The sequence below is a fragment of the Cetorhinus maximus genome, chromosome 9 (assembly GCF_964194155.1).
Source record: "Cetorhinus maximus chromosome 9, sCetMax3.hap1.1, whole genome shotgun sequence".
Classification (NCBI taxonomy): domain Eukaryota; kingdom Metazoa; phylum Chordata; class Chondrichthyes; order Lamniformes; family Cetorhinidae; genus Cetorhinus; species Cetorhinus maximus.
In genome coordinates this window covers 71,316,249-71,460,427 of record NC_135887.1, presented here as the reverse complement: position 1 = coordinate 71,460,427, position 144,179 = coordinate 71,316,249, and the positions used below count along the sequence as shown (strand labels likewise).

At 46.2% G+C, this 144,179-nt stretch overlaps 1 protein-coding gene across 1 annotated transcript; it reads right to left on the bottom strand.

The window, feature by feature from the left end:
• Positions 1-46,952: 46,952 nt before the first annotated feature.
• ehf (ets homologous factor) lies at positions 46,953-138,606 on the bottom strand. The gene is made up of 9 exons (XM_078547851.1): positions 138,391-138,606; positions 104,185-104,290; positions 99,473-99,766; positions 93,808-93,867; positions 86,807-86,857; positions 86,630-86,698; positions 84,612-84,668; positions 59,228-59,423; positions 46,953-49,373 (listed from the first exon to the last, which is right to left on the bottom strand). Exons 2-9 carry the CDS (start codon positions 104,285-104,287, stop codon positions 49,274-49,276), a joined length of 930 nt encoding a protein of 309 aa, XP_078403977.1. The 5' UTR covers positions 104,288-104,290; positions 138,391-138,606; the 3' UTR covers positions 46,953-49,273.
• Positions 138,607-144,179: the final 5,573 nt, after the last annotated feature.

The window sequence follows — 144,179 nt, the reverse complement described above, 5'->3', positions numbered from 1 at the left end:
CACCCTCAATCACTCCCCAGGAGGCAGACATGGAACTATCCAATCCCTCCCTTGCACGTTCACCTGCATGTACCCCACCTCCCCAGGCACCCCTTCCCCACTCTGCACCCCTCCCCCACTTCGCACCCTTTGCACCCAGGAACCCCTTCTCCCCCCCAGCCCCGCTTAGTCCCTCCCCCTTCCTGACTCCTTTCTCCACCCTTACCTCTTTGGCCACCCTTAGTCCTCCCACCCCCCCCCACCCCCCGACTCCTCCCTCCTGCCTTTCCTCTTCCTCCAGCTCCACTTCTCCCTCCAGCCTCACTTCTTCCTCCAGCCTTACTCCTACCCTCTTCCTGACTCCTTCCTCCACTTCCTGCACCCTTACTCCCTCCCCTCTCCACACCCCTTCCTCCCACTGGACATCCGCCCCCTTTCCGTACCACTTCCTTCCCCCGGACACCCTGCCCTCACACATTCCTTCCCTTGCACCTTCAACCCCCCCTTACACCTACCCCCCAATTGCCATCTTCTTCCCCATTACCCCCTCCCCCCCTTTCTCCCCCCCCCCCCAACCTGACTCCCCCCGACACCTCTTCCTCTCCCAGCTGATCATAGCCCTTCCTCTCCCACCCCTTCAGCCATCGTCTGTTGTGAGCGTCAACGGTGACTTTCTAACTTCCGTGAGCTGCTTCACAGCAGAGCCATGTCCATGAGAATCCACCCGACATGCCATGGACGTTCCTCCAGTGTGCCGTTGGTGTCGGGCTCCAGCATCTTCTGCTGCTCAGACGTCCGTGATGTGAGCGAGGTCCTGGCGGTAAGTCCCGACTTCTGCACGTCACACTTGTCAAGACGTGTTCTACACCGGTGTGCTTTCACGTCAACGTGGGTGGACGATCCAGCGGTGGGGGGGAGACAATTCCGGTGGGCTGGCCTAAGAATGATATGCTGATGTATTACAGTGAGGGTCCCGATGTCAGATGGCAGAGAATGCGGCCCATCATCAGTGGGCTGAGTGGACGATCGCAAACTGGTTTCGCACCATCGTGAAAGCGATCACGCCATATTGTCCACTCACGCCACCAAACTCACCCGACGCCGGCAGGCATGGAAAATCCCGGCCATGGCCACAGAGACAGGAGAAAATATGGTCACGGAGAGATAGGAGAAAATGTAATGGTTCTGAGAAAAGATGGTCGCACTGATAGGTTTCCAAGAAGCTTTTTAAAGGCAGGCCAAGTGGCAACAATATTGAAGAGTTTAGTGAGAGAGGTAGAAATGTAGCTCAGAGTTGGGGGGGAATAGCAGAATGAATGGAGGAGGGATGCACAGACAGCCAAAGGGCACAAAGTGGTGTGTAAAGTTGGTGGAGGTTACAGAGCTGGGCTGGGACAAAGCCACAAAGAATGAGGATTTTGAATTCAATGCATTGGTGGACAGAAAGCCAGTGGAAGACTGGACCTGAATGAGCTAACTGTGAGCATTTAGTGTAGGCATGTTTACTGTACCACCAATCACGCTAAAGATCTATGAACCGCTTAAACCCACATGCCCGGATTAGAGAAAAATGTTCACTAAACAATTTGACTGATGGGCGAGTGGGAAAGCATGCATCAGAATGTGGCAGCAGAATTAGCAATTGGTTGTAGTTTGTGTAAAATGGTAAGGGGTACACTGGAGAAGCCAAGTTTTGAGGTAATTCAAGCAGAGGAAGAAAGTGATTCTTGGCAATTGGTAGCATTTGGGCTTTGAAGCCCAGCTTTGGGTCCAGCAAAGGATTTGGTCTTCCTAATGTTCTATTGTAACAGATCCTGACTCACCAAACCTAATTCTTAAGAACTATTTACTGAACTCAGAGTGCAGGCACAAAATGCAGAAACAATTAGATGGGATACTGAAGCAAAAGGTCAAATAGTGTGAGTGCTGGAAATCTGAAATATAAATAGCAAATGCTGGAAATACTCAGCAATTCTGGCAGCATTAGTGGACAGAGAAGCTGTTTATATTTCGAGTCAATGACCTCTCATCAAAACTGGAAAAGTTAGAGATGTTACAGGTTTTACGCAAATTCAGAGGCAGGGAAAGGGGGGAAGGGAGGAAAGAACAAAGGAGAAAGCCTGTGATAGCATGGAAAACAGGAAAGATTAAATGAACAAAGGGATGGTGCAAGGCAAAAGGAGATGGTAATGGGACAGGTAGGTAAACAAAAGATGTGTCTGGAGGATGTGTTAATGAGAAAATGAAGAATCATTACCTACAGCTGTCATCCAAAAACAACCAAAAAAGGGAACACATCACATGATGGGAAATTGTTGCGTTCAACGTTGAGTTTGGAAGGTTGTAAAGTGCCTAATTGTAATATGAGCTGCTGTTTATGAGCTATGTAATATGAGCTTCGTTAGAACAGTCTAGAAGACCAAGGACAGGAAGATCTGAGTGAGAATGTAATGGAGAATTACAATACCAGATAGCCAGAAGCTCAGAATCATGTTTGCAGACTTAATGAAGGTGCTTCACAAAGCGGTAACCCAGTCTGTGTTTAGTCTCCCTGAGGAGGCCGCATTGCATAGTGTGTAAAATTGGAAAAAGCACAAGTAAAAATCGCTGTCTCACCTGGAAGGTATTTGGGGCCTCAGATGGTAAGAGGGGAGGTAAAATGGCAGGTGTTACATCTCTTGCACGTCAATGGGAAGTTGCTGTGGGTGGGGGAGAGGGCGTGTTGTGGGTGATAGTGGGGTAAACTAGGGTGTTGGGGAGGGAATGATTCCTTTGGAATATTGAAAGGGGAAGGGAAGAGGCATTTGGTCATGGCATCATGCTGGAAATGGCAGGGGATGATGTGTTGATTGTGGAGATTGGTGGGGTGGAAGGTGAGGACAAAGGGAACCTGATTGTAATTCTGGGACAAAAACAGAATTACCTGGAAAAAGTCAGCAGGTCTGGCAGCATCGGCGGAGAAGAAAAGAGTTCTGTTGAAGGGTCATGAGGACTCAAAACGTCCCCTCTCCTAACTTTACTCAGTTCTGTTGAAGGGTCATGAGGACTCGAAACGTCAACACTTTTCTTCTCCGCCGATGCTGCCAGACCTGCTGAGTTTTTCCAGGTAATTCTGTTTTTGTTTTGGATTTCCAGCATCCGCAGTAGTTTTTTGTTTTTATCTCTGTGTAATTCTGGGAGATGGGATGAAGGGGTGAAAGCAGAAGTGCAGGAAATGGAAAGGACACAGTCGAGGGCCCAGTCAACCTCATTGGAAGGGAGCCATATCCGAAGCGCTGGTATGGAAAGTTGAATTATCAGAACAGATTACAGGGAGACAAAGAAAATGGGAGAATGGAATAAAATCCTTATAAGAAGCAAGGCGTAACGAAATGTGGTCAAGATAGCTGTGAGAGTCAGTGGGTTTACAGTGGTTATTAGTGGATAGCCTATACCCAGAAATGGCGACAGAAAATTTGAAGAGAAGGGAAGAAGCAGAGCAAAATATTGTCAGACATGAGCAATTGCTTCACTTCACCTTCAAATGACAAATGCCACTTTGTTTTTTCAAAGTGTTGGTATCTTTGAAACTTTCTTAGGAATTAACTCCTTGGTTAGTTATTACAGTCCAATTATATAATGGTTCCAGACTGTAGAGATAACAATTTATATTTCAAGAATTTCAACATTTAAGAAATTTAAAACTGATGATAACCTCAAGTCTGGTATTAGAGATCTTCACTTAACTTATGTTATGAACAATGTAAAATTGTGTGCTCAGAAAAGTAAAAGGTTTCAGGTTTTTGGGTCATTACAAGACGTTGTAATGAGGACTTACAACCCCTGACGTTAAAGAGATGGGTGAAAAGGGGTTGAAAGTTCAGTGATTTTGGGGGAAAAAAAACACAAAACAGAAAAGCTTTATTGTTGCTGAGCAACAGTGATCCAGTGACAGATACACAGAAAAGACAGGAGTTGGGAGAGGGTGTGTTCAGTGCGTGTCAGAGAGAGAAGACTGGGATTTTAAGCTCTCTGAGGAAAAAAACTGCAAGGCTAGTGGAACAGTAGTTAACTGATGAATCAGTTATAGGACTCAAAAAGTGATCATTTTAGCAGAGGTGCTACTGAGATTTAGGGAGCTCATTTGTTTGCTCTGCAATTGAAGAAACAGTGAGTTTAGAGTACTGTTTCTGGGTGTCTTGGGGAGAAATACGAGTTGGGTGAGAAGCATTAAGTAAATGCTCAGGAATTCAGCAGAAGAAAACCGCTTGCAACTGTGCTAGTCCCAAGTGAGAAGCCTTTGTGTCAAGCTAGTGGTAGCTCTTCATTGGTTTATGTGTCTGTAAAGATATTGCTAGGACAAAGGAATAGCGGGAATTTGAATTGTCTTCTTCTGTTTGTATTGAGGTCTTTCCAACCCTTTTATCTGGTGTAACATAGTTCATTTTTCTTGTTTTCATAAATGTTTTATTCTTTGTATTAAAAGTTCATTAACAGACTCCTGTGAATTTATTCAGTAACTTTCCTCCACAGTTTCTAAAGAAAAAGTTAGTATCTGTCAAGCCAAATTACAGTCTGGGATCTGACATGTCCAGCAATAATAGCAGCTGGGATCGTAACACTTGTAATAACCAGAATTTCACTGGCCACAGTGTAAGTCAGGTTTTCACAATTTAATAGTTAGTTAAATTCAGTACTTCCAATTTAATTCAGACCAATATTTTATTAACTAAACACAATAATAACAGACATAATAATCAAAATACCACATGCATAAAAAATCCAGTAAATTACAGGTACCCGAACCTTTATCCGGCATCCCAAAATCCGGAAAGACCCAAAAACTGGCTACATTCGAAGCTGGCACCCTGGCTAGTAATTTGGAATTGGTGCGCAGTGTACTTCTTTGAGCTGCCACTTTGTTTGGTGGCGCCACTGATTCCTGCGCAGGTCAAAACTGCTTCTTGTGCATAGAATGTCTGGGATTTTCTGGCCCGTTTGGGGGTGGGACCTGCCGTGGGTGAGGTGGTGCCCCAGCCAGAAGTCCATTGACTTTCGGCGGGACCGGAAGGTCCCAGCGGCGGGCTGGTGCGGAAAATCCCGCCCTAGTCTCTCAGTAATTCCAGTCTTTTGTAGACCTGTTTTATTTGCAATCATGTTGCATGGCTGGCAGGAGTGCCAAAAAGCAGCACTGTCGCTGAGTATCAAGCAGAAAGAGCAGTCACTAATATATCTAGAGAAGGGTGCCTCAGTGAAGATTAAGTGAAGATTATGGTGTTGGTACATTGATCTTTTATGATTTGAAGAAGCAAAAGGAGAAGTAACTTAAATTTTATGCTAACAGTGATGTATCCAAATTAATGGATAAAAGGAAAACACTCTTCCCAGTCAAAGACTGTCCATGTAGACAAAGTGTTATTAGAGTGGATCAGGCAGCATCAGAGTAAAAAATGTCCATTGGTTGCTTCATTATCATGGCCCAAGTGAAAGTTTTCCATGAAGAGTTATGTCTAACAACATCATGTGAGTACTCATCAGGATGGTATAACAAATTTTAAAAATGCCAGTGTACGTCTGCTGAAAGTATGCATTGAAAAAGCTTCAGTTGACCATGAAGCTGCAGGGGCCAACTTGGATGAATTTTCCACGATAATATCAGAAGAAGGTCTAACAGCAGAGCAATTGTACTGTGCTGATGAGACCTCTTATTTTGTAGGTATGTTCCAGGAAAACCTATGTAACAGTGGATGAGGCAGCACCAATGGGATTCAAAGATTCTAAGGAACGGCTTGCTGTAATCAGATGTACAAATGCAGCAGGCATGCACAGATATAAATTGCTTGTTATTGGTAATAGCCAGAATCTGAGGTCTTTCAAGGAGATCAGGGTTTTTCCTGTTGTTTACAATGCCAATAAGCGCTCATGGGTGATGAGACAAAATTTCCTTGATTGGTACGAGAACCATTTTGTTCCTGAAGCCAGGGCTTATTGTCAGTCTGTGGGTTTTCCCTGGAGCTGCAAAATTATGTCACTGCTTGATAATTGTGCTGCACAACCCAATGCAGAACTCCTCATCAGGGAGATTGGGCAGAATTTTTCTCTCGCCCAGCCCGAATGAGCGTAAAATGACGTGCGATGACATTGGGTGAGCAACCCGACATCATCACACACTCACGTGATGTTTCGATTGGCGGGCGCACGCGGGTCTCGGCAGCGCGCCCACCTAAGTGACCTATTAAGGCCCTTAATCAATTAATTGACTTGAATTTTTCGCTGCCTGTCCAACCGTTCGGCTGGCTGGCAGGCGAAAAGGCAAAGTGGCCCATACATTTTGACGAAATCACATCTATGGGCGGGATGAGGTTTCGCCCAGTGATTTTGACACTCATATTTAACATGTCTCTGCTCATGTGACAGAGTCACATGAGGGGACATGTTTTTATTATTTTTAATATCTTTATTTATTATTTTAAAAATCTTCAGCTCTCTGAGGCAACTCTGTGCCTCAGGGAGCTTTTACTCTGTGCACCCGTGCGCATGTGCGAACTTCCGCTCTCACCCTCCTCCCGCACCCCCCCACCCCCAACCCCCTCCCACCCCCACCCACCCTGGTAGCGCTGAGTGCTACAGCGTGTGATTCACGCTGGCTGCCCGTTAATTGGCCAGCCAGTGTGAAGCTGCGGTTGGGGTCCGATCGCGAGCGGCGGTCGGCTTCCTGACCGCTCCCAGGCCAGCTCACCATGCCTGCCTGATGACTGGAAAAGCCTGGCCAATGTTTTCAGTTTATTTGACAGCATCTGCCGAGAGGAATACAGTTGACATTTCGAGTCCATACAACCCTTCATCAGATGAAGAGTCATACGGACTCGAAACGTCAACTGTATTCCTCTCCGCAGATGCTGTTGACCTGCTGAGTTTTTCCAGGTATTTTTGTTTTTGTTCTAGATTTCCATCATCTGCAGCATTTTGCTTTTTTCAGTTTATTTGTTGCCCAACTGTATGCTCCTCATCCAGCCCATGGACCAAGGCATTCTGCAGGCATTCAAGACCAGATACAAGGCTGAATTCATGTGCAAAATACTCAATGCGTGCAACAGAGGCTTGGGATTTAAGGAATTCCAAAAAGAATTTAATGTAAAAGATGCACTCTGGAGTACTGCGAAGGCCTGGGCTAATGTACCTCAAGGTATCCTGATAAATGAATGGCACAACCTGTGACCATTTACCATGTCCCTAAATGGTGAAGATGTAATTGAACCTGATTTTAGTGGCTTTCGTGTGCCTGAGGAGAAAAAAGTTGTTTAAGATTCATTAGCATATGCGAAAGATTTGTCATGTGCTGAAGCCAAGTTGTTGGACAAAAAAGCTGTTGAGGATTGTCTGAATATTGGCAATGATGCTCCGGTTCAACTCCAACTCACAGACAGTGAAATATGCAACATGGTCATGAATAAGAATAAAGAGAATGAGAGTGATAATGATGACAATGAAAATGGCCTGTTGGATGAATCGGAAAAATGTCTATTGATAGATACGTAAGCATTACGGAGGAAGTGACTCATGGGACGGAGCATAAGAGCTTCATTACCGAGCAGCATATTATGTGGATCTACAAAATACAAGAGGTGCTCCTGAAACAGAAGGCCAAATATTTGGAACAACGTAAACTGCAGGACTTATTTTAAAGGAGCACAACGGAGACTCAACCTTCAACTTCCTCAGCCTGTACCTGTGCACCAGCTACCACCCCAGACGATGATGACTCTACTTTGGATGAGATGCAATTTAAGAAAATATTCCATTTTCCATTTGGAAATGGAAAAATGGATGATGATTTGGTAAGTAAATAAGACCCTTTTATTCTTTGTTTTTCATACTTTATTTTATGTATTATAAGTACAGTGTACATGCTAGGCCTAGGGCCCAAAATCCATAAAATCCCCACATCCCGAGAGCTTCCCGGGTATGGGGTCTGGTGCCTGTTGTGACCTTCAGGCCTTTTTGCAAATGAGTGTATGAATGCTGGCTATAATTGAAGAAAACTTGCTTTCAAAAACAAACGGAAATCATAGTGATTTAGAAAGTTTAAATTAAACACGAAACGCCTTAGCAACCACAACTCCAAGGTGAAGTCTTATCTTTGTTTTAAACAAGTGTTTTAAACAATCCCCCGAGAACAGGCCTAAGGATTTTGATCAATGCTCCCTGTAAACTGTGAGGCTATGCAGCAATCCAAAAGTCCGTGGGCAGGCTGTGGACAAGTTAGCCTCTACTGCACGTGTGCAGCTGCGTAAAAAACTTAAAGGGGCTGTGCGTGTAAATAAATACAAAACAAGTATTAGAGGGAATATTGATTGAGATGCACGATTAACCACGGCTGTTCAATGTAATACACACAGCACAACAGCCTGGTGCTGCCGACTCATTTGAATAATTGCTGTGTGAGACCAGCACTAACCACACTGTTCATTCGCTGCACTCATTAGCAGGGGGACCCAAATCGGAACTTGCTAGCATCAGTTCAAGATATCCTCCACTACCTAAAGCCAGCCTGCACCTCTTAAAGGAAGGTACCTCTTGAAGCAGGTGCTGGCAGTCATACAGGAAATGGACCTATAGGCGGAATAGTCCCAGATTTGCACTAAGTGCGGTAGCGGGTGGGAAAAAGAACCTTTTACTTGCTGGCCGCAAAGGCGGCTTCTCACGCCGTATCGTCTCAATCCCGCCTCATTAATCATGCATTCCTGGGAAACACGTCATTTCAATGGCGGGTGGGCTGTCATTCACCTGCCACGTTGTCACCTTGCCGCTTCCTCACGCCAGACGCTGTATTTAAAGTGCACCTCTCAGTGCTTCCAGCCCGGGACTGCTGCAAAGAAGACATGGCCCCAAAAGGCAAGAAGACTGCAGCCCCCCAGTTTAGTGACATGCCCCTCGGGCACCTTTTGGACACCGTGGAGGCCCACTGTGATGCCCCTTGGTCCCCTGCTCTGGCCGCAAGAGGGGCAGCAACATTACCAACCCGGCTTGGGAGGTGGTGGCAGTGGTGGTCAGAGCCAAAGCCTTACAAAATAGGACAGCAACCCAGTGCCGCAAGTGGGTGAATGATCTCCTCCGTTCCATTAGGGTAAGTCACTCTTCTCCTCTCATCGCTCTCAACTCACGCACTCACAAACCCATCACACATCCACAGGGCTCTCACTCACTGCCAGTTCAAGGGGCATCTCCATTCACTCTCTCACACACACCGTCATTGTCCTCATCCATGGGACCAATCACTACCCACGCATGTCAAGCATACTTATCATCTGGCCTGACAGGCATCCTGTTTACAATCTCTCCAACTCTATTCATGCAGGACAAGATGGCACACAACAAGAGGGAGAGGTCGCAGACCGGTGGAGGAATGCCTGAAATCAAGGTCCTCATGGACTTTGAAAACAGAGCCATCCAGCCGACTCGTGAGGATCTGGACCATTCCTGTGCTGACAGTGAGGTTGGTGGTGCTCTACCAAACGAGGGTCCAGAAGCGCAACTTCCATCAGATAACCATACTTTGAGTGATGTGCCCTCTTTCACAGGCCACTGCCATGCACTAATTATCTCTTCTTGCTTTCGCAGTGGGGAGGCAATGGTATTGTCACTGGACTGGTACTCTAGAGACCTGGGGTAATGCCCTGGGGACCTGGGTTCAAATCCCACCATAGCAGATGGTGAAATTTGAATTTGAAAGTCTGATGATGACCATGAATCAATTGTTGTCAAAACCCAACTGGTTCACTCATGTTCTTTAGGGAAGGAAATCTGCCATCCCTCACCCGGTCTGGCCTACTTGTGACTCCAGACCCACAGCAATGTGGTTGACACTTAACTGCCCTCTGAACAAGGGCAACTAGAGATGGGCAATAAATGCTGACCTAGCCAGCGACACCCACATCCAATGAATTAAAAAAAAATCTGGGAAACATCTGAGGGAGTCCATGGCCCAGGGCCTCTAATCAAGCCCCAAAGACACCTCAGAAGAAGAATCTGAATCTCATTGAAGACCCATCACAGTGCTCACCCACACCCTCCACCAGCATGGAAACACACACACACACACACCTCAGTGGGACCTATTTCTAGAGTTGCCTTGGGATCACAATCTGGTGAGCACATCACACTATCTGAATCACAGCAGGTGGAGGCAGGTACTTCCCAAGCTTCTAGCACTCAAAGGACTTCTGGAGGCCAGAAATCATCCGAGTCAGATGATGAGCCTCTGGACTCGGTCAGGTCACAGTTGCTGGAGCTGCAAAGGCAAGCTCGGGAACATCAGGAAGGGATGTCCGCTGCACTCCTCAGATTGCAAGGCATTGATGGAGGAGTCTGTCCATCTTCAGGCTGAGGTGATAGTGCTGGCATTGCAATGCACTGAGGTCAACAATGGCGGGATGGCGGCTGCCATGGAGACCTTGATCCAGGACATCGGTCCTGCACTGCTGCATGGGCTGAACTTCATTGCTGATGCTATAGTTGGCCTCCAACGGTATGTACGCGAGAGGGGTACGGGGCAGCTCGATCTCACTCCAGCTACCCCTTCTCCTCAGGGAGTCAGCCAGGGGCCCTTGGGCACCCATGGGGAGGAGGATCAGCAGGTGTACACCCCGGGGTCATCCACCCAGGCAACTCCGGGAGTGTCTGGCCCATCCAAATCCTCTCTTTCTGTAATCCCAGCAGCTCCAGTTCCACAGGCCGAGGAGGGTGCCATTGGAACACAACAGGACTCTGAAAGCAGGGGCCCTCCAGCTCTCGACCCTCCAGAGGGCACCTGTTGAGGTAATCACAGGCAGGGCATCACAGTCAGCAGGCTGCCTCCACCTCTGCTGTGGATTTTCGGGGAGCACCAAGACATAGCGGCAGGGTTAGGAAAATTAGGTAGAAGTATTTGCACAGCCTGGCCATGGGTATTAATCACTTGTACATACTGTTCACTATTGTCAATAAACTCTCAACAATGTCTCCCTGCCAATGGCTCCTTGTTCTGAGGAGCAGTGTTTGTGTAACTCAGATGTGAAACCTTTCTGTACAAGATAAAGGCAGGTGTCTCAGTCCAGGGCCTCTTCCCTGTGCTTTGTGCAGCCTTCAAACCAAAGTAATGGTCCAGCCTCACACTCCCTGGTCACATTAATGATGCCTGCACCTTGATGGTGCTTGTCATTGCTGCCAACATATCCTGGGCAAGTGTCACAGAGTTCCGTCATTCTCTCTGTGTCCTCTCAGCACCTTTAAGGTGGGACTGGCCCCATCTCTTCAGCATCTGTGACCAGTGATGCTGTACCCCTGAAGGACTCAGGTGCTGAATGTGGACAAAGGATCAGATGCTTCTAAAGTTTCATAGCTGCGTCTCTAAGATATGACCCTGATCACAGAGTGCGAGTGAGCTGCCCTCGGCCAGACAGGAGTCAGACATTCTCAGAGGCTATGTGAAGACCTATGGAGTGTCCTCACTGCATGTCATCATCATTCTCCTGCAATCAATTGACTATTAGGACCTCCACTGCATCTCCATGACAGAAACATTATCACAGAGGGTATTCGCGCTGTCATAAGCCAGACTGGAGTCAAACATTCACAGATGCAATGTGAGGAACTATGGGGTTTCCTCACTGCATGTTGTCAGCATCCCCCATGAATCTAGCAGCTATGAGGGCCTCCCGAGTGCACCTGACTCTTCTGGCCAGTGCAATGGCCTCATCGCCGTCATCCTCACCTCCGAGGACCCTCTCACCCTCATCACCATCGGGGTCCTCCTCATCAGAGGAGACCTCCTCCATCTCCTCCTCAGCCAGCTCCTCACCCCATTGCAGTGCCAGGCTGTAAAGGGCGCAGCCGACGACGATGATGTGTGACACCCTCTGTGGACTGTATTGCAGGACTCCGACAGACTGGTCCAGGCACTGGAACTTCATTTCCAACACCCCGATGGCTTACTCCACCAAGTTGCAAGCTGCAGCATGAGCCTCGTTATACCTTCGCTCTGCTGCAGTCTGAGGCCACCGCGCAGGTGTCATCAACCATGTCCTCTGTGGGTAGCCCTTATCCCCGAGGAGCCAACCCTGCAGCTTCTGTGGATTCTGGAAAACATCAGGGTTCTGTGACTGAATGAGAATGTAGGAATCATGCACAGTTTTTGGGAACTGTGCACAGACAAGCAGGATGTGTTTGTGGTGGTCGCACACCAGCTGCACATTCAGTGAATGGAAGCTCTTGCGGTTGACATAGTTGTTGCCACAGAGGCCTGAACACCACATGAGTGCAGTCGATGGTACCCTGCACCTGTGGGAAACCTGAGATCTGGGCAAATCTCAGCGCTCTTGCATTCTGGCTTTCCTGATCCCTTCTCTCCTCTTCTCTTTCGTCTCCTCTCTCTGTAAGCCATGAGACAGATAGGTCACCAGGCTCCATGCGCCTGCAGGCTGAAAGAGAGAGAGGCGTGGGTTAGTATAGGTTTACTAAGAACCTCTCTTGGTTAAGTGTGAAGGCCCCTTAACACACCCCGGAGAGTGCTGACCACCACTTGGATGGCCAGAGTTTAGTGCGCTGCATGGCTGCCCAAAACCTCACCCACCTCCCACCCACTCTACTGACCGATTGGCAGCAGCTTTGCCTTCTGTGCTGCATGCTCTGCTCTCATAAGAACATAAGAAATAGGAGCAGGAGTAGGCCATTCAGCCTCTCAAGCCTGCTCTGCCATTCAATAAGATCATGGCTGATCTGCCCGAGGCCTCAACTCCTCTTTCGTGCCAGCTCCTCATAGCCCTCACCTCCCCGACATTTCAAAAATCTATCTACCTCCTCTTTAAACACTTTCAGTGATCTAGCCTCCACAATTCTCTCGGGTAGAGAATTCCAGACATTCACTACCCTCTGAGAGAAGAAATTCCTTCACATCTCAGTTTTAAATGAGTGTTTCCTTATTCTGTAACTATGTCCTCTAGTTCGAGATTCAGCTCATGCGCAGGCATTCTCCTAACCCGCACTGCAAGGCTGCGCTGTTAGTTTGAACCATGGGGCAGGCTGGCCCAAACCAGGATGATAACCTTGCAAGGGGCTGTGAGTGCCTCCACCAGTGACTGATCCATGGTCAGCTTTAGCAAGGAGATTGTACAACGTGTGCAATTGTCCAGCTGTTCTACAGTCCACTAAAACGCTCATTACTTTGCAGTCTGTGCCCGAGGGGTGAAAAGCTCTGGAGCACTTTGTGGCAATTTCATGCCTCTGCGTTGTTTGAGTGGGCAGATAAACTAGAGGCCCAACTCCAAGCATGTCAACGTGGCTGAACTGTCTAATCCTCATGGAGGAAGTGGCGTAGGCCATTATTGGGAAGCCAACTGCTGAGGCAAGGCAAATGGTAGAGCTGAAATAATTGAAGATGACAATATCCTCATCATCTGCCAGCCGTGGCTCAGTTGGTAGCGTACTCACCCCTGAGTCATAAGGTTCTGGGTTCAAGTCCCACTGCAGGGCTTGAGTATAAAAATCAAAGCTGACGCTCCAGGGCAGGACTAGGTGGAGGTGATTGGGATGAGATATTACACAGTGGCCTCACCTGCTTGCTGGGGCAGATGTAAAAAACCCCATGGCACTATTTTGAGGAAGAGCAGGATAGTTATCCCCGGTGTCCAGACTAATATTTATCCCTCAAACAACATCACAGAAACAGATTATCTGGTCTCTATCATATTGCTATTTGTGGGTGTTTTCTGAGCACATATTAGCTGTGGTATTTCCTACATTACAGCAGTGCCTACACTTCAAGAAGCACTTTGTTTGCTCTAAAGCACTTGGAGATGTTGGTGGCTGTGATAAGTGCTGTATAGATACAAGTCTTTCTTTTTCTAATCCTCCTTTTGATATCCCACTTCCTCCTCCCACACTCTCTTCTGATTTACTAGCTGCCATACACCTCTCACTTGCTAGCCCCCCCTCTACCCTCCATGTACCCTCCATGTGCCTTTTTCTTTCGGATACCCAAGGGTTCCAATCTGGCCAGGCAGTAGAGGAACACCAGGAAAAGAGTGATGATGAAAACACAGCACCCTCACTTGATTATGATCTTACTTCACATTCATAACCACCAACTCAGATATTGACACAACCTGTATCTTAGAGGATAGATCAGAGACAGGTTGTATGTATGGTGAGACACCAGCAAGCAAGGCAGAGGGCAGGTGCCAAATTGTTAGAGGGCAAGGTTGCACATGGGTTCGCAGTAGAAAACCCAGATGGACAATTTGATGGGGCAACCTACAAAAAAACCGCTGATGGGTATACACAGCAAAATACTTGGCTCTGAAGAAGAGTCATACAGACTTGGAACGTTAACTCGGTTTCTCTCTTCACAGATGCTGCCAGACCTGCTGAGTTTTTCCAGCATTTTCTGTTTTTATTTCAGGTTTCCAGCATCCGCAGTATTTTGCTTTCATTTAAAATACTTAGTGTATTGGGCCAGAAAGCTTATGGTCAATATCAAGGAACATGCAGGAGTCCAGCACCAACTTTGCACAAGCTTATGGTCAGAGCTAGGAACTCATCCTTTCCAACATGCAGGTGGCTGCCAATTCCATTCATACATTTGTGGACCAATAACGATACAGGGCCCATTGGCCAATGTCACAGCTTCCATTGCAGCACAACATCATCTATGCAATGTCTGAGCGCTGCAGGGGAAGCTCAGGTTACTGACATGCAAGGTCACTTTGCAGCCAAGCCAAGATCAGACTGCTGTCATTGTGGCTGTGGATTACAGTGTGCAAAAGCTGCCACAGCAGTCCAGGATTCTGTCCTCCATCACGTTACCAGGACTGCTGAGTCACTACCCCTAGGGAGTAACAGTGGCTCCAAACAGAAAGTTCCCCTCCAAGTCACTCACCATCATGACTTGGAAATATATCGCCGTTCCTTCACTGTCCCTGGGTCAAAATCCTGGAATTCCCTCCCTAACAGCACTGTGGGTGTACCTACACCGCATGGATTGCAGCAGTTCAAGAAGGCAGCTCACCACCACCTTCTCAAGGGCAATTAGAGGTGGGCAATAAATGCTGGCCCAGCCTGCGAAGCCCACATCCCGTGAAAGAATATAAAAAAATGTGTTGTTGTAGTCCCATGACTCTGAACCCAATATATAGCAGCAGCATCTACAAGGCAGATGTGTATACTCAGCCTCCCAGTTAACATTGTATAGATATAGTCTTATCTTCAAATAAAGAACTCACATTATTGTTTTACCAATCCTTGTCACATAATACGTTTACACCGAATAGAAGAACGTAAGAGGAACAGTGTTTATGATGTGACATTGCTGAATTTGATGTTGAGCCTGAAGGCTGTAAAGTCCTAATTGAAAGATGAGTTGCTGCTCCTCAAGCTTGTGTTGGGCGTAATTGGAATAATGTAGGTGGCTGGCAGATGAATTTTAAAAACTAAACAACTATTGGCATTCTCAGCATATGCCAACTTTCTACTCGGTTCATTACGTGAGTTTACGATCTCGGGCATAGCATTGTGGGCAAGGCCAGGAAAGAACACGGGAAATCAGAGTGATCCCAGGCTGTTCAATGAGGCAGATCTGCAACTATGCTCCCCTAGACGTTTTAAAATTCTTTGAGTGCTTTATTGAGCAGTTGGGCACTCTTGACTATATTTGTATAATTCTCCAACACCTGTAGAAGCTTTTATCTTGCATGTATCTCTGGTAAACAAGTGTGGTTTTGCTCCCATTCTATTCACATTAAATTACTTCAGGACATGGACCTGTAGTTAACATAGGCAGGTTTACAGCACTGTAGTTCACTGTACATCACTTGAGCCTACAGGTCCATGAAATCCTTAAACTGAAGTGTTCTGATAGGAGAGGAGTATTCATTCATTAAATCATTTGTAAATGCCTGTTGGGTGTGAATGTCAGGTGTGGATGACATCAGTCTCAGGTGTATTTCATCCTATGATTGATTGGCCTGCTTGAACACGCTGCCTGTGCTTTTGTACAAAGAATAGCCACTTGTACGAGGCCCTAGAGTGTTGCTGGCAGTGGTGGGACTGTGCCTGGAGAGGGTTGAAGGAGCTGGTGGTGAGGTAGAGCTGGGTATCGACAGTGTACAAATGGAAGCTAACGTGTTTTTGAATGGTGTCACCTAGGAGCAGCATACATATGAGAAATAGGAGAGAGTCATCTTCAAGTAACTCCAGAGGGAATGGTTTGGGAGTGGAAAAGATACTATTGCAAGTGATTATCCGGCTACAACTGGAGAGATAAGAATGGAACCAGGTGAGTGCAGCTCCAGCATCAGAGGAAGATGTTGCGATCAACTATGTCAAAGGTTGCAGACAGATCAAGGAGGGATAGTTTATCACAGTCACATAGGATGTCATTTGAGGCTTTGCTAAGCGACATTTCAGCACTGCGGAAAAGTTGGAAACCGGAGTTGAGAGATTAAAACATGGAGTTCTGGGAGAGATGGACACAGATTTGGGAGGTGACACTACATTCAAGGATTTTGGAAAGGAAAGGAAGACTTGAGGTGGGGTGGTGGTTTACAAGGACAGAGGAGTCAAGGATTTCCTTTATGAGGTACAGGGCAGTGACTATTTGAATGGGAGGAGAGCAGTACCTGAGAAGTGGAAGCAATTAATAATATTAGCTAACATGGTATCAAGAGGGGAAGCTGGGCAGTTAGCAATTGGTTCAAATAAGGTCGAGGAAGCAGGAAATGGATCTCATGGATAAGATGAGCTCCGAGAGTGAATGGGGCATGAAAGGAAACAAAAGTAGAACTATCAGGGAGAACTTTAGAGCTTGATAAACTTGGGAAAGGGAGGGAAGCAGCTGATTGGTTGGTCTCAAACTTTGTGACAACGAAGTCCATGAGCTCCTCATTCTTGTGGGCGAAGATGGAGGATGTAGGAGAGAGATGTTTAAGAAGACGGTTTGTAGTGCAGAAGAGAGTGCAGGGGCTGGATTTTATGGGATGCCATGTTCCCTGTCCCCCATCCATCCCCCTTCCCCCCCAAACTAAAAAGACGGTTGGGAGCCTCTCCACAATAAAGCCAGCTGCCCTGCAGCCATTTTAAGTTTGTCAGGGCATTAATTGGCTCAGAGTGAGACTCCTGCCCCCACCTGGGAAGGAGGTTCCACCTTAGACAACCAACGACCAATTAGATTGGCCAGCAGCTCTGTAGTCACAGCAATGCTAGGTTCAAGTGGTGGCCACTGCTGGGACTACAGCCAGTGCCCAAAGAAGGGGAGGTTACAGGGGCCAGACTTAAGTTGAGTCCAGGATATCGGCAGGGCCTAGCTGGCAGGCCCTAGCAAGGGGAATAATGGAGGAACTGGGTTTGAGAGACTGTGGTGGGGGAGGGGGGGTGGGGAGGTGAGTTAAAAGGGGACTATGACCTTGAGGTGGTACCTCCAATGGGCACTGAGGACCCCCAAAGGAGGCTCTCCCCCTTGCCTGACACCAGCTTGCCCAGTAAAAGCTGCCAGGCTTGGTGTGGGCCTCCCTCTGCCGCAGGTAAAATAATGGCAGGGGTGGGATGAGGCCCTTAATTGGCCATTAATCGGCCACTTAAGGACCTCAAAAGGCCCAACGGCGAGAAGGCTGCAAGGATTCCATCACCCCCTCCCCCCCCCATAAAATGTGAGGCAGGTTGGGAGTGGGAGGGAATGCAACAGGCAGGCCACATGCTGCATTTTATGAGCATCCCTGTCTTCAAACATGCCAGCAGGGGAGTGTAAAATCCAGCCCCATAGGCTGCATTCCAGGATGATCCTAGAATAGTGAGCAGTTGTGGCCAAGGAGAGGAGGACCCGGCAATGGTTGATGTGAAATATTTAGATCTGGCGATGAATGGCTAAACCACAAACTGCCATAAGGTGCAAGTCTGCATTCCTTGGACTGAAGGAGTGGTGATGAGGGCCATTGGGATATCTTGGATAACTGGGGTATTATCGATAGCTGTGATATCATGGATAGCTGAGATATGGTGAGCAAGAATGTGTGTTTAAATTGCCCAACTTCCTGCAGGCAGGGACTGAAAAAGTGTGACTACCACAGCTTTAGCATAAATAGATTAATGAGTGGGGAAACATTTGGCAGTTGAAGTGTAATGTGGGAAAATGTGAGGTTGTCCACTTTGTCAGAAAGAATAGAAAAGCAAAATATTATTTAAATGGAGAGAGACTGTAGAATGCTGCAGTACAGAGAGATCTGGGTGTCCTTGTATGTGAATCACAAAAAGTCTGCATGATGGTACAACAATTAGGAAGGAAAAGGGAATGTTGGTCTTAATTGCAAGGGGTTGGAATATAAATTACAACTATGCATGGTCTTGATGTGACCACACCTAGAGTACTGTGTATAGCTTGGTCTCCTTACTTAAGCAGCGACATATTTGCATTGGAAGCAGTTCCAAGAAGGTTCACAGGGCTGATTCCTGGGATGAGAGTTTTGGCTGATCAGGAAAGGTTGAGCAGGTGGGGCCAATGTTTGCTCGAGTTTAGAAGAATGAGGGGTGATCTGAATGAAACGTGTAAGATTCTGAGGGGGCTTTACAGGGTGGATGGTGACCGGTTTTTCTTCTCGTGGGGGAATCTAGATCTAGGCGGCATAGTTTAAGAATACGGTGTTCCCATTTAAGATGGAGATGAGGAGGAATTTCTTCTCTCAGAAGATCTTTAGTGTTTGGAATTCTCTGCCACAGCAAGCAGTGGAGGCTGGGTCATTGAATATATTCAAGGATGAATTAAAGAGATCTTTGATTGACAAGGGAGTCAAGAGTTATGGATACAGGCAGGAAAAACCACAATCAGATCAGCCATGATCTTCTTGGATGGCGGAGCAGGCTCGAGGGGATGAATGGCCTACTCTTGCTCTTATTTCTTATGTTCTTATGAAGGAGCATTATACATGCCTAACATCAAAATGTCTACAGATCATTCCAAATGTCCAGAACCTACTCAGCAAAGTGCCATGTTAAAATGTTAAGGCATAGGCTGGAATTTTCCTCTCCCATTTGTGGTGGGCGGGAGCGGAAAATATCGCGAGAAGTCCAAAACTCAGTTTTACGGCGTCGTAAAACCATTTCGCAATTGTGTGCTGCAGCCTTCAATGGCGGACCGCGTTTCCCACCACGGCACATCAGGAATGTCATTTCAATACATTTGCATCTCACTATAAGGACTGCTCACCGGAATCATCCCCCCACACTGGATCAACTGGGCATGTTGGCATGCAATTAGAACAATGTGTTTCACAATGGTACATAAGCAACATGCGCCTGGCCTCCTGCACTTTGCTCGTGACTTTGAGGATCAAGGTTGCCTACCTTGCAGCACTCATGGTCATCAGCGCCAGGCTTCACAGGCAGCACCACATCACTTTCAGGGGTTTGTCACAGCTACGTCTCTACCTACCAGACCAGCGGTAAGGTGGGTGTGGCTTTTCATGGGCTGCAGGGTTAGGACTGCACTGGGGAAGGTTGCACTTAGTCACATGACTGGGGGAATAGTGCGGGGTTTAGCGTCCTCAGTGCCAGGATGGAGAGAGTATGTTACAGAATGACATTAGCCACTTGGGGCCAGAATGGGAGGAGTGTTGAGTGAAGAAGTGCTTCAGTTTACATTGTTGAGCTTGCAAAGACTGTCCTTGTACCAGTCCAGGGAGGGGGAGGGCACGTCAGTCCAGTCTCAGTTGTGTGCAGCATGTTGTGTGCAGGACGTGGTTGTAACATCATGCGCCTCAATTCATGGGGTTTCTGGTATCATACTGGGCCGCAGCTGGCACACCCAGTCAGGGGAAGCCTCTGCAGCCTACAGATGGGAAAAGGCATTGTGGGGGTATCCGAGGGTGCGTGGGGGGAGGGTACATGTTCAACTGCGTACGTGGTCTCAAGATGGGAATGGGGTGAGGACTGAATGGGGCATAGGCAGTTCCATCTCAAAATGTTCAGGGGCTAACAAATGGATATGCACCATAGACAATGGAACCACAGAATACAGTGGGAAGATTTAGAGGTCTGTGAGGCAGGGAAACCTGAACATTAAGCTCTTCCGAGTTGATTAAAGGGATTTTTATGCTCACACAGGGAGGGTCCAAGCTGATCTGGCAGTGAGAGCTCAGCACCACCATCTTCCAACCTGCAGCGATAGCGCAGTACAAAATTAAAATGAGGAGAAGCTCTGCCGGTGAGGGCTCTGCAGGCAGATTGGAGGGCAGGTGCATGCATTGCAGGGGGTGGGGTGATGATTAAAGGGACATCCAACTGAACTGTGCATCTCCAAATGAGGGGAGAGACACAGCTAAAACATGTTAGGAGCCTTTCAATGACAATGCAGGGAATCAGGAAAGTGAAGCAATGATGTGCATTCATGCAAGACTAATCCTGTAAAGTGGCACTAATTGATCTCCTTGTTTTAACCCTTTGTTCACAGCATGAAAATTCCCCAGAATGATAACGAACTCCAGAGAAACTGAGCGACAGGATAAGCTTCAGCAGCATCTTAGAATTGTGACATTGGACAGTTCACAGAAAAGAAGGCCCAGGTCCCCCTCAAATAATCTCATTTCCTAACAAAACATTTACTCTCATGTTTATTCCAAAGAGTGTAATATTAGTTTGCAGTGAACAAGGATCCTAGCACCTGGGCTGAAAACAGCACATCCAAGCATCTGGCCAAAGCAATGTCATAGCAGCCGGTTATTTTTGGGGGCAGGGGGCGGCAGTGAGGGGTGGCGAAGTAGCTTGATATGCACCCCGCACTGACCATCACTTCAGGGGCAAGTAGTTTCCGACATGGGAACAAAGCCCTTGAAACCACAGTCACTGACGAGTCATTTGACAGAAAGATTACTTTTGCTGAATCTTGTCTGTTTCTCATTGAAACTGCAGAGAGAAGACCATCAGGAGCCTGGATTTATTGCTGCCTGCATAGTCACATATGCACAGGAGAGGAGAAGATTGCGATGGAGGTGCTTGGCTCGCCAAAGGGAGGAGCTAAATCCTCAAGACCAAGGGGCAGCAGGGCCCCCTCTGGACACAGAGGCATCATGCGCAGGGACCTCACAAGACTGAGGGTGTACAGAACTTGCATGTCTTGTGGATGCTCTTGGGTGCTTTCCAGAGGTGCCAATGAAATAAAGGAAAGATAACTAGTACATGGCAGGCGACTCTAAAACAGGACAATGCACTATTGTATGGTCGTCTGAGGGACGAGCTAGTGCAGGATCTTCTTTTCTCACCGTTGGCACAGATATGGTCCACGTCCTCTCCAGCCAGCTCGATGGCTTGATTCTCATAGGGAGTGAGGTCCTTCATTTCTGCCACTCCACCCCCAGTCTGAGACCTCTCCCTTCGATTGTGTGCCAGCTTGTCTTGCACAAAGACAGATGGAGAGTGTGAGCAGGATACATGTCAGAGCAGGTGATAAGGATACCTGGCATGGGTAGATGGTGAGTGCAGCCATGGACTGGATGTGGATGCAAACAGCTGAGGATATGAGACCAGATGGAGATCTGAGGCTGTGTGTATGAGAGACTGAATGGTGATGTCCCTTGAACTGGCAGCATGTGAGGTGTCAGTGAATGTTTGATGGGCTGGTGAGTGTGAGTTGTGAGTGATAAGATGGTTGACTTAACCTGGCGGCACAGATGAGATCATTCATCCTCTTTCTACACTGGGTGGCTGACCTCTTCTATGCTGCGTTGGCACTGACCACCGCTGCCACCGCCTGCCAAGCCAGAGCGGTGAGGTTGATGGACCTCCTCTGGCCATCAATGGGATGGAGGATATTGCGGTGCGCCTCGACTGCATCCAACAAGCATTCCAAGGAGACGTTACTGAATTTGGGCGCTGCTGTCCTCTTCCCTTTTGGGGCTATCTCTCTCTCTCATCTGGGGTAGTCCTGTGCTGCCGCCATGGACAAAGCTCTGCATGGGCGCCGTCTAAATATAGTGCCTGGAGTGAGGAAGCTCATTGCAGGGCAGACGAATCAGAGGCCGCCCGCCCATGATCTGGTGTGTTTCCCATGTGTGCAGAATTAATGCGACGGGAAGCGGACAACACGGCATGGAAACCAGCCATTGCTGCCGGCGGGTAGAACACCATTTTTCACACCCGCTGCCGCACTTAGTGCAATGAGGGAAAGTCCTGCCCATAGTTGGGGGAGGGGCCTGAGGCTGGATTGGATAAAATATGTTCAGCCGATCGATTTCCCCCTGCCATTTAGGTCTATCTAGAGCCCCAACCCAGACAACTTCCATCAGTTTCCTGCCCTGTTGTCATGCCTGTATCCCCAAATTTTTGTAGGTGCAGGAACGTATCTTATTTATGAAGGTCTCAGTTAAGTTTGAATTCACTTTGTCACATGTCTGTCTTCTGTAAGTTAGTGTAAAAAAAGTATTTCTAAAGTTCCATTTATCCCTTTGCCTTCTTCAGTTTGAAGTATTCTACTCAGTTTCTAATACAGCCTTTTGTCTGTTTTGCGTTTAGGAATAGATTGAGAGCTGAAGTTTGTAATTCAAAGACACCTGAAAACACAGAAGAAGTTCAATAGGGCCTGGCTGGATAATGAAAACAAATTCTGCCAGAGGCAATACCAGACCAGGTGAATTACATCAGTATTCATTTTTTCAAAATAAATGAAACACCTACATTGCTGGTGTATTGAATGCTGTCTACTCCAGAGTTAGATCCAGTTACATGTCCAAATGCCCAAGAAGCAATTAATATTCCAAGCAGACCTGATGGAATGAATCAAAGGTATCTATACTGACCAGTTGTCAATATAGAACGAGAGGCCATAGTTTTAGGCTAAGGGGTGGTAGATTTAAAGCAGAGATGAGGAGGAATTCCTTTTCTCAAAGGGTTGTGAATCTGTGGAATTCACTACCTCAGAGTGCAGTGGATGCCGGGATGCTGAATAAATTTAAGGAGGAGATAGATAGATGTTTAATTAGGAACGGGTTGAAAGGTTATGGGGAGAGGGTGGGAAATTGGAGTTGAGGCCGAAATGAGATCAGCCATGATCGTATTGAATGGTGGGGCAGGCTCGAGGGGCTGAATTACCTACTCCTGCTCCTAGTTCTTATATTCTTATGTACTTATTTAGCACAGCAGGTGAAAAAGTAATATTGCACTATCACTAAATGCCACTAAAATATGTAGTATATATTTGACCGCTATGCTTCTAATCTCATCTGAAAACATGTGGTGCTAGAATTTGGTCCACATAGCGCCACTTGTAATGGGGCTCCTCTATCTCTCTACCTGTGTCCTCCATTCCGCTGAATGCCTCCTGCGTGACCTGGACTGAGGATAAGGTGCATTCTCTGTATGCATCAGGAGACAGTGATTCAGCTCTATCCTGTATTGTCATGTATTAAAAATTGCATTGTGCATTTTGTCCATTTAAGGCTACCACACACATGTACCAGTAGAGGGAGTCTAGAAGCAGCATAAAGGAATCGATGGCCTGAATTTTTCGGTTATTGGGCACGCGTGACTGGTAGGCTTGGGATGAGATGGAAAATGAACCACTGGCTGTGATTGGCCCCTGACCGCGATTTCACGCTGGCTGGCCAATTAACATGGCCAGTGTGAAATGCGTGCTGAAATGCTCAGCGCTGCCGGGGTTGGGGCGAGAAGAGGGCGGGTGCCAACGTAATTGAGGATTTGGGTGAACGCATCGAGAGAGCTCCTTGAAGGCAGACAGCTGCCCCAGGGAGCTGCAGACCACCACAGACTAACGGATACAAAAGAAATGCTGCAAAATTTGTCCATGCAGCACAATCAAGCACTTGAAAGCATACCTCATAAAAAACCAGTACCCAGATATCTCTTTTTATTTTATTTCCCCATGGAGCTTTCTTCCCGCCCTGGATCAAGGCTTGAGCGAAAATGTGAATGCCGCCTGGGAGAATGGCCCATCAGCCAACTGTAAATGTGGATGGGCCACGTAAAACCGCTGTTAATTGCATCGTTAGTAGGCTTAATTGCTCACTTAATTGTCAGGGGGTGCGCTCAGACTGCCGTGCGTGCCCGCTGAGCGAAATATTGCGCGAGTGCGTGATGATGGTGGGACAATCGCCCGATGTCATCTCGCGCTATTTCACATCCGTTCAGGTCGGGCACAGACCCACCGCAGGATGTAAAATTCTGGCCGATGTTTTAACAACAGATGTGGTTCTGATTCTGAAATGCTTCTTGTTAAATCTTACTGTTTCTTCTCAAGAACTTCACAATGATTATGAAAAAGGTGAAAAATAGGAAAAAAATGCTTTCAAGTATGAAACTTTTAAAGTATTTGTTTACTTTTTGCAAACAGCATTTTAAATTGGATATTTAGGGACCACATTGAGGCACTCCAGGTGGTGATTAGCAAGAGGAAGACCTACACAGTGCATACACACACACACAGATACACACACACAAATACACACACACACACAAACACAGACACACACACACCCACACAGATACACAAATACACACACACACAGATACACACATACACACAGATACACACACACATGCTCACACACAAACATACACACAAATACACACACACAAACACACACACACACACATACACAGATCTACACACACACACGCACAGATATCACAGAATCACAGTGCAGAAGGGGCCCTTCGGCCCATCGAGTCTGCACCAACACGTGAGAAACACCTGACCTACCTATCTAATCCCATTTACCAGCACTTGGCCCATAGCCTTGAATGTTATGACGGGCCAAGTGCTCATCCAGGTACTTTTTAAAGGATGTGAGGCAACCCGCCTCCACCACCCTCCCAGGCAGTGCATTCCAGACCGTCACCACCCTCTGGGTAAAAAGGTTTTTCCTCACATCTCCCCTAAACCTCCTGCCCCTTACCTTGAACTTATGCCCCCTTGTGACTGACCCTTCAACTAAGGGGAACAGCTGCTTCCTATCCACCCTGTCCATGCTCCTCATAATTTTGTACACCTCAATCAGGTCGCCCCTCAGTCTTCTCTGCTCCAACAAAAACAACCCAAGTCTATCCAACCTCTCTTCATAACTTAAATGTTTCATCCAAGGCAACATCCTGGTGAATCTCCTCTGCACCCCCTCCAGTACAATCACATCCTTCCTATAATGTGGCGACCAGAACTGCACACAGATTCCAGCTGTAGCCTCACCAAGGTTCTATACAACTCCAACATGACCTCCCTACTTTTGTAATCTATGCCTCGATTGATAAAGGCAAGTGTCACAAATGCCTTTTCACCACCCCACTAACGTGCCCCTCCGTCTTCAGAGATCTATGGACACACACGCCAAGGTCCCTTTGTTTATCAGAACTTCCTAGTGTCATGCTGTTCATTGAATACTTCCATGTCAAATTACTCCTTCCAAAGTGTATCACCTCACACTTTTCAGGGTTAAATTCCATCTGCCACTTATCTGCCCATTTGACCATCCCGTCTATATCTTCCTGTAACTCTTTCAGAGTTAAAACAATTAACTAAATTAACAAAATAAGGATAAATCAAGCATAGCCCCTAAGTCAGGTCAGCTGTAAAATCAAGGAAAAACTTTAAAGGAAACTTACAAACATTAAACCAAAATGTGATTAAAGGGGTCAACAAAACACCCCAGTCCCTGTGGTGCCGACCGGGCACGGAAGGCCTCGATGGTGCCGGCAGATACCACGTGCTCCCTCTCCAGGGACACCCGGCCGCGAACGTAGCCGCGGAAGAGGGACAAACAATCGGGCAGGACTCCCCCCTCGATCGCCCGCTGCTTGGACTTGTTAATGGTCAACCTGGCCAGGCCCAGGAGCAGGTTCACGAGGAGGTCCTCCTCCTTCCCGACCCCCTTCCGCACCGGGTGTCCATAGATCAGGAGCGTGGGACTGAAGTGCAAACAAAACAGTAACAGAAGGTTTTTTAAATAACTAAAAAGGGAGTGCAGCCTATCACACCCTATGTAAACATGGTCCACGGACTCCACAAGACCGCAAAAAGGGCAGGTGTCCTGGGTGTCCGTGAACCTATACATTCTGCGATTGTAGGGGACTGCTGCGTGCAACACCCTCCAACCTAGGTCCCCGATAGAAAGCGGGAGGACACCTCCGTAGAGGGCCTCCCATCGGGGGCCTCTGCCGCTGGACAGCAACAAGGCACGCCAGGGCGTGTCCAGGTGGCGGACGAGGGCGAGAAAATGGAAGGTGTGCAGCAGCAGTCCGTACAGAAAACTCCTCCGCGCCGTGCCAAATGGCATGGAGGGCATGTCCCCGAGGCGGCTCATATTGTGGCGGGGCACCGGCACCCGAGGGAGGGTTCGGGGCTTGGGGCCAATGTGGAATTCCGTCCGAACAGGGGAACGTTCAGCCGGAAGACCACCGCGCACCTGGGCCACCTCGAGAACTAAAATGACATCGGGTCCGAGCACGACCGTCCTTAGGTCTTGGATGGCATCGGCTGCGATCTGGACACTCACTGACGCGTGACGCGCCAACTCCTGCGGGAGCATCCAGCCCAGTCCTCCGCCACCCAGCACGTCCCCGATCCTGGTCACCCCGGCAGCCACAGCCCTCCTCTCCGCCAGCCACTGAAAAGGATGGAGGGGCGGATTCCTGAGCAGTGGCTCTCTGACGATAGCCGCTACTCCTGACGGGGGAGAGCTGCGAGGCGACCACGTTCCAGACTTTGATCAGGTCCTGGTAAAAGACGGGCAACGCCTTTAAGGAGCCACCGAGGCCCCTCTGCTCTATAAACAGGAGCTGCACGTCATAATTCAGGCCGTGCACCTGGCGGAAGAAATACGTCGCCAGGGCACACCATCTCGGAGGAGGAATATCTTCCTGTAGCCCAAGACACTCAAACTCACTGTTAACCACCTGGCCAATCTTTGTGTCATCCACAAACTTACTAATCCTACCCCCCCACATAGTCATCTATGTCGTTTATATAAATGACGAATAATAGGGGACCCAGCACAGGTCCCTGTGGTACGCCACTGGACACTGGCTTCCAGTCACTAAAGCATCCTTCTGTCATCACCCTCTGACTCCTACAACTAAGCCAATTTTGAATCCACCTTTTCAAATTACCCTGTATCCCATGTGCCTTTGCCTTCTTTATAAGTCTCCCATGTGGGAGCTTGTCAAAGGCTTTGCTGAAATCCATACAAACTACATCAACTACACCACCCTCATCTACACACCTGGTCACCTCCTTAAAAAATTTAATCAAATTTGTTAGGCATGACCTCCCTCTGACAAAGCCATACTGACTATCCCTGATCAAACCTTGCCTCTTCAAGTGGAGATAGATTCTCTCCTTCAGAATTTTCTCCAATAGTTTCCCTACCACTGACGTGAGACTCACTGGCCTGTAGTTCCCTGGCTTATCTCTACAACCCTTCTTAAATAGTGGAACCACATTAGCTGTTCTCCAGTCCTCTGGCATCTCCCCTGTGGCCAGAGAGGAATTAAAAATTTGGGTCAGAGCCCCTGCGATCTCCTCCCTTGCCTCTCTCAGCAGTCTGGGACACAAATCATCCGGACCTGGAGATTTGTCCACTTTTAAGCCTGCCAACGCCTCCAATACCTTGTCACTCCCTATATCAATTTGCTCAAGAACCTCTCTCCCCGAGTTCGATACCTTCATCCTCATTCTCTTGGGTAAAGACGGATGTGAAGTATTCATTCAACACTCTACAGATGTCCTCTAGCTCCACCCATAGATTTCCCCCTTGGTCCCTAATGGGTTTTACTCTTTCCCTGGTTATCCTCTTCCCATTGATATACTTATAGAATATCTTGGGATTTTCCCTACTTTTACCAGCCAGAGTTTTCTCATATCCCCTCTTTGCTCTCCTAATTGCTTTCTTAAGCTCCACCCTGCACTTTCTGTACTCCACTAATGCCTCTGCTGATTTGCTTCCCTTGTACCTGCTAAAAGCCTCTCTTTTCCTTCTCATCGTAACCTGAATATCTCTGGCCATCCATGGTTCTCTGGGCTTGTTACTCCTTCCTATCACCCTAGAGGGAACATGTTGAGCCTGTACCCTCCCCATTTCCTTTTTGAACGACCCCCACTGCTCTTCTGTAGATTTCCCCACAAGTAGCTGTTCCCAGTCTACCTTGACCAGATCCTGCCTTATTTTACTAAAATCTGCTCTCCCCAATCCAAAACATTTTTTTGCAACTTGTCTATTTCTTTGTCCAAAACAAGCTTAAATTGTACCATGTTGCGGTTGCTGTTACTAAAATGCTCCCCCACCACCACCTCAGCCACCTGTCTGGCTTCATTCCCCAGAATTAGGTCCAGCACTGCGCCTTCCTTCCTTCCCTTGTTGGACCCTCTACATATTGACCTAAAAAGTTCCCCTGTACACATTTCAAGAAATCCACTCCATCCTAGCCATACACGCACACACACACACGCACACACACACACATACGCACGCTCACACACAAACACATATACACACACACACACAGATACACACATGCACACACACAGATATACATACACAAACACATGCACACACAGAGACACACAGATACACACACACAGATACACACACACAGATACACACACAAACACACACACAGATACACACACACACACAAACACACACACACACAGATACACACACACACACACACACGCTCACACACAATCACACACACACACAGACACACACACACACACACACACACATACACCTCTCCAAAATAGTCATGCAAGCAAAAAAAATCTCAGATCATGGCAGGGAAGTCTTTCTTTGGAACCTGACCCCTGATCCTTGATCACACATTATCACTGATCAAGATGGCATTGTTTATGCCCAATCTACAGCCTTTTGATGTTCATTCCCACGTTGGCAAAAAAGGCTGTGACATTTTGAAGGTGTCTTGGCAGGTTTTGCAATCACAGATGACAAAAGGAAAATGGTCTTACTGTTCCACTATGGAGGTGAGGAATTGGAAAATCAATTTGAGACACTTACGCCTGTGCGAGATGACAGTGACTATGACTCAAAAAAACATGCTCTAACAACCTAATTCATGCCCAGAAAAATTAGAAACAATTGTCCCCTGGCACACCAAGCAAGAAGCAAATAAAGCAATTGACCAATATTGCATGAGAGCCAAATGTGGCTTTAATGATGTTAAATATGTTGAACTCAAAATCAAAACACAATTAATCGAACGTTGATTCTCTAGTCAACTATTATTGTGACTCAGTTGCCAATCTGTTGTGAAGTAGTCAGCAAGATATGGTGACTTGTGAATCACATTTGCACACTTGTTGAGGGATGACCGAGTTGGTACTTCGATACAGTTCTGCAGATACCACTTAGGCGAAACACATACTGTTTATTTACATGATACTCAGCAGGTACAACTGTGTGTTTCTACACCAAATTCTCCATATTTCTGCTGCTCACTTGCAGACTACAGACTTCCAACTGACTACAGAGTAAGCCCGTTCTACAAGGTCATGTGATCTTCCATTATACATCCTTCTTAAAGGTATACTGCATATCAAATATATTCATAGTTACTACAACTACGATAAAAAGCATCGAGAAAGACAGAAATCCATCAGAGCTGTTAGAGTTAGCAAGATTGCGATCGCTTTCAGAGTCCAGAGTCCGGAGCTACTGAAGTTGAGGCTGCCAACAGTAACTACCACACTCCAAGTTCAACTCCTGTGAATACTGTTCATTACTCAAGTGCCAGGAAACCACCTGCCAAGCAACAACAGCAGTGTCACTGCCACATGTCCAAAGAATGTTTTCACTGTGGCAGTGCTTACCCACATCAGAGTGTCCTGCCAGTGGCCAACAGTGTATAAAGCCTGTGGAAACTCAACCACTTGCATTTGTCACTCATCAGCAAAATTAACTAAGAAAATCTAGTCCCCATGCCCTGGAGGTTCCTTACTAAACCTTTCACTTCTTCACCTCTGTCTCTTCCTTTAAGACCCTCCATATAACCCACCTCTTTGACCAAGCTTTTGATTATATTTCCAAATATCTTCGCTTTTTTGACATTCATTTTTTTCTGATTACAACTTTATAAAGCATCAGTAATTATAATAAATCATCAATAATAATCAAAATATCTCAAGGCACTTAAGCTTCCGCCAAGTCCCTGGGTGCTTTTTTCGTGTTAAAAGAGGAAGAATTCAGACGACAAGTGCTATTTCTATGTTTGTGATCTTATTATATTGGGCAGTAATCATATTGCACTCCAACTATTTACATGCGTAATATCAGCATCATAAAATTTAGTACCCTGTTGAATAGTCTACCACATAGAGAAAGAAAACCGCCCTCACTTTTACTCAACAGCTATCAGTCCCTGAACTATTCAAGTTTTGGATTTTCAGATGAATTTGGGTCCTGGCCAACGGTATTTCAGTTTATCCCTTCCTCATAGTATGTAAATTCTATGTGAGTCATAAATCCCATTGCCTATGAACACATTATGGAGCAATGCTCAAATGCAATCAGCAGTATCTACTTTGTTTATTTTTGTCTACAACGCAGAACAAAAAAATGTCAACATTAGATTTAATTAAAACTGTGATCTCTGTTTAACCTGTGATTAAACTGGCACCAACTGTATGGTAATTGTCATCTTGTACTAACATACTCACGAATATATGAAAATACCAGCCAGGAAAAGACCCTTTGGTCCATCCAGCCTGTCCCAGATACTGTAGTGCAGAAAGATATCTATACTCCCTATCCACCCAGAACCATGTCATCTCTGGACAGGTGAAAACACAGACAAAATCCCAGGCCATTTAGGGAGAGAAACCTCAGAAAGTTCCCCTCCTACCTCTTTAGGCAATCAAAGCTAGTCCCAGAGATAACATTGATCCTAATTTATGTTATAAGGTAACTATCTTCCTTAAAGAAGGTTTCACAGCTCTAGTAGTAATGGTCACTTTTACTGAGACTGGCTTTCTAAATTCACGTGTGTTGGATTAACTGAATTGAAATTCCCCACTTGCCATAATGGGATTTGAACACACACCTCTGGGTTATTCGTGCAGACCTCATCTGGATTATTAGCCCAGTAACATAACCAGTATGCCACAGCGCCTGTCCTGCTGGCATTCATCTTTTGGGAAAAGAATGGCCTAGCATCCAATGTTGTTCTATCCCTGCATAACCTGTAAATGTGATCCTGGCCCTCCATATTGTATCTAGGTGAATTATTTGGTCCACATGAACCCAATCTAGTACCTTTGTTATTATATAATCCCTGAACAAATCATTCTTGAGCCTATGCTTTCCTAAAGCATAGAGACCCAGCTCTTTGAGCCTTTTTTTCATTTGAGCCTTTCTGGTAATTGAAAATGTTTTAAACTGGGCAATAATCTTGTGGATTATTCTCCTCTGCACTGTTGTAGTCTCAATATCGCCCAACATCTGAGGTGACGAAAACCAGCTGCTGGCTAACAGAGGCAAAACTCAGTGACCCCGAATCCTGCTGTGTCCATGAAACCTCAACCAGCAGGAAGCAGTGTGACATGAATGTATCTGCCAGAAATCCCTCCATGTTCAAATTGGAGCTATCAGCAAGTGCACATACAACATTTGCCTTGAAACGTGTTTTACCTGTTTGGGTGAAATGAATTGACGTTGAGAAATGAGATGAGAAGGATACCCAGTTATGAAATACAAGTTGTTTGGAGCCTTGAGTTGTTGTTTGTTGGCAAGCCTTTCAGGGTTGATGTGTATGCCACGTCCTGTGTTTCTAATCATCAGTAACAAGTGTAAGTCTTTGGGATCCCAACAGTTGCAAGACCTAATTTTATGCTCTTTATTTCTTCCATACTTTTGTACACTTTTCTTTCATCTTCGCCACAAGATGCAGATCCCTGCTGCCTATAGTTCGATAAGATGAATCGTGTGGCAGGCTGTTTGATTGTGTAGGGCATCTCAGCCAAGTTACCCAGCATCCATACACATACCATCCTGCAGGAGTAACTGGATATCAGCAAAGATGGCAAATCTGGCTGATACCCTGTACCTAAGCAAAGGATGCCGAGGCCAGCCATAGTTCCCCAGCAACTGCCTCGTGTATTTCAGCACCTGGCAACCATGCCTACTGGTTTGTTGTGAGCAATCTGTACATTTATGTGATAAACCCTGAGGTTAGCTATAGACCACAAGACCTGGGAAACACCTTGCAACATTCACTAACATGGCCCTTGTTTATGGTAGGTCCATGCTCTACCTGACCCACATGAAGATGAGTGAACTTGAAATGAATTGGTTGTGAAGTGTTTTGGGACCTGCTAAGGCGACGATAAAGTTCTGTGTGAATGCATTTTCTTGTTAACAATGTTTAAGAGTAGAACGCAGATAAAGAGACTGACAGAGTTGTGACTTGGGTTTGGGCTGGAAGACCGATGTATTCAGGACAGGACCAACCAAGGAGGTAAAAAGCTTAGCGTGGAGAGGAAGATAGTGAACAACTATCACCTAGCAAGGAGATGGAGCATACCCCTTTTTAAAGAGTTCCAACTGTGATACAACAGCAACGACAATAACAAACTTGTATTTATATAGTGCTTTTAATGCAATAAAGTATCTCAAGGTGCTACGCAGGAGCATTGTAAGGCAAAATTTGGCACCAGCTCAGATAAGGAAATATTGAGGCAGATGACCAAAAGCTTGTCAAAGAGGTGGATTTGAAGGAATGTCTTAAAGGAGGAAAGCAAAATAGAGAGGTTTACGGAGGGAATTCCAAAGCTTTGAGCTTTAGCAGCTAAAGGCACTGCCATCACTGGTGGAGGGACTAAAATTGGGGATACTCAAGAGGCCACAATTAGAGGAGCATGGATACCTTGGGGGCAGCTGGAGGAATTTACTGAGATACAGTGGGACAAGGCCATAGAGGGATTTGAAAACAAGTATGAGAATTTTGAAACAGAGGGTGGGAGCCATTCAATAGGATCATGGTTAATCCTCTTTTTCAATGCCATATTCCCACTCTCTCCCCATACCCCTTGACGCCTTTAGAAACTACAAATCTATTTCCTTTTTAAGTACACTCAGTGACTTAGCCTCCACAGCCCTTTGTGGTAGAGAATTCCATAGATTCACCACCCTCTGAGTGAAGGAGTTTCTCCTCAACTCAGTCTTCAATGGCCTACCCTGAATCCTGAGACTACACCCCCCAGCCAGAGGAAACATCAGCCCTGCATCCAGTCTGTTCAGCTCTGTTAGAATTTTATACGTTTCAGTGAGATCCCCTCTCATTCTCCTAAACTTCAGTGAATATAGACCTAGTCGGCTCAATCTCTCCTCATATAACAATCCTGCCACCCCAGGAATCAGTCTGGTGAACCTCCACTGCACTTCCTCTATGGCAAGTATATCCTTTCTGAAGTAAGGAGACCAAAACTGCACACAATACTGCAGGTGTGGTCTCACCAAGGCTCTGTATTGTGGCAGTAAGACACCCTTGCTCCTGTACTCAAGTCCTCTTGCAATGAAGGCTAACATACCATTTGCCTTCTTTACTGCTTGTTGCATCTGCATGCTTGCTTTCAGTGATTGGTGTACAAGAACATCCAGATCCCTTTGTACATCAACATTCCCAATCTATCACCATTTAAATAATATTGTGCCATCCTGTTTTTCGTGCCAAAGTGGATAACCTCACACTTATCCACGTTATACTGCATCTGCCATGTATTTTCCCACTCACTCAAATTGTGTAAATTGCCTTGAAGCCTCTTAACATCCTCCTCACCACTCACATTCCCACCTAGCTTTGCGTCGTCAACAAACTTGGAAATATTACATTTGGTTCCCTCATCCAAATCATTGATATTTATTGTGAATAGCTGGGACCCAAATATTGATCCCTGCGGTACCCCACTAGTCACCGCCTGTCTCTCCGATAAAGATCCATTTATTCCTACTCTCTATTTCCTGTCTGCTAATCATGAGGTCAGATGAGTGGGGATGTTCGTTGATGATGTTCAGCTCCATTCACCACTCCTCAGATACTGAAGCAGTCCATGTCCAAATGCAGCAAAAGCTGGACAATATTCTTGGAAGTATAGAGTCATTCCTTCACTGTCATCGGGTCAAAATCCTGGAAGAGCACTGAGGGTGTACCTACACCTCATGTACTGCAGCAGTTCAAGAAGGCAGCTCATCACCACCTTCTCAAGGGCAATTAGGGATGGGCAATAAATGCTGGCCTAACCAGCAACACCCACATCCCATAAATTAATAAAAAAGGAGTGAGATGGAGAGATGGGTGTTGAATTTGAACATCCATGCACAAACCTCTCATATAGTGTGGATCATCTTATCATTTGCATTAAGAAGCAGAAGGAATGATTAGAACTTTGGTGACTTGACCTAAAAATATTTTCTGGCTGATGGCCAAATCTGATTGAGATGTTATCCTAAAGCTGGACGGCTCCCAATGGAAGAATAAAGACACTTCTATTGAAAATAGTAGTTGATAGTTATGTTCTGACTAGTTTGGCGCAGCATAAGGCTAGTGTCAGTGTTCATTGTTTCCTTATTCTAGTTACATTGTTGTTTTACTCCCATGACTGAGGTGTGGGGAGGGTGAGACATGGAGAGGAGGAAGAGACAGGCACTAAGTCCAGGATTTAACGGCTCTGCTGTGGCATGTCTCCCTCCAGGAGTTGCAGCGAACCATTTAAATCTCCATTCGGTTCGGCGAGGTCTTAATATCCCGCAGGACGGGAGGGGCTGTAAAATCCTGGCCCATATTTCAGTGGGAGAACACTTGGGAAAAGTGATCACAATATCGTTAGCTATGGCCAATGAAAGATCAAGTGTGAAAATGCTCAACTGTACGAGGACTGGTTTCAGTGACTGAATTTTCCCAACCTCCTGGAGGTGACTTCAGCATCTCCTTATAGAGGCAGAGGACAAGGTTAAGGCTCTAAATGAGTATTTTGCATCTATCTTGACTAAAGAAGGTGATGCTGTTAATGTCATAACAAAGGAGGAAGTAATGGCAAAATTGGATAGGATAAAAATTGATAAAGAGGAAGTATTAAAATGGTTGGCAGTTCTCAAAGTATAAAAGCCACCTTGCCTGGATAGAATTCAGCCTAACTTACTGAGGAAATTAAAGGTAGAAATTGCTGAGGCTCTGGCATAATCTTAAGGTCCTCTTAGATTTGAGAATGGTACAAGAGGGCTGGAGAACTGCAAATGTTACACCCCTGTTTAAAAAAGGGGAGAGAGATAAACCTGGCAACAACTGGCCAGTTAGCCTAACGTCAGTGATGGAGAAATTCTTTAGAGACAATAATGCGGATAAGATTAATTGGCACTTGAAACAAAAGACTTGCATTTATATAGCTCCTTTCATGACCTCAGGACACTCTACATGCATACTTCTCAGATATAGTCACTGTTCTAATGTAGGTAAAACTTGGAAAACATGGCTTAATAATTGAAAGCCACGTATTGTTTAAAGGCAAATCATGCTTGACTGACTTGATTGTGTTCTTTGATTGTGTTCTTCACAGTAACAGTGAGCGTTGATGTCCTTTCAATAAGTATTTCATAATGGACACATAATAGGCTTGCTTTCAAAATTGAAATCCATGGGATTGCTGGGACAATGGTTGTATGGACAAGATCTTGAAGGGACAGTGAGCAGAAAGTAGTGGTGAACCATTATCTTTCAGATCGAAGAGAAGTAGGCATTAGAACTGCTGCTCTTTTTGGTATATACTAAAGACCTAGACTTGAGCACACAGGGCATAATTTCAAAGTTTGTCTTTCAGTGTAGTGACCAGTGTGGAGATACTTCAGGAGGACCTAGACAGATGGTGAAATAGGCTGATGTAGGGCAGATGAAATGTAATGCAGAGGTGTGAAGTGAACCGAAAAAGGAGAAGCATAATAAACAAGTGAAGAAGGCACTCTGTAGAGCGCACACCTCTGCCACTTTAACTCAACTTTATTACAGTTATGCAGCTCTTCCTTGAGGCATTTCCCTGCTTGGTTGATGCTCTGTAACTACAAAGCTTCCACCTCAGTGAGGAGGCTTCAGGTCAAACCATATCCAGCAACCTGGTCTGAAAACTCTGCTCACATTTTGACAGCTGTGACAAATTCCACCATAGCAGTTGACATAATCTACAACATTCTAAAGCAATCAACAATATTCTAAATAAAACAACCCACAACATTGAAAAAAAATTCAATTTGCCCTATCTCTCAATGTTGATTTATCCTTGAAAAATTCCAGAATCCAAATCCCGATCCACACCTATGCCAAAAACTAATCAATTCTTCCTTAGGCCATACCCTATCTGTGTACCAAGTTTCTCTGAAATCTGTCTGTTAGTTTTTGAGAGACATTGTTTACAGACAAACAGACTAACAGGGGCAAAAACATTATTTTCAATAGTGGACATATTAGTAGGGAAATGGTGCTGGAGAAATTGATGGCATTAAAGGCCGATAAATCCCCAGGGCCTGATAATCTACATCCCAGAGTACTTAAGGAAGTGGCTCTAGAAATAGTGGATGCATTGGTGGCCATCTTCCGAGATTCTATAGACTCTGGAACAGTTCCTACAGATTGGAGGGTAGCTAGTGTAACCCCACTATTTAAAAAGGGAGGTAGAGAGAAAGCAGGGAATTATAGACTAGTCAGTCTGACATCGGTAGTGGGGAAAATTCTAGAGTCCATGATAAAAGATTTAATAGCTGAGCACTTGGAAAACAGTGGCAGAATTAGACAGAGTCAGCTTGGATTTATGAAAGGGAAATCATGTTTGACAAATCTACTGGAATTTTTTGAAAATGTAACTAGTAGAGTTGATGAGGGGGAGCCAGTGATTGAGGTTTATTTAGACTTTCAGAAGGCTTTCGACAAAGTCCCACATAACAGATTAGTGTGTAAAATTAAAGCACATGGGATTGGGGGTATTGTATTGAGATGGATAGAAAGCTGGTTGGCAGACAGGAAACAAAGAGTAGGAATAAACAGGTCTTTTTCCGAATGGCAAGCAGTGACTCGTGGGGTACCGCAGGGATAGGTGCTGGGACCCCAGCTATTCACAATATATATTAATGATTTAGATGAGGGAACTAAATGTAATATCTCCAAATTTGCAGATGACATAAAGCTGGGTGGGAGGGTGAGCTGTGAGGAGGATGCAGAGATGCTTCAGTGTGATTTGGACAAGCTGAGTGAGTGAGCAAATGCGTGGCAGATGCAGTATAATGTTGATAAATGTGAGGTTATCCACTTTGGTAGCAAAAACAGTAAGGCAGATTATTATCTGAATGGCTATAAATTGAGAGAGGGGAATGTGCAATGAGACCTGGGTGTCTTTGTACACCAGTCGTTGAAGGTAAGCATGCAGGTGCAGCAGGCGGTAAAGAAGGTAAATGGTTTGTTGGCCTTCATAGCGAGAGGATTCGAGTACAGGAGCAGGGATCTCTTGCTGCAATTATACAGGGCATTGGTGAGACCACACTTGGAATATTGTGCGCAGTTTTTGTCCCCTTATCTGAGGAAGGATGTTCTTGCTATAGAGGGAGTGCAGCGAAGGTTTACCGAACTGATTCCTAGGATGGCGGGACTGATATATGAGGAGAGATTGAGTCAGTTAGGATTATATTCGCTGGAGTTCAGAAGAATGAGGGGACATCTCATAGAAACCTATAAAATTCTAACAGGACTAGACAGGGTAGATGCAGGAAGGATGTTCCTGATGGAGGGGGAGTCCAGAACCAGGGGTCACAGTCTGAGGATACGGGTTAGACCATTTAGGACTGAGATGAGGAGAAATTTCTTCACTCAGAGAGTGGTGAGCCTGTGTAATTTGCTACCACAGAAAGTAGTTGAGGCCAAAACATTGTATGTTTTCAAGAAGGAGTTAGATGTAGCTTTTGGGGCGAAAAGGATCTCAGGATATGGGGAGAAAGTGGGGGCAGGCTGTTGAGTTGGATGATCAGCCATGATCATAACGAATGGCGGAGCAGGCTCGAAGGGCCGAATGGCCTACTCCTGCTCCTATTTTCTATGTTTCTATGTTTACGTAACTAAACGGTACAATTTTAAAGTGGGTGCAGGAAGAGCAACCTGGGAGTGTACGTACACATGTTTTTGAAGGTGGCAGGACAAGTTGAGAAGACTGTTTAAAAGTCATAGGGGATTCACGGCTTTATAAGTAGAGGCATAGGGCTGGATTTTCACTACAGAGGGCAGTAGCTCAGGACGGGAAAGTTCCCGATTCGGCAGACCCACCTCACTTTAAAGTGCCCCAATAGACCCAATTTTCACTCCAGACAGGTGAGGGTGGAATAGAATCAGACCTGCTGACATTGGAAGCAGGTCGCAGGTGGTCACAGGGCAGTCAAGTGCTGAGGCAGACTGGTTAGAAATTTTGCCTCGGTTGTCTGGGACTTCATCCCACTTGTTTTAGAAGCCTTTAGGCCCTTCAGCCCTCACCAATCACACTCCCTCACTCTTGCCAGCCACTCCCCATGGCCCCTCCATGCCAACTTATGCCCTAATCCATCTCCTATGGCCGCTCATACCCCAGCCCCTCCATGCCAACTCATGCCCCTCACCCACCGCTCCCCCCTTCCCTGCCGTCTCACACCCTCAAGCTACCTCCATAGCCACTCGAAAACAGAAAATGCTGGAAAAAATCAGCAGGTCTAGCAGCATCTGTGGAGAGTGAAACAGAGTTAATGTTTCGAGTCTGTATGACCCTTCTTCAGAGCTGAAGAGAAGTGGAAATGTGATGAAATTTTTACTGTTTAAGTGGGGGTGGGGCAGGTGGAGCTGAATAGAAGGCCAGCGATAGGTGGGGTCAAAGGAGAGATTGACAAAGATGTCATGAACTAAAGGACAAAGGGAGTATTAATGGTAGTGCTTAGTGCTAAAAAAGATGCTGATAGTGGCATAAAGGTAAGAAAGCAGAATGTGATAATAGAAGAACAAGGATTGCATTGTGTGAAAGAACAACATGGAACAAGTAGCCCTGTAGGGGATGGGGTGGGGGAGGTGGCAGTGGTAGGGAAAAAAAAGATAGAAAATGGGATAGAATGGGGGGGATAAAAAAGGGGATAGATGAATACAAATAAAAATAAAAAAGGGGATAAAAAATACAAATGAATGTAGAAAAAAAGGGGATAAAAAAGGGGTGAGGATGGAGGAGAGAGTTTATGGTCTGAAATTGTTGAACTCAATATTCAGTCCGGAAGGCTGTCAAGTGCCTAATCGGAAGTTTGCATTGAGCTTCACTGGAACATTGCAGCAGGCCAAGGATGGACATATGGGCATGAGAGCAGGGTGGAGTGTTGAAATGGCAATCAACAGGAAGGTCCGGGTCATACTTGCGGACAGACTGGAGGTGTTCCGCAAAATGGTCACCCAGTCTGCGTTTGCTCTCCCCGTTGTAGAGGAGACCATATTGGGAGCATTGGGTGCAGTAGACTAAATTGAAGGAGGTGCAAGTGAAGCGCTGCTTCACCTGAAAGGAGCGTTTGGGCCCTTGGACGGTGAGGAGGGTGGAGGTAAAGGGGCAGGTATTGCTCCTTCTGCAATTGCATGAGAAGGCGCTGTGGGAAGCAGATGAGGTGTTGCAGAACATGGAGGAGTGGGCTAGGGTGTCCCGGAGGGAATGGTCACTATGGAATGCTGACGTTGGGGGGGAGGGGGTTTGGTGAGGGGAAGATGTGTTTGGTGGTGGCATTATGCTGGAGTTGGCGGAAATAGTGGAGGATGATCCTTTGAATGCTGAGGCTGGTGGGTTGAGAAGTGAGGTTCTGAGAGGGAGGGGAAGGTGTTGAGGGCAGAGGCATGGGAGATGGGTCAGACACAGCTGAGGGCCCTGTCAACCACAGTTGGGGGAGGGAATCTCCGTTAAGGAAGAAGGAAGACATATCAGAAGTGTCCTTTTGGAAGGTGGCATCATTGGAACAGTTGCAACGGAGGCGAAGGAACTGAGTGAATGGGATGGAGCCCTTACAGGAACCAAGGTGTGAGGAGCTGTAGTTGAGGTAACTGTTGGAGTCAGTATAACAATATAAATTTCATCACATTTCCACTTCCCTTCAGCTCTGAATAAGGGTCATTGGACTCGAAACGTTAACTCTGTTTCTCTCTCCACAGATGCTGCTAGACCTGCTGAGTTTTTCTAGCACTTTCTGTTTTTGCTTCAGATTTCCAGCATCCGCAGTATTTTCCTTTTATCCATAGCCACTCATCCAGCATCCACCATGGACAGACCTCAGGTGCCATGCGGAGATGAAAGAAAACTTCTAACAAACCAATATAGTGCTCATTCATACATACTTGATAGTGAATAAACCTTCCATTCGTGAAACCCATTCAAGGCTTTTAAATCTCCTCAAATAGTTAATCTCTTATATAACAAACAATTCAGACCCCATATCAAAGAAAGATAATCCTTTAATAAACTCTTTAAACTGCCTATCAAACTGTGAACTCAGAATGCCCTGCTGAGATAATTGTAGCTTCTGAAACTCAGCCAAGCATTCATAACGACATAATAATAGCCCTTGGGGAATGTCAACAAAGACTGCTGTTGAAACTGCACAAATAGATGGTAATTTTTTTTCTTACCTACACCATATGGCCTGTCAGTCAAACTAGCGTTTTTTTTTAAACTCTCACTAATGGCTTCAGCCCTTTTCTCATGTCTAAATAGCAGGAGATTTTTAAAAAACCTTCAGATCATGAGCTTAAACAGACCTTATCTGGCCATCAAGAGTGTTTACATCTACACCATCAATTTGTGACTCCCACACTGCGGGTTAAGGCCATTGGAAGACTGAAAATGGGGTATGTTTGAACTCAGCACTAAGTTCAAATGGGCTTGCTGAGTTTGGGCTTCCCTTCTCCTGCCAACAAAACTTGGATCTCTTGGAAGTGGGGGCAGGAGTTCCATATCCCGTTCCACCCACTTTTCTGAAAGACTGGAGTGTTGTGTCTAGTTCCGGGCACCACATTTTAGGAAATATTTCAATACCTCAGATAGGGTGCAGAGGAGATTTACTAGAATGATACCAGGGATGAAAGACTTCAGTTATGTGGAGAAACTAGAGAAATTGAGATTGTTCTCCTTAGAACAAAGAAAGTTAAAGGGAAATTTAGCAGAAGTCTTCCAAAGAGAAAATTATTGGGGGATTTGATTGAATTCTATCAAGGGTTTCAATACAGTAAACAAGGAAAAATTGTTTTTAGTGACACAAAGATTGGTAAAACAGATGACATAGATTTAAAGAAACTGGCTAAAGAACCCAAGGCAGTGAATTGTCATGATGTGGAATGCACTGACTGAAAGGATGTTGAAAGCAGTTTCGAAGACAACTTTCAAAAGGGAAATGAATAAACACATTAAATAGAAAAAATATTTTGGCTATAGAGGAAGAGCACGGGTGTGGGTCTAATTGAATGTGCCTTTCAAAGAGCCGGCACAGGCATAATAGCTGAATGGCCCCCTTCCAGGGTGTATCATTTGATGATTCCTTTCAAAATGGCCATCATCACCCACACCTCAAACATCCACAATTTTTCTGTTCTTAGAAGCTAGTGCCCTATCTCCCATTTCCTTTTCGTCTCCACAGTCCTGGAATGTGCTACTGTCTCCTAAATCTGTCAACATATTTTCCGCAACTCCAAATCCATCCAATTAGGTTTCTGCTCCTGCCATATCGATGAAATATTCTTAACTGAAATCACAGAAGCCCATCTTTTGTGACTATAACTGGTGCTTTTTCCCTTTTCAACTTCTATGCAGCCTTTGATACCTTTTTTCTATGACCTGTCTCCTCCATTGTCCAGCAGTGGGACCACCTCAGCTGATTCTACTCATTGCTAAGCTTCCCTTTCTTCCTTTACCACTAAACTACCTGGTGTAGCAGAAATAATGAAAGAAAGAAAGAACTTGCACTTTTATGCCACCTTGGGAAATCCCAAACAGCTTAACAACCAATGAGGTATTTTTTCAGTGTAGTCACTGTTGTAACGTCGGAAACATAGCAGACATTTACAGAAAACTTCCACAAATAACAATGTGATGCAGGCCTATATATGCTGGAACTCTCTTTCTCTCTCCACAGATGCTGCCAGACCTGCTGAATATTTCCAGTATTTTCTGTTTTTATTTCAGATCTCCAGCATCTGCACTGTTTTGCGTTAGGTTCAAAGTTGGCTGGGAACTGCTTATGGACAATGTGAAAGTTACTATATAAATCTAAACTTGATCTTTTTTACTTTGCTTAGATCCTTTGTAAACTTCAATGGAACAGAAGCACACAGAGGGCAGTGTCATTACAAACACATTTATTAAACATTACCATGAGATAATTACAGGACCAGGCAGTATGAGACTGCTGACATGTCAAAGATGACGTTGGATCAACTCTTACTCTGGGATATTATTGGGGCACTGGCTTCAGTCAAAAGTTTTTGACAATCCTTCTGTTCGTAGATTAAGAGTGGAAGAGCTGGGTGTTGCATTTGTCACGATTTTCAACATGTGTGTGTGATGTAGTGGTGCATTTTTAATCCAGTTTAAGGCATGTGCCAACAAGCAAAAGAAAAGATAAAAACAAAAAGCTAAAAGCTACTGCGGATGCTGGAAATCCAAAACAAAAACAGAATTACCTGGAAAAACTCAGCAGGTCTGGCAGCATCGGCGGAGAAGAAATCAGTTAACGTTTCGAGCCTTCATGGCCCTTCAGCAGAACTGAAGCATAGTTAGAAGAAGGGAGAAATATAAATTGGTTTAAGGTGGAGGTGGGGGGTGGTGGTGGGGGGAGAGAGAGACATTGAGGGTCTCCCCCCCCGACGGCATTCCGTAGGGATCGTTCCCTCCGGGACACCCTGGTCCACTCCTCCATCACCCCCTACTCCTCAACCCCCACTTATGGCACCTCCCCATGCCCACGCAGAAGATGCAACACCTGCCCCTTCACTTCCTCTCTCCTCACCGTCCAAGGGCCCAAACACTCCTTTCAAGTGAAGCAGCATTTCACTTGCATTTCCCCTAACTTAGTCTACTGCTTTCGTTGCTCCCAATGCGGTCTCCTCTACATTGGAGAGACCAAACGCAAACTGGGCGACCGTTTTGCGGAACACCTGCGGTCTGTCCGCAAGAAAGACCCAAACCTCCCTGTCGCTTGCCATTTTAACACACCACCCTGTTCTCTTGCCCACATGTCTGTCCTTGGCTTGCTGCATTGTTCCAGTGAAGCCCAACGCAAACTGGAGGAACAGCACCTCATCTTCCGACTAGGCACTTTACAGCCTTCCGGGCAGAATATTGAATTCAACAACTTTAGATCTTAAACTCCCCCATCCCCACCCCATTTCTTACCCCCCCCCCCTACGCCCCCGCTTTTTTTTTCAATAGTTTATATAGATTCTTCTTTCCCCACCTATTTCCATTATTTTTAAATCTAAAACTAAAACCTTGTTAGCCTTTCCACCCCACCCCCACTAGAGCTGTACTTCGAATATCCTGTCCTCCATTCTTAATTAGCACTTTTCTCAGACAAAACACCTCTTTGACCCTTTTGTCTGTGACATCTTTTGATTATCTGCTCATCTCTACAATCACCACACCCTCAATGTCTCTCTCTCCCCCCACCACCACCCCCCACCCCCCCTCCACCTTAAACCAATTTATATTTCTCCCTTCTTCTAACTATGCTTCAGTTCTGCCGAAGGGCCATGAAGGCTCGAAACGTTAACTGATTTCTTCTCCGCCAATGCTGCCAGACCTGCTGAGTTTTTCCAGGTAATTCTGTTTTTGTGAAGCAAAAGAAAAGACTTGGCAAAACCTTTTGTTATGGCACTTCACCTTTAATTCTTTCACACTTGCACAAAGCTGCAAGCTTCCCACGCAGAGATTTGCACTGCAGAGACCGTGAGCCAAGCCTCTCATCAGATTAAATTTTCTGAATAAAATTAATGTAATTCTATAAAAACTGTAAAATGGAAAGAGGTTGCCAGTATAATAAAATTGTACATGCAAATAACATTATCAGACTTTAGTCCCAATTGGTTGTTTCAGAACGATCAGATATGTAAGATAAAACAACCCTAGTGACCAACCACTGATGTGCAGGTAACTGGAGGCCCTACAACTGTTGATTAGCACTATTAAGTGGCAGGAATCAATGTTTGGGTCTATTTTCTTCCCATGATAAAAATATTCTGTTTTCTGCAGCAGACATCAGTTTCAGTTTGTGTGCTCAAGCTCTGCATTCCGGCTATGTGACACTGAGATTGACAGGAATCTCCGCTGCAGGGCACAGTCCGAGATACGCTTTTGTAGAACTCAACTCCACTGAGAAAACCTGAAGACGTTGTTCGCAGCTCAATGTCCTTAGCTGGAATATTTGTACAAATGTTTTGAAAACTATTAACGCACTTCCCAAATCACCACTGGGAACAGCACATTTTCTAATTTGCCTCCCCCGATCTCATGTGCTCTGGAGCCTGGAATCAGAGGGAGCACTGGTCCAATCCAGAACATAGCCTTACATATTTCAACACTGCTGATGTGACCTGCCCAAGAGAGATTGCCAATTTTGTGCACCCACTGGGATGAAAATTTCTTCATTTACTTATCTTTTCTTGCCAGTTTCTTATCCTGTTTTACTCCTTGCCGGGGCACAGTACTAGCCTTGTTATTACCTCATCGAAGTGCGCACTATTATAAGTTAGCAGGCTATTCAACCTCGGGGAGCATCAAGGCCACACTTGAATTTGTCTTTAGGCACCATCTACTTACATGTGTTTTCTAGCAGGATTCACTGGATAGTGATCAGAAATGAGAGGCCTGGTCAATTCTAACAAAGCCAAGCCCACCTTAGCACCCCTACTGGCACTTGGCAGTAATCAGCTAACACAGGGCAAACTGGTCCGAATGATTCGTTGGAAAAACTCTTTGCTATCTGGAGTTTGGGATGGATTCAAATTCGAATGCACTGAGTAAGGGATGGTTCCCCTGAGTGAGAGGGATTTTACATTACTATTGGAATTCAAACATTTTTGTGATAATTGTGAGCAGCTTTTAATTTTTTAAATTCATTTTACGAGATGTGGGCATCGCTGGCTAGGCCAGCATTTATTGCCCATCCCTAATTGCCCTTGAGAAGATGATGGTGAGCCGCTTTCTTGAACTGCTGCAGTCCATGTGGTGCAGGTACACCTACAGTGTTGTTAGAAAGGGAATTCCAGGATTTTGACCCAGCGACAGTGAAGGAATGGCGATATATTTCCAAGTCAGGATGGTGAGTGACTTGGAGGGGAACTTCCAGGTGGCGGTGTTCCCATGTATCTCCTGCTCTTGTCCTTCAAATGATAGTGGTCGTGGGTTTGGAAGGTGCTGTCTAAGGAGCCTTGGAGAATTCCTGCAATGCATCTTGTAGATGGTACATACTGCTGCTACTGTCCATCAATGATGGCGGGAGTGAATGTTTGTGGAAAGGGTGCCAATCAAACAGGCCACTTTGTCTTGGATACTCTTTCGAGTTATCAACAGTCACAGATTGCAACTCTTTTGAGTACAATCACAGTTCTTGGTTTCCAGGAGTGGGGCATGAACCCACAACCCTCTGATTCAAAGGCGAGGGTGCTATGAACTGAGCCACAGCTGACACCTCCCACTTTGTCTTGGATACTCTTTCGAGTTATCAACAGTCACAGATTGCAACTCTTTTCGAGTACAATCACAGTTCTTGGTTTCCGGGAGTGGGACATGAACCCACAGCCCTCTGATTCAAAGGCGAGGGTGCTATGAACTGAGCCACAGCTGACACCTCCACTTTGTCTTGGATACTCTTTCGAGTTATCAACAGTCACAGATTGCAACTTCTTTCGAGTACAATCACAGTTCTTGGTTTTCCAGGAGTGGGACATGAACCCACAACCCTCTGATTCAAAGGTGAGGGTGCTATGAACTGAGCCACAGCTGACACCTCACTTTGTCTTGGATCCTCTTTCGAGTTATCAACAGTCACAGATTGCAACTTCTTTCGAGTACAATCACAGTTCTTGGTTTTCCAGGAGTGGGACATGAACCCACAACCCTCTGATTCAAAGGTGAGGGTGCTATGAACTGAGCCACAGCTGACACCTCACTTTGTCTTGGATCCTCTTTCGAGTTATCAACAGTCACAGATTGCAACTTCTTTCGAGTACAATCACAGTTCTTGGTTTTCCAGGAGTGGGACATGAACCCACAACCCTCTGATTCAAAGGCGAGGGTGCTATGAACTGAGCCACAGCTGACACCTCAAATGGTGAATTCTGGCTCTCAGAACAAGACCTGCTAGTAACTCTTTCGAGTTATCAACAGTCACAGATTGTAACTCTTTCGAGTACATTCACAGTTCTTGGTTTCCGGGAGTGGGACATGAACCCACAACCTTCTGATTCAAAGGCGAGGGTGCTATGAACTGAGCCACAGCTGACACCTCACTTTGTCTTGGATGGTGTCAAGCTTCTTGAGTGTTGTTAATGAACCAATTTCCATAATGATTAAAGGAAGGAATATTAAGTGGAGCCACCCCCTCTGCCTACACCCACCCTCTTTAAATCACATGAGGCCCTATTTGTAGCCATCACTGTTTTGTGCCTATTGATGCACCAAACTGCAATTGCAATTTTCTTTTGCAGCAGACCATACTTCTCACCTCTTTTCAAAGGGATCAGTTTGTATCCTGATTACTTATTTCGACATAGACCCAAACAACAGATCGAATCCTAACTCAGGAGCTATTCTCAGCACAACGGAATCCATTAAGGAGGGTGGATTCCAGTTTCCATGATGGTATTCTGATAAACACATCGCCAATTTGCAGAGGAATAATATACTCCAATCAGTCCACTTGAATTCAAGATTTTAATAAATAAACTGACCCATTTTAAACACTATCCTGTGGCTTGTTTTATGGGTGCTATGTGGTCAATCTGATAAAAGTCTGATCAAATAACTTTATACCTGCATCATGAATTTATAATTAAATGTCACTCTCAGAAGAGTTCTTTGAAACATTAATGATTGGGTAAGAATTGAATATTGTAAGTCTTTGAAAATAATGTATTTCCTTTATTCCCCAGTAATGTTTCTCCTGTGCTGTCTTTTACTCTTCATTGGGTTACAGTTCCATAGCCATCCTCTGTTATCTCATCAAAATGATCATTCTTCATATCACCCTGGCCCAGATATTCTACTTTGTGAATTTGATGTGGATTTTCACCAGTGTTGTTCGTGTGCCTTCAAATTGTGCACATATGGCCTGGCCTACGTTAGGGAGTCCAGCCAGGATGCGGGCAGGGATTGGCAGTGCCAGGCCTTGGTGATTAGCTGTGACTTGTAGTCTCCAAATGGCCAGTAAAAGGTTAAAACAATTTTGTTAACTTCTCCCCGCCATTCTCGGTTCCATGGTCGACTGGTCAGGCTTTTTGCTGTAGAAAATAAAATCAGAACCGTCCCTCTGTTGCCATAGCAACTCCAGGTACCAGAGTAAAACACCGAGTACACATAGGACATGTAGAATTGAGCACGGAAATGTAACACACCCCCGGCCCATTTCCAGCTGACACTCATCCCAGTTACATTAGGAAATTGGTGAAGATGCAGAATACATTCCATCCCATTGATTCTCAGCTAGCTATTCAGTCCCATAGTCTAGCCCAGACCTCTCCACTAAAACGCACATACTTCCACTTCCGACAGTCATCTGGATAGCTCAGCCACTCACTGCCTTAACCAGCTAAGCCATTGAGAAAGCTTGATTATCCCATATTCTATACAATCAGAGATGGTGGAAAACAGTTTGGAATATTAGAATTCTAAATAACTAGAGTGAATATGAAGAGGTTTGGCCCTTTGGAATTCTACACAATGGAAGTGAATAGAAAAGAGATTGAAATTCTATGCAATGAAAGTGGTTGGGAGGCATTTGGAACATTGAGAAATTATGTGAATATATAAGCATACAAAAACATTGGTCAGAAAAATACCAGATGGTTCATCTAGCCCAGCCCATGCAGTTATATTGCTTTATGCATGATGTTGAGAGATTCCCTATCCCTGAAGTTCTTTCATTAACATTATTCTTTATTCTCCACATAGTTCAAAGAATATGCAGCCAAGTGAGAGCCCAAACCAACACAATACAATACAAATTAAATTATTTTACAAATATATAAAAGATGATTTTCATTGCAGAAATTTTATGTATTTATAAGGAATCTTCTTAATTAAAAGATCATTAACCATTTGCATTTGTCACAAGATAATGGAATCTTTCACAATAGTGAAATTCCATTATTTGCCATTTCCAAAACATAAAAATTCAACCATTGGATTTTAGCCTTAAATTACTAGGATGATCTCTCTGTTCCCAATGCACAGTTATATGAGACCTTTAGAGACTGAATTAAGTGGCCCAACAGCAATTGTTGCAGTTCTGCTTGGATACTCAGCAGATACGTGAGATGGGAAATCACCAAGAGCAAGAATTGCATTTTGACATTGACGCCATATGTTACCCTGTCCACCTGGCAGAAGGAAGAGGCTCAATGGTTTCTCAATTCTGGCCTCTTGGGCATCTTAACTTCCTTCACCCCACCACTCATGGCTGTGCCTTCATCTAACTCGGCTCTGAGCTCTGCAATTTATTTCCGAAACCTCTCTACCTCTCTCCCCTCAAGGCACTCCTTAAAATCTACCACTTGGACAAGCTTTTGCTCACCTGTTCTAACATCTCCTTATGTGATTTGGGTTCAAATTTTGTTTGAGTATGCTATTGTGAAGCACCTTAGGGCATTTTACTACATTAAATGCGGTATTTAGATACAAATTGTTATTGTTACATGGTGTTAACATAAATGAAATGATAGACTTTCTTGCCTGATGATAAAATTATTGCTTTAGTTTTTAATTTGCCCATTCCTTCTTCCTACATGGCCTGGTACATGGTTGTTCTGTACAACATGTGCCCAGCATTAAGCACTGCCCTGTGAACATTGCTTTTTTCGGATTTCTATTAACTGGGATTTTGAGGCTTTTGGCAATTTCTGAGAAACAAGATGCTGGGTGGCAGATGATGGACAAATGGAAAGGGTTAGTGACCATTTTTCTCACTATTTGATTTTTCTATACATATAAATAACAATGACCATTTTGCCATCTCTTTGATGAGATAGAAATTATTTCTTCGGTGATCTCCACTGGTTCATATTATTGGTCATAATTCTTCCAACCACAAGCATTCTTTCCAAATTTATAGACCAACCTGCGGCCGTCCACTCTCTCCAGGATCTCCCGTTTATAATAATATCTGTGTCATACAAAAAAGGACCATATCAATGAGTGCAGTTGTCTTAATGTCATATACACTGGATGTGGAATTGCAGAGTGATCTAACTTGAATTACTTCTTAAACTTGCACGAATGATCATTCATTTTAACAGGCTTCAAGGAGCTGGATGGAATTGTACTGATCAAAATTTAACAAATCACAAAATAAAACCTCCAAGTACATATATGCAGGCCCATGCTGAGCACGTTTGGATGCAGGGGAGGTGTATTTGAGGTTCACTTTGTCATACAGTTCACTTCTTTCCATTGAGACATGGACCCTTGCAGCATTAGGTAGACTTCAATTTCTTTGAATTTGACAGTGTACAAGTTTTCCCTGGGTTCTCCCAGCGTATATACAGAAGAAGAGGCAGCACAGGCATGATGGGCCGAATGGCCTCTTTCTGTGCTGTAGGATCCTATAAAATGGTGGAGGAATTTCTGTTACATAAAGATCAGTTCACATCTAGAATTCAGAAGTTATATTCTATCAGCAGGGGAGTTGGAGAGGTTGATTTTAGCCTTGAGCTTGTTGACAGAAGCTTCAGAAAGCATTGCCTTTACATGTGTAGTTTTCATATTTCCTTGATGATAATTCAGTGCCAAGGTGTACTATGCTACTCTGTCCTTTGCACATCATAATATATGCTCCCAATACAGTAGATTGTACAGCTCCACAACAATTTCTATAAATCCAGGGGAAGCGGGAATATCCCAGTGTGCTCTAATCAGTCCTAGGTCATATTATCATAGTCACTGACTGAAGTGGAGCTCACTTTGTCTACCTCACCCACCCCCATAAAAGCTATTGGTGGGAAACGAGAGGGAAAGCCCAAGTGATAAGAATAGAAATTCATTGGCTTGTGATCTGATTGTGTAAATTAAAAGGTAAAAGTCCATGCGTAATAACAATAGATGGTTAAAGCTGTAATTTGGTGGTATAAAGATGTATTATTAAGTATAGATTAAGGGCTGATCTAATTCAGGTGTTTAAGATTATTAAAAGATTTGATACGGTAGATAGAGATAAACTAATTCATGTGGTGGGACAATCTAAAACAAGAGGCCAAAACCAATGCTTCCTCTAAGCTGCACAAATACTCAGTCGTGAAGGAACCTGAGCGTCCCGACACAGGCCACGCACAAGTTGGTCCCTTTAAATAAACACGGCCAAGATTTTATGGCATCTCCGGGTGGGAGGGGCCCTAAAATCCTCCTGGCCCATGTATGTGCAACCATGCCAAAAAAATTTAAAGAGGCCATGCACTTAAAATTGCCTGCGCACTCTGAAAAACATTGCAGGGAACATTGGCTGAGACTTTAATATTAAAGCTAGGCTGTTCAGGGGTGATGTCAGGAAGCACTTCTTCACACAAAGTGTGGTGGAAATCTGTTGAGGTTATGAGTCAATTGATAACTTCAAAACTGAGATTGATATGGTTTTTTGTTTGGCAAGATTATTAAATGCTACGGAACGAAGCTGGGTAGATAGAGTTAAGGTAAGGATCTGCCATGATATCCTTTGAACTATTAGTAGCCTACGAAACATTGATCCAGTCAGGTTCCTATCTATACTTGTGCTTCATATGTGTAGTAGTAGGGTCTGGTATATACAGGGTTACTGTGGGACTGAGTACAGTACTGCCCACACAGTGATATAAGAAGGCACATGACCCAGAGCCAGGGTCAGTCGAGAGATGGACAGAGATGTATAAACACCTAGGATGGAATCAGCTCCAGACCTGTATCCTCTACTGTAAATATGTGCGTAGTTATGAGTTGTTAAGAAAGACTCGCTGTTAATATACTCAAGACTACAAAGCCTCTTCATGGTGTCCGAAACAGATTCTTCATGGTGGCAGCATCAGGATCCAAACCCTCATCCTCACAAGAATGCTGAGAAATTAAGATAAATGACACCTTCAACGGATTCTGCACTGAACCTAACTCCCAGCTGAAGCTACAGATGCTCAGAGAACTCACCAGATAGAGAAAAGGAAAAGTTCCAGAGAAAGAGAGCTTGGAAGCAAACAAGAAAGGTAGAAATTTCACTCAAACAAGAAATGGTAGAACTTTCACTCAAACAGAAGATGCAATTGAAGCAACTTGTTGCTAAACCCAATTCTAGACTCTGAGACACAACAGGTGGCTCCCAAGTCCAGCAAAACAAAAATCATTAATAATTAATTTTGCCCACTCCAGGTACCTTGCAACCGTCCAAGTTCGGAAACAGCAAGCCAGCGGCTCTTTCCCAAGAGTCCCGACTTATAACACAATACCGCTGAATGGATTAAGTCAGCAGCCAGCTGATCTACACTGCCATTGCGCTCCCTTCTTCAGGCAATTTTGAAAAGCACACCAAAAATCGGCAAGCGTGGGAAGATCCTTTGTTCAGCAGTAACCAGTGACACCATCTTGGAAGCCTGTAATCTCTTAAAGCTGTACCCACACTTTTTAAAATGATCAAAAATGGATCACGATTCCACACTTCCAGCTGCACTGGAATTCACCCTTGGCCCAGACCAGTCACAGAATTAGAGTCTTTGGAGGAAAAGATTTTTAAGATACAGGGTTGCTGTAGACTTCAGAAAAAAATCTGCAGGCCTGCAAGCTAGAGGCTGTCTTACCTTAGACAAGGCAATACCGCTACTTAAACTGTCTGAGCTACGTGAGCAATATGGGACCACTCTGAGTGGGGTGGGATGGGGGGTGAGAGCACTTCATGGGGCAGAAACCAACCCTCAGTCCACCCTTTCAAGTCACAAAAATGCAAGGACCACCCGTCAGGGAAAGCAACCCCTGAACCGCCCAGCAGAGCAACCTTGCCAGTGCTGTGGCGCAAAGCATCTTCACAGAAAAGATCAGTGTCCTGCGAGCTCACCCAATGCTTCCACTGCAACCCAACCAACCGGGATGCTTTGGTAAGCTGTGCAAGTCAAAACTCCAGCACTGCACAGACTGCCCAAAGGCATTCCACGAAGTCGAGACCAAAAACCCTGAGGACACACAACCATGCTTCTTGAGTGAGGTTAAAGATTGTGGTTCTTCATTTAGGAATGCTGACATTCCTGGTAAATGGACATCTAACATATTTTATATTTGATTTAGATACCACTGTGACAGCCCTGACAGATGAGGAACCATGGCTCAAAGACCTTTGGATTCAAACGACAGACTCTCAACTGTCTGGAGCAGGGGGAGTCCGACTCCCGTTCATCGGCATCATCCTTGAACCACTGAGGTATGGCAATAAATAGATCTTTGAGCTGATGTATGTCATCCACAATCAGCCTTTCTCTCTTGATCTTCTCCCGTTGGCGGAAGATGTCAAGCCTACCACAGTCGTTAACCAGCCAGAACAGCAGGGTACTGAGGCCTCAAATACTAAAGAGTATCCAGACACTGATTTCACTGCAACCATGCTTTTCTTTTTTGCGGAACAGGTTTGTCCATCATCATTCCAGGTCCTGGAAAGCCCCCAGTGGTCGGTCCAACCTACCGCACATGAGATTACCAAAGCATCTCTGGTGGAAGTGGTACCAGAGAAAGATCAACAGTTAGAGAAGCTTCTGTCTCTAACTACGATGATGGTACAGTTGGTAGACACACCAACCACTGTGCACACACGGCACCTCCCAGCCAGTGTGCTGGAACAACAAGGGATTTTTGAACCTGGTAGCAGTTGAACACCATCAGTAGCAAAAAACAGAGGCGAACAGACTATTCAATCTTCTTCTCAACATGGAAACGCCCCTCCTCAGCCTCAGAGAACTTCCCAAAGGTCCAAATGGAAAAAGAAGAAAAAAAGGCACCACCAAGCAGGTGAATGCCATTTTGATCCACTCCGCAAGAAACAATCAAGAGTAACAGTAAACATGCATCGCCAAACCAGCCAGAACAGCCAATTGTGGTTTAACATCAAGCAATAGAAGAAATCGGTGAAACCATACCCAAATGCCAGACCAACATCCAAGCTAACAACAAGAACCAAACCAGCAGAGCTTACCAGTCTCCTGACAGAACAACGAACAAGATGTGGAGGGGTTATAAGGCCTCAAGACCGCCTGAACCTCTAACTTCAAGGACTAGAAGGGGGGAGATGGGGTAGCGAGAATGTTCTAATATTAATATTGTAATAGCAAAAATGTTAGAGTAGCATTAAGGTTGTAACAATAAGGTTGACACACAAGACTTATCACAATGTAAGACTTCAAGTAAGCTAACGTAACTCTATATCCATGGGATAAAGCTTTGGTGGGGGGTGGTGGTGGTGTAGTAGTAGGGTCTGGTACATAAAAGGTTAATGTGGGACTGAGTACAGTTCCACCCACACAATGATGTAAGAGGGCACATGACCCAGAGCCAGGGTCAGTCTAGAGATAGACAGAGTTAAGTAAAGACCTAGGATGGAGTCAGCTCCATATATGAACCCTATTCTGTAAATATGTACATAGTTATGAGTTGTTAATGAACACTCAAGACAATGAAACAGGATTCATGGTGTCTGAAGCAGGATTCTTAAGTATGCGTATGAAGCATAAGGAACAAGTTAAATGAATTGCAAGAGCAAAGTCAACTTGGAGAATATGACATGGAGACCTTTATTGAGATATAACTGCATGATGGTCAGGATGGGGGGCTAAATATGCCAGGTTTTAAGGTCTACAGGAAGACAGGGAAAATGGTAGATTGGGAGCAGTAGCCTTAGTGACAAAGAATGAAAATCACTTAAATAGTGAGAAAGGATATGTCAAAAGATAAGCAGGCAATGAAGTGTTTATGGGTAGAATTAAGAAATAGAAAAGTATTTAAGACTGTAGTGCGAGTTGTATATAGGCCTCTTGGTAACAGCTGTGAAGTGGTAGACTGTATAAATACAGAAATTAGTCAAGCAAAGGCATTGAGGTTTTAATGGGGGATTTTAGCTTTTGTCAAGATTGGTATAAGCAGACTGCCTCATGTCAGGAAGGTATGAATTTCTTGACTGTGTTCAGCACAGTTTTCTGCAACTTTATGGGAAGAATTTTCACGCTGATGAGCGGGGGTGGGGCCCGCTCGCCAACACATAAAATGACACATGGTGACCTCGGGCGGGTGCCCCGACGTCATTGCGCTTCATTTAGATTTTGGCTGCACTCCCGCCGAATTGTCAAAGGCCTATTTAGGCCATTTAAAACCTAATTAAGTCAATTAAATGAGCTGCCCGTCCAAGCTTAAGGTTGGCGGGCAGGCGAAGAGCCCAGGTGGCCTTCGCATTTTTCAAATGTTTTAACATCTAATAAAAATTTATACTTTTATTCTTTGACATATCCCAGCTCATGTGATAGTGTCACATGAGGGGATGTGTTTTAAAAGTGTTAAAAACCTTTATTTAAAACTTTAGCACTGAAACAAATCCCCCTGAGGCACAGAGGTGCCTCAGGGAGATGCACGTGAAAGGGTGCAGGGAACCTCTCAGGGGAATTCCACCCCCACCCCCCCCAGCACCCCACCCCCACCCCCCCGCCCATACAGGGAGCGCAGTGCTTCCAGGCAAGCGTCATGCTGGGTGGGCCTTAATTGGTCGCCCACGTAAAATGGCAGTGCGGCCCCAATCAGGGGTGCCAATCGGGTTCGCGCCCGCTTCCCCTGCCCCCACACAACCCCCCGATAGGGGGAAATTTCTGGCCTATGTCCTAGAAACAACAGAGGGCTAGGCCATTTTAGATTTGGGAATGAGTAATGAGTCAGATTTTGTAAACAGACTAACAGAGCGTGAATATTTATCAAATGGTGATCATAATATGTTCAACATGGCGCTTGAAAAGGAAAAACACAAAACTGCTGTCAAGATTCTAGATTTAGATAAGGCTGACTTCAATGCAATGAGACCGAGAGCAGATTTTTCCGTGCCCATTGGCATTGAGCATCATGGCGGTCATGAGCGGGCAATACGGTGGGAAGGCCAAAAATTAGTTTCATGATGTCATGAAACCAGTTTGTACTTGTTTGCCCTGCAATCGTCCAAATGTGATTGCACGCCAACGTGTTTCACAACAGCACGTAAGTGACGTGCACCTTGCGAGCTGCATTTCGCTTAGGACTTCGAGGTTTGTTTGCCTACCTGGCTTCGGGCAGCACTCACGGTCATTAGCCCCAGGCTTCACAGACAGCACCACATCATTTTTAGGGGGGCTCACGGGCAGATCTCTGCTTATGAGACCAACCATAAGGCGGGGGTGGCTTTTCAATGGTTGCAGGGCTAGGGCTTGGTTGGGGAAGAAGGTGAAGTGGCCTCTGGCAAGGGAAGATGCTGCAGGGCTAGGGCTGTATTGGGGAAGGGGGTATCCCAGGGTGTGGGTGGGGACACATGTTGACCTGTGCAACTGGTATCAAGAGGGTGAGGGCTGAGGAGGCAGTCTCCAGAGGAGATGAATCCAAATGGAGATGTGAGAGAGTGAGTGGTGATGTCCCTTGAGCTGGCAGTGAGTGAGATGCCAGTGAATGTGTGATGGGCTTGTGAGTGTGTGATTTTAGAGTGACGAGATGGTTGCCTTACCCTGGCGGCATGGATAAGACCTGCACTGGTTGGTGAACCTCTTCTGTGCAGCATTGGCACTGACCACCACTGCCACCGCCTCCCAGCAGGAGTGGTGACACTGATGGGCCTCCTGCGGCCAGTGTGGGGGTAGAGGACATCATGGTGGGCTCCAACTGTGTCCAGAAGGTGTCCCAGCACGTCCCACTGAATTGGGGGGCTGCAGTCTTCTTGCCTTCGGGGTCATGTTGTCTGTGCAGCCTGGGCTGGAAGCACTAAGAAGTGTGCGTGCGTGCATGAGGAAGCAGCAAGGTGATGGCATGGCGGGTGAATCGGAGGCTACCCACCAACGAAATGGCATGTTTCCCAGGAATGCATGATTAATGTATTGGGCCAATAAGGTGTGAAAACCTGCTTTTGCGGCCAACGCGTAAAACATCCTTTTTCCTGCCCACGACTGCACTTAGTGCAAATCTGGGACGATTCTGCCCAGAGACTATCCACAGTAAACTGGGCAAAACTGTTCATGAGTAAAAGCTACACAAGAGGGAGGTGCTCTTGGAACTGAAGACATATCATTGACCTGGTTAGGAAATATTTCGAGTGACAAGCAATAGAGAGATAAAGGACAAGAACTCTAATTGGCTTTCCCCAACAAGAGGAAGCACTCTCTCTGTATCCACTCTATTAAAACCTTTCCTAATTTTAAATTCCTCTATCAGGTCACCCCCTCAGCCTTAAGAGACCCAGGCTGTTAATCTTTTTCTGACATGTACACCCTTGCATTTCTGGTATCATCCTTGTAATTCTTCTCTGCACTCTCTCCAGGGCTCTATATCCTTTTTCATGATATTGGAACCAAGATTGCACACAGAGCTCTAAGTGTGGTCTAATCAAAGTTTGATACAGGTTTTATATAACTTCCCTACTTTTCAATTTTCTCTCTCTCGAAATAAAGCCTGGTGCTTGGTTTCTTTTTTTAAGACGTTACTAACCTGTGGCACAACTTTTAATGATTGACAGTTTTGTACTCTGAGATCCCTTTGTTCCTCTAACCCGCCTAGACTTGGACCTTCCAAATAGTTAGTGACCTACCCTTCCCACCAAAAGGTACTACCTCACTTTTATCTGTGTAGAGTTTCATTGGCCAATTTTTTGCCGATTTGGAAGTATAGGGGTGGGTGTTTCATTTGCATCCTATTTTTTTAGGAATTACATTGTGGATCCAGAACTTTTAAGTTTGTTTTTGAACATGTCATGCAGATACAGTAAATAAAATATTCTAATCTTATAACTAACGAATTATCACCAACCTAATCTGCTTCCGAACCTTTTGTCAGCTTTGCATATTTCACAACCAATTTGTAACATTGAGGCAATGTGTTTTATAAATTATGAATCAGATTGTGAAACGTTTACCATGTATTAAAGCAGCACATGAAGGGTCCAGATCTTCTGGTCTCCGGATTGTCAGAGATCAGACATGCTAGCCCAGAAGTCCCAATGCGCTGACGTATATGGGAATTTCCCAGGAAGTTTCAACTTCTGAAAGGCAATTCCCCTGTTCACCAGGACCCTCCACGAACGTCTCCGACTCTGACTTATAGTCAGAGACTTCGGACAATTCTGTGGGACTTACCTGAATAGTTACCGAGGAAATAGCAGACAGAAAATAGTCTAACTCCTGGCGTTGGAGGCAGTTCAGAGGAGCTTTATTAGATTGATACCTGGAATGAGTGGGTTGTCTTATGAGGAAAGGTTGGACAGACTGAGCTTGTTTCCACTGGAGTTTAGAAGAGTGAGGGGTGATTTGATTGAAGTATACAAGATCCTGAATGGTCTTGAAGAGGCAGAAGGTGGAAAGGATGTTTCCTCTCGTCGGAGAGTCCAGAACTAGGGGACACAGTTTTAAAATTAGGAGTTGCCCTATGAGGACAGGGATGAAGAGAATTTTTTTCTCTCAGAGGGTTGTGTGACTTTGGAATTCTCTGCCTCAGAAGGTGGTGGAGGTGGGGTTATTGAATATTTCTAAGGCAGAGGTAGATAGATTCTTGTTAGGTGAGGGGATCAAAGGTTATTGGGGTTAGATAGGAATATGGAATTCGAAACACAAGCAGATCAGCTGTGATCTTATTGAATGGCAGAGCAAGCTTGAGGGGCCGAATGGTCTACTCCAGTTCCTATTTCTTATGTTTCTTATGTTAACTACTCCTCCTGACCACCATACTACCTTCTGAACCCCTGACTACCCACCCCGACCACTGACTACCCCTCGGCCAGACCTGACTACTCCCAGACCTAACTACCCCACCGAACTGACTACCCTCAACCCAACTACCACTTCACCTCCTGCCACCTCATCCTAACTGCCACCTCGCCCACCTGCCCCCTAAACACCTGCCACCTCACCCACCTGCAACCCCACGCACCTACCTACTTAGCTTATCCAACCTTACCCACTTTCCTCACCCACTCTACCACCCTGCCACCCTACCCATTCATTCGCATTCACTCATCCATTCACTAACATTCACACTGGACCATTAAACTTACCATATGGCAGCTTGCGCTGTAAAAAGGGGGCCTGTCTTGCCTCCCCCCTGATGGTACAGCTGCTGTGCTGGAGTTCTTTCAGGGACACTGCGCTCTGCATTTCTGGAGATGCCGGGCTCAGATGAGCAGCAAGAAATGTGGAGCAGCATCGAGGCATGGAAAAGTTCGCATGGAGCCGCAATCTGCTGACGATTTCCACTTTGCCATAGTGTTAAACCAAGATGTCATAGCTCAGTCTTAATCTCATACAGTACATGGTAACTAAGTTAATACTGGCAACAGCTGTGTTTACATTGTGAAATCTTCCCATTCCTAAAGCTGCCACCCCATTATTCCCCTTCACTCCTATCACGGCTGTGGGGACAATGTGAAATCTCCCCATTCATAAACCTGACCAATGCCAGGTCTGTTCTGGAGGGAGTATTCTTATCTTGATTTCACTGTGCAGCCTAAAATTGCTGCACAGGTTGATGTTTGATGTGGGGGTAAGAATTCTCAGAGCAGTGCTAATCCTGAGCACGTAGCACTTTCACTGACATTACAACATACGTCACTCAGACCTACATTCTTGCTGAAGGGAGAAGATGGGGTGTGATTTCTAGTCTGTGGTGAATGCGCTAGTGTCCTGAGCATTGCATTCTTGTTGGTGGCATTGGGGATATGAGCCCACATTGAATATTAGGGCTGGGGAGGATCTGGAGTGGGGGCTTTTATATCTAAAATGCATAAATGAATGAGACAAACTGATTACAGCAGGTTCCTACCTCATTGCACGGCTCAGCTTCTCGTAGGTCATGCTGCTGTTGTTTTTTTTCTTCCCCCAGAGTTGAGCCACAGCTTCCGACTTGAGGAAACGGAAAACCCCTTCTGATCTGTCCTCCCACTTTAGCAGTCCAGGGTTCTTGTTTGAATCCAGGAGGATGTCCCGAATAAACTCCCACAGGTGCGTCCCTCGAGGTGCTGAATAGAAAAGTACATAGAATAACTGAAAGAAGGAAAGACCTGCATTTATATAGAAGCTTTCACAACTCCAGATCATTCAGAAAGCCTTTTAAAGCGTAATCACTGCTGTAGGAAGCATGCAGCCAATATACGCATAGCAAGCTCCCACAAGTAGCAATGTGATAATGAACACATAATCTGTTTTTATGATGTTTACTGAAGGATAAATATTGGCCGGGATATCAGGGATAGCTCCCCTGCTCTTCAAAATAGTGCCATAGGATCTTTTAAGCCACCTGAGGAGGCAGACGGGAGTCTTGGCTTAACATCTCATCCCAAGGAAATGATAAATGTTGAGTCATCATATGTGACTGTAAGTAGTGGTTCAATTTAGGTTGCTAGAACATAAAAAAGGAGTTAGATGCATTTCCATTATTGAACCTATGTGGTGGATGACCTGTTAAACACAAAATTATAACTAGTCAGAGGAAGGTCCACAAGACACTTGGAAGAAAGATTAGCTTGTGATTTAGAATCCTGAATGGACTGAAGCCTAGGCAACGATCAATGATTCCTCTAAACTGCTGGTGTGGCTGTGCATCAATCTGGAAGATTCGGCCCCTTTAAGTTACCGTGTGTGTGGTTACACAAAAGGTTTGAAGGACCTGTGCGCTTCAATGACATAACAAAAAAATTAGAAGGGATGTTGGCCATGATGTTATATCTGCAGCTTGCATAGTCCCTCTTGTCTTATTACCACTTGAGAAGGAGTGCACTCACTCCCCTCTATTAAACTTCCTTGGTTGGTCACAACAAAGGTTTAAGTTTCTACTTCACAAGGATATGCCTTTCCAAATCAGAATGTATTTAACTATTTAATCTGTGAGCAATAAGGAGCCAATCAAATAAGATTTTCCTAAGTCAAAGAAAGAGTAAATTTTTTAACCACTAAACCTGACGAAATTAATAAAAATGCAACGTCAGGCATTCAATCCTCATACAGCCATTAGGGCCCATTCACATACACACACACACACACACACACGTATCAGAAATAAGGGCAGTTAGAGTCCAATAAAAAAGGCTAAAGAATTTATGACTAAGTGTCCTTTGATTGTCCTTGAGGTGTAGATTGTAAACGTGACAGCCGATTTAGGCTAACTGGTTTCTTGGATGCGGTCAGGTGTAGAAGATGTTGCAATTATTATGAGATCTCAGTTCGTTGGTAGATTTCTGGTAGAGTTGGCTTCATGAACTGGGCAACAGTCTTATTCGAAAAGAGAGAGAGGGAGAGAGAGCAGCCCTCAGATTGTTGTCTCTGCTGAAGACTTTCTTGACACTGCCTGTGTCACATGCAATCTCTCTCTAGTGACTGGCAGCCTTGCCTTGAAATACTTCACCCATTGTGTATTTCCAAGAGGTTTTGGGTGGGTCTGTGTGTAGTAGCCATTGTTTCAATATCCAATACTTTGTATTTTTAATGTCTCTTCCTTAGACAGTTACGAGTTTCGATGGGTGTCTGGGTTATAGGAAATGTCTCTCTCTTCACACTGCCTTGAGGGTGATTTGTTGATTTCTCACCTTCAATTTGGAAGGTGGCATTGCATTTTTAGGCAGATTGCTCTGTTTCATTTCCAATTGCAAAATTTCCAGTCAGTTGAAAATTGAAAAAACATATTTTCAAAAATAAAGAGGCTTAGCCTCGTAACACCTCCTCATCACAAAGAAATGAAATGAGATTCACTCTCCCTTTTGTCTTGGACAGGGGCCCCACATAGTCCACTAACACCTTGCTGAATGGTTTCCCAAAAGCCAGCATAGGAATCATCGGTGGAGGTTTTATTGCAGTTTGAGGTTTTCCTACAACCTGGCAGGTGTGGCAGGTTCTGCAAAACCTTGCTGCATCCCTGTGGAGATGTGACCAGTAAAAACGCTGGCTGATGTGGGCTCGGGTTTTTCATATACCGATATGCCCAGTCATCAGGATTGTACTGCTAGCCTTAATATTTCCCCATGGTATCTTGGCAGCACCACTGCCTGGATCCTCTTTTCAATTGCAGGGCTATAAAGGATATCCACTTCCTCATCAGCAAGTCATTTTTAATGCAGTAGCATTCAGAGCTTGCTTCTTCCTCAGCTTCAGTTTGGGCTGCCTGAACTAACTTTTTAAAAAAGGGTCAGCTTGCGGAGCCTCAACCAAGGAAGACTTATTAATTACCTCAGAGATAAAAGCAAAGAACTGCGGATGCTGGAAATCCAAAACAAAAACAAAAATAGAAATACCTGGAAAAACTCAGCAGGTCTGGCAGCATCAGTGGAGAAGAGCACAGTTGACGTTTCGAGTCCTCATGACCCTTCAACAGAACTAAGTAAAAATAGGAAAGGGGTAAAATATAAGCTGGTTTAAGGTGGTGGAGGGGGGGAGGGTGTTGGGACAAGAAGAGCTAGGTAAAGGGCCAGTGATAGGTGGAGATAACCAAAAGATGTCACAGACAAAAGGACAAAGAGGTGTTGAAGGTGGTGATATTATCTAAAGGAATGTGCTAATTAAGGATAGAAAGCAGGACAAACAAGGTACAGATAGCCCTTGTGGGGGTGGGGTGGGGTGGGGTGGGGTAAAGGAATACTAAAAAGGCTAACAGGTAGAGATAAAACAATGGATGGAAATACATTTAAAAATAATGGAAATAGGTGGGAAAAGAAAAATCTATATAAACTATTGGAAAAAACAAAAAGGAGGGGGAGAAAACGGAAAGGGGGTGGGGATGGAGGAGAGAGTTCATGTTCTAAAATTGTTGAACTCAATATTCAGTCCGGAAGGCTGTAAAGTGCCTAGTAGGAAGATGAGGTGCTGTTCCTCCAGTTTGCGTTGAGCTTCACTGGAACAATGCAGCAGCCAAGGACGGACATGTGGGCATGAGAGCAGGGTGGAGTGTTGAAATGGCAAGCGACAGGGGTGTCTGGGTAATGCTTGCAGACAGACTGAAGGTGTTCTGCAAAGCGGTCACCCAGTCTGCGTTTGGTCTCTCCAATGTAGAGGAAACCGCATTGGGAGCAACGAATGCAGTAGACTAAGTTGAGGGAAGTGCAAGTGAAATGCTGCTTCACTTGAAAAGAGTGTTTGGGCCCTAGGACGGTGAAGAGAGGGCAAGTGAAGGGGCAGGTGTTGCATCTTCTGCGGTTGCATGGGAAGGTGCCGTGGGAGGGGGTTGAGGAGTAGGGGGTGATGGAGGAGTGGACCAGGGAGTCATGGAGGGAATGATCCCTACGGAATGCCACCGGAGGGGTGAAGGGAAGATGTGTTTGGTGGTGGCATCATGCTGGAGTTGGCGGAAATGGCGGAGGATGATCCTTTGAATGCGGAGGCTGGTGGGGTGATAAGTGAGGACAAGGGGGAGCATATCATGTTTCTGGGAGGGTGGAGAAGGTGTGAGGGTGGATGCGCGGGAGATGGGCCGGACACGGTTGAGGGCCCTGTCAACCACCGTGGGTGGAAAACCTCGGTTAAGGAAGAAGGAGGACATGTCAGGGGAACTGTTTTTGAAAGTGGCATCATCAGAACAGATGTGGCGGAGGTGAAGGAACTGAGAGAATGGGATGGAGTCCTTACAGGAAGCGGGGTGTGAGGAGCTGTAGTCGAGGTAGCTGTGGGAGTCGGTAGGCTTGTAATGGATATTGGTGGACAATCTATCATCAGAAATTGAGACAGAGAGGTCAAGGAAGGGAAGGGAAGTGTCAGAGATGGACCATGTGAAAATGATGGAGGGGTGGAAATTGGAAGCAAAATTAATAAATTTTCCCAGGTCCCAACGAGAGCATGGAGCAGCACCGAAGTAATCATCGATGTACCGGAGAAAGAGTTGTGGGAGGGGGCCGGAGTAGGACTGGAACAAGGAATGTTCCACATACCCCATAAAGAGACAGGCATAGCTGGGGCCCATGCGGGTACCCATAGCCACACCTTTTATTTGGAGGAATTGAGAGGAGTTAAAGGAGAAATTGTTCAGTGTGAGAACAAGTTCAGCCAGACGGAGGAGAGTAGTGTTGGATGGGGATTGTTCGGGCCTCTGTTCGAGGAAGAAGCGGAGAGCCATCAGACCATCCCGGTGGGGGATGGAGGTGTAGAGGGATTGGACGTCCATGGTGAAGAGGAGGCAGTTGGGGCCAGGGAATTGGAAATTGTTGATGTGACGTAGGGTGTCAGAGGAATCACGGATGTAGGCGGGAGGGGACTGGACAAGGGGAGAGAGAAGGGAGTCAAGATAGCGAGAAATGAGTTCTGTGGGGCAGGAAAAGGCTGACACGGTCAGTCTGCCAGGACAGTCCTGTTTGTGGATTTTGGGTAGGAGGTAGAAGCGGGCCATCCGAGGTTGGGCGACTATCAGGTTGGAAGCTGTGGAAGGAAGATCTCCAGAGGAGATGAGGTCAGTGACAGTCCTGGAAACAATCACTGACCACTGACCCACCTATTTCCATTATTTTTAAATGTATTTCCATCCATTGTTTTATCTCTACCTTTTAGCCTTTTTAGTATTCCTTCACCCCACCCCACCCCCACTACAGCTATCTGTACCTTGTTTGTCCTGCTTTCTACCCTTAATTAGCACATTCCGTTAGATAATATCACCACCTTCAACACCTCTTTGTCCTTTTGCCAGTGACATCTTTTGGTTATCTCCACCTATCACTGGCCCTTTACCCAGCTCTACTTGTCCCACCCCCCTTAAACCAGATTATATTTCACCCCTTTCCTATTTTTACTTAGTTCTGTTGGAGGGTCATGAGGACTCGAAAAGTCAACTGTGCTCTTCTCCACCGATGCTGCCAGACCTGCTGAGTTTTTCCAGGTATTTCTGTTTTCGGTTTTGTTACTTATTACCTCCTTAGGATCCTCTAGACTCCCAAAAGAGGCCTCGGATAACCAGACGGTATGATCATCTGTCTGCTGTACTACTTCATCCTCCTCTGATGGAATTTGTCTAACCATAGACTGGGTTACCACACAGTCAGGGAAAATGCCAGGCACTTTCTCCTCAGCTCTTCTGTCTCCCTGATCTTGGTCGGCTTCTCTGAGACCAATGGGGCTGCTATCACTTTTGATCCTGCCAGGTCATTGCTGGAGAGCAGGTCGACCCCATCAACAGGCAAACTGGGGATGACTCCCATGTTCACCGGTCCTGACACAAGGTTGCACTCCAGGTGCACTCGGTATAAGGGGGTGGACATGTACCCTCCTTCAATACCCTTTACCTTTGCACTTACTGCACTCGTTGGTGGAAAGGTCATGCCTTTTCCCAGCAGTAGAGTTTGGTTGGTCCCTGTATCTCTCAGGAACATCTATAGGCTTACTTAGCTCGCTTTGGGGAAATGTGGCCACTCTTCCTGATGATACAAAATCCTTGTAACTCTCAGGAATTTTAAAAAAACTCAAATGCACTCACAACAAGGTATCTACGTGGATTTGCTCTGCACTCAGAGCCATAAACTGGTCTGCTATGCTCTCTGTCTGAATCCCATTTTCTGCATGGGGTTTGGGTGCTCTAACAAATCCCACAGGTTTTTCTTGTAATCTCCAGCAATCAGCACAGAGGTGTCCTGTATTGCAGCAGTGAAAACACATGGGCCTCTTGTCCTCACTCCTCTTCTCAGCACCATCCTTTCTGGCCTGAGGAGGGCCCCTGTTTTTCCAGCTGTCCCTTCTCTCCCATGGATGCTCAGTTTCCAATCACTCTCCCACCTTCTATCCTTCTCAGTTGCTTTGGGGTGGCTAGGGAAGGGTTTGCTTTGGGATGAAGGTTAGTGGAAAAGCTCACAATCATCAGCCAAGGTTGCTGCCTGGCTGGCCCCTGTTACTCTCTGTTTCTCTATGTGAGTTCTTATCAGGAAGGGTATGGAGGTTGTGAACTTCTCGAGGAGAATTATTTCACAAAGGTTTTCACAGGTGGCTTCAATTTTAAGCGCCGGTACCCATTGGTAAAAAGCGAGCAGATTAAGCCATTCAAATTCCAAGTACGTCTGATCAGATCGTTTTCTGCGGGTTCAAAATTTCTGGCAGTATGCCTCTGGCATTAGCTAGTATGCACTTAAAATAGTCCTTTTTGCTGCCTCATAGCTTGTTGCACTTTCCTCGGGTAAGAGGGAGTAAACTTCATGAGCTCTTCCTGTTAGCCTGCACTGCAACAGCGGGGACCAGTGTTGTGCTGCCCACTTTAAATGCTATGCTAACCTTTCGAAAGAGATGAAGAAGGCGTCCACCTCTTCTTAATCAAATTTAGGGATTAAATGGGCAAATTTGAATACCTCAGCCTTTAAACCTGAGCTAGGTGTGGTTTACTCACCAGGGGTGTCTTCAATGGGCACAGTGGGATCCTTTGTTCTCAGCTTGGCTGTTTTAATTTAAACTCTAAGATAAAAGCAAAATACTGCGGATGCTGGAAATCCAAAACAAAAATAGCTGGAAAAACTCAGCAGTTCTGACAGCATCTGCGGAGAGGAACACTGTTAACGTTTCGAGTCCATGTGACTCTTCATCAGAACTAAGGAAAAATAGAGAAATGCGGTGAAATATAAGCTGGCAGAGGGGGGTGGAACAGGTAGAGATGGATAGGGGGCCAGTGATAGGTGGAGGCAAAGAAAAGATTGCCAAAGATGTCATAGACAAAAGGACAAAGGGGTGTTGACGGTGGTGATATTATCTAAGGGATGTGCTAATGGGGACATTAAGGGTAGCAAGCAGGACAAGCTAGTGGCAGATGGCCCTAGTGGGGATGGGGTGGAGGGAAGGGATTGAAATGGGCTAAAAGGTGGAGATAAAACAATAGATAAAAATAAATTTTAAAATAGATGGGAAAAGAAAGATATATTTTTTTTAAATTATAAATTATTGGAAAAAGGGGGATCGGAAAGGGGGTGGGGATGGAGGAGGAACAGCACCTCATCTTCCGACTAGGCACTTTACAGCCTTCCAGACTTAATATTGAGTTCAATAATTTCAGATCATGTCCTCCATCCCCACTCTCTTTCCGATCCCCCCTTTTCCAATAATTTATAATTTAAAAAAAATATTTTTCTTTTCCCACCTATTTTAAAATTTATTTTGATCTATTGTTTTATCTCCACCTTTTAGCCCATTTCGATCCCTTTCCCACCACCCCACCCCTACTAGGGCCATCTGCCACTTGCTTGTCCTGCTTGCTACCCTTAATGTCCCCATTAGCACATTCCTTAGATAATATCACCACCGTCAACACCCCTTTGTCCTTTTGTCTATGACGTCTTTGGCAATCTCTTCTTTGCCTCCACCTATCACTGGCCCTCTATCCAGCTCTACCTGTCCCACCCCCCGCTACCAGCTTATATTTCACCTCATTTCTCTATTTCTTTAGTTCTGATGAAGAGTCATACGGACTCGAAACATCAACTGTATCCGTCTCCGCAGATGCTGTCAGACCTGCTGAGTTTTTCCAGCTATTTTTGTTTTAATTTAAACTCCCTTTCCTTTACTCTTTCCTGGAATTCTCTCTCCACCTTCCATTCCTGCCTCTCTCTTTCTCTTCTTCCCTTTCCTCAAATTCCAGTTCCAATTTCTGCTGCTCCAATCTTAATTTCTCTGCCACTAATTTATTGGTTTTAGTATTCTCAATTTCCACCCCTAGTTGTTTTAAAATTTCTATTTTCCTGGTTTTCGGGTGGAAATCCATTTCCAAGTGCTGAGCTATATGTTTTAATTATTTTAAGGACAATGCCTTTAACTTCTCTTCGGTTCTCTCATCTTGTTCTAGGAAAGCATTGACATCAAATTTGGGCATTTTAATACTTTAGTATTACAGATCCAAGAAAACCTTTTGCAGTTTTAAAATTGCTTTGGAAAGAACAATTTACTTATCGAAGTGCAATTCTTCTGTCAGTCTTGGGAACAATCCCGGACACAAGCTCCCAATTTTGTTACGACCAGGTGAGAAGTGGTGAACTGCTCCCCTCTATTCACCCTCCTCGGTTGGTCACAACAAAGGTTTAAATACCTTTGTTATGAGGATATGCCTTTTCCAAATCAGAATATATTTAACTATTCAAGCTGTGAGCAATAAGGAGCCAAAAACACAAAGGCCAGAATTTTACGCGTGAAATTGCAGGAGATGACGTCTGGCACGCATTCTGAAGCTATCATGCTCATTCTTTAGGAGGAGATAGAAGTTATACTTCCTGATCACAATTGTGTGTTAACCAGTACTTGCAACTTGTTAAAAGAGGTTTTGTTTTCAGATAAATTAATCATTCTGAGTTTTTTGAAAGAAACCTGGTCAGAGCCTCTTCTGGGTATGAGAGGTATAGGTACACAATTGGCCATTTTGGTGCGAAAATTCAACATTTAAATTAATGGTACGGCCTGCTGAGTAGTGGGGCTTGATAATTCGCTCATTCCTCCCATCCCAGTCATAACACCAGTACTCTGCATTTTAATGTCTCTTCCTTAGTTACGAGCTTTGATCAGTGTCTTGATTATAGGAAATGTCTCTCTCTTCTCGGTTGGTTTCTCACTTTCGCCTTGGATTGTGGTCTTGCAATTTTAAGCAGTTTGCTCTGTTTCAGTTCAAATTGCAACATTTCCAGTCCATTGAACGTTGAAAAATCATATTTTCAAAAATAAAGGGACATAGCCTCGTAACAAAGGAGGGGCTCTAACCAGAAGTGAGCAGATTCCTCCAGGTATGGTCCCACCAGGGCTTTGTGTTGTTGTAGCGTTATTTCTATTCCCTTGCACTCTAATCTTCTAGCTGTTATGCTCAGCTGTACAAAAATCTTGGGCTGCAACATTTCCTTTCCCACTTCTTTGCACAAACCCCTCCCAAGGTCAATCCCTGCACAGGGGAACAGTGGGACAATGTAAATCACCTTCAGTATGAATGGGTTTATGGGAGGGTAATTCAGAAGCACTTCATCTGGCTTCGGGAACTGGGGAGTAGTATTGATTAGCTTGGGCTTTAAAGGCCTGTAAATTATAGGAGGATGGAAAGATTAAGGGAGGTGAGGCTTCTTCATTATTGAGATTGTAGAAAAGAATGAATTGAAGTGGAGAGCTGCATGTTGTGCTTTGAGTTCAAAATGGGGGTGGGGGGGGTGATAGGAGGAGGGCACAATTGAACATATGTGTCAATGCAAAATGATTATTGAAATCATTTTTTATTTAGTTCATAGGACAGTTGCAGCTTCCCTGTGAAGCATCAAACTATAATCATTAGCCTGGGTGCTAATCAAAAATATAATCAGGAACTTTAGCAGTGTGACCAATGAAACAACATACCTGCCTAGCCATTGTGAATGGTTACAAATTTTAGCGCACATTAATTTGGTTTATTACAGGGTACACACTAGCTGTAATGAACGGGTTTCAAAACAATAATAAAGGTTGTGGGTTCAAGTCCCACTATAGACACTTGAGAAAATCCAGACTTACACATAGAAGGTGTTGATTTTCAGATGTACCACTAGAACGAGGCACCACCTCCTCTCCCTCAACCTTGCGCTCTCATGAATTGCAATGTAAAAATGACCAGATAAGTGCAAGTGAACCTACAAGATCCCATGACATTAGAGTAGGGGAGATTTCCTCCGTGACCTGGCCCATATTTCTCCTCCACCAATGTCACTAAAAAGATTTTCTGGCTATTATCACATTACTGCCCACGAGAGCTTGCTGTGTTCAAATTGGCTGCCACATTTCCTATATTACACAATGATTACACTTCAAAAGTACTTAATTAGTGCTTTCGGACTTACTGAGGTTGTTTAGTGCCCTAAATGCAAGTCCTTTCTCAAAAACCCAACTTGAAGTTCAAAATGAAGGAATTGGTGATACTTGCTTTGTTAAAATCATATCTGTTCTTTCCAGTATCTATAGCTTTTCTCTGTGTAACTCACTCGGTAACATGAAAATTTCCCAATTATGTCATGTCACAGTACTCAATATCCTTCTTCTAATGTCCTTCATCTTCCGACTAGGCACTTTACAGCCTTCCAGACTTAATATTGAGTTCCACAAGTTCAGATCATGAACTCTTTCCTCCCTCCCCACCCCCTTTCCGATCACCCTTTTTCCAATAATTTATAATTTTCTAAAAATATATCTTTCTTTTCCCACCTATTTTAAAATTTATTTCGATCTATTGTTTTATCTCCACCTTTTAGCCCATTTCGATCCCTTCCCTCCACCCCACCTCCACTAGGGCCATCTGCCACTTGTTTGTCCTGCTTGCTACCCTTAATGTCCCCATTAGCACACTCCTTAGATAATATCACCACCGTCAACACCCCTTTGTCCATTTGTCTATGACATCTCTTCTTTGCCTCCACCTATCACTGGCCCCCTATCCAGCTCTACCTGTCCCACCCACCTCTACCAGCTTATACTTGACCTCATTTCTCCATTTCCTTAGTTCTGATGAAGAGTTATACGGACTCGAAACGTCAACTGTGTTCCTCTCCGCAGATGCTGTCAGTCCTGCTGAGTTTTTCCAGGTATTTTTGTTTTTGTTCCTTCTTCTCCTCCCTGTCTCTCAAATTCATTCTTAGCATTCTTGGGCCAGGTATTACCTTGTTTAACTGGTTTCACTGGTTTCAGGCTCTAATTCAACAGTCTAGCACCTTGAAAATGGATGACCAATACATCACACAACCTGCTCTACTTAAATAGACAAACATCGAGGATTTTGATGCCAATTCTATTAGCAGGTGTAACTTATGCGCACAAAACATTCTCACCGCACCTTAAAAGTAATTCAATGGTCTGAATCCTGTGGTCCCAATAGTGGCAAACTCTGAGACGTTCACCTCTATTGAACTCCCCAATGGAACCTCAACTTTTGGGAGCTGACTTACACCAGGGCCTGGACATTGCGATTCACCAGGAGAGGCTCCAGGGGGTGAATGCTGATGGCCCCAGTTGGACCTGCCGGCATGTAAACTTGAGCTGACTGCCCAGTACTTAACCAGTTGTTTACACTGATTTATTTAGGGGTATTTTTTTCATTCATTCATGGGATGTGGGCCTCACTGGCTAGGCCAGTATTTTTATTGCCCATCCCTAATTGCCCTTGAGAAGATGGTGATGAGCTGCCTTCTTGAACCGCTGCAATCCATGTGGTGTAGGTACACCCATAGTGCTGTTAGGGAGGGAGTTCCAGGATTTGACCCAGCGACAGTGAAGGAACGGTGATATATTTCCAAGTCAGGATGGTGAGTAGTTCGGAGGGGAACTTGCAGGTGGTGGTGTTTCCATCTATCCGCTGCCCTTGTCCTTTTAGGTGGTAGGGGTCACGGGTTTGTCACTAGAGCCTTGGTGAATTACTACTCCGGCAGCCCAGCGCCCCCTGCCTGACACCCTGGCACCTCTGCTCTGTTCACTAACCCTCCGTGCCCCACGGCACCTCCTGCTCAGCTCACCCTTCTCTGCCCATCCTGGGCACTGTTCACAACCCCATCCCAACCTCGGCACACTGGCTTTGCTCACCCCAGCTCCATTGGCACCCTGTTCCCCCCACCACCCCCCAGCTCTGCTCACTAGCCCCACCCTAGCACCCCCAGCCTCTCCGGCTCCAAGTCCAGCTGATGTTGGAGAAGGACCGAGGTGACGGAGTGCTGGGGGAGCAGAGCCAGGGATGACGGGGAAGCATAGCAGAGCCACAGTTGCCATGGGGGAGCTAGAATTAAATGTTAATAAAGAAAACATTAAAGATGATTAAAAACACTTAAAAACACTTGTCATTGAGCTGAAGGCAAACCTCAAAGGGCATGTCTTCAGTTCATCATGTCAAAGGAGGCGTGGCTACACTGGAACTGCGCCACATCACTTGGCCTCCCCACATATCTCACTGATGGATCCACACTGCAGCTGGGAGAGCAAGTTCCTGCTGTAGCCAGTGAAAAAGCTGAAAATGTATTTTAAAACACAGCCGGTGACATACACCTGCACTTCACCACTGACTGTAAAATCTGGGCCATTGTGCAAAGCACAGGGAAGCTTCAGAATGAATAGGGGCTTTATAAACACTGGAAAAATATGGAGCCTCACATCCTACTTCCTGTAAGGACTCCATTCCATCGTCCCAGTTTCTCCATCTCCGTTGTATCTGTTCTAATGATGCTACTTTCCAAAATGGCACTTCTGACATGTCTTCCTTCTTTCTCAGCCGAGGATTTTCCCCCCAACAGCAATTGATAGAACCCTCAACCATGTCTGACCCATTTCCCACCCTCCTGCCCTCATCCCTTCCCCTTCCCCTCCCAGAACCATGATAGGGTCCTCCTGGTCCTCACTTTCCACCTCCAACCTTCATATTCAAAGGATTATCCTCCACCATTTCCGCCAACTCCAGCATGATGCCACCACCAAACACATCTTCCCCTCACCCCTCTGTGAGCATTCCATAAGGACCGTTCCCTCCGTGATGCCCTGGTCCACTCCTCCATCACCCCAACCCCCTTCCCAAGGCACCTTCCCATGCAATTGCAGGAGGTGTAATACCTGCCCCTTTACCTCCTCCCTCCTCCCTGTCCAAGGCCCCAAACACTCCTTCCAGATGAAGCTGCGATTCACTTGTACTTCTTTCAATTTAGTATAATACATTTGCTGCTCACAATACTGTCTCCTCTGCATTGGGGAAACTAAATGCAGACTAGATGACTGCTTTGTGGAATACCTTCATTCAGTCTGCAAGCATGACTCCAGCCTCCTGGTCGCTTGCCATTTCAACTCACCAGCTTAATCTCATGCTCAAATTTCTGTCTTCGGCTGTCTGCTATCATGTTCCAGTGAGGCCCAATGCAAGCTGGAGGAACAGAGCCTCGACTTCCTATTAGGCACTTTGCAGGCTTCTGGACTCAACAATGAGTTCAGTAACTTCAGAACATGAATTTTTCCCCCCTAGATTCTGTATCCTGTTCTCATGTTTTGCTTTCAGACAGTGCTGCTCTTTATTCTGCCATTAACACCCATTTTGGATCAAAGACTAAAGATAGTCTTTAATACTATCATTACAACTCCCTTTGTCTTGTGTTCCACGACATTTTTGTCATTTAATCTCTTCTGCCCTCCAACCTATCCCGAACCTTCTATTCTGCTCCACCTGCCCCTCCCCCCTTTCTCAACAGCCTAAAGCCCCACCACCTTTCTACCTCTCTCTTGTTCTGAAGAAGTCATATTGGACTCAGACCATTAACTTTTGTTTTTCTCTCTCCACAGATGCTGCCAGAGCTGCTGAGTTTTTCCAGCATTTTCTGTTTTTAGTATAATAATATTAAGCCATTTAAGGTGGAATCTGATCTGCCAGTGCTCCCTGAAGCTTGACATAGGGCACTCTTTAATTGGAGATATATATTTAGCATCCTCAGCGGAACTGGTTCAACACTGAATAGATGCTGTGTGGGGCAGACACTGAGGACTTGAAATTCTGAGTCAGGCGAGTTGCCACCAGAAGCGCGATGTGACAATGAGATCCCGAGGATTGCTAACCCTCTTGGATTGCCCTCCCGGAGCTAAAGATTAATTACCCAGACACTCCTGAAAACAATCAGGGAACAAAAATGAGGGACACCTTTTTCTCTTGTTTTGCTCTAGCCAGACACAGAATAAACATTAGGGTCCCAACATACCCAGGATGCAGTGTGGCATGCATACTATGGGAACATTATACAATAGTTTCCAGAGCACATGGCATTGTGGGTCTTACAGCCACCATTGTTGACTGAATGAAATATCATGTGACCGATGACAGAGCATGGCAGGGCGGGGTTAGAGAGAACAAAAACAGCAACTTGTATCTTCATCATAGTAAAACAACCCAAGGCACTTCAGAGGCGTGTTTTAAGATAAAATTCTACACTGAGCCACATAAGGAGATATTAGGGCAGATGACCAAAAGCTTGATCAATGAGCTAGGTTTTAAGGAGTGTCTTAAAGGATGAATGAGAGGTTTAGAGAGGGAATTCCAGAGTTAGAGGCCTTGGCAGCTGAAGGCAATACCATCAATGGTGGAGTGATTAAAATCAGGGATCCTCAAGAAGCCAGAATTGGAGAAGCACAGATTAAACAGGGCATTTAGGATTGGGCAGAATCAACATGGATTTATAAAATGGAAATCATGTTTAACAAACCTGTCAGAATTTTTGAGGGTGTAACTAGCAGAATAGATAAGGAGGAAGGGATGGATGTGGTATATTAAATTTTCCGAAAGCTTTTGATAAGGTCCCACACAAGAGGTTAGGAAACAAAATTAGAGCACATATGATTGGGGGGAATATTTTGGCCATGGATTGAGAACTGGTTAACAAACAGGAAACAGAGAGTAGAAATAAATGTTTCATTTTCAAGTTGGCAGGCTGTGACTTGTGGGGTACTTGTGGGGTGCAAGATTCAGTGCTTGAGTCCCAACTATTCACAATCCAGATCAATGATTTGGATGTGGGGATTAAATGTAATATTTCCAAATTTGCTGATGACGCAAAACTAGGTGGAAGTGCGAGTTATGAGGAGGATGCAAAGACACTTCAAGGGGATTTGTAGAGGCTAAGCAAGTGGGCAAAAAATTGGCAGATGAAATACAATGTGGAGGAATGTGAGGTCATTCACTTTGGTAGGAAGAGCAGAGGTACAGAGTATTTCTGAAATGGTGAGAGGCTGGGAAGTGTTGAATTTCAGAAGGACTTTGTTCATGAGTCACTAGAAGCTAACACGCAGGTACAAGAAGCAATTAAGAAGGCAAACAGTATTTTGGCCTTTATTGCAGAGGATTTGAGTATGGGAGTAAAGATGCAATTATATAGAGCCTGGGTGAGACCTCACCTGGAGTATTGGCTGGAATTTTCCACCACTGTTAGCATCCGGCATCATGGCGGGCATGAGCAGACAATATGGCAGGAAGGCCAAAAATCGGTTTCATGCCGTTGCGAAACCAGTTTGCGATCATCTGCTCCACCCATCCATGGCAGGTCGCCTTTCCCACCTACGTACATCAGGAACCTAATTTCAATGTATTTGCATCTCATCATCTTGCCTGCCCGTCAGAATCACCCGCCCCCCACACTGGATCATCCGGGATTATGCCGACATGTTTCAAAACAGCATGTAAACGGCGTGCACCTGGCGAGCTGAACTTCGAGGGGAACTCGGAGGTGATGCACAGTAACGTTACGCAGCGCTCGCAAAGGTCGCCCCTTCAGCTTCAAGTAAGAGGCGTGCGTATTTAGATGAGGGCACAGGTAAGTCACTTTTTCCCGGCTGGCTGACGGTGCGATGCCAATCCAAGGGCTGCACTGTGGTTGGAGCTGGGGGGATGGGCAAGACAGCATGATCTGATCGTAGTGCACAAGCACATGCTGGGGGATGGGAGGGAAGAGGCCACACATTAGGGAAACCTTGTATGAAGTGAGCATTCTTCCACAGCTGAGACAATTCAGGTGCTGCTACATTGCCATGCTTGGAGTTGGGCTTGGAGCTTTTCTGCCCAATCAAGCAATGCAAAGGCATGAAAGTGCTGCCAAATTCTCCAAAACCTTTCACCCTTGGGTGCAGACTGCAAATGAATGAGGGGTTTAGGGGATAGCAGGGCAATTGGAATGACTGGGCATGTTGTACAATCTCCTTGCTAAAGCTGGACGTGGAGCAGTCACTGGTGGAGGTGCTCACAGCCCCTCACAATGTCATCATCCCGGTTTGGACCAGTCTCCCCCATGATTCAAGCTAACAGTGCAGCCTTGCAGTGTGGGTTAGGAGAATGCCTGTGCCTGAGCTGAGAGCACAGCATGCAGTCCAGTGGGCAAAGCTGCCGCCAATCGGTCAGGTGGAGGGCAGAGGTGGGTGAAGTTTTGGGCAGCCATGCAGCGCACTAAACTCTGGTCATCCAAGTGGTGGCCAGCACTCTCCAGGATGCATTAAGGGGCCTTCAGACTTAACCAAGAGAGGTTCTTGGCACACTCATGCAAAACCACACGTCTCTCTCTTTCATCGTGCAGGAGGAGTACATCAGGAACATGGATAAAAACAAAAAGCTAAAAGCTACTGCGGATGCTGGAAATCCAAAACAAAAACAGAATTACCTGGAAAAACTCAGCAAGTCTGGCAGCATCGGCGGAGAAGAAATCAGTTAACGTTTCGAGCCTTCATGGCCCTTCGGCAGAACTGCCAGTTCTGCTGAAGGGCCATGAAGGCTCGAAACGTTAACTCAGGAACATGGAGCCTGCTGGACCTAGCTGTATGCCCCATGGCTAACAGGCAGCTGAGACACAGGAGAAGAGAGTGACGGAGGCGCCTGGCTGGGCAGAGGGTGGAGCAGCATCCCCTGGAAGAAGGGGTGGCTATGGCCTCTGCATATGCCACCGAAGAGCCACAGCGAGCTGTTGCTGGTCAGCACCTAGCTAGACCCAGGGTCTATAGATGCCACCTTTGACTCCTGTAGATGACCGAGAACCAGTGTCGCTGAAGACTGCACATGCCTAGGGAACTAGTTAGTCACATCTGCCAGCTGCTGCAGGGTTTAGTGCCATGGGGACATGGAGGGCATCCACTGCTAGTGGCCATGAAAGTGACCGTGGCGCTCAATTTTTATGCCAGTGGCTCCTTCCAGGGGTCCACAGGCGACCTCTGCGGGATCTCGCAAGCTTCCACACACAAGTGCAGCCAGGAGGTCACGGGCACCATCTTTGCTAAGGCACAGAACTTTGTGCATTCCACCCAGGATCAGGAAAGCCAGGAAGCAAAAGTGCTGGGATTTGCGCAGATCTTAGATTTTCCACAGGTGTAGAGTGCCATCGACTGCACTCACGCGGCGTTTAGAGCTCTGTGGCAACAAACGGTCAACTACGTCAACCCGCAAGGGCTTCCGCTCACTGAATGTTCACAGCAAATGTGTCCTGCAGGTATGCACACGGTTTCCAGGGAGCGTGCACAACTCCTACATTCTCAGGTGTCTGATCCCTGACATCATCCAGGGTCCACAGAGGCTGCAGGGATAGCTCCTCGGGGACAAGGGCTACCTGCAGAGGCGGTGGCTGATGACACCCGTGTGGCAGCCTCAGACTGCAGCAGAGCGGCACTGTAATGAGGCTCATGCAGCAGCTCACACTTCAGTGGAGGAAACCAGTGGAATATTGAAGGTGAGGTTTCGGTGCCTGGACTGGTCTGGTGGAGCCCTGCAATACAGTCCGCAGTGGGTGTCACGCATCGTCATCGTGTGGTGCGCTCTTTACAACCTGGCACTGCAATGGGGAAAGGAGCTGGCTGAGGAGGAGATGGAGGAGCTGCATGTCTTCTCCAATGGGGGGGACGTTGACAGGGATGAGGGTGAGGTGGTCCTCGAAGGCGAGGATGACAATAGTGAGGGCCTCATATTGTCCAGACGAGGCAGGCGTATTCGAGAGGCCCTTATAGCTGTTGGATTCATGGAGGTTGATGATGACGTGCAGTGAGGAGACACCATAGGTCCTCACATTGCATCTGTGAATGTTTGACTACTATCTGGCTGATGGAAGCTTGCTTGCACTCTGTAAACAAATCTCTGTGGAGATGCAGTGGGGAAACTTTAACTTCTCCTGCTCCTACGGCATCCTTCATGAGCTGAACCCTTCAGGACCAGACAGTCACCGGACACAGATGCTGATGGGATGGGGGCGCCAGCCACACCTCAAAGGTGCTGGGAGCACACAGAGAGAATGACTGAACTGTGCAGCCGGCCTAGGACATTCTGGTAGCAATGACAAGCCCTATCGAGGTGCAGGTATGACTGATGTGACCAGTGACAGTGAAGACGCACCATCAGTGTGCTGGGAAGGTTGCACAAAGCACAAGGAAAAGGCCCTGGACTGAGACACCTGCCTTTATCTTGTGCAGGAATCAAGGTTTCGCTTCAGACTGACATGAACACAGCTCATCATAACAATGAGCCATAGACAGGGAGACATTGTTGGGAGTTTATTTTCAATAGTGAACATTATGTACAAGTGATTAACAACCATGCCCATGCAGCGAAACAACATTTTCTTAACCTTCCTAACCCTGTCACTATGTCTTGGTGCTCCCCCGACATCCACAGCAGAGGTGGAGGCAGCCTGGTGACTGCTGCACCCTGTCTGTCATGAACTTGATTGTCATCCTCGGGGGGGGCTGAGAACTGACGGGCCCCGTCCTGCTTTCAGGGTCCTGCTGTGTGGCAGTGACACCCTCCTTGGCCTGTGGAGCTGGAGCTGCTGGGATCACAGGAAGAGGGGATTCAGATGGGCTGGACACTCCCAGAGTCACCTGGGTGGATGGCCCCGGGGGGTGCACCTGCTGATCCTCCTCCCTATGGGTGCCTGAGGGCCCCTGGCTGACTCCTTGAGGAGAAGGGGAAGCTGGAGTGAGATTGAGCTGCCCTGCACCCCTCTTGCAGTGACACTGTTGGAGGCCAACTATGGCATCAATAATGGAGTTGAGCCCACGCAGCAGTGCAGGACTGATATCCTGGACCAAGGTCTCCATGGCGGCCACCATCCTATCAGTGTTGACCTCGGTGCATTGGCATGCCAGCGCTAACACCTCAAACTGAAGGAAGACGGACCCCTCCCTCGTGCCTTGCAATCTGAGGAGTGCAGCGGACATCCCTTCCTGATGGGTAAGGGTAAAATGCCCTTTCTCCCGTCCGCCACCGCACTTTGTGCAAACCTGGGACAATGTGTGCAGTTTTGGTCTCTTTGGCTAAGGAAAGATATACTGCCCAGAGGAAGTGCAACAAAGGTTCACCAAACTAACTCCTGGGATGGAGGGATTGTCTTATGAGGAAAGATTAATTAGACTGGTCCTTTATTCCCTGGAGTTTAGAAGAATGAGAGATGATCTCATTCAAACATATAAATTTCTTACAGGGCTTGACAGGGTAGATGCAGGAAGGATGTTTCCCCTGGTTAAGGGCGTCTAGAACCAGGGGACACAGTCTCAGAATAAGGGACAGATCATTTAGGACTGAGGTGAGCAGGAATTTCTTCACTGATAGGCTGGTGAATCTTTGGAATTCTCTGCCCCAGAGGGCTGTCACTGAGTATGTTCAAGACTGAATCAATAGATTTCTAGACATTAAAAACATCGAGGGATAGGGGGATAGTGCAGGAAAATGGTGTTGAAGTAGAAGAGCAGCCATGATCTTATTGAATGGCGAAGTGGACTCGAAGGCTGAACGGTGTCCTGCTGCTCCTAGTTCTTATGTTCTTATTTCAGAAGGTTGTGAGTCTGGAGGAGTTTACAGAGATATTGAGGCAAAAGGCAAGGTGTTACTTAAGTGTGAGTAAATGTAGGTGAGTGAGGTGAACAGGATTTGCTGTGAGTTGGGACATGGGCTGCAGAGTTTTGGAAATCTCTTCTTACAGAAGGTAGAATGTGGGAGACTGGAGACCATGGGATAAGGTCCAACCAGAGCTGGCAGTTCTCCTGCCACTTGATCAGTGACACAACCTACAATCATAGACTCAGCTAATTTTAATATCATTGGGTGGGATAGTAGCATGAATCCCACCTTCAATTGATACACTGCCCCTTGCAAACCCAGGAAGTTCATGGGAGTGTAGGAAGTACGTATGAGAGCACAGCCATGAGGTTTAAAGCTGGACTATTCTCAAGGGAGAACCAGGAGGAGGCGAACTGGAGAAAAGACTCTAAAAAGAACAAATAAAATAAAAGCAGCAAACTTCTGAGACAGTCTTATAGATAGTCTTCTTACTGAAATCAGGCATGGGAGTTGAGGAGAGGGATATTGCAGGAGGATGACTGGGTGGCAAGAGGCCCATCAACACTGCAGACAGGGACATGTGAAAGGAGTTAACACAGGGAGTGAGTGGCAATGCTTTAGGACCCTTCTCCAATGCGGGGAAAAGTTCACTGACCTCACAAGGTCAGCAAAAATAAATGTGAGTTGTAACGTTAACTCTGGGCAGGATATTGAGGTCGGCGAGCAGGGGGCGGAGCCCGTTCGCCGACGCGTAAAATGATGCGGGAGGACGTCGGGTGGAACTCCCGATGGTGCCCCGCATCATTTCAATTTTCAGGTCGGTGGGGGTTCAGCTGAATCAGTTGTGTGCCCGCCGACCTGTCAACGGCCTACTGAGGCCATTTAAAAACTAATTAGACTAGTTAATGGACCTACCCATCCAATCTTAAGGTTGGAGGGCAGCCCAGGAGCCCTGGCGGGCTTCAGAAAAAGCATGAAACCTCATCCATGGGCAGGATGAGGTTTCATGTAGGTTTTTAAAATTAAATAAAAGTTCACTTAAAAGTGATGGACATGTCCCAACTCATGTGACAGTGTCACATGAGGGGAAATGTCAGGGAAATTTTATTTGAATGCATGTACCATTTTTAAATTTGGCACCAATCTCCCTGAGGCAGTACTTAGCCTCAGGGAGATGAGTACGCTCTTTCGCGCACATGCACGAAAGAGTGCACTCCCAGCTCAGAGAACTCCCCCCCACCCCACCCCCCCCCCCCCCCCCCCCCGCCTCGCCCACACAGGGAGTGAATTGCGCTTCCTGGCGGACATCACGCTGGGTGGGCCTTAATTGGCCCACTCACGTAAAATGGCGGCGCGCCCCCACACCCGCTCCTGAACTTCCCCCCCAACGGGGGAAAAATTCTTCCCTCTGTTTCTCTCTCCACAGATGCTGCCTGACCTGTTGAGTTTTTCTAGCATTTTCTATTTAATTTTTTAAAAAAATTCTAAACTGAAAGCAGTCTTGAGAGAAACTTTGAAATGAAGCTAACAACCTCAAAATCATAGAGCCACAATTTTTGTTGGAGATCAATCTAAGGTAACTTGAGGGTCTTTATATAAACACAAAAAAACACAGGGCTACAATTCAAGCACCAGCCTTTCTTCAGCTGCTCCTCTAAATACACCTGCTTTATGACAGCATAAATTGGGCTAAATGTACTGAATTTAAGGATATGCAGAATGGATTAAATGAGGTAGGATGGGAGGACGCTCATGCAGAACATAAACCCTGGCATAGACCAATTAGACTGAACAGTTTATTTCTGTGTTGTAATTCAATGTAATTGAGGACAGACATCATCATCCGGGCAAAGCTCATCACTTGCATGGCTGCAATGTAGCTAGGGATGTTCGCTGATGCACAATGTTCAGCACCATTTGTGACTCCACATCTTACACTGGCACTTACTTCCAGAGGAATACAGAATAGATCATAAATAGGGCATAAAATGAGTGGATCCCCTCTCTCCTCCCCAAATTCTCAACCCCTCCCAGATAGAGTTTCTGCACTACAAAAGGTGGAGAGAGGGGTAGAGATGCAGGGAGGGATTTCAAGAGGTTCTGAGTCCAGGCAGCTGAAAACATGGAAGCCAATAATGGAGTGATGAACATCGGGATACTTAAGGGGCCAGAATTAGAGGTGTGCAGAGATCTTGTGGGGTTCTTTTCATTCTTTCATGAGATATGAGTGTCACTGGCAAGGCCAACATTTGTTGCACATATCTACCTCTTGAGAAGATGATGGTGAGGCACCTTCTGCTGCAATCCATATGGTGCCACAGTGTGTCGGTGGTGGAGGAAGTGAATGATTGTGGATGGGATGTCAATCAAGTGGGCTGCTTTGTCCTGAATGGTGTCCAGCCTCTTGAGTGTTGTTGGAGCTGCACTCATTCATGAAAATGGAGATATTCCCTCACACTCATGACTTGTGCCTGGTAGATGGTGGACAGCCTTTGGGGAGTCAGGTGGTGAGCTACTCACTGCAGGATTCCTAGTCTCTGACCTGCTTTTGTAGCCACAGTATTTAGATGGCTAGTCCAGTTAAGTTTCTGATCAATGGCAACCTACAGGTTGTTGATGGTGGTGAATTCAGTGATGATAATGCCATTGAATGTCAAAGAGCGATGGTTAGATTCTCTTTTGTTGGAGATGGTCATTGTCTGGCACTTGTGTGTCACTTACTACTTATGAACCCAAGCCTGAATGTTATCGAGATCTTGCTGTGTGCAGGCAGGGATTGCTTCAGTATCTGAGGAGTCACAAATGGTGCTGAACATTGTGCAACCATCAGCGAACATCCCCACTTCTGACCTTATGATGGAAGGGAAGTTATTTATGAAGCAGCTGAAGATGGTTGGGCCTAGGATCCTACCCTGAGGAAGTCCTGCAGTGATGTCCTGGAACTGAAATGATTGACCTCCAACAACTGCAACCTAGGTATGACTCCAACCAGCGGAGAGTTTTCCCCATGAATCCCATTGACATCAGTTTCTCTAGGGCTCCTTGATGCCACACTCGGTCAAATGCTGCCTTGATGTCAAAGGCAGTCACTCTCACCTCAACTCTGGAGTTCAGCTCTTTTGTTCATGTCCGAACCAAGGCTGTAATAAGGTCAGGAGCTGAGTGACCCTGACGGAACCCAAACTGGGCATCAGTGAGCAGGTTGTTCCTGAATGAGTACCAGTTGAAGGCACTGTCAATGACACCTTTCATTACTTTGCTGGTGATTGAGAGCAGACTGATGGGGTGGGTAATTGGCTGGATTGGATTTTGTAAGGAGATTCTTATACCTTAGATTTGACCAAATCTATGCTGTAACTTGACTGAGTTTAACATGCAGCATGCCTTGAAAGGCTGAAAGCTGGGTTGATGGACAACTTCCGTAAAATGGAAATGATGTGGTTTCAAACTATTCCTACTAAACTAAATGCAGTTGCTTGAGTAAGGAACCATCATTGTCTGTGGCAAGTATTAAGCATAAGAACTGGACAATGGACAAGGTTACAATCAGGACATTTGCATCTCTAATAAGAAAACAGATTTTGAGAGTATCTGCCAACAAACTTTCAACTTCTGTAATCCTTGCAGAGATAATGCAAGTCCACTGGCCACAGATAAGGAGAAGAGACACCAATGATTGACCATAGTCAACATGGCCTGAGGGGGCCTCCCAAGCTCTGAGGCATAAAGATAGCAGTCCAAGGACACACGAGGCTGCTACAGTGAGTCATGTAACTTGATTGGTCACAAAGAAAGAAGAATGTACTATTCACTGCGAACTGCCTACTACGTGGGTATGGATGCTCATCTTGCTTGCATGTCAAGACAGTTACCCTGACATCTTTGACCCCAGTTGCCTGTTCCATCATGGGTCTGAACTCTAAGTACTGTTAGACTGATGTAAAATTAAGTAGTTACGAGTCTTAGGGTGGAATAGTCCAGTCTCGTTGGCAGCGGGTGTCATGGCGGATTGAGCAGACAATATGGCGGGAAGGCCAGAAATCAGTTTACAATCATCCACTCCGCCTGTCAATGGCGGGCCGCGTTTTCTTCCGCTGCACGTCAGGAACCTAATTTCAATACTTTAGCATCCCATTATAAGCCCTGCTCGCTGGAATCGCACCCCCCCCACAACCCCCCACCAACCACCCTCACACTGATCCTCCGGGCACCCTGGCATGATTACATGCTGATGTGTTTCACAATTGCACATAAGTGATGTGCACCTGGCAAGCTGTACTTCACTCAGGACTTTGAGGTTTAATTTGCTGACCTTGTTTTGGGCAGCACTCAGTCACCAGGCTTCGCAGGCAGCACCACATCACTTTTAGGGGGGCTCACAGGCAGGTCTCTACCCACCAGACCAGCCGTAAGGTGGGGGTGGCTTTTCAAAGGCTGCAGGACTAGGTCTTGCCTGGGGAAGGGGGAGAAGTGGGCTCAGGCAAGGGAAGAAGCTGCAGGTTGAGGGCTGTACTGGGGAAGGGGGGTATCCCAGAGTGTGTGTGGGGGGCACGTGTTGATCTGTGCAAGTGGTGAGGGTGGAGGAGGCAGTCTCCAGAGATGAGGCCAGATGGAGATGTGAGGGTGTGTGTGAAAGAATGAATGGTGATGTCCTTTGAGCTGGCAGTGAGTGAGATGCCTGTGAATGTGTAACTGGTTTGTGAGTGTGTGAGTTTAGAATGATGAGATGGTTGCCTTACCCTGGCAACACAGATGAGATCATTCATCCTCTTCCTGTACTGGATGGCCAACCTCTTCTGTGCAGCGTTGGCACTGACCACCACATGCACTGCCTCTGAAGCTGGAATGGTGAGACTGATGGGCCTCCTGTGGGCAGAGCAGGGGTAGAGGACATCACGGCCTCCAAAAGGCATCCCAGTGACAGGTCACTGAACTCTTCTTGGCTTTCAGGGTCATGCCTACACTGAAGCTGTCCTGGGCTACAAACATTCAGATCTGTGTATGCAGCTTCAGTTTAGATATGGCACCTGGAGTGAGGAATCGGTGAAGTAACGGCATTGTGGGCATTTCAGAGGTCACCCACCAGCAAGACAGCGTGTTCCTGTGGCTGCATAATTAATGAGGCAGGAAGCAGATGATACGATGTGAAAACCTGTCATTGCGGCCAGCGGGCAAAATGTCATTTTTCACGCCCACTACTGCACTTCGTGCAATTCTGGGACAAATTTGTCCTGCATTTTGTGGAAAAGACATATCTGGACAAATTCTACATTGTCAGGTATGTGCCAGTGTTGTAGCTGTACTGAAACAGCTTGGCTAGGGGCGCGGAAAGTTCTGGAACACAGGTCTTCAGTACTAAAGTTGGGATGTTGTCAGGTCCTATGGCCTTGGCTGTATCCAGTACACTCAGTCATTTCTTGATATCATTTGGAGTCAACTGAATTGGCTGAATACTGGCATGTGTAAAGCTGGAGGAGGTTCTGGATTTAGGGAGGGGCAAGGTCATGGAGGGAGCTTCAAAGTAAGGATTAGAATTTTAAAATCCAGGCCTTGCCAGACAGGGAGCCAGTGTAGGTCAGTGAGCAGGACTTGGTGAAGGTTAGGAGACGAGGAACTGAGTTTGGTATGAGCTCAGGGTTATGGAAGGAGTGTGGCTGGCCAAAGTGGGGTGGCACTGATGAACAGTTCATGGCCTCAGCCTGACATTCTTCATGAGCTCACATCAGCCACACTGACACACTTCCCCAGCTCAGCAGTCCCCGAGTGGCCTGGTGCCAGTATTAATGCTGAAGTCACTGCAAGGAGCTACACTGAAATTTGTCCCAGGAGAAAACACCCTTTTCCATTCTTCTTTCCATTGAGACCTGCCCAGTCTGCATCCGATGAACCCGTCCAACAACTGAACATCTTGACATTGGATTGTTTCTACTCTCAGGATGGTTTCATTTTGACATTTACTTACTGTGTTTTTTCCCATTTGATCTCTGAGACTGGACGCACTTTTCCTTATCTTGAGAATCTAGGAGAACAATAGCAGCACAGTCATTGCTGGGGGTGGGTTTAATTATTTTTCAAATCGATAATGCAGCAACTCCTGCCTAATTATTGTGAATAATTGATGTGGAGTTGACCAACTGGGTTAGGGCGGCTCCTGCCCAGTAACACCTGTCTTCACTGACTTTTGAGCTTGAGGTTCCTCCTGCAGACAAGCCCCAGGCCTAATTTTAATGATGACATCATTGCGACTTTCATAATGATGCAGGATGAGACTCACCATGTGTCAAACCTGCCAGAGAAACCTGGTGGGATGTAATGGAGTGGCCAGCAGGGACCAGGATAAGTGTGATTTGGGGATCAGGAAGAAAGCCTTGGGCCTCCTCATGTCTCCTCTCCCTCCCCGCACTGGCATCTGTTTGGGACCACTGCACCCCAAAGCCTACTCAGCCCTTGTAGAACTGAGTTTATTTTATTTTAATGCTGTTCAGACTTAGTTGTCACATCCTTAAGTATATTGGTTAAAATGGTCTTCTATATGTAACATAACCACAAAAGCATGACGGATAGAGCTCAGTTGAATGTTGGCTAGTTTTTACATGTCATGACGTGTTAGATAGCATTGAAAAGGACAAATTCAGACCATATAAAGATCCTTTGTTAAAAGTCGCTAGAATGTGGATAACCTCAAGGAGGCTGTTAGCCTTTTAACAGTAATGACTGTAAACATGTCTAGTCAAATAGCTGTGAAATGGGACAAGTGAATATTAATCTCGTTAAGTGGTCATTGTTGATGAATAAAGAGTAAGGAAGCAGGAATCTGGATTCCCCTGAATAACAATTACAACAACCTAAACCAGGCTCAAGATACCATCATGGAAGGACAGTTAGGTAATGACTGACCAATTGGATGGACAGAAATGGGGTTTTATCTAAAATGGTACAGAGCCAAGCTGGAACAGTGTACAAAATAAGGATTTGTAAGGTACTAAGTGCGCATCATCATCAAGAAAAAGAGAAGACAGAAGATAAACTTCAGACTTTTCATATTCCAAGGTCCAGGACTACGTGCTGAGGGGCACACTAAAGCTTGGGGCAGCCGCTGCAAAGGTGCAATGGGGTTAGGTCGCGACCTAAGACCTTTTGACCATCGTGAACTGAGGGGCTGAGAATGGTATAGACCCCTCGGACTGTAGGACTCACATTGAATGTATGCAGTGAATATTACATGTGTTCCAATTGTATTGAAGCACCTCAGAGTGCAACATGATCTATGTAGACAACTTAAATACCATTGCGCTGTCTGACTGTCTGTTACGACCATTTTGAAATGTCTGTAATTTTCATTGATTGTACTGAAGCACTTCAGGGTGCAACATGATCTTTGTGGAAAACTGAAATATGATTGCACTTTTGGTAATGACCACTTTGAAATGTTTTGTAATGTTCTTTCAGATATTTTATGAATAAAGTATATTTTTGCAAAAAAAAACTTCAATCAAGAAACAAGGCACCCAGTCAACTGGGGGCTGAGGACCAGTGTTCCATCATGAACACGATTGCTGACCACTGTCTGTCACTTAGTATCATGACTTTGTGCTTATTGTGGAAAAATTAATAAAGTCTGTGAAGTTTGTGAAAACAGCCTTGCACCCATGTGGTTTTGTAGCTAGTCTGAGCTGGAAGTCCCTTTTTGATTAGCTCTCCCAATTTAGCCTGTAATTGCAACTGACCTAAGCCCTACAATTAAATTAAAGCAAAAGCCAGATCTTACACACTTACTTTATTCCGGGGTCCATTCCTTTTGGTGCCTGGCAGTGGCTGGCTCCCCCCTCAATTCCCATGCTAGCCACATCATTCCTGATGACTTTGAGCTAGACACTGATATCAATTATTTAACTTTTAACCAGCCAGGCCTCACTTCTTTCATAACTGGAGATGCAGAAGAGATTTCACAAACAAATTAGCATATTGATGTGGTATTACCTGGAGCATCCTCAGGGTCAGGCTTGACTGCAATCTCTGTTCTTCCCAACTCTCTACCATCAGTACCATCTAAAAAAAAGTTTCCACAGGATTTCAGTGTGTGCGCGCCAAGCCTCGCAGGATGAAGAACCAGAAAAAAAGATATGCTCTCCAAATAATAAATAAGTTCATAGTTACTTTCAAACAAATACTCGTCTTCCTTCCATGCATTGTTGACAGTTGACAGATCTGAAAAAGAGCCAAAGAGGTGATTGATGAAGGAACAAACAGTACATATTGTGATCATATGTCTTTTACGTCATATTTGCTTACAGTCATTTATTATTGGGTAAAGTGAGGAAATGTGATGCATTTTCAATATGTTCCTCAAATATTCACAATACAACATTCACACATTACGTCAAACTTGAATCTTAAGCTGCGTTGCTTTGAACATGTTACATTGCACTGTATAACACATTGTGTTGTATCATGTGGTATGAAGTAGCATTGCATTGTATTGTGATTGTGTTGCATTGGGCCCCATTTTAAGAGCCAAGTTGTTATCATTTTTAACACATATAAAGGAAGGCAAATAGAATGTTGAACTAAATAGGCAAAAAAAAAGAAAAGTACCAAACTGCGCAGTGCTCTAGTCTAATTGCAACTTGAATATTTCATGCAGTTTGGACATTAAGCCACAAGTGAAATATTTCACGCCCAGGCTGATCCTTTATATCCGAGAGCTGAGCTATGAAGCACCACTGGAGAAAGATAAATTTTAGCTTTGAGAGGAACTCAGTAACAGCATATAAGAACGTTAACTGGATAGTAAAAGTGAATCAAGAGTGCAAGTTCAAAACAGGAAAAGTCAAATTTATATTTGTTTTTCAAATAATCTTCATAGAAAAGAGTAAATTGTCCAATCTCGCCAAATTGTCCAATTGTTGGGCTGCTTTTGGAAAGAGCTGAGATTGGAGAATTGATGCGAGTGTTGTACCCGACACCCAATGCATTAAGTGCAGCTCTTTGCTAGGAGTGTAAGAACATTGATGGGAGATCAACACATGGGATTCACTTCTGGGAGGAGTAAAAGAGACAAAACCTGATGTCATTTAAGAAATAACTGGACGTGGCGATGGGAGAGGTAGCTGTTGCTATAATACGGGCTGAATGTCCTTCCTCATCTATGTCCACCTTGTGATTTTCTGACTTGCAAGATGAATGAATGAAATACTGTGAGTATTCATCTAGTGAGCTGACTACGTAACCCAAGAGCAGCAAATAATTGTCACTTGTGCAACAAATTGCTGCATTTTGTTTGGGGGTAGTTCTTGTTGGTGCTGCGGGATATGCAGTGATACTTTTGTAGTATGGTGATTAGCAGTTTATTCATGGCATTCGGCTCAGATGTTATTGCTGATGCAGTTGGAGAGGTTGAGAGAAGATGATGAGAGAGGGTCAGTGAAGGTTGAAGGGTGCTCAGTGAGTGAGAGACTGAGCTCAGTGTGTGTGAGAGAGAGTGAGCGAGAGAGAGACAGCTCAGTAAGAGCTGAAGAACTGAAATAAGCACTGGGCAATCTTGCTTTATGTAATCTGCAATAAAATAAGATATTTGGAAATTGACCAACTACTGCTTGTGAAGGTAAAAAGCTCCAAGGCAGTCGGACCTCTAATATCCCACTCTCTGTCTTGTACTGCCGAGCCAATGTCCTAAACCAGGCTAGTTTCATGAGCTTTAATTTTAGCTACCAGTCTTTATGTGAAACCTATCAAATGTCTCCTGGAAGCTAATATAAACCACATCCAGAGACATTTCCTTGTCTACTACATCAGTTACTTCCTCAAAAATTTATATTAGCTTTGTTAGAGGTGACCTACCCTTTACAAATCCACGTTAGCTCTCTCTAATCAGCTCTAAATGTTCACTCTGTCCTTAAATATAGATTCCCGTAACTCCCCCACAGCAGATGGCAGACTAAAATGTCTATAAAATCCTGGTTTTTCCCTCTTATTTTTCTTAAATAATGGAATTAAGTTTGCAATTTTCCAATCTAAAGGGACAATTCCTGACTAGAGAGAACTTTGGAAGATTATGGCTAAAACATCTGCAATTTCCGCACCTACTTCCTTTAAAACCTTGGGTTGGAAACCATTAGGACCTGGGGATTTGCCAGTCTATAGTGCCACTGATCCTGTTTTCTTGTTTACATTATCTTCAGTGAGTTCCAGTTCTTGATTCATTGTAATTTCCCCGGAATGAATATATTATCCTCTTCTCCTACTTTGGATACGGATACAGTAATTATTTACCAAGTCTGCCATATTTTCATTTGCAATGCTCTCCAAACCTATTTGTTACAGGGCCCATATTACCTTAACTAGCCTTTATCATTTAATTGTAAAAGATTTTGTGTTAATCTTGATATCCCTCACAAGTTTCTTTTTATATTTCCTTTTTGCAACTTGTAATGTCCCTTTTGTCTTCCATTGCCAGTCCCCTTTATATCCTAGTCCCCTGGATCTACACTATTCTTATACTCTTTTCCTTTCTTTTATGTTAACTCTCACCTCTTATGTCATGGTTGTTTTATTTGGTAAGTAGAACTCTTACCCCTTTGGTGTATATACTGTTCCTGTATTTTCTTTTTGATTGTATTATGATCAGTATTAGGTAAGTATTTCCCTACTGTTAAGATTAACTAAGTCTAGCTCATTGCTTATTACTAAATTTTTGTGGATGTGGTGCCGACAAAGCAGCCCGCTTGATTGGCACCACATCCACAAACATTCATTCTCTCCATCACCGACACACAGTAGCAGCAGTGTGTACCATCTACGAGATGCACTGCAGGAATTCACCGAGGCTCCTTAGACAGCACCTTCCAAACCCACGACCTCTACCATCTAGAAGGATAAGGGCAGCAGATAGATGGGAACACCACCATCTGCAAGTTCCCCACCAAGTCACTCATCATCCTGACTTGGAAATATATCGCCGTTCCTTCACTATTGCTGGGTCAAAATCCTGGAACTCCCTTACTAACAGTACTGTGGGTGTACCTACACCACATGGACTGCAGCAGTTCAATAAAGCAGCTCACCACCACCTTCTCAAGGGCAACTAGGTATGGGCAATAAATGCTGGCCCAGCCAGCGAAGTCCACATCCCGTGAATGAATTTTTAAAAATGATAAACCATCCCATCATTTTGGTTGTAGAACATTTTGCTCCAGAAAATTAGCTTGAAAGCACTCAAGAGACTCACAACTTATCTGACTTGAGCTACTTTGTTCTTCCTAACGTATATGAAAATTAATGTCTCCTATTAAAATAACATTGCCTTTTCTACAACCATTCTAATCTATGAGTGAGTCTGTTGTTGCCGCATCATTGCTGCTATCAGAAGACCTGTGACAACTTGCATTACAATTTTTAAATCCTTTCTTGACTGGCTGGTAATCATTAGCATGTGTTGCCAGTCAGAGAGCTCAGACAGGCTGGTGATGGTCAGTGTGTGGTACCATTCAGAGAGCTCAGACAGGCTGGTGATGGTCAGTGTGTGGTACCAGTTGAAGAGGTGACCAGGTGTGTTTTTCGAAGAGGTGACCAGGTATGTAGATGAGGGCAATGCATCTGACATAGTCTACTTGGACTTCAGCAAGGCTTCTGATAAGGTCCCACATGGGCGATTGATAACGAAGGTAAGAGCCCATGGGATCCAAGGCAATTTGGCAACTTGGATCCAGAATTGGCTGAGTGGCAGGAAGCAGAGGGTGATGGTTGAGGTGTGTTTTTGTGACTGGATGCCTTTGTCCAGTGGGGTTCCACAGGGATCGGTACTGGGTCCCTTGCTGTGTGTGGTATATATAAACGATTTAGACTTGAATATAGGAGGGTTGATCAGTAAGTTTGCGGATGACACGAGAATTGGTGGGGAGGTAAATAGTGAGGAGGATAGCCTAAGATTACAGGAGGATATAGATGGGCTGGTCAGATGGGCTGATCAGTGGCAAATGGAATTTAATCCGGATAAGTGTGAGATGATGCACTTGGGCAGGACAAACAAGGCATGGGAACGCACGATGAATGGTAGGACCCTGGGAAGTACCGAGGATCATGGTGCGCATGTCCACTGGTCCCTTAAGGTAGCGGGATAGGTAGATAAGGTGGTTAAGAAGGCATATGGGATACTTGCCTTTATTAGCTGAGGCATAGAATATAAGAGCAGGGAGGTTATGCTGGAACTGTATAAAATGCTGGTTAGGCCACAGCTAGAGTATTGCGTGCAGTTCTGGAATCCGCATTATAGGAAGGATGTGACTGCACTAGAGAGAGTGCAGAGGAGATTTACCAGGATGTTGCCTGGGCTGGAGAGTTTTAGTTATGAGGAGAGATTGGATAGACTGGGGTTATTTTCCCTGGAGCAGAGGAGATTGAGTGGGGACATGATTGAGGTGTATAAAATTATGAGGGGCATAGATAGGGTAGACAGGAAGGAACTTTCCCCCTTGGTAGAGGGATCAATAGATTTAAGGTAAGGGGCAGGAAGTTTAGAGGGAATGTGAAGAAGAATTTTTTTCACCCAGAGGGTGGTGGGAATCTGGAACTCACTGCCTGAAAGGGTGGTAGAGGCAGAAACCCTCATAACATTTAAGAAGTATTTGGATGTGCACTTACGATGCCATGGCATACAAGGCTATGGGCCTAGTGCTGGAAAATGGGATTAAAATTGTTAGGTACTTGTTTGACTGGCACAGGCTCAATGGGCCAAAGGGCCTTTTTCTATGCTGTAGACCTCTATGACTGTATGGCTAACCTGGCTGATGGTAAACAATAGGACAGTTTACACCTTTCCAGAAAGCCTTCAATATCAATGTGTAACTATTGTCCATTTGTTCAATAGATAAACCAGAAAAGACATGAGTCAGGATAGAGGAGGTTCACACAACTTAAATGGAAGAGTAAACATTGCGTTTGTGATTTTTAAACAGTAAAAAGCAGTAGGTTAATTTCGGGGGGTTTTCTGAATAGATTGCTCAGATTCTTACATTCAGACAGGGCTGGCTGTTTCTTGTAAATTGATGAGGTTGTTTTTGAATAATTTGAACCGTTGATAATGGTGAGTTCTATTTAGATTTGTCATGTTTAGATTGGTAGGATGGTATGTGTATTGGGAAATTTCTGTTTCAATTAGGATGCTTGTGTTTAGGTTGGGAGATTGCTATGTTTAGTTTGGGGATATGCTGGTCATTGGATTGAGGAGGTTATTGCATGTAGATAAGGGGAGTTTGTTTGTTTGGTAAAGTGCAGCTCCTTTGGGGTAATAATTTGTAGTGCTGAGAACATTGTTCCAAAACTGGGGAGGTTGCGAGGTATTGATTATGTAGATTAGTCTGTGTGGATTGGGGAGGTTGCAGTGTGTGTGGATTGGGGAGGTTGCTGTGTGTGTGTGGATTGGGGGGGTTGCTGTGTGTGTAGATTGCGGAGGTTGCTGTGTGTGTGTGGATTGGGGAGGTTGCTGTGTGTGTGAATTGGGGAAGTTGCTGTGTGTGTGGACTGGGGAGGTTGCTGTGTGTGTGGATTGGGGAGGTTGCTGTGTGTGTGTGTGTGGATTGGGGAGGTTGCTGTGTGTGTGGATTGGGGAGGTTGCTGTGTGTGTGTGGATTGGGGAGGTTGCTGTGTGTGTGGTTTGGGGAGGTTGCTGTGTGTGTGGATTGGGGAGGTTGCTGTGTGTGTGGATTGGGGAGGTTGCTGTGTGTGTGGATTGGGGAGGTTGCTGTGTGTGTGTGGATTGCGGAGGTTGCTGTGTGTGTGGTTTGGGGAGGTTGCTGCGTGTGTGGATTGGGGAGGTTGCTGTGTGTGTGTGGATTGCGGAGGTTGCTGTGTGTGTGTGGATTGGGGAGGTTGCTGTGTGTGTGGATTGGGGAGGTTGCTGTGTATGTGTGGATTGGGGAGGTTGCTGTGTGGATTGGGGAGGTTGCTGTGTGTGTGGATTGGGGAGGTTGCTGCGTGTGTGGATTGGGGAGGTTGCTGTGTGTGTGTGGATTGGGGAGGTTGCTGTGTGTGTGGATTGGGGAGGTTGCTGTGTGTGTGGATTGGGGAGGTTGCTGTGTGTGTGGATTGGGGAGGTTGCTCTGTGTGTGGATTGGGGAGGTTGCTGTGTGTGTGGGTTGGGGAGGTTGCTGTGTGTGTGGGTTGGGGAGGTTGCTGTGTGGATTGGGGAGGTTGCTGTGTGTGTGTGGACTGGGGAGGTTGCTGTGTGTGTGGATTGGGGAGGTTGCTGTGTGTGTGGATTGGGGAGGTTGCTGTGTGTGTGGAATGGGGAGGTTGCTGTGTGTGTGTGGATTGGGAAGGTTGCTGTGTGTGTGTGGATTGGGGAGGTTGCTGTGTGTGTGTGGATTGGGGAGGTTGCTGTGTGTGTGTGAATTGGGGAGGTTGCTGTGTGTGTGGTTTGGGGAGGTTGCTGTGTGTGTGTGGATTGGGGAGGTTGCTGTGTGTGTGGATTGGGGAGGTTGCTGTGTGTGTGGATTGAGGAGGTTGCTGTGTGTGTGGTTTGGGGAGGTTGCTGTGTGTGTGGATTAGGGAGGTTGCTGTGTGTGTGGATTGGGGAGGTTGCTGTGTGTGTGGATTGGGGAGGTTGCTGTGTGTGTGGATTGGGGAGGTTGCTGTGTGTGTGGATTGGGGAGGTTGCTGTGTGTGTAGATTGGGGAGGTTGCTGTGTTTGTGGATTGGGGAGGTTGCTGTGTTTGTGGATTGGGAAGGTTGCTGTGTGGATTGGGGAGGTTGCTGTGTGTGTGGATTGGGGAGGTTGCTGTGTGTGTGGATTGGGGAGGTTGCTGTGTGTATGGATTGGGGAGGTTGCTGTGTGTGTGGATTGGGGAGGTTGCTGTGTGTGTGGATTGGGGAGGTTGCTGTGTGTGTGGAATGGGGAGGTTGTTGTGTGTGTGGATTGGGGAGGTTTCTGTGTGTGTGTGGATTGGGGAGGTTGCTGTGTGTGTGTGGATTGGGGAGGTTGCTGTGTGTGTGGTTTGGGGAGGTTGCTCTGTGTGTGGTTTGGGGAGGTTCTGTTGGGATTGCAGAGCCTGTGCTGTTTGGCTGGAGAGTGTCGGGGAGGTTGTTGATGTCTTTGTCAACTTCTTAGGTTTTTATTTGATGATATAACTCTAGATGATGTTGAAGATTGTCCAAGTGCTTACCGATTACTTGTGATTTAACTGTGACATTGAATGGGAACAGCATGCTATTGGAAAAGCAACCTAAAGAGAAAATAGAAACATTATTTCCTTTTCTTCAAGGTTTGTGAGAAAGATGGTTAAGTCTTGAAGTAAATCGTTGATCTCAATGCTAACATCAAGTGGTCCTGCGTTATAATTATTGTCATCAAATGTTCCAACTCATTGCTGTGTTCATTGTGGTTGTGCAGCGATTTTCCACATTTCATACCAAAATAGGATCAGCACCAGAGGACAAGATTGTTTCAGTTCTGGTCATGGAATTACACTTAATCAGACATGAATCTTCCCTCTGGAGGTCACAGGTATCTGGCTTTGCAAAACATGCAGAGAGAATTGGCGTCTTGGATTTAGATTATTCAGCCATGTTGCATATTATGTAGGTTCAGTAATGGGTCCAGAGTCAGCTACAGAGTCAACCTAGATGAACGTCCTTCTCTGACAGCAGGAGAGTAATCACCTCAAGTTTCAACTATTTTATAAAGCAAAAATAAAAATACCTGGAAAAACTCAGCAGGTCTGGCAGCATCTGCGGAGAGGAACACAGTTAACGTTTCGAGTCTTCAACAGAGTCATACGGACTCGAAACATTAACTGTGTTCCTCCCCGCAGATGCTACCAGACCTGCTGAGTTTTTCCAGGTATTTTTATTTTTGTTTTGGATTTCCAGCATCCGCAGTGTTTTGCTTTCAACTATTTTATATTAAAAATCACTAGAAAAGACTTGTCCTGACATTGGGTGCTATAAATATTTATTTCATGGAAAGAAAAGAAAGCCAGCATGGTGATGATGGACTGAATGGCCTCCTCTGAGATGTAAGCATTCTATGATTCTAAAACAAATCACCCAAGCACTTTATTCTGGCTAAGATCTCAGCTGGTGCATATTACTATATCTTCTGAATTGCCAAGCGGAGTGCTCTGAGGGACTATTAGGGCCATTTTTGAGGTTCTTGTCTCAGAGCTAAGTGAAAATTGATGGGTTTACCAGTAATTCCAGCTGCCACTGTATGAGAAAGCAGTTTCCACCTGACATTCCCCCTTTTCCCCAGCAGAACCAATAAGAGTTTGAAATGACAACGAAAAGACTCTAGTAGGATGTGAATCATCCTACAGATGTGTGTATCCTTGTCGGAAAGACTTTCCTCCTTAGAAATTTTCAATAAATTGATCAAATGATCAAGCATTGTTTGATCAAGCATTATTCATTGTGCTGAGTGACAGGGAACAATGATTGCTGAGTCTGAATGACAAGGCAGCTTTGTACTCAGTGTCAGCTTTGGCTCATTGGTAGCACTCTAGGTCTGAGATCCAAAAGTAGCAGATTTATGGTCCCACTTTAAAGACTTGGGCACAAAATCGAGACTGACTTCAGTGCACAGTTGAGAGAATGCTGCAGTGTTACAAGTGCATCTTTCGAATGAGGTGTTAGATCCACCAGGTGAGTGGAAATGATTCCATGGCACGATTTCAAAGAACAGCAGCAAAGTTCTCCTTGGTTTTCCCTCCAGAATGTATCTCTCAACCAATATCACTTATACAGTTTACCTGTTCATTATTACATTGCTGTTTATAGGACATTGCTGTGCGCAAACTGACTTCTACCTTTCCAACACTACAACCGGAATGACCATACTTCACTAGTACATCATTGGCTGTGAAGAATATTGGGATGTCCTGAGGCTGAGAAAGATGCCTTTCTTTGTTTCCTTTCTCCCAGATGTGAAAATTTTGGTTGGGGGGAACTGAGACAATACTGCAGGGCACCAGTTGGATTAAGTAGAAATTATGACTGGACATATTCTGCAAGGTGTGTGCAGGAAAGGACTTGCTTGGCCAATTTTCATTCCATGTTTACTTATGTCCTTGTGTCTGGCATTCAATAGCAAAGTGAAGCATCTCACAGGGCTGCTGATGCCTATTAGGCTGCAAGTAGCTCCTTGACACCTCAGTATGAAACCCTCTCAGCAGCCGGAAGGATCAATTCCATGAGATGCCTGCACATGTCTCAGTTGCCCTTGGGCAGGCTTGTCCAATCCGCAGTCTGTGGGCCAGATTGTGGCCCGCGAAGCCCCTCAGGCCCCCATGGCCACTGGTCAACATGCCGGTGAGACGGTAAGTGAAATTGAAGATTTCTGTGAGGGACTACTCATCCAATCACAGGCCATTCCTCTCCCTCACTAGAGGGCCTATCAACAGCAAACATGGGAGAGAAACAGACTGTGATTGGGGGAGCAGGGAACACCAAGGGGGAAAAGAAGAGGATTTCAGAAAGGTGATAGAGAGAGAGAGAGAGAGTGTGTGTGTGGGGCACAAGAGACTCACTTTTCCCTGGCTCTAAGAGAGAGAGAGAGAAAGTGGGGGAGAGAGACAGAGAGAATGAGAGAGGGTGGGGGAGAGAGAGGGGGTGGGAGAGAGAGAGCTTTATTTTTGCTCAGCAAGTTGTTTCTTTTGTTCATACCTCATTTTTTTTGAAAATCACGTTTAATGTTGTACCAAACCTTATCTTTCCAAAATTTGTTCATCGGCTCCTTGGGTGTGAGAAAAATGGAAATGTGGCCCCTCCACACAAAAAGGCTGGACAAGCCTGCCCTTGGCTATAGTCCAGTGTACCAGCTAGTGTACACAAACCAGGAAATGATTCTGAATAGGTTAGTTCTGTCTGCAGGTGAATGACTCAAAGCTGTCTGTACGTTTACACAGATGGGCATTAATTCAACAAGTTTACGTATGAGATTAGAAAACTGGCATGTCATGCTGAGACAGTAATAGGTGTGGTTTATTGTGCATTGTGGGAGAACACCAAGTCTAACCCACTTTGTGGTTGTTCTGAGAATGTTTAGTTCTGACCCAACGTGGCATCATTCCAGCATGTGTCAAACTAAAGCTCAGGGGAGATTTATCTCTTCTCACTCAGCAGGAACATAGGAACAAAGAAATTAGGAACAGAAGGAGGCCATTCGGCCATTTGAGCCTGCTCCCCCATTCAAGTCAACCATGGCTGATCTCCTACCTCAGCACCATGTTCCGCACTATCACTGTAATCCTTTGATGTCATTAGTAATTAGAAATCCTTCGATCTCAGTCTTGAACATGCTCAATGACTGAGCCTCCACATCTCCCTGGTGTAGAGAATGTCACCTTCTGAGTGAAGAAATTCCCCCTCATTCTCAGTCCTGAATGACCGGCCTCTTATTCTGAGACTGTGTCTCCTGTTTCTGGACACCCCATCCAGGGGAAACATCCTTCCTGCATCTGCCCTGTTGAGCCCTGTAAGAATTTTGTACGTTCCAGTGAGATAGAGGCAATGAGGAGCAGGCAATCGGTTAAATTGAAGCATTTACACTTGTCATTCTGTACCCGGTGATCTCTGATGGTAACACCACAGGTTTTGATGGGGGATGAGTTGCTCACTAGAAGCATCTGATGTCAGTAGAAATCACCTTCCCCCGCCCACCCCAACAATCCCCAATATGATCCTGACCAGGGTCTGAGTGAGGAAGCCCCCATAGCTTTCCCACTGGGCTGAAGCAGGCTGGTGGGAAGGCTACTTCCAGGTATGTAACGTTGCTATATGGGGCCAGAAAAGCTTCGCATTACAGCCTCTCCTCCAACAGACTTTGCCTCCTCCCTTTCCTGTATGCCCAATCCTGCAAGACCCTGCTGCCCCTCTTCCCCCACCATTTACCTGAACGCTGATGGTGGTCAAGGGCTGCACTAGCAACCGTTCACATTCTCCCTTCACTCCTTTCACCTGAAACCTTCTCGGGGTTACCATTGAACTGGAAGATTCATCAGTATTCCCAGCTCCACTGATCCTGCCCCCTTCTATTTTTAGCATTCTCCAAATGCTGACAGAAAGTGAAACAGGAATTCAACAACTTCATGAAGTTCAAAGCAAAATACTGCGGATGCTGGAAATCTAGAATAAAAACAAAAATACCTGGAAAAACTCAGCAGGTCTGACAGCATCTGTGGAGAGGGATACAGTTGACGTTTCGAGTTCGTATGACCCTTCATCAGAGCTAAGACATATAGAAATGAGATGAAATATAAGCTGGTAGAAGGAGGTGGGACAGGAGAGCTCGACAGGGGGCCAGTGATAGGTGGAGGCCAAGACGAGACTGCCAAAGATGTCATAGAGAAAAGGACAAAGGGGTGTTGACGGTGGTGATATTATCTAAAGGATGTGCTAATGGAGACATTAAGGGAAGCAAGCAGGACAAGCAAGTCCTCCATCCCCACCCCCTTTCCAATCCCCCTTTTTCCAATATTTTATAATTTTTTTTACAACTATATTTTTTTCTTTTCCCTCCTATTTTTAAATTGATTTTGATCTATTGTTTCATCTCCACCTTTTAGCCCATTTCGGTCCCTTCCCGCCCACCCCAACCACACTAGGGCCATCTACCACTTGCTCGTCCTGCTTGCTACCCTTAATGTCCCCATTAGTACATTCCTTAGATAATATCACCACCGTCAACACCCCTTTGTCCTTTTGTCTATGACATCTTTGGCAGTCTCTTCTTGGCCTCCATCTATCACTGGCCCCCTATCAAGCTTTCCTGTCCCACCCCCTTCTACTAGCTTATATTTCATCTCATTTCTATATGTCTTAGTTCTGATAAAGGGTCATAAGGACTCGAAATGTCAACTGTGTCCCTCTCCGCAGATGCTGTCAGACCTGCTGAGTTTTTCCAGGTATTTTTGTTTTTGTTCATGAAGTTCAAAGTCTGTTCTTTGTAGCTTAACTCAATGAATATATTTTCTAACAATTAGACCACGTGATTGCTCAACTTAAATTGACCTGCTGTGTGAGATCTTCATGCCTCCAGACCAAGTGCACAGGATTCCAGATAAGACAAACATCTCCATACTAAAGAATAATATTGCAGAGAGCCAAAAAAGTGGGGGTGGGCAATTGTGCAAGACTGAAAAATCCGATTTAGTAATGCAGAATTCTCAAGACACTTTGTGATGTGATACTGAAAAAATATCTGATCAACTTTGTGTCCTGGCATAGCTATTGATGTTACACTGTTTAAACCTATGTCTGCCTTATATTACTACTTGTAGTTGGTAATAATGTTGGTGGTGATGACTTACCTTACTGCTGACGAGTGGCAATAACATTTACAATTTAAGATTCTGAGGGGGCTTGATGGGGTAGATGCTGAGAGGTTGCTTTCTAGAGGATCTAGAACTAGGGGCACAATTTAAAAATAAGGGGGTCTCCCATTTAAGGTGGAGATGAAGAAATATTTCTTCTCTCAGGGGGTCATTAGTCTGTGGAATTCTCTTCCCCAGAGAGCAGGAGAAACTGGGTCATTGAATACATTCAAGGCTGAGTTAGACAGGTTTTTGAATGACAAGGGAGACATGGGTCATGAGGGCAGACAGGAAAGTGGCATTAAGGGCATGTTCAGATCAGCTATGATCTTATTGAATGGCAGAGAACAGGCTCGATGGGCTGAATTGCTTTTTCCTGCACCTATTTCTTATGATCTTATGAACATTTAAGTTTAAGTAGTTTAATAAAACTGTCTTAGTTGAGCGTAGTGGCTGAACGACTTGCTTAATTGATACTTAATAGGCAAAAAAGATAGCACTGTGGTACAAAGATACTTGCCTCTCTGCTCTGTCATCAATGGCTGTCCATTTGGGGGTAAGTACTTGCTGCTCCACTTTAAGCTCCTAAGGTTGTTAAAGAGAAGTGGACCCAAAGGTCCAGTTGCTTGGTTGAAATGATCAACAGTCAGAGAACACAGCTGTTCTCCAGTAACGTCAAAGTCTTGAAAGCGAATACAGTTAGCGTCCAACTGATTGATGTCCAATATGTGTTGGAGCCACTCCCACACTTGGTACTTGGTCCATAGCTGTGGATGAGTGTGATGCCACGAGCTTCTAGCATACTCAACTGAAGCTGGAGGATACAAAAGCAATGTGAATATTTATATCAAAAAGTTCAAATGTGTAATAGCAGCAGAGTCAGTGAGGCTGAATTCTCCTGGTCCTGCAGAGGTGCGTTAGGAGACAGAACCAGAGCAAAGTTGGAAAATGACATGTTGGGTTGACCGTCTGATACATTCAAGTCTTTGAGGGACTTTGCTGGAGGTGGGGGCAGGGGCTACCCATCCATCAGTGACAGGTAGCTGCTTAGGCCCAGTGTTAGGCCAACTGGGGGAAAGTTATTGACACCAAGGGGATCTTCTTGACAGCGGCCTGGCCTCCTGTTGAGGCTGCAACCCAGCCTTTAACTTACAGATGCCTCCCAGCGGCATGCCGAGGGGATCCATCGACACTGTCTCTCACTCACCCAAGCGTGAACTGGCTGGGATGTGGTGGACACATTTGTGGGGCTCCCCACCAGTCTGACAGCTATGGCAATACGTCTTTTTTAAATTTTCCCCAATGCTGCAGAAAGCACATCCATTTTGAGAAGCTCTGTGGTCTCCCATCCGCCTCAGCAGTGTCCACCTCTCCCCATGGAGCTGCCGGCCTGACATCACTGTCAGCCCTCCCACTGGACATCCTGTTTCTCAGGCCCACAAGCCGCCCTTACGTAGCCGGGCTTCCAGGCGGCGACTTCTGAACGGGCCGCCTCCAGGAGGATTGTAACCAGCATCCTGCCACGGCCACTTCTGGATTCCTGATGTCAGGATCATGACTCAGCTGGACAAAGCCAGCCCAGTGCGAGCCTGGTGCAGTGTAAGCCATGGGTTAGCGTGGAGCACTCGCTCTGAGTATGAAGGTTGTGGGTTCAAGTCTCAATTCAGAGACTTGAGCATAAAATGTAAGCTGACCTCCAGTACAGTTCTGAGGGAGTGAGGTGCTGTCTTTTGCATAAACTGAGGCCCTGTCTACCCTCAGCTGCATGGAAAAGACCCCATGGCATTATTTTGAATGGGCCATGAAATCAGTGGTCCTGGCCAACGTATATCCCTCACTTAAAATCACGAGAAGAAGATTACTTATGGTCATGTTGCTGTTTGTGGGCACTGGTGCAGGTTGGCTGCCAGGTTTCTTATATTTAAAGTGTATTACATTTCAAAAAGTACTTCATTGGCTGTAAAGTGCAATATAAATACAAATCTTTCTTTCTGACTGAGGCGGGAAGGTAAATTTTTCTGGCTCATGAGACCACAAATGAATGCTGCCACTTTCTTTCCATTCGTAACACCATGATGGGGTATTCCTGTCAAAACAAATATCTGCTACTGGGCAGCCCCTGACAAAAGCTTCAGCACAGTAACACTGATAAGTGTGGAGAGGTCAGTAGCAAAGAATACAGAGCTTGAAGGTAGATTACTGATTCTTTTTATCAGCATTTCCTTTTTGTTTGCTACTGCTGTGTTTTGTTGAGTTTTGGAAAAGATTTTCATTTTGAACAGTGTGTTCTGATGCTGTTTTCGACGCAATGGCTTGGATCAGGTTACTGGTTGCAAAGGAACTGAGACGGGGAGGGTTTCTGTAATGGGCTGCTCTCACTGCAGATCTCCCCAGCTCAGTCTCAGGGGGCAGGAGTTTCCCTTTGTTGGGCAGGCAGACCCGGGAGCGGCCGCGAAATGGACCGCTGCCCGCGATTTCACGCTAGCTGGCCAATTAGCAGCCAGCCAGCACTGAAAGGCTCAGCACTGCCGGGATGGGGGCGGGAGGAGGGACAGCACCGAGATCTACACGTACGAGGGAGCGCGCGCTGACAGCTCCCTGAGGGCACAGAGCTGCCTCAGGCAGCTGAAGCTTTGGGCAAAGGAAAGTAAAGATTTAATAAATGATATAAACAAGTCACATGAAGAGGGACGTGTTTGAAATGAAGTGGAAAATTTTTTTGTATTTTTTTTTAACTTACCGTTGGAAATCGCATCCCTCCCGCGGATGAGGTTTCGTAAAAAATTCAAAGGCTGCCTGGCCGATTCGCCTGCCCGCCAAGCATAAAGTTGGATGGGCAACGAAAAATGCAAATTAATTCATTGCTTAAGGGCCTTAATAGGTCTCTTAATTGTCGGCAGGTACACTGCTGACACTCACGAGTACCCGCTGACTGAAGGATCGCCAGTGCACGATGACGTCGGGATGCTTACCCAACGTCATCGCACATGATTTTATGCCTGATCGGGTTGGGTGCGCGCCCGCCTGACCAACGTAAAATCCTGCCCAGGATCTGCAGCAAAGCAACACCCTAGCGAGGTCAGCAGCCTTTACCATTTAAATAAAAATTGCTTTTAAAATATCAATGGTTAAGCATTTTTTAATCAATTGATAAGGAGCAGAGTAATGTTGAAAGGGGCACAATGAATGTTGGAATGGCAGTGCAAGAACATTCCAGCACTATCCATCAGTAGATAGTTCATTGCACTTGTGTCAGCCTTGGCTCATCGGGAGCACTGTGATCCCTGAATCATAGCTTTAAGTCACACTTCAGTACAACATCTAGGCTAACACTCCATTGCAGTACTGAAGGTGTGCTGCACTGTCAGAGGTGCCGTTTTTTTGGATGAGATATTAACCTGAGACTCTACGTGTACTCTGAGGGAGATGTAAAAGAGCCCAGGGCTGTATTTGAAGAAGAGCAGGAGAGGCCACTTTTTCTGATATTTCATGGGATGTGGGCCTCTTTGGCCAACATTTATTGCCCATTCCTAATTGTCCTTGAGAAAGTGGTGGTGAGCTGCCTTCTTGAACTGCAGCAGTCCATGTGATGTAGGTACACCCGCAGTGCTGTTAGGAAGGGAGTTCCTGGATTTTGACCCAGCGATAATGAAGGAACGGCGATATATTTCCAAGTCAGGTTGGTGAGTGACTTGGAGGGGAACTTGCAGGTGGTGGTGTTCCCATGTGTCTGCTGCCTTTGTCCTTCTAGATGGTAATGGACATGGGTTTGGAAGGTGATATCGAAGGAGCCTTGGTGAATTCCTGCAGTGCATCTTGTAGATGGTGTACGCTGCTGCTATTGTGCGTCAGTGGTGGAAGGAGTAAATGTTTGTGGATGTGGTGCCAATCAAGTGGGCTGCTTTGTCCTGGATGGTGTCAAGCTTCTTGAGCGTTGTTGGAGCTGCACTCATTCAGGCAAGTGGGAAGTGTTCCATCCCACTCCTGACTTGTGGCTTGTGGATGGTGGAGAGGCTTTAAGAAGTCAGGAAGTGAATTACTTGCCTCAGAATTCCTTGGTGCCCTGGTCAGTATTTATCACTCAACGAACATGAGAGTCATGTCTCTCATTGCTATGTGTGAGACCTTGCTGTGTGCAGATTGACTTCCACATTTCCTACCTTATAACAGTGACTACACTTCCAAAAGTACTTCATTGGCTGCGAAGCACTTTGAGACCTCCTGAGGCTGTGAATGACGCTGCATAAATGCAACTTCTTATCTTTTCGAGGTAGTGTAAAGGAACACTAACCTTTTTCCACACTGAATCAATGATAAGTCTCCATAAAGATAAAGAAGTTGTTGGCTGGGAACGTTTCCACCTTGGGCTTTGTCAAGCTAAGTGGAGTTGGATGATTTTAACTCCTCATATGCACTGCTCCCAGGCAAGTGAGGGGGTATAAAATCGACATCTGGAGAATTTCCCTCCACATTTGAAATTATGCAGATTAACCCTTTTGAGTACTGAATGTCTTCTGGAACTTGTAAGTCTGTTAACTGGCAAAAATTAAGAACTTTCAAAGAGTGCCAGAGACTGATTTGCCCCACCCATATTTGGTTCTTTCTTTAAAACAGAAACATTGTCACTAGCTTTTTAAAAGCTGGCAAAAACACACATCTCTTAAACTGTTGTGTATTTGACTGCGGGATACTTGTGGTTCACATCCTTGTGTGATCATTGATCAAAGCCTAGCAGCTGGTACTGCAGTAGCCCTTATCTTTGACTTGACTTTTACTGATGTACTAATTGTTTAACAGACGATAAGGAAACGTGGAACAAACATAAATGGGTTGAATAGACAACTAGATGTGTTTTGATACAGAGATAGATTGAAGGGCATGGAGAGAAGATAGGTTGGTGTAAATAAAAGCTGGGGTTTGGAAAGCTAAAGGGCAAGTTCTGTTTTTAAAGCTCCTCTGGGTAGATCATGGATTTGTGTGCTAGAGTAAAATGGGTGATAGCGAATCGGAAACTTGTTTGATATTTTTCCCCATTTTTGCTTCCAGTGATTTCAATGCAAATGAACACAAATCGAAATGACAAGTGGCGGGGGGAGGGGTGGGGGGTGGGGGGAGGGAGTGTGAAGTAAGCTACTGATTCACTATCACCCATTTTACACCAACACCCCAAATCAGAATCTACCCCAAGTGTTTTTAAGGTGCATTTTTGCGAATATCATTTCAGAATCCTACCATTGCTTCCATGGTCAAGGCTGCTCCATATGGATGGTAATTGCTGAGGTACAGAATGACTTCTGAACTGAGTATTCATTACGTTTCTGTCCTGCAAAATCATGATCTGGAATTGAAAGGAAAACAATGCCTCATCAATGAGCTGTTCTTAATGTCCTCTCAGTAAAGGTGGTTCCGGTTATTGCTATTGAAAGAAAAATGATTTGTAACTGCGAATAAACTCCTGCAGTCAACGAGGCTGCAATTGGAAAATTCAACTGGAGGTCAGAACATGGAGTCCAAAGCTCTCTTCCCAACATTTACTTAAGGTTAGCTTACAATGTCAACAGGGAATGGGGAACACGACAGCAACGCAATAGGGAATAATGCAGTGATGTAATAGGGAACTCTGCAACAATGGGATTGGAATGCTGCAGCAACAGGATAGGGACCACTGCAAAATGGGGTATGGAATACTGTGAAAAAAGTGATAGGGAATACTGCAGCAATGGGAGAGGGAACACTGCACCATTACGATAGGCAATACTGCAGCAATAGGATAGCGAATACTGCAGCAATGGGAGAGGGAACACTGCACCATTAGGATAGGCAATACTGCAGCAATAGGATAGGGAATAATGAGGTAACAGGATAGGGAAAATTGCAGCAAAAGGAGAGGGAATGCTGTGGCAACAGGGTAAGGAATACTGTGGCAACAGAATAGGGAATACTGCAGCAACAAGATAGAGAATACTGCAGCAATAGGACAGGGAATACTGTGGCAACAGGATAGGGAATACTGAGGCAACAGGATAGGGAATACTGTGGCAACAGGACAGGGAATACAGCGGCAACAGGACAGGGAATACTGTGGCAACAGGATAGGGAATACTGCAGCAACAGGATAGGGAATACTGCGACAACAGGATAACGAATACTGCAGCAAAAGGACAGGTATTACTGCAGCAACAGGTTAAGGAATACTGCAGTAACAGGATAAGGAATACTGCGGCAACAGATCGGGGAATACTGAAGCAACAGGATGGGAAATACTGCAGCAACAGGGCAGGGAATACTGCAGTAACAGGATAACGAATAATGGAGCAAAAGGACAGGGAATACTGCAGCAACAGGATAAGGAATGCTGCGGCAACAGAACGGGGAATACTGAAGCAACAGGATGGGGAATACTGCTACGACAGGCCAGGGAATAATGCGGCAACAGGATAGGGAATACTGCGGCAAAAGGACAGGGAATACTGTGGCAAAAGGACAGGGAATACTGCGGCAACAGGACAAAGAACATTGTGGCAACACGTTAGTGAATACTGCGGCAGCAGGACAGGGAATACAGCGGCAAAAGGACCAGGAATACTGCAGCAACAGGATAGGGAATACTGCAGAAACAGGATAGGGAATATTGCAGCAACAAGACAGGGAATACTGCGGCAACAGGATAGGGAATACTGCAGAAAAAGGATAGGGAATATTGCAGCAACAAGACAGAGAATACTGCGGCAACAGGATAGGGAATACTGCGGAAACAGGACAGGGAATATTGCAGCAACAGGATGGGAATGCTGTGGCAACATTATAGGGAATACAGCGGCAAAAGTACCGTGAATACTGCGGCAACAGGATAGGGAATACTGCAGTAACAGGATAACGAATACTACAGCAAAAGGACATGGAATACTGCAGCAACAGGTTAAGGAATACTGCAGCAAAAGGACAGGGATTACTACAGTAACAGGATAAGGAATACAGTGGCAACATCAGGGAATACTGAAGCAACAGGATGGGCAATACTGCTGCAAAAGGACAGGGAATAATGCAGCAACAGGAAAGGGAATACTGTGCCTACAGGATAGGGAATACTGCAGCAACAGGACAGGGAATACTGCGGCAACAGGACAGGGAATACTGTGGCAACAGGATAGGGAATTCTGTTGGAACAGGACAGGGAGGACTGCAGTAACAGGACAGCGAATACTGTAGCAACAGATTAGGGAATACTGCGGCTACAGGACAGGGAATACTGCAGCAACTGGACAGGGAATATTGCAGGAACTGGGCTGGGAATACTGCGGCAGCAGTACAGGGAATACTGAAACAACAGGATAAGGAATACTGCGGCAACAGGACAGGGAATACTGCAGCAACAGGACAGGGAATACTGCGGCAACAGGATAGGGTATACTGCAGCAACAGGACAGAGAATACTGCGGCAACAGGATAGGGAATACTGCAGCAACAGGATAGGGAATAATGCAGCAACAGTACAGGGAATACTGCGGCAACAGGATAGGGTATACAGCAGCAACAGGACAGGGAATATTGCAGCAACTGGATTGGGAATACTGCAGCAAAAGGTCAGGGAATTCTGCAGGAACAGGGCAGGGAATACTGCAGGAACAGGGCAGGGAATACTGCGGCAGCAGGCCAGGGAATACTGAAGCAACAGGAGAAGGAATACTGCAGCAACAGGACAGGGAATACTGCAGCAACAGGACAGGGAATATTGCAGCAACAGGATTGGGAATACTGCAGCAAAAGGTCAGGGAATACTGCAGGAACAGGGCAGGAAATACTGCAGGAACAGGGCAGGGAATACTGCGGCAGCAGGCCAGGGAATACTGAAGCAACAGGAGAAGGAATACTGCGGCAACAGGACAGGGAATACTGCAGCAACAGGACAGGAAATAATGCGGCAACATGATAGGGAATACTGCAGCAACAGAACAGGGAATACTGCGGCAACAGGATAGGGAATACTGAAGCAACAATACAGGGAATACTGCGGCGACAGAATAGGAAATACTGCAGCAACAGGATAGGGAATACTGCGACAACAGGATAACGGATTCTGCAGCAAAAGGACATGGAATACTGCCGCAACAGGATAAGGAATACTGCAGCAACAGATCAAGGAATACTGAATCAACAGGATGGGCAATACTGCTGCAACAGGACAGGGAATAATGCAGCAACAGGATAGGGAAGACTGCGGCAACAGGACAGGTAATAGTGCGGCAAAAGGACAGGGAATACTGCGGCAACAATTTAGGGAATACTGCAACAACAGGATGGGAAGACTGCGGCAACAGGATAGGGAATACAGCAGCAAAAGGTCCAGGAATACTGCGGCAACAGGATAGGAAATACTGCAGCAACAGGATAGGGAATACTGCAGCAACAGGACAGGGAATACTGCAGCAACAGGAAAGGGAATACTGTGCCTACAGGATAGGGAATACTGCAGCAACAGGACAGGGAATACTGCGGCAACAGGACAGGGAATTCTGTTGGAACAGCACAGAGATTACTGCGGCAACAGGGCAGGGAATACTGCAGGAACTGGGTTGGGAATACTGCAGCAGCAGTACAGGGAATACTGAAGCAACAGGATAAGGAATACTGCACCAACAGGACAGGGAATACTGAAGCAACAGGATGGGCAATACTGCGGCAACAGGACAGGAAGGACTGCAGCAACAGGACAGTGACTACTGTAGCAACAGGACAGGGAATACTGCGGCAACAGGACAGGGAATACTGCAGCAACAGGATAGGGAATTCTGTGGCAACAGGACAGGAAGGACTGCAGCAGCAGGACAGCGAATACTGTAGCAACAGATTAGGGAATACTGCGGCAACAGGACAGGGAAAACTGCAGCAACAGGACAGGGAATATTGCAGCAACTGGATTGGGAATACTGCAGCAAAAAGTCAGGGAATACTGCAGGAACAGGGCAGGGAATACTGCAGGAACAGGGCAGGGAATACTGCGGCAGCAGGCCAGGGAATACTGAAGCAACAGGAGAAGGAATACTGCGGCAACAGGACAGAGAATACTGCAGCAACAGGATTAATAATATTGCAGCAACAGGACAGGGAATAATGCGGCAAAAGGATAGGGAATACTGCAGCAAAAGGGACGGTATTACTGCAGCAACAGGTTAAGGAATACTGCAGCAACAGGACAGGGAATACTGCAGCAACAGGACAGGGAATACTGCAGCAACAGGACAGGTATTACTGCAGCAACAGGTTAAGGAATACTGCAGCAACAGGACAGGGAATACTGCAGTAACAGGATAACGAATACTGCAGCAAAAGGACATGGAATACTGCAGCAACAGGTTAAGGAATACTGCAGCAACAGGACAGGGAATACTGCAGCAACAGGATAAGGAATACTGCAGCAACATGTCAGGGAATACTGAAGCAACAGGATGGGCAATACTGCAGCAACAGGATGGGCAATACTGCTGCAACAGGACAAGGAATAATGCGGCAACAGGATAGGGAAGACTGCGGCAACAGGACAGGTAATAGTGCGGCAAAAGGACAGGGAATACTGCGGCAACAATTTAGGGAATACTGCAGCAACAGGACAAAGAACACTGCGGTAACACAATAGTGAATGCTGTGGCAACAGGATAGGGAATACAGTGTCAAAAGGACCAGGAATACTGCGGCAAAAGGACAGGGAATACTGCAGGAACAGGGCAGGGAATACTGCGACAAGATGACAGGGAATACTGCAGCAACAGGACAGGGAATACCGAGGCAGCAGGACAGGGAATACTGAAGCAACAGGATAAGGAATACTGCGGCAACAGGACAGGCAATACTGCAGCAACAGCATTAATAATACTGCAGCAACAGGATAGGGAATAATGCGGCAAATGTACAGGGAATACCGCGGCAACAATATAGGGAATTCTGCGGCAACAGGAAAGGGAATAATGCAGCAACAGGATAGGGAATACCGCGGCAAACGGTTAGGGAATACTGAGGCAACAGGATAGGGAATACTGCAGGAAAGGACAGGGAATAATGAAGCAACAGGACAGGGAATACAGTGGCAACAGGACAATGAATACTGCAGCAAAAGGACAGGGAATACTGCAGCAACAGGAGAAGGAATACTGCGGCAACAGGACAGAGAATACTGCAGCAACAGGACAGGGAATAATGCGGCAACATGATAGGGAATACTGCAGCAACAGAACAGGGACTACTGCGGCAACAGGATAGGGAATACTGAAGCAACAATACAGGGAATACTGCGGCGACAGAATAGGAAATACTGCAGCAACAGGATAGGGAATACTGCGACAACAGGATAACGGATTCTGCAGCAAAAGGACATGGAATACTGCCGCAACAGGATAAGGAATACTGCAGCAACAGATCAAGGAATACTGAATCAACAGGATGGGCAATACTGCTGCAACAGGACAGGGAATACTGCAGCAACAGGATAAGGAATACTGCGGCAACAGATCAGGGAATACTGAAGCAACAGGATGGGCAATACTGCAGCAACAGGACAGGGAATATTACAGCATTAGGAATGGGAATACTACAGCATAAGGTCAGGAAACACTGCAGGAACAGGGCAGGGAATACCGCAGGAACAGGGCAGGGAATACTGCGGCAGCAGGCCAGGGAATACTGAAGCAACAGGATAAGGAATACTGCAGCAACAGGACAGCAAATAATGCGGCAACAGGATAGGGAATACTGCAGCAACAGTACAGGGATTACTGCGGCAACAGGATAGGAAATACTGCAGCAACAGGATAGGGAATACAGCGACAACAGGATAACGAATACTGCAGCAAAAGGACAGGTATTACTGCAGCAACAGGTTAAGGAATACTGCAGTAACAGGATAAGGAATACTGCGGCAACAGTTCAGGGAATTCTGAAGCAACAGGATGGGAAATACTGCAGCAACAGTACAGGGAATACTGTGGCAACAGGATAGGAAATACTGCAGCAACAGGATAGGGAATACTGCAGCAACAGGACAGGGAATACTGCAGTAACAGGATAAGGAATACTGCGGAAACAGATCAGGGAATACTGAAGCAACAGGATGGGCAATACTGCAGCAACAGGATAGGGAATACTGCGGCAACAGGTCAGGGAATACTGCAGGAATTGGGCAGGGAATACTGCAGTAACAGGATAAGGAATACTGCGGAAACAGATCAGGGAATACTGAAGCAACAGGATGGGCAATACTGCAGCAACAGGATAGGGAATACCGAAGCAACAGGATAGGGAATACTGCAGCAACAGGATTGGGAATGCTGCGGCAACATGACAAAGGACACTGTGGCAACACAATAGTGAATACTGCAGCAACAGGATAGGGAATACTGCGACAACAGGATAACGAATACTGCAGCAAAAGGACAGGTATTACTGCAGCAACAGGTTAAGGAATACTGCAGCAACAGGACAGGGAATACTGCAGTAACAGGATAAGGAATACTGCGGCAACAGATCAGGGAATACTGAAGCAACAGGATGGGGAACACTGCTGCAACAGGACAGGGAATAATGCGGCAACAGGACAGGGAATAATGCGGCAACAAGATAGGGAATACTGCGACAATAATTTAGGGAATACTGCAGCAACAGGACAAAGGACACTGTGGCAACACAATAGTGAATACTGCGGCAACAGGAGAGGGAATACGGCGGCAAAAGGACCAGGAATACTGCGGCAACAGGATAGGGAATACTGCAGCAACAGGATAGGGAATACTGCAGGAACAGGGCAGGGAATACTGAAGGAACAGGGCAGGGAATACTGCGGCAAGATGACAGGCAATACTGCAGCAACAGGACAGGGAATACCGAGGCAGCAGGACAGGGAATACTGAAGCAACAGGATAGGGAATACTGCAGCAACAGGACAGGGAATACTGCGGCAACAGGTCATGGAATACTGCGGCAACAGTATAGGGTATACTGCAGCAACAGGATAGGGAATACTGCAGCAACAGGGCAGGGAATACTGCAGCAACAGTACAGGGAATACTGCAGCAACAGGTTAAGGAATACTGCAGCAAAAGGACAGGGAATACTGCAGCAACAGGATAAGGAATACTGCGGCAACAGATCAGGGAATACTGCAGGAATTGGGCAGGGAATACTCCGGCAGCAGTACAGGGAATAGTGAAGCAACAGGATAAGAAATACTGCTGAAACAGGACAGGGAATACTGCAGCAACAGGGCAGGGAATACTGCGGCAACAGGATAAGTTAATCTGCAGCAACAAGATAGGGAATACTGCAGCAACAGGATAGGGAATACTGCAGCAACAGTACAGGGAATACTGCAGCAACAGGATAGGGAATACTGCAGCAACAGGATAGGGAATACTGCAGCAACAGTACAGGGAATACTGCAGCAACAGGTTAAGGAATACTACAGCAAAAGGACAGGGAGTACTGCAGCAACAAGATAAGGAATACTGCGGCAACAGATCAGGGAATACTGAAGCAACAGGATGGGGAACACTGCTGCAACAGGACAGGGAATAATGCGGCAACAGGACAGGGAATAATGCGGCAACAGGACAGGGAATACTGCGGCAACAGGACAGGGAATAATGCGGCAACAGGACAGGGAATACTGCGGCAACAGGATAGCGAATGCTGCTTTAGCAGGAAAGGGAATACTGCGCCTACAGGACATGGAATACTGCAGTAACAGGAGAGGGAATACTGCGGCAACAGGACAGGGAATACTGTGGCAACAGCATAGGGAATACTGTGACAACAGGACAGGGAATAATGCAGCAAGAGGATAGGGAATACTGCGGCAACAGGACAGGGAATACAGCGGCAAAAGGACCAGGAATGCTGCGGCATCAGGATAGGGGTTAGTGCAGCAACAGGATGGGAAGACTACGGCAACAGCATAGGGAATACTGCTGGAACAGGATAGAGAATAACGCGGCAAAAGTGCAGGGAATACTGCTGCAACAGTACAGGGAATTCTGCAGCAACAGGAAAGGGAATACTGTGGCAACAGGATAGGGAACACTGCAGCAACAGGATAGGAAATTCTGTGGCAACAGGACAGCGAATACTGCAGCAACAGGATTGGGAATACTGCAGCAAAAGGACAGGGAATATTGCAGGAACAGGGCAGTGAATACTGCACCAAGAGGACAGAGAATACTGAAGCAACAGGAAAAGGAATATTGCGGCAACAGGACAAGGAATACTGCAACAACAGGACAGGGAATACTGCGGCAACAGGATAGGGAACACTGCAGCAACAGGATAGGGAATACTGCGGCAACAGGCAAGGGAATACTGTGGCTACAGGATAGGGAATACTGCAGCAACAGGACAGGGAATACTGCAGCAACAGGATAGGGAATACTGCGGCAACAGGCAAGGGAATACTGTGGCTACAGGATAGGGAATACTGCAGTAACAGGACAGGGAATAGTGCGGCAAAAGGACAGGGAATACTGCGACAACAATTTAGGGAATACTGCAGCAACAGGACAAAGAACACTGCGGTGACACAATAGTGAATGCTGTGGCAACAGGATAGGGAATACAATGTCAAAAGGACCAGGAATACTGCGGCAACAGGAAAGGAAAACTGCAGGAACAGGATAGGGGATATTGCAGCAACAAGATAGGGAATACTGCGGCAAAAGGACAGGGAATACTGCAGGAACAGGGCAGGGAATACTGCGACAAGATGACAGGGAATACTGCAGCAACAGGACAGGGAATACCGAGGCAGCAGGACAGGGAATACTGAAGCAACAGGATAAGGAATACTGCGGCAACGGGACAGGCAATACTGCAGCAACAGCATTAATAATACTGCAGCAACAGGATAGGGAATAATGCGGCAACAGGATAGGGAATACTGCAGCAACTGGACAGGGAATACTGCAGCAACAGGATAGGGAATACTGCAGCAACAGGGTAGGGAACACAGCGGCAAAAGAACCAGGAATACTGCGGCAACAGGATAGGGAATACTGCAGCAACAGGACCAGGAATAATGTGGCAAATGTACAGGGAATACCGCGGCAACAATATAGGGAATTCTGCGGCAACAGGAAAGGGAATAATGCAGCAACAGGATAGGGAATACCGTGGCAAACGGATAGGGAATACTGAGGCAACAGGATAGGGAATACTGCAGGAAAGGACAGGGAATAATGAAGCAACAGGACAGGGAATACAGTGGCAACAGGATGGGTAATGCTGCAGTAACAGGATAGGGAATACTTCGGCAACAGGACAGGGAATGCTGCGGCAACAGGACAATGAATACTGCAGCAAAAGGACAGGGAATACTGCAGCAACAGGATAAGGAAGACTGCATTAACAGGACAGGGAAAACTGCAGCAAGAGGATAAGGAGTACTGCAGCAACAGCACAGGGAATACTGCAGCAACAGGAGAGGGAATACTGCAGCAGCAGAATGGGAATACTGCCGCAACAGGACAGGGAATACCGCGGCAACAGGATAGAACAAAGAACAAAGAAAAGTACAGCACAGGAACAGGTCCTTCGGCCCTCCAAGCCTGCGCCGATCATAACTAAAACATTTTGCACTTCCGGAGTCCGTATCCCTCTATTCCCATCCTATTCATGTATTTGTCAAGCTGCCTCTTAAACACCACTATCGTACCTGCTTCCACCACCTCCTCTGGCAGCGAATTCCAGACACTCACTACCCTCTGCGTAAAAAACTTGCCCCACACATCTCCTTTATAGTTTTCTCCACTCACCTTAAATCTATGCCTCCTAGTAATTGACTCTTCCACCCTGGGAAAAAGCTTCTGACTATCTACTCTGTCCATGCCACTTATAAATTTGTAAACTTCTATCAAGTCGCCCCTCAATCTCCGTCGCTCTAGTGAGAACAATCCGAGTTTCTCCAACCTCTCCTCATAGCTAATAACCTCCAGACCAGGCAGCATCCTGGTAAACCTCCTCTGCACCCTCTCCAACGCCTCCATATCCTTCTGGCAATGTGGTGAGCAGAATAGGGAATATTGCGGCAAGATGGCAGGGAATGCTGCAGCAACAGGACAACGAATACTGCAGCAAAAGGACAGGGAATACTGCAGCAACAGGATAAGGAATACTGTGGCAACAGGATAAGAAAGACTGCATTAACAGGACAGGGAAAACTGCAGCAAGAGAATAAGGAATACTGCAGGAACAGATTAGGGAACACTGCGGCAACAGTACAGGAAATACTGCAGCAACGGGACAGGGAATACTGCTGAAACAGGATCGGGAATACTGCAGCAAAAGGACAGGGTATACTTCAGGAACAGCGTAGGGAATACTGTGGCAACAGGACAGGGAATACTGCGGCAACAGGATAGTTGATACTGCGGCAAAAGGATAGGGAATACTACGGCAACAGGATAGGGAATACTGCAGCAAAATGACAGGGAGTGTTGTGGCAACAAGATAGGGAATACTGCGGCAACAAGGTAGGAAATACTGCCGCAACAGGCCGGGGAATAGTACGGCAACAGGAAAGGGAATACTGCAGCAAAATGACAGGGAGTGCTGCGGCAACAAGATAGGGAATGCTGCGGCAACAGGTTAGGGAATACTGCAAAAACACAATAGCTAATACTGCGGCAACAATATAGGGAATACTGCAGCAATAGGACAGGGAATACGGCGGCAACAGGACAGAGAATACTATGGCAACAGTATAGGGAATTCTGCGGCGACCGGACATAGAATTCTGCAGCAACAGGACAGGGAATACTGTGGCAACATGATCGGGAACATTGCAGCAACAGGACAGGGAATACTGCAGCAACAGGATAGGGAAAACACCTGCAACAGGATAGGGAATACTGCAGCAACAGGACAGGGAATTCTACGGCAAAAGGAAGGGAATACTGCGGCAACAGGAGAGGGAATAATGCAGCAACAGCATAGGGAATACTGGGGCAACAATATAGGGAATACACCTGCAACAGGATAGGGAATACTGCAGCAACAGGACAGGGAATTCTGCGGCAGCAGGAAGGGAATACTGCGGCAACAGGATAGGGAATACTGCAGCAACAGGACAGGGAAAAGTACTGCAACAGGATAGGGAATACTGCAGCAACAGGATAGGGAATACTGCAGCAACAGGATAGGAAATACTGCAGCAACAAGATAGGGAATACTGCGGCAACAGGACAGTGAATACTGCAGCAACAGGATAGGGAATTCTGCGGCAACAAGATAGGGAATTCTGCGGGAATACGACAGTGAATACTGCAACCACAGGATAGGCAACTCTTCGGCAAAAAATCATGGAATACTGCGGCAACAGGACAGTGAATACTGCAGTAACAAGATAGGGCATTCTGCGGCAACAAGATAGGGAATCCTGCGGCAAAAGGACAGAGCATACCGCGGCAACTGGACGGGGAATACTGCGGCAACAGCACAGGGAATACTGCAGCAACAGGACAGGGAATACTGCAGCAACAGGACAGGGAATACTGCAGCAAAAGAACAGGGAATACTGCAGCAACAGGATGGGGAATAGTACAGCAAAAGGTCAGGGAATACTGCAGGAACAGGACGGGGAATACTGCAGCAAAAGAACAGGGAATACTGCAGCAACAGGATGGGGAATACTGCGGCAATATGACAGGGAATACTGCAGCAACAGGACGGGGAATACTGCAGCAAAAGAACAGGGAATACTGCAGCAACAGGACGGGGAATACTGCGGCAATATAATAGGGAATTCTGCAGCAACAGGACAGGGAATACTGCAGCAACAGGATGGGGAATACTGCAGCAACAGGACAGGGAATACTGTGGTAACAGGACGGGGAATCCTGCGGCAACAGGACAGGGAATACTGCGGCAACAGGACAGGGAATACTGCAGCAACAGGATGGGGAACACTGCAGTAACAGGATGGGGAACACTGTGATAACAGGATAGGGAATTCTGCAGCAAAATGACAGGGAGTACTGTGGCAACACAATACGGAAAGCTGCAGCATCAGGATAGGGAATACTGCACAACAGGATAGGGAATACTGTTGCAACAGGATAGGGCATTCTTTGGCAACAAGATAGGGAATACTGCAGTAACAGGATAGGGAATACTGCGGCATCAGGCCAGGAAATACTCCATCAACAGGATAGGGAACACTGCAGCAACAGGATAGGGAATACTGCGGCCACAGGATAGGGAATATTGCAGCAAAATAACAGAGAGTACTGTGGCAACAAGATAGGGAATACTGCAGCAACAAGGTAGGAAATACTGCCGCAACAGGCCAGGGAATACTACGGCAACAGGATAGGGAATGCTGCAGCAAAATGACAGGGAATGCTGCGGCAACAGGATAGGGAATACTGCAAAAACACAATAGCTAATACTGCGGCAACAATATAGGGAATACTGAGGTAACAGGAAAGTGAATAATGCGGCAAAAGTATAGGGAACGCTGCGGCAACAGGAAAGGGAAAACTGCAGCAACAGGACACTGAATACTGCAGCAACAGGATAGGAAATTCAGGATAGGAAAACAGGATAGGGAATACTGCGGCAACAGGATATGGAGTACTGTGGCAACAGAATAATGAATACTGCAGCAACAGGACAGGGAATTCTGCGGCAACTGGAAGGGAATACTGCGGCAACAGGACAGGGAATACTGCAGCAACAGGACTGGGAATACCATGGCAATATGATAGGGAATACTGCAGCAACAGGACAGAGAATTCTGCGGGAATATGACAGTGAATACTGCAACCACAGGATAGGCAACTCTGCGGCAAAAAATCATGGAATACTGCGGCAACAGGACAGGGAATACTGCAGCAACAGGACAGGGAATACTGCAGCAACAGGATGGGGAATACTGCGGCAACAGGACAGGGAATTCTGTGGGAATACGACAGTGAATACTGCAACCAAAGGATAGGCAACTCTGCGGCAAAAAAATTATGGAATACTGCGGCAACAGGATGGGGAATACTGCAGCAAAAGAACGGGGAATACTGCAGCAACAGGACGGGGAATACTGCAGCAAAAGAACGGGGAATACTGCAGCAACAGGACGGGGAATACCACAGCAATATGATAGGGAATACTGCAGCAACAGGATAGGGAATTCTGCAGCAACAGGACAGGGAATACTGCAGCAACAGGACAGGGAGCACTGCGGCAACAGGACAGGGAATTCTGCAGCAAAATGACAGGGAGTACTGCGGCAACACAATACGGAAAGCTGCAGAATCAGGATAGGGAATACTGCACAACAGGATAGGGAATACTGCACAACAGGATAGGGAATACTGTTGCAACAGGATAGGGCATTCTTTGGCAACAAGATAGGGAATACTGCAGTAACAGGATAGGGAATACTGCGGCATCAGGCCAGGAAATACACCATCAACAGGATAGGGAATACTGCGGCCACAGGATAGGGAATATTGCAGCAAAATGACAGGGAGTACTGTGGCAACAAGATAGGGAATACTGCGGCAACAAGGTAGGAAATACTGCCGCAACAGGCCAGGGAATAGTATGGCAACAGGATAGGGAATACTTCAGCAAAATGACAGGGAGTACTGCGGCAACAAGATAGGGAATGCTGCGGCAACAGGAAGGTAATACTGCGGCAACAGGACAGGGAATTCTGCAGCAATAGGACAGGGAATACTGCAGCAACAGGATAGGGAATGCTCCTGCAACAGGATAGGGAATACTGCAGCAACAGGACAGGGAATTCTGCGGCAACAGGAAGCGAATACTGCAGCAACAGGATAGGGAATTCTGCGGCAACAGGAAGGGAATACTGTGGCAACAGGATAGGGAATACTGTGGCAACAGGACAGGGCATTCTTTGGCAACAAGATAGGGAATACTGCAGTAACAGGATAGGGAATACTGCGGCATCAGGCCAGGAAATACACCATCAACAGGATAGGGAATACTGCGGCCACAGGATAGGGAATATTGCAGCAAAATGACAGGGAGTACTGTGGCAACAAGATAGGGAATACTGCGGCAACAAGGTAGGAAATACTGCCGCAACAGGCCAGGGAATAGTATGGCAACAGGATAGGGAATACTTCAGCAAAATGACAGGGAGTACTGCGGCAACAAGATAGGGAATGCTGCGGCAACAGGAAGGTAATACTGCGGCAACAGGACAGGGAATTCTGCAGCAATAGGACAGGGAATACTGCAGCAACAGGATAGGGAATGCTCCTGCAACAGGATAGGGAATACTGCAGCAACAGGACAGGGAATTCTGCGGCAACAGGAAGCGAATACTGCAGCAACAGGATAGGGAATTCTGCGGCAACAGGAAGGGAATACTGTGGCAACAGGATAGGGAATACTGCAGCAACAAGATAGGGAATACGGCGGCAACATTACAGGGAATACTGCAGCAACAGTACAGGGAATTCTGCAGCTACAGGATAGGAATAATGCAGCAACAGGAAAGGGATTACTGCAGCAACAGGATAGGGAATACTGTGGCAACACTATAGGGAGTACAGCAGCAACAGGATTGGGAATTCTGCGGCAACAGGACAGGGAATACTGCCGCAACAGGATTGGGAATACTGTGGCAACAGGATAGGGAATTCTGTGGCAACAGGAAGGGAATACTGCGGCAACAGGATAGGGAATACTGCTGCAAAAAGATAGGCAATACTGCGGCATCATTACAGGGAATACTGCGGCAACAGGACAGCGAATTCTGCAGCAACACGATGAGGAATACTGCAGCAACAGGATAGGGAATACTGTGGCAACAGTATAGGGAATACTGCAGCAACACGATAAGGAATACTGCAGCAACAGGACAGGGAATACTGCAGCAACACGATAAGGAATACTGCAGCAACAGGATAGGGAATACTGTGGCAATAATATAGGGAATACTGCAGCAACACGATAAGGAATACTACAGCAACAGGATAGGGAATACTGTGGCAACAGGATAGGGAATACTGCAGCAACAGGACATGGAATACTGCTGCAACGGGATAGGGAATACTGCAGCAAGAGGACAGGGAATACTGCCGCAACAGGATAGGGAATACTGCGGCAACAGGATAGGGAATACTGCGGCAACAGGATAGGGAATACTGTAGCAACAGGACAGGGAATTCTGCGGCAGCAGGAAGGGAATACTGCGGCAACAGGACAGGGAATTCTGCAGCAACAGGATAGGGAATAATGTGGCAACAGGACAGGGAATACTGCAGCAACAGGTTAGGGAATACTGTGGCAACAATATAGGGAATACTGCAGCAACAGGATAAGGAATACTGCAGCAACTGCACAGGGAATACTGCGGCAACATGAAAGTGAACACTGCGGCAACAGGATAGGGAATACTGCCGCAACAGGATTGGGAATACTGCAGCAACAGCACAGGGAATACTGCCGCAACAGGATAGGGAATACTGCGGTAACAGTATAGGGAATTTTGCGGCAACAGGATAGGGAATACACCTGCAACAGGGTAGGAAATACTGCAGCCACAGGACAGGGAATTCCGTGGCAACAGGAAGGGAATACTGCGGCAAAAGGATAGGGAATACTGCTGCAAAAGGATAGGCAATACTGCGGCATCATTACAGGGAATACTGCGGCAACAGGTCAGGGAATTCTGCAGCAACAGGATAGGGAATAATGCGGCAACAGGATAGGGAATACTGCAGCAAGAGGACAGGGAATACTGCAGCAACAGCACAGGGAACACTGCGACAACATGAAAGTGAACACTGCAGCAACAGGATAGGGAATACTGCGACAACAGGATAGGGAATACTGCAGCAAGAGGACAGGGAATACTGCCGCAACAGGATATGGAATACTGTAGCAACAGGACAAGGAATTCTGCAGCAACAGGATAGGGAACACTGTGGCAACAGGATAGGGAATTCTGCGGCAACAGGAAGGGAATACTGCGGCAACAGGATAGGGAATACTGCTGCAAAAAGATAGGCAATACTGCGGCATCATTACAGGGAATACTGCGGCAACAGGACAGGGAATTCTGCAGCAACACGATGAGGAATACTGCAGCAACAGGACAGGGAATACTGTGGCAACAGTATAGGGAATACTGCAGCAATACGATAAGGAATACTGCAGCAACAGGACAGGGAATACTGCAGCAACACGATAAGGAATACTGCAGCAACAGGATAGGGAATACTGTGGCAATAATATAGGGAATACTGCAGCAACACGATAAGGAATACTGCAGCAACTGGCTAGGGAATACTGTGGCAACAGGATAGGGAATACACCTGCAACAGGATAGGGAATACTGTAGCAACAGGACAGGGAATTCTGCGGCAGCAGGAAGGGAATACTGCAGCAACAGGACAGGGAATTCTGCAGCAACAGGATAGGGAATAATGTGGCAACAGGACAGGGAATACTGCAGCAACAGGTTAGGGAATACTGTGGCAACAGTATAGGGAATACTGCAGCAACAGAATAAGGAATACTGCAGCAACTGCACAGGGAATACTGCGGCAACATGAAAGTGAACACTGCGGCAACAGGATAGGGAATACTGCCGCAACAGGATTGGGAATACTGCAGCAACAGCACAGGGAATACTGCCGCAACAGGATAGGGAATACTGCGGTAACAGTATAGGGAATTCTGCGGCAACAGGATAGGGAATACACCTGCAACAGGATAGGAAATACTGCAGCCACAGGACAGGGAATTCTGTGGCAACAGGAAGGGAATACTGCAGCAAAAGGATAGGGAATACTGCTGCAAAAGGATAGGCAATACTGCGGCATCATTACAGGGAATACTGCGGCAACAGGTCAGGGAATTCTACAGCAACAGGATAGGGAATAATGCGGCAACAGGACAGGGAATACTGCCGCAACAGGATAGGGAATACTGCAGCAACAGGATAGGGAATACTGCAGCAAGAGGACAGGGAATACTGCAGCAACAGCACAGGGAACACTGCGACAACATGAAAGTGAACACTGCGGCAACAGGATAGGGAATACTGCAGCAACAGGATAGGGAATACTGCGACAACAGGATAGGGAATACTGCAGCAAGAGGACAGGGAATACACCTGCAACAGGATAGGGAATACTGTAGCAACAGGACAAGGAATTCTGCGGCAACAGGATAGGGAATACTGCTGCAACAGGTTAGGCAATACTGCGGCTTCATTACAGGGAATACTGCGGCAAGAGGACAGGGAATTCTGCAGCAACAGGATCGGGAATAATGCGGCAACAGGACAGGGAATACTGCAGCAACAGGACAGGGAATTCTGCAGCAACAGGAAGGGAATACTGCGGCAACAGGATAGGGAATACTGCTGCAACAGGATAGGCAATACTGCGGCAGCAGGACAGGGAATTCTGCAGCAACAGGATAGGGAATAAAGCGGCAACAGGACAGGCAATACTGCAGCAACAGGATAGGGAATACTGTGGTAACAGTATAGGGAATACTGCAGCAACACGATAAGGAATAATGCGGCAACAGGACAGGGAATACTGCAGCAACAGTATAGGGAGCACTGCAGTAATGGGATAGTGAAAGATGCAACAATGGGAAAGGAATACTGCTGCCATAGGAGGGAGAACACTGCAATTATAGGATAGGGAATACCACAATAAAAAGATAGGGGGTACTGCAAAAATGGCTAGGGAGCACTACAATAATGGATAGGGAATATTGTTGGAACAGAATGGGGAATACTGTGATAATGGATAGGAAATTCTACAGCAAAAGGACAGGGAACAGTATATTTCTTCAATCTCATTGATGACTGGCCAAGTTAACATTAGGTGAAATGATTCAGTAAGTGACTTGAGGAAAAGGGAACAGGAATTCAGGGCTAGAGAGGGAGAGTAAAATCAATTGGGAGGGGCATGTGTGATTTACATGCACCACTTAGACCAGTTGGGTTGAAAGGCTTGTTACTGTGCTATGTAATGTGCTGTATCTAATGTACTTCAATGTAAGGTGAAAAGATGGTACAGGAAGTATGATGAGGGGCAGTAAGTTCAATTGGCAAAACTACCCATTACATTAAAAAATAATGAATAATTGACACTCTCGCACTGCAATGGGCTGTCTTCCTTCAATGGAACCAGATAACTCCTCTGTTCTGTCCTACAGCTCAGGGCATTATGTCCTTTCTTTCCAGTCCCCTGACTTTCATAGCCTTTTGCCTCCCAACCTGTTTAATATTCTTTTTCTAAAAATCAGGCTGCCTTTCGGTGTATGTTTGCCTTTACTTAAAAGCTAGGCTTCAGTGTCAGTTTATAGTCAAACACACCGCACACTGTCTAATCAGAAGCTTTAGCCCAACAGATGATCTTGACAATGGCCTCCAGCTGAATCCAAATGATTAGAATTGGCAAATCAGTAATGAATATCAGCAACTAATGGAATTTCACTTTAGCTTTGATTGTTTGCAGGATGCTGGTTCAGCCCCATCTTATCTCTTATCTATCCTGTGGAACTAACTACTCGAGAGCTAGGTTTAGTTCATGGGCATTCTTAATGCACATTACACCAAGGAACACTCCACTCTTCCCAATGACATGATGATCTAAAATGCTGAAGAGGTACAATTACATTTTGCACACACCCTTGTCACAGGAACAGACCCTGCATTCGGTTCTCAGGTTCTAATTCTGAATATTTTGTATTAAAAAGCTTTCTACTGTGGCTGAATGTACAGCCCTGGTCAGGGTGGTGGACAGTCAACTAAGGGTCTTGAGGCACGAGGTCCGTCCAATGGATGAGCAGAGGCAGGCAAGGATCTCAGGCGCCACCTGACCGAAAGGCCTTAAGTTTAAAGGCCTGTCAGGCCTGTATGCAGTGCTGTCTTATTCTTCAGGATTGCCTCAGGACAGTGCTGAAGACCCCTGAGGCTTCACTAAAGACCCCTGAGGCTTCACTAAAGACCCCCGAGGAGGCTGCTGCCAACATGCCAGAGGGAAGGCACTGGGCAGGGTGACCAACTGTCTCGTATTTTATGGGATTATCCTGTATTTTTAACATTTGTCCCACATCCCGTATGAAACCTCCCCAGGAACGCCATTCTGTCACCTCGCTGGACCGGCACTCCGAAATCCGGAAACACCAGTGCCCCAGAATTTTCACCGCCGAGTCAGAAATGTGAACCCGACTCGGGAGAAACTGCCCCAGATCACTGGGTTTTTGCTCCAGGGGTGCATGCTGGAGTTGGGCCCGCGCCCCTCGAAACAGTCCGGAGGCAGCTACGGGGGCTGCCGAGTGCCAAGGCGGGCTACTTAAAAAGGCCCACCTCAGTGCTCTGGGCCTTCATCCCAGTAATAATAGAAACAGTAAAGCGCTCTAGCCCTCACCCCTCACACCCCATCAACCCCCACACATTCCCCATGACCCATCAATGACAACTCATGCCACCTCATGCCTCCACCAACCACCATGCCCTCCATGCCAACCTATGCCACTCTACCCACCCCCCATTGCCCCTTATAGCCCCTATGCCAACTTAGTGCCAACTCATGGCTACCAACCACCACACTTTGCCCTTTCACCCTCCATGCCAACTTTCCCAATGTCCACCACGGGTAGATATCAAGAGCCATGCTGAGGTGAAGTAATATAAAGTTCTAAGTATCTATTAGATACTTCACTATATTAAAAAAAGCACTCTGATTGATGAAAGGCAATTCAATACATTTACATCCCCTCAAGTGCCTAAACCTTTAGAAAAACTAACATTTGTATTCATAGCTACACATCAAAGATAGCTAATAACCTTCTGGAGCTGATAACCAAACTGTGAATTTACAGACCCCACCCCCCACTCCCACTGTGATAATGACAGATGTGGAAGAGTCAAGCAGCGCTAATACGATAATGATAACCCTCAGGCTTACGTCAACAAACAAAATTGAAATCGCAAGCACCAATTTCTTTTCAATTGCCTGTCTGCAGGCTGTTTCTTTTCCAAAATTTAAAACAACAGGGGATTTAAATAACCCAACAGCTTGACAGTGCCACAGACCTGATCCACCTTTTATGCATATTCACACCTACTCTTAACAGTCATAAGTCACACGCTACGGGAAACAGACCTTGCTCCAGCAAAAGCGGAGTCTTTTTTCTGACAACTGAGTTCACCTGGCCCTGCTGGGTTGAGGTCTCCCATATGTGTGAATTGCATCCTGCCCCCTCTCCCTCCCCCTCAACTCGGGCGAAAAGAGATGTCAGAAATGGGTAGGACTCCTGGACTCGGGATATCCTGTAGCTTGGTGCAGTAGTTGGTAGTAATCTTCCTTAGGTAAGGTGCAGAGCCCTTCTGCCTCCATGAAAATTCAGGCCAATTGTCCTGAATTCCTTTCAGCCTTGCCGCAATTCTCATGCCTACCACTTGTGGTGCTGCAACAGTCCTGAGCTCACTGAATCAATGGGCAGAATAGTCCCAGGTTTGCACTCAGTGCGGTAGAGGACGGGTAAAAGTACGTTGTACCTGCCAGCCGCATTGATGCATCAATCATGCATCCCCAGGAAACGCCCGTTTCCATGGTGGGCGGGCTCTCATTCACCCACCACACCATCCCCTCACCGCTTCATCATGCTGGGCGCCATATTTAAAGTGCAGCCATGTGCACACATCTCAGTGTCTCCAGCCCATGGCTGCTGGAAAGAGACATGGCCCCGAAGGGCAAAATGACTGCAGCCCCCAGGTTCAATGACGCATCCCTTGAACGCCTGTTAGATGCAGTGGAGGCTCGCTGTGATGTCCTCTACCTCTGCTCTGGCAGCAGGATGAGCAGCAACATCACCAATCTGGCTTGGGAGGAGGTGGCAGTGGTGTTGAGTGCCAATGCCCTACAAAAGAGGACAGCCACTCAGTGCCACAAGAGGATGAATGATCTCCTCTGCTCTGCCAGGGTAAGTCACTCTTCTCATCACTCTCAACTCACACACTCGCAAACCCATCACACATCCACAGGGCTCTCACTCACTGTCGGTACGAGGGACATCACCGTTCACTCTCTCACACACACCGTCATTGTCCTCATCCCATCCATGGGACCACGCACCACCACACATGCCAGGCATACTTATCATCTGGTCCAGCAGGGATCCTGCTTACACCCTCTCCATCTCTATTTATGCAGGGCAAGCTGGTACACAACAAGAGGGAGAGGTCACACACTGGTGGAGGAATGCCCGAAATCAAGGCCCTCACAGACGTTGATAACAGAGCCATCCAGCTGGCTGGTGCTGACTGAGACCGGTCCTGTGCTGACGGTGAGGTCAGCGCTGATCTACCAAGTGAGGATCCAGCAGTGCAACATCCATCAGATAACCATACTGTGAGTGATGTGTCCTCTTTCACAGGCCACTGCCATGCACTAATTATCTCCCATTGCTTTCGCAGGCGCATCTGGGAAACAGCCGACAGAGTCCATGACCCAGAGCCTCCAATCAAGCTCCGAAGAAACTTCCAAAGAAGAATTTGAAGGCACCCTCCCTGAATTCCCATCACAGCGCTCACCCACACCATCCACCAGCGCAGAGACACACGCCTTGGGAGACCTAGCCTTAGAGTAACCTCGGGATCACAATCTGGTGAGCACATTGCACTTTCTGATCCACAGCAGGCGGAGGCAAGGACTTCCCAGATGTCCGGCACTGGAGGCCAGAAATTTGCTGAGTCCAAGTTAGGTGACAAGCCTCTGGACTCGGTCATGTCACAGCTGCTGAAGCTGCGAAGGCAAGCACAGGAACATCAGGAAGGGATGTCCGCTGCACTCCTCAGATTGCAAGGCACGATGGAGGAGTCCATCTGCCTTCAGGCTCAGATAGCACGGCATTGCAATGCACCGAGGTCAACAGTGGTAGGATAGCGACCGCCATGGAGACCTTGGTCCAGGACCATAAGACCTTAAGACATAGGAGCAGAAATTAGGCCATTCGGCCCATCGAGCCTGCTCCGCCATTCAATCATGGCTGATAAGTTTCTCAACCCCATTCTCCTACCTTCTCCCCATAACCTTCGATCCCCTTACCAATCAAGAACCTATCTATCTCTGTCTTAAAAACACTCAATGACCTGGCCTCCACAGCCTTCTGTGGCAATGAATTCCATAGATTCACCACTCTCTGGCTAAAGAAGTTTCTCCTCATCTCTGTTCTCAAAGGTCTTCCCTTTATTCTGAGGCTGTGCCCTCGGGTCCTAGTCTCTCCTACTAATGGAAACATCTTCCCCACGTCCACTCTATCCAGGCCTTTCAGTATTCTGTAAGTTTCAATCAGATTCCCCCTCATCCTTCTAAACTCCATCGAGTATACACCCAGAGTCCTCAAATGTCACTCCTGCACTGCTGCGCAGGCTTAATTGATGCCATAGTTGGCCTCCAACAGTGTTAACGCGAGGGGGGCGCTGAGCAGTTCGCTCTCACTCCAGCTGCCCCTTCTCCTCAAGGAGTCAGCCAGGAGCCCTCGGGCACCCATAGGGAGGAGGATCAGCAGGTGCACACCCCGGGGCCATCCACTCACATGACTCCTGGAGTGTCCGGCCCATCCAAACCCCCTCTTCTTGTGAAGCCAGCAGCTCCAGCTCCACAGGTCAAGGAGGGTGCCACTGCCACACAGCAGGACCCTGAAAGCAGGCCGGGCAGAGGTGGAAGCAGAGGACGCCCGTCGAGGTTGTCACAGACAGGGAGTATCAGTCAGTAGGCTGCTTCCACCTCTGCTGTGGATGTCCAGGGAGCACCAAGAACTAGTGGCAGGGTTAGAAAGTTAAGTAAAAGTATTTGCACGGCCTGGGCACAGGTGTTAATCACTTGTACATTCTGTTCACTATTGTAAATAAACTCCTAAGAATGTCTCCCTGCCTATGGCCCCTTGTTCTGATGAGCAGTGTTTGTGTTACTCAGATGTGAAACCTTTCTGCACAGATAAAAGGCAGGTGTCTCAGTCCAGGGCCTCTTCCCTGAGCTCTGTTCAGCCTTCAGACCAAAGTGATGGTCCAGCCTCACACTCCCTGGACACATTACTGATATCTGCACCTCGATGGTGCTTGTCATTGCTGCCAGAATGTAGTGGGCAGCTGTCACAGAGTTCCATCATTCTCTCTGTGTGCTCTCAGCACCTTTAAGGTGGGGCTGGTCCCCATCTCTTCAGCATTTGTGACCAGTGACACTGTACACCAGCTGCTGAAGGGATCAGGTGCTGAAGGCAAACAAAGGATCAGAGGCTTTTAAAGTTTCACGGCTGCATCTCCATGAGTTGACCCTGATCACAGAGCGCAAGTGAGCTGCCCTCAACTAGAGAGGAGTCAGACATTCTCAGAGGCTATGTGAAGATCTACGGAGTGTCCTCACCCCATGTCGCCATCATCCTCCTGGAATTGAATGACTATCAGGGCCTCCACTGCATCTCCATGACAGGAGCATTATCATAGAGGGTATTTGCGCTGTCCTAAGCCAGACTGGAGTCAAACGTTCATAGATATAATGTGAGGGACAATGGGGTCACCTCACTGCATGCTGTCATTAACCTCCATAAATCTGGCAGCTATGAGGGCCTCCTGAGTGCGCCTGGCCAGTGCAAGGGCTTCATCGCTGTTATTATCACCTTCGAGGACCTCCTCACCCTCATCACTATCGATGTCCTCCTCATCGGAGGAGACCTCCAGCTCCTCCATCTCTTCCTCAGCCAGCTCCTCACCCTGTTGCAGTGCCAGGTTGTAAAGGGCGCAGCAGACGATGATGATGCGTGACACCCTCTGTGGACTGTATTGCAGGGCTCCACCAGACCAGTTCAAGCACCGGAGCCTTATTTCAAACATCCCGATGATTCTCTCCACCAAGTTGCGAGCTGCTGCATGAGCCTCATTATACCTTCGCTCTGCTGCAGTCTGAGGCTCCTGAATGGGTGTCATCAGCTACGGTCTCTGCAGGTAGCCCTTATTCCCAAGGAGCCAACCCTGCAGCTTCTGTGGACCCTGGAAAATGTCAGGGCTCTGTGACCGACTGAGAATGTAGGATTCATGGGCACTCCCTGGAAACCATGCGCAGACCTGCAGGATGCGTTTGTGGTGGTCACACACCAACTGCACATTCAATGAATTGAAGCCCTTGCGGTTGACATAGTTCACCGCTTTTGCGACAGATATCTGAGCACCACGTAAGTGCTGTTGATCGCACCCTGCACCTGTGGGAAACCTGAGATCTGGGCAAATCCAATCACTTTTGCATCTTGGCTCTCCTGGTCCCAGGCAAAATGCAGAGAGTTTTGTGCCCTCACGAAGATGGCATCCGTGACCTCATGGATGTTTTTGTGGGTGGAGGCTTGTGATATCCCACAGGGGTCACCTGTGGAGCCCTGAAAGGAGCCACTGGTGTAGAAATTGGGCACCGCGGTCACTTTCACAGCCACTGGCAGTGGATGCCCTTCATGTCCCCGTGGCACCAAATCCTGCAGTAGCTGGCAGATGTGACTGACCAGTTCCCTAGACATGCACAGTCTTCAGCCACACTGGTTCTCAGTCATCTGCAGGAATGAAAGGCAGTGTCTGTAAACTCTGGGTCTAGCTAGGCACCGACCAGCGATGACTCACTGTGGCTCTTCCATGGCGTGTGCAGGAGCCCCCAGCCTCTTCCAGAGGGTGCTGCTCCTCTCTCTGCCCAGCCAGGCACCTCAGTCATTCTCTTCTCCATCGTCCTCGCTCTCTGTAAGCCATGGGGCATACAGCTAGTTCACCAGGCTCCGTGATCCTGATGTACTCCTCCTGCAGGCTGAAAGAAAGAGATGGGTGGGTTAGCTTGGGTATACTAAGAACATCCCTTGGTTAAGTCTGAAACCTTAACGTATCCTGGAGAGTGCTGGCCACCACTTGGATGGCCAGTGTTTAGTGCGCTGCACGTCTGCCCGAAACCTCACCCACCTCCGCCCCACTCCACCTGACCGATTGGCAGCAGCTTTGCCCACTGGACTGCATGCTGTGCTCTCAGCTCAGGTGCAGACATTCTCCTAACCCACACTGCAAGGTGCACTGTTAGCTTGAACCATGGGGGAGACTGGTCCAAACCGGGATGATGACATTGTGAGGGGCTGTGAGCACCTCCACCAGTGGCTGCTCCACGGCCAACTTTAGCAAGGAGATTGTACAACATGCTCAGTCGTCCAACTGTTCTGCTGTCCACTAAAACGTTCATTAGTTTGCAATCTGTGGTCAAGGGGTGAAAAGCTCTGGAGCACCTGGTGACACTTTCATGCCTCTATGTTGCTTGAATGGGCAGATAAGCTAGAGACCCAACTCCAATCATATCAATGTGGCTGCGTTTGAACTGTCTCAGTTGCAGAGGAATGGTCACTTTATACAAGGTGTCCCTAATGCATGACTGCCTTCCTCGCCCACCCCCACCCCCACCTCTCCACCACTCCGCATGTGCTTTTGTGCTTCCTTCAACCTCAGGGCAGTCTTTGCTACCACCCCCCTCAAGTTACCTCAACTGCAGGGCAGCCTTTGCCCCCTCGCCCCAATGCACCTCAACCTTGATGTCCAACAGGTATCCCTTGCAAGCGCTCCGCAACCTTACTGTGCACTCACCTTGAGTCCCCTTCAAAGTGCTGGCCTTTTATGTGCTGTTGTGAAACTCTTTGGTGTGCGATCACACCAACGTGGGCGGACGATCCAGCAAGGAGGGGGGGGGTGCCAATTTCAGTGGGCTGGTCCTAGAATGATATCCAGGTGTATTACAATGAGGTTCCCGATGTTTGATGATGGGAAGCGTAACCCTCCGCCGATGGGCTGAGCGGATGATTGCAAACCGGTTTCACGACGTCATGAAATCGATTCTTGGCCTTTTTGCCATGTTGTCTGCTGACGCCACTGAACATACCCGACGCCAGCGGCCACGGGCAATTCCACCCAATGCTGGGAGGTAATGGGCTGCTTCAAACTTTGGGTGGAATTTTACAGCCTGTCCAACTGATGGACTTTTGAACAGCTCACTGCATTTTGCAGCCCCGCCCTTGCCGTGACAGGGGCTTAAAACTCCGCCCTTAGTCTTTCTGCTGATAGACAATCTTATAAGGTTTGAGGAGCTGGGAATTTACCATGTGGGAGTGGGTTAAGATACGCTGGCTAAAATGATCTCAGATAAAATAGTTAGAAAAGATCAACCGTGTTACACATGCCTCACATGACATTTACTTTTCATCACTACTTTCTTTCCTTTTCTCTTTCCTCTATCTCTCTTTCCCTTATTTTCTCTTTTATTTCTTCCTCTCTGTATTGTTCTTTCCCCTCTTCTGTCACAGTAGCTCCAAGTGTCATTAGACTAAGAGGTTAATCTTTATTGCACTGATGGTGAAAGGGCATGAGGGCCATAGGAACTGGGTGTGTCCGAGATTGTCCTGAGCCTCCCTTGAGCATCTCTCAGTGCCCCTTGCCTGTGATGCAAGGGCTTCTTCATCCTGCTCAGCAGCATCTTCCACATCTTTCTCGGTGCTGGAGGAGTGGTGATCAATGATGTCCTCATTACTTAAGGCCTTCCCCCTCTGCAGTGCTAGATTGCATAGAGCACAGCAGACCCCCACAATATGTGATACCCTCACTGGGGCACACTGAAGGGCTGCGCCAGATTATTCTAGGCACCTGAATCGTATCTTCAGAAGCCCAATGGCCTGCTTGATGATCACATGTGTGGATGTGAGAGCGAGACCCCGGATTGTACCTTTCCTCTGCTGCAGTTTGAGGGTTCCTTACAGGCATCAGTAGCCATGTCTTCAATGTGTAGCCCTTCTCATTAAGAATCCAGTATTGAAGGTGAGCGGGGGACAGGAACAGCTGTGGCACCTGGCACTGCCTTAATGTGTAGCCACCATGGCTGCCGCCTGGGGACCATGCACATACCTGAAGGATCAGCTTTTGATGGGTGCAGACTAGTTGTAAGTTGATGGAATGAAAGTCCTTCCTGTTGGTGAAGGCCACTGGCTGGTCATTGGGAGCCTTGATGGCCACTTGAAGCCTGCTATAAATGACACCTGATTCCTGGGAGAATCCAGGAATGGCCTCAAAGCCAACTGCCTTTTCCAGCTGAATGTCTAAGTCAGTTCAGTAGTGCACATGGTGACCTGCCCTCTCGAACATGGCTTTGATCACCTCCTTGATACATCGATAGGCCACTGCCTGCAAGATCCCACACTTATCCTAGTGGATCCCAGAAAAAATCCAGCTCCCTCGAAGCTGCTTGTCACAGTGACCTTCAGGGACACTGGCATTGGGTGTCTACCAAACCCCACATGACTCAGCTCATCCTGCAGCATGGCACAGAAGTCGGTGATGGCCTCCCTTGAGTGTCTTCACTGGCATTGGTGCTCGTCGACCTGTAGATATTTTGGTGTGCCTGGTACACTGCCTCCTGAGGGTAGGCCCTTCTTTGGGCTGCAATTTCTTGTAACTTTCCTCTGTGCACTTCTCTGACATGCCCACCCAGAGACTGGTCCTCCCTCCCTCTGCACCATTCCTCCTCTAAGTGGGAGGCCACGAAGACTGGGTGGATCAATCCCATCCAGTTGGTCACCACCCTCTCCCCCATGCACTACCTTACAGTCGGCCTCCCCCAGAACTTCCCATGGCTACTGCCTTTTAAACAGGTGCCACTGCCCCTCTGTACCCCTTGCAGGTTGCCCACCCCAGCACTGTTGATGCCACCCTCACAGGACCATCTTCCAATGCAGCAGCTCCCACTCTTACACATCACTGGCTGCAGTGGCCTCCACACCACACTCTTCCCCTATGAGCCAATAGATACTTTCAAAATGGCTGCCAGAGGCAGCACTGAGACTTCGCCTCATTCCTGCCCCCTTTAACCAGTCAGAGCTCTGAAGACCTGTGATTCTTGTGCACTGTTCGCGAAGTACAAAAGCCCATTAAATTCCATTAAATTGCGTGTAAATTCAGAGTCATTGGGCGGATTCATCCCAGATTTTCACTAAGTGCTTTACCCACTGGCTACAATGGCGGCTTTCCACACCTTATCTTCCCAAAGCCGCCGTATTAATTATGCATTCCCCGGATACCCGTCGTTTCTTTTGCGGGTGGGCTCCAATTCGCCTGCCGTGCCGTCACTTTGCCACTTCATCACGCCAGGCATCACATTTAAAGTGCAGCCGCGCTCGTTGCTTCCAGCCCAGGACTGCAGCAGAGACGACATGGCCTCGAAGGACAAGAAGACTGCAGCCCTCGAGCGCCTTTTGGATGCCATAGTGGCCCGAGGTGATATCCTGTACCCCCGCTCTGGCCGCAGGAGGGGCAGCAACATTACCATTCCGGCTTGGTAGGTGATGGCAGTGGTGATCAGTACCGATGCTGCGCAGGAGAGGTTGGCCATCCAGTGCGGATTGAGGGTAAATGATCTCATCCGTGCAGCCAGGATAAGGCAACCACCTCATCACTCTAAACTCACACACTCAAGCCCATCACACATTCACTGGCATCTCACTCACTGCCAGCTCAAGGGACATCACCACCCATTCTCACACACACATACCCTCACATCTGGCATCACCTCCTCTGGAGACTGCCTCCTCAGCCCTCACCATCTTGAGGCCACTTGCACAGATTAACATGTGCCCCTCGCACACACCCTGGGATACCCTCCTTCCCCCAGTACAGCCCTCGCTCTGCAGCTTCTTCTCTTGCCTGAGGCCATTCCTCCCCCTTACCCAAGCAAGGCCTTGCCCTGCAGCCAATGAAAAGCCACCCACATATGGCTGGTCTGGTAGGTAGAGACCTGCCTGTGAGCCCCCCCTAAAAATGTTGTGGTGCTGCCTGTGAAGCCTGGCGCTGATGACTGCGAGTGCTGCCTGAAGCCAGGTAGGAAAACAAACCTTGAAGTCCTGAGTGAAGTGCAGACCACCAAGCGCACACCTTATATATAGAGTTGTGAAACATGTCATGTCAGTGTGTTTTCCCGCTGCCGTGGGCAGACGATCCAGTGTTGGGCAGGGTGGGGGGATGATTCTGGCGGGCTGGCCTTGTGATGATATGCAGATTTATTACAGAGGTTCCTGACGTCTGATGGTGGGGAACATGGCCCACCATTGTTGGGCTGAACTTACAATCGCAAACTGGTTTCACAAAGTCATGAAACCAATCGTGCTGTATTGTCCACTCACGCCACCGAATCCGCATGACATCAGCGGACACAGAAAATCCCAGTCACTATCTTCTAAACAAGCTCAATTAATGTCCTGCCATGTTGCAACAGTAAGTCCATCCGCCATGTTTCCTGCTACTTGCAAAATTCGGAACCAATGTCATGATGTCAGAGTTCCATGCAAGCATGTCCGTCCCAATTTTCTGTCCCCCCTGTCTCCTACCCTGCTCATTCAGGCTGAGTAAAATCCTGGCCACTGTGTCAGTTCTTGTATTGGTGAGTGATGAGGTGTTAAGTGAAGCTATTTAACAGTGTAATTACAGTAGCTGTACTCACATTTCCAAAAAGGACAAAGGGAGTGGTTGTAGACAGTGAAACATTCATTTATTATTTACACCTCCATTCTTTATGTGGATTATAAGACAGAAAAAGCTGCATGAGAGTCAATACCATTTGATACCACAGAACAGGGTCTTCTAGGATGAGTGAACACAAATATTTGTTTACTTCACTTTAACCTTGATGGGTGGGTGTTGGGGTCATCAGGCTTAGAGAGGGGTCACTTCCACCCTCTCCTAATACAGTACACTGTGTTAACAGGTGCTCCTCCTTTACATGTACTGAAAACCATGTTTTCAAATACATCTAATGGGTCAGTGAATTCCTGACAATCGTGGTGTCACATGGGCAGGTCTAGGGTCTGTCCCGTCACATAGGGAAAGTCTTAGGGTCTGTCCTGTCACATTGGGCAGGTCTAGGGTCTGTCTTGTCACACAGGGAAGGTCTAGGGTCTGTCTTGTCACAATGGGAAGGTCTAGGGTCTGTCTTGTCACAATGGGAAGGTCTAGGGTCTGTTCTATCACATAGGGCAGGTTTGGGGACTGTCCTGTCACATAGGGCAGGTTTGGGGACTGTCCTGTCACATAGGGAAGGTCTAGGGTCAGTCCTGTCACATAGAGCAGGTTTAGGGACTGTCCTGTCACATAGGGCAGCTCTAGGGATCATTTTGTCATGTGCGATGGGTCTGGGATGATCATGTCACGTGGGGTGAATCAGAAGAGCTCAGTCTCTCATAGGCTGGGTTCAAGGGTCATTGTTTCAGCTGGGATGGGTCTGGGGTTTATCATACAGCCAGTTTTCCAAAGTCATGATACAAACGTGCAAGCGAACATCTTCAGCCTGACTTCCTGGCCTGCCCAGTACATGCATGGCCTAAATCTGATATCAGTTTGCCTCTGTTAAATGTTTGGCTTGAGATGGGATCAGAACGTGCAAGATGGACCTGGCTATCATCGTGTCACACTTCTATTTGTGAGTGTCATCGACAGCAACAGCAGATAATGTCCCCCCAAAGTGCACTGTGCTACTCCCTTTCGAACACATGCCACTGCCCCTCTGCCTCCCTTGCCAAACCACGCCCCTCCCACACTTTAACTCAATGCCACTCTGTGCGAATTTGTGAGTGAGGGTATGGGTGTGGTGAATCTACCAGGAAACGATTCCACTTCAAAACTGTACACCTTTAATCGATCTAGTGCTTATTGTTTTTCCCTTAAACTTTTTAAATTGTTGCATCCGTTTTACGTGAATTTCTGAAATTGTTAGAGGAAATGCAAAGTGTGTGGTCAATACTGCCGCACTCAGATGAGTTCGACAGGAGTCGAGGGGTCACGTGGTAACCCCTTCATCCCTGACAAGGCCAACCTGTCATTTCTCTTGCTCAGAGCTGCCTGACCTGGTGAGTCTTTCCAATGATTTCTGTTTGAGAATGATTATCGGTCCCAAACACTGAACAGCCAATGAAGTACTTTTGAAGTGTCAGTGCTGTTGTCAAATAGGAAACTCTGCCATCAATTTGCACACTACAAACTCCTGCAGACAACAATGAGATACATTGCCAAATGATCTGCTTTGTATTGGGATTAAATATTGGCCAGCATATTGGGGAGAAATCCCTTGCTCTTCAATTAGTGCCTTGGGATTTTTACGACCACCTGAGAGGGCAGAGGGGGCCTCAGTTTAATATCTTATCCAAAAGATAAAAGATATGGGGGAGATGGTGACGTAGAGATAATGCCATTGGACTAATAGTCCAGAGGTCTGGACACAGGGTTCAAATCCCACCATAGCAGCTGGTGGAATTTAAATTAATAAATTTAAAAGGGTGGGGAAAAAAATCTGGATTTGAAAACTAGCCTCAGTAATGGTAACAAGAAGCTATTGTCGATTGTTGTAAAAACCCATCTGATTCATTAATGCCCTTTAGGGAAGGAAATCTGCAAGCCTTATCTGGTCTGGCCTACATGTGACTCCAGACCCACAGCAACGTGGTTGACTCTTAACTGTCGTCTGGAATTGCCTAGCAAGCCACTCAGTTCAAGGACAATCAGGGATGGGCAACAAATGCTGGTCTTGCCAGTGATGGCCACAGCCCATGAAAGTAAAAAGAAAAGGTGGCACCTCTGAATGTGCAGCACATCCTCGGTAGTGTCGGTCTGGATTCTGTGCTCATGTTGCTGTAGTAGGACTCAGATGAAAGTGTGACCATTGAATCTCAGTTGACACTTGAAGGGAGAGTAGCAGGTGGGGTGGGGGAACAGATCATCGAATATGTTAGCAGCTCTTAAAGGGGTGCAGCTGGGACTGTAAAACAAATTGGCAGACTTTCTAAAAACTACACAGGGGTAAATCAAATGCAGAGACTGGAAAGAGTTGATGTGCAGTTAGAGCATTCCCTGAGCTGATGAAATAAGAATAGTCTCAGTGTAATATTTGCCAATGTTCTGATTTACCACAGACCCTCTCCACACCCGCTCAGATCTGGGAGGAAGGGTTTGCTGTTGCTAATCCACAGAAGCGTGGTGGGAAAGAAGGAGAGTGCAAATGTTTTTTTTCAATCTTTCACGGAATGTGGGCGTCACTGGCTGGGTCAGCATTTATTGCCCATTCCTATCTGCCCTTGAGAAGGTGGCGGTGAGCTGCCTTCTTGAACCGGTGTAGTCCCTGTGGTGTAGGTACACCTACAGTGCTGTTACGGAGGGAGTTCCAGGATTTTGACCCAGAGACAGTGAAGGAACAGTGATATATTTCTAAGTCAGGATGGTGAGTGACTTGGAGGGGACTTGCAGGTGGTGGTGCTCCCATGTGTCTGCTGCTCTTGTCCTTCTGGATTGTGGGTTTGCCACTGTGCCAAGGGCCTATCAATGGTAAAGGTGACCTGGCCATTCAATGCACAGCAACCTGACAATTGACTGACTTTTTGTTTGGTTCATTATCAGTTTTTTATCTTTTGCATTGAGAGAAGGAAAATGTTCTTAGTGAGATTTCAGCTCATGATGCATTAAAACCATGTAAAACAGGATAAACCATGAACTCCAAGACATGGAAAGTAGGACCACAGGTTCTTTGATGCCAGCTATACACTGATACCTGTCTGGGTTAGGGTTTGGGTTGGGTGGATTATATGCCATGCCTGACTTTGCTCTCAAAGGGACTCAATTGAGAGTAAAACTGGACTGGGTACAAAACCGACAACTCGAACTTGCCAGTCACATCCTGCCTATAGTGGCTAATATTAAAATCAGGGCTCGAGTCTCCGGATCCAGTTCCGTGAGGCCAGCTTCACTGTCATTGTTCCCCACCTCATTGCCTGATAGCAAATGCTATCATGTCCTGGACCCAGTTACTCGAACACCAATTGTTACATGCAGTAGATTAAATAATCGCAGTCGTGATGTTGGTCCCTTCTTCAGGTTATGACTCCTGCAACCGGCCAGAGTAAGAACTTGGCATGGTAGGGAGGTCACAGTTTTTAGTGTCTGACTGCACTGAGCTTGATCAGCCAAATTGGCAGTAATTGTGCGGGCAGTGGGGGAGGGAGCGCAGTGGTGAGAGATGGCGGTGGTATAATGTAATCTGCAGCATTTTGAAAGGAGAGGTAGAAGTCAGATATTAGCTCTTTGAACAATCGTTCTTCCATAATTCACAACATCTGTTCTCTTGTCAAATACCAATTTCTTCTCAACTGTTTTTGGTTGCTAGGCAGCATGGGGAGAAATTAAGTGGTCTGGGAAACAAGATAAACCTTCTCCAGCGCTCCATCTGTCCATATGCAATGCCTTTAATGATGCATGCTGGAAACCCATCCTCAAACATTATTTCCTTACACTGATATTGGCTCAAGAGTCAACAAACACCAATGCAGTTAGTTTGGCTTTAAAACTTAACCTTTGTTTACCTTCTGGGACAGGTAAGCATGTGCAGGAAGGGGCAATAAGAAAATCCACTTGACTCTTCAAACAGATCCCTTTCACCTACCCTCACTCTAGCATAGACTTGATAGTACCTATTTAATTATAATTGGTATTGTCACCAGACTATTACTCCAGATAACCAGGGTAATGCTCCAGGGACCTGGGTCCGAATACCACCACAGCAGATGGCGAATTTGAATTCAATAAAATAAAAATCTGAAATTAAAAGCCTGATGATGACCATGAAACCATTGTCGATTGTTGTAAAAACACATCTGGTTCACTAATGTCCTTTAAAGAAGGAAATCTGCCGTCCTTACCTGGTCTGGTCTACATGTGACTCCAGACCCATAGCAATATGATTGACTCTTAAAAATGCCCACCAAAATGGCCCAGCATGCCATTTAAAGCCAAGTCAGCTCTCAAGGGCAATTAGGGATGGGCAATAAATGCTGGCCAGTGATGCCCACATCCCATGAACAAATTTTTAAAAATTATCTGAGAAGATATTCAGGTGTCTCCCTGAATGCCCCTCCAACGTTTAATTAACCAAGCCCCAGAGTGTCTCTCTTCACCATCTACATTCCACACCCATGAAAGGTCAACTTTCTAGACTGGAGCTTGACAGAGATCCAGCAGCCGAGGACCCACCATGACCCACACACAATTATCTCTAACTGTACTGATCTGAGAAGCCCATAGAAATTTCCTTCACCAGTTTTTCAGCCAACTTTTATTCTTATATAAGTGTTTAATATTTGAAATGGTTTTTTTGACTGTACTGCATTATCAAAAATACTGGCACATCCCTCTCTAGCAAATAATACATCAGTCCTGATGAAAGGGCATTGACCTGAAACATTAACTGTTTCTCTCTCCCCAGATACTGTCTGATCTGCTGAGTACTTCCAGCATTTTCTGTTTTAACATCAGGCCAGGCATAACTAAAAGCAGGGGCCGATAAAACCATATTAGCAAGTTACAGAGCTTACCTGATGCAGGTCCAGATCTTCCCTTCAAGTGTGCCCAGAGCAATGGGTAAGATGACGGATGCAGAAACTCCCTTAAAACTGAGCGAGAGGTGGTTTGAGAAATCAAGTTAATCCTGGTTCTCTATGAAGAAGGAGCCAGAAGTAGATTAAAATAATTCAGAGGCCAGTGGATGACTGTGACACTCATGAGGAGCTTCCCCTAACTTGGTTTCCTTTTATTTGATTGGCTGTAGTTATAAACAGAAAAGAGCTTGTTAATTTGCATTTGCAGTGTTTTACATAAACATTTGACTACTATGAGACACAAACAGTGCAGTTGCTGTTCAGGACATGCTCACTGTATACAGGACGCCGAGCCTCTTGAGCTCATTGACTGAGCTCAGCTGGAGGGAAGTGTCTTCAATAAATATATATCTGTGCGGCAAATAGGTGATTAAAATGAAAGGGATTTGCTGGCTGTGCCTGAGGTGTATTTGGAGTGATTTAACTGTTCAAATCTTTACAGTGGCAACCCTACAAATGGTTAATTGTTAACCAGTCCCCTGTATCAACAGTAAAACCCGTCCTACTGGTTGGCCTGTTTGCATTGAGAAATAAATAGGCGTCTGTTTTCTAATCAAAAGTACATTTCCTGCTGTGAACTGGGAACCTCAAATAGGGAAGGGTAAAAGAGAATGGGTAAACAGCTCCGGTCCTGCTTTCCACTACCCCTGCACTCTCGCACACCCCTTTCCCCCTGTCATTCCCATATGATATGAGTGGCCATGGTAAGCAAGATCCATACAGGTACTTTGATACTGGGATCTTTCTGTTCTTTTATTTTTTCTGTCAATGGCCCCCTTTGCCATTGCTTCCCGATAGTGCTGACCCCTTGCCGGCTGGGTCAAGACTCCAGCATCACATCTGATTGGCCTTCCTTCATGTGTTCCATGTTCGTCCCTCTCACAGCCCAAGCTAGTGCTGCCCTCACCTGGGACTACATTGTTCTCTGTGCACTATATTGTCAGTGAAGAAATAGACCTGAGCAAACATTTGGGCATGATCAGTCCAACACCAGTCCCTTGTGTTAGTGCTGCCGTGTGTCTTTACATGATAAACACCCGTAAAAAAAGTCAATGAAAAAAACGAGGAAACATTGAATTTTTCTTCTGAGGACGAATGAAGAGTTTGAACAGCACTCCCAGCTCATTGGGCAGCACTTCTCTTTCCTTGGATAGTACTCCCAGCTCATTGGGCAGCACTCCCAGCTCATTGGACAGCACTCCTAGCTGATTGGACAACAGTTCTCTTTCCTTGGGCAGCACTCCCAGCTCATTGGATAGCAAATCTTAGCATTTCTTTCACTTTGGACGGTTCTCCCAGCTCATTGGACAGCATTTATCTCTCCTTGGACAGCACTGCCAGCTGATTGGACAGCGCTTCTCTCACCTTAGACAAAACCCCCGGCTCCTTGGACAGCATTTCTCTCTCTTTGGCTAGCACTCTTGAACTCCTTGCATAGCATTCTCAAGCTCCTTGCCTGGCATTCCAATTCCTGGAACACCATTCCACTTTCTTTGGACCACATTCCCCCTTCCCTGGATAACACTCCTGTTTCCTTGTGCAACATTCCTCTCCCCTTGATTAGCGTTCCACAACTCCTTGGGCAACATTCCTCTCTCCTCGAACAGAGTTCCTAAGTTCATTGGACAGTGTTCTGAGCTTCGCAAACAAATAGAAAAGTGAGGGTTTTATTCCTATTCAAGACAAGTGTTAGTGAGATGAATGTTTAGGAGTATTTCTTATGTGGAATATTTAGACCTACCAGCCCAAGGTGACAAGTGAAAAGTGTGCAGCAATCTCTATATAGGTATGAGCTTTACCTCCTCTGTTGGGTATATTACAGTGCGGTAGCTGGAGAAGTCAGCTTGATTGCGCAGAGGCCCATAATTCAACAGCGGATGCAGTGATCAGTGCTGTATTCCTGCCTGAATTTCTCTAACCAAAGATGTAGCTGATTCATCATTCAGATCATTCCCTATAAGAGAAGCAAGGCTGTTGAAACTCCCACCCGTCCAAGTCAGAGTTTGTATCTCCAGGTTCTTTCCTTCCTACAGACACAGGCACTCATCCCTTCACAAATGGAACACCATGCACTCTGCCTAGATGTACCAGTGTCTGATTACACTACATATCACACAACTAGTCACCATGATCAGGGGAAGGTATGGGTCTCTAGTTTCTTTTCAATTGGGCTAGTGCAGTTCCCCTGATATGGGTGTAACCAGCACAAAGGATCGCAAAGTTTTAAGCCCAAATTGTGCTCAGTGCGACTCGAATTTCAGTGATCTCTTGCACTAGTTTTTAAAACAGCATCGAGCTGAAAGAAGGCCCTCATGGCCACCATTGACAGGTAAATGAAAAAAAAATGTTGAAAACACCCATCTTCTGCCACAACCTACAGAAGTGGCAGTGGTCACATGGTTTCTCAGGAGTCATGGTTGCAATCACCTCCGCCCCCCCACCCCACCCCACCCCTCCTGATTCCCTAACCTGATCTGATCGTCCTTCCCAGGACTTACCTGAGAGTTACTGCTAGCAAGGATAATCGCATTCACTTGGGTGAGCTGTGTTTGATTCTCCAGCTCAGAAGGTGAAACGTCAGAACTACACGCTCTAGACATGCATGAGAACTTACAGTCAACAGACAATATACACAAGATGGCATTGATCGACTGTGAGCTACACAAGTTCAACATCAACATTGCTGCTCTCCAAGAGACTGGATTGGCTAACATGGGGTCAATACATGAGGCCAATTATACTTTCAGAAGGCATGGCAAAAGTGTAGACGATCACCGTGAATGTGAATGTGGTTGACAATTTATTGTCAACAATAAATTGATACACATAATTGAGATGCCTGCCGCAACTTCTGAATGTCTCATATTTCTTCATCTACCATTAGATGGAGAATTTTTAACCATCACCTGTGCTTAGGCACCAATCCTGTATGCCAATGCTAAAGGTAGTGATCACTTCTCCAAGAGTCCAGACAATATTCTGGAGTATCTGCCACATAGAGAAAAGTTATTTCTCCTTGCGGAATTTAGCACAAGAGCTGGATCAGACAGTCTCATGGCAAACAAGTCTTGGTCAACATGGCATTGACAAGGTGGCTGAAGATGGACAGCAGCTACTAGAACTAAGTGCACAGCCTGGACTTTATGTTACCAACACCTTCTTCCAGGGCAGACATTGGTAATGGGTGTAATGGCACCATCTGAGATCTGGTCACTGGCACCTACTTGACTGGATAATCACCCGAAGGGACAATCTGTTCGGTTTTCTTCACACCTGCGCCTATCACAGTGCAGACTGCCATACTGATTACTGGCTTGTCTGTAGCAGGGTGAAGATGCAACCACAGAAAATCCACAAGGCCAAACACAATGGCAATCTGTGCATCAACATTCCATGTATGAGAGATGACGAAAAATGCCAGAAGTTCTCAGAAGCCCTCGGGCAGTCCCTTCCTCCTGTGGACTCACCAGGTAATTTTGATGAAGCATGGAATTCCCTGCAGTCAAGAAGCTGTGTTAACATGTTTGGCAAAGGAAGAATAGGAACAAAGATTGGTTTGACACCCACCTTGTAAAAATGACTCCTGTCACTGTAACAAAGAGCACAGCTCGCCTGGCTTACAACCTGTCTCCTAACCTTAAAACATATAACAATCTCATGTTAGTCAAGGTAGTTGTGCAGAAGATGGCAAGGTACTGTGCCCACAAGTATTGGATCAATCTATGCAAAGAATTACAAACTGCTAGTGATAATGGTAACCTTTGTGCTATGTATGATGGTATCAAAAGCGCACTTGACTCCACCGTCATCAACGTTGCTCCTTTGAAATCCGCAGATGGGGAAGTACTCAATGACAGGAACAAGAAAATGGCTGGCTGGGTAGAGCACTATACTGATGTGAGACCGATATCTCTCTACTTGTGCTTGATGATCTTCTGCAGCTGCCTGTCATGTATGAACTCAGTGCTAAACCCTCATTACTTGAGCTTGTAAAGGCCATTGATTCCCTAGCAACAAGGAAAGCACCTGGAAAAGATGGACTAGCAGCTGAACTACTCAAGTATGGAAAGCCCCGCCTGCTGCCCTACATCGAGAACCTCATCCTCTTCTTCTGCTGGAGAGAAGGCTCAGCCCCACAGGATATGTGTGATGCAAATAGCATCATGTGATACAAGAACAAAGGGGGTCAAGGGGATTGCAACAACTAATCTGGGCATCTGACTCCTCAGCATCACTGGAAAGGCCTTTGTCAGAGTCATTCTTATGAGGGTCCATCAGACAACAGAATATACCCGGAGGCACAATGTGGCTTCAGACCAGACAGATCCACAATAAACATAATCTCCCTATTTCAGCTTCCAGAGAAGTGAAGAGAGCAGCAAACACCACTTTACTTTGGGTTTGTGAATCTCACAAAATCTTTTGACAATATAAGCAGATCAGGACACTACCGGTGTCACAAAAGCATAATAATTCTCAAAATATGATTGTGGTTTATTGTAAAAGTAGGTTTATGTTGGGGTTTGGATGGTTTCTCTGTGTGTGGTGGGGGGTGGGGATTGAATTGAATTGGAGACAGCAGGCCTGGAGTCTTTCACTCATCAAAAGAAGCTAGGTTTGAAATGCTAAATACGTAAACATGGCGAAGTTTTAGAATGTAAGGTGAGGAGAATTTGCATTTTTAGATAACTCCGGGTAGTTTGAATTTCAAAGAGATGGTAGGATGATACACCTAGCCAGAGAAGCTAGGCCAAGCAGTGTGTTTATTTTTTCCAAAGTTTACTGATAATATTAGCACCATGAAAAGATTTATATTATGAGAAAGGTAAAGTTCCAAAGACATGGGAATAATGGAAATTAGATTAAAAGGGAGAAACATGTATAAAGGAGAATGAGGCTATGTGTCAGGGAAGGCATTGTAGGATCTAACACAAGTGTGAGAAGCCTCCATTATCTGTACATATCTGTCGAAGAAACCAAAGCTGGGAAAAGCCACTTTAAATTCTACTGTCCGGGTATTGTGTTGACTTGCCTGGATCTGTTTAAATCTATTTTTTTTTTAACTGTTGCCTTAACAGGGGTGTAACTGGAAGCCAGATTAATTAGGGGTTTTAGGAGTTATTATAGTAGTAATTTGCAGACCTATGTCTGGAAATCTTTTCTTTTGTTAATAAAGGTTTAGTTTAGTTTTCTAAAAAATCTCTAAAGTCTTGGTGGACTTATTACTTCTGAATTCAGGGCGCGCATCTCAAAATAAATACAAATTGTAAAACCGTTGTGACTGCATGATAAAGTTTCCCTCATGGATTTGATCCACCTGGCACATGTCATCTGCTGCATCATAACAAACTGGGGGCTCATCCGGGATATTTGAAATTCCTTGATTGGTTTGGAGTTGCTGAATCTTAAGGATACGAGTACGAGAAGCACTTTGAATTCTGGAGTTGGTGTGGGGTATTTTTAAAATGGTGAGACTGCAAAAATGGCTGTATCCATAGCTAAAACTTTCTTGAGAATAGAAGATATAACTCTGATTGGGTTACAAAATATATCTAAGGGTAAGTTAACAGAGTTGATGGATAAGTTGCAGTTGAGATTACCTGTAGGGGCAAAGAAAGCAAACATAATTGAAGTGATAGTACAGCATTTAACATTGGAAGTGATACCTGACACTAGTGAGTCACAGCTGGAGGTAGTGAGACTTCAGTTAGAAATGAAGAGGCTTG

Excerpts from the sequence above, each read along its gene's own strand:
- ehf (XM_078547851.1), bottom strand. The coding sequence starts at position 104,287 with ATGATTTTGCAGGACAGAAACGTAATGAATACTCAGTTCAGAAGTCAT. Across the intron at positions 86,858-93,807 it reads AGTTAAATCACAAGTAATCG|ATCTGTCAACTGTCAACAAT; the intron begins GTAAGCACTTGG and ends GCTCTTTTTCAG. Across the intron at positions 84,669-86,629 it reads TGACCCTGAGGATGCTCCAG|ATTCTCAAGATAAGGAAAAG; the intron begins GTAATACCACAT and ends TTGTTCTCCTAG.